The sequence below is a fragment of the Cyprinus carpio genome, unplaced genomic scaffold, assembly GCF_018340385.1.
Source record: "Cyprinus carpio isolate SPL01 unplaced genomic scaffold, ASM1834038v1 S000006809, whole genome shotgun sequence".
In the NCBI taxonomy this organism is placed as follows: Eukaryota; Metazoa; Chordata; class Actinopteri; order Cypriniformes; family Cyprinidae; genus Cyprinus; species Cyprinus carpio.
Genome location: NW_024879395.1, coordinates 774,638 through 918,816, shown reverse-complemented (window position 1 = coordinate 918,816; position 144,179 = coordinate 774,638). Strand labels below are relative to the sequence as shown.

At 36.4% G+C, this 144,179-nt stretch overlaps 7 protein-coding genes and 2 long non-coding RNA genes across 13 annotated transcripts; 2 read left to right on the top strand and 7 right to left on the bottom strand.

Moving 5' to 3' along the window:
* Nucleotides 1–6,936: 6,936 nt before the first annotated feature.
* LOC109067567 (striatin-interacting protein 1 homolog) lies at nt 6,937–19,085 on the top strand. Its single transcript, XM_042756171.1, has 21 exons — nt 6,937–7,118; nt 9,069–9,138; nt 9,252–9,326; nt 9,465–9,599; nt 9,673–9,793; nt 9,876–9,944; nt 10,992–11,098; nt 11,198–11,325; nt 11,414–11,596; nt 11,670–11,890; nt 11,972–12,037; nt 12,113–12,176; nt 14,110–14,181; nt 14,266–14,338; nt 14,424–14,523; nt 16,403–16,529; nt 16,696–16,796; nt 16,929–16,995; nt 17,075–17,179; nt 18,118–18,322; nt 18,456–19,085. The coding sequence occupies exons 1-21, from the start codon at nt 7,014–7,016 to the stop codon at nt 18,701–18,703; spliced, it is 2,442 nt and encodes an 813-aa protein (XP_042612105.1). The 5' UTR covers nt 6,937–7,013; the 3' UTR covers nt 18,704–19,085.
* Nucleotides 19,086–22,758: 3,673 nt separating this feature from the next.
* Nucleotides 22,759–30,459, bottom strand: LOC122144957 (GTPase IMAP family member 2-like). Its single transcript, XM_042756184.1, has 3 exons — nt 29,944–30,459; nt 23,674–23,708; nt 22,759–23,543 (listed from the first exon to the last, which is right to left on the bottom strand). The coding sequence occupies exons 2-3, from the start codon at nt 23,678–23,680 to the stop codon at nt 22,759–22,761; spliced, it is 792 nt and encodes a 263-aa protein (XP_042612118.1). The 5' UTR covers nt 23,681–23,708; nt 29,944–30,459.
* A 2,069-nt stretch (nt 30,460–32,528) lies between these two features.
* Nucleotides 32,529–33,663, bottom strand: LOC109081634. The gene is made up of 3 exons (XR_006159976.1): nt 33,601–33,663; nt 33,228–33,436; nt 32,529–33,052 (listed from the first exon to the last, which is right to left on the bottom strand). It is a non-coding gene; the product is annotated as an uncharacterized LOC109081634 (long non-coding RNA).
* A 4,782-nt stretch (nt 33,664–38,445) lies between these two features.
* Nucleotides 38,446–40,213, bottom strand: LOC122144956. The gene is made up of 5 exons (XM_042756183.1): nt 39,771–40,213; nt 39,489–39,522; nt 38,835–39,060; nt 38,669–38,744; nt 38,446–38,528 (listed from the first exon to the last, which is right to left on the bottom strand). Exons 1-5 carry the CDS (start codon nt 39,964–39,966, stop codon nt 38,446–38,448), a joined length of 615 nt encoding a protein of 204 aa, XP_042612117.1. The 5' UTR covers nt 39,967–40,213.
* A 12,119-nt stretch (nt 40,214–52,332) lies between these two features.
* On the bottom strand, nt 52,333–77,581 carry LOC109076523 (SLAM family member 5-like). Of its 2 annotated transcripts, none has more exons than XM_042756159.1 (5): nt 77,352–77,581; nt 55,238–55,561; nt 54,633–54,926; nt 52,968–53,075; nt 52,333–52,669 (listed from the first exon to the last, which is right to left on the bottom strand). In XM_042756159.1, exons 2-5 carry the CDS (start codon nt 55,536–55,538, stop codon nt 52,662–52,664), a joined length of 711 nt encoding a protein of 236 aa, XP_042612093.1. In that variant the 5' UTR covers nt 55,539–55,561; nt 77,352–77,581; the 3' UTR covers nt 52,333–52,661. The 2 variants fall into 2 exon arrangements, with proteins under 2 accessions (XP_042612093.1, XP_042612092.1); XM_042756158.1 differs by lacking the exon at nt 77,352–77,581 and adding an exon at nt 57,196–57,333.
* On the top strand, nt 62,227–68,883 carry LOC122144932. The gene is made up of 4 exons (XM_042756155.1): nt 62,227–62,324; nt 62,690–63,019; nt 67,569–67,865; nt 68,157–68,883. Exons 1-4 carry the CDS (start codon nt 62,282–62,284, stop codon nt 68,303–68,305), a joined length of 819 nt encoding a protein of 272 aa, XP_042612089.1. The 5' UTR covers nt 62,227–62,281; the 3' UTR covers nt 68,306–68,883.
* Nucleotides 77,582–85,064: 7,483 nt separating the features above from the next.
* On the bottom strand, nt 85,065–118,838 carry LOC109047778 (gastrula zinc finger protein XlCGF57.1-like). Of its 4 annotated transcripts, none has more exons than XM_042756152.1 (3): nt 118,621–118,838; nt 117,734–117,851; nt 85,065–87,285 (listed from the first exon to the last, which is right to left on the bottom strand). In XM_042756152.1, the coding sequence occupies exons 2-3, from the start codon at nt 117,786–117,788 to the stop codon at nt 86,057–86,059; spliced, it is 1,284 nt and encodes a 427-aa protein (XP_042612086.1). In that variant the 5' UTR covers nt 117,789–117,851; nt 118,621–118,838; the 3' UTR covers nt 85,065–86,056. The 4 variants fall into 4 exon arrangements, 3 of the variants coding, with proteins under 3 accessions (XP_042612086.1, XP_042612088.1, XP_042612087.1); XR_006159962.1 differs by lacking the exon at nt 85,065–87,285 and adding an exon at nt 103,861–104,603 and having other exon boundaries at nt 118,621–118,641; XM_042756154.1 differs by lacking the exons at nt 117,734–117,851; nt 118,621–118,838 and adding an exon at nt 96,676–96,938.
* A 1,368-nt stretch (nt 118,839–120,206) lies between these two features.
* LOC122144948 lies at nt 120,207–124,594 on the bottom strand. The gene is made up of 3 exons (XR_006159984.1): nt 122,800–124,594; nt 121,212–121,268; nt 120,207–120,688 (listed from the first exon to the last, which is right to left on the bottom strand). It is a non-coding gene; the product is annotated as an uncharacterized LOC122144948 (long non-coding RNA).
* Nucleotides 124,595–132,403: 7,809 nt separating this feature from the next.
* LOC109047795 (zinc finger protein 585A-like) lies at nt 132,404–143,467 on the bottom strand. Its single transcript, XM_042756147.1, has 3 exons — nt 143,188–143,467; nt 137,044–137,165; nt 132,404–136,178 (listed from the first exon to the last, which is right to left on the bottom strand). The coding sequence occupies exons 2-3, from the start codon at nt 137,096–137,098 to the stop codon at nt 132,667–132,669; spliced, it is 3,567 nt and encodes a 1,188-aa protein (XP_042612081.1). The 5' UTR covers nt 137,099–137,165; nt 143,188–143,467; the 3' UTR covers nt 132,404–132,666.
* Between the last annotated feature and the right edge of the window lie 712 nt (nt 143,468–144,179).

Sequence of the window (144,179 nt, the reverse complement as noted above, 5' to 3'; positions counted from 1 at the left end):
CTATATCAAACGACATAAACTGAAAGTAATAAATAAAATTTGAATTAATATGGGCACTGTACACAGACTCAAATCAGTGATTTTAAAGTAGTGAGTCATTTTAAAGATCAGTGGTCCTGTTGTATTTATATTTCTTTATACCATTGTTTTATTTTACATTTATGTATATTTTACCTTACATTTCTCTGGTGCATTTTATATACAGACTGTTTGTTTAAATTTCTGTGTATGTCTCCTGATAAACATGTCTCTGTTTTCTCACACCGGCACACACTAAATCTTTACTAGTTAGTAATTTATGAAGCCATATTATGTGCTTTCAGTCACTAGTGCTGATTGTACATCGAATGCTTTTTTCTTAGTGAGTTTTAATCTTCTATTTCTTTTTCTTCTTGTATTGTACTGTATTGTGTTTGTATATTTTAAATATTTGATTATTTTTATTTTTTATTTTTAGTTTGTTCAGTCGCCGCCAGCTATCAGTGACAAATACGTGAACGGATTCGGACGGTGACGTATACCACTTTGCGCGTGAGGATTCGGAAGCTGATCGCAAAAAACATTGTCATATGTAATTTTATATTACATGCTACAAGTAGATTATAGCAAATATATTTAAGCAATAATACTCCAAATGATTGGTTATATTGCCATTCTACATACCTCCGCGTCAGCTTTGTGGTTTCATCATATCATCGATAATTTTTTTCATGCTTTTATGTTCATTAATCATTTAAAAATGCTATTAATAATACTGAGAAGAAAAAATAAACACACGTTAACACGTTCCTAAATTGTACGTATTTATTATTATCTTTTAGTAATCTTGGACACTCGCTCAGCAGCGTTTTAAAGCTCAGGCGATCCGTTCATTTCCAATCATCGAATGACTACACTACTGTGATTCACGAAAAGGTTTTAAATTATCACCAAATCAAGGCTCCGTAGACCAGCTAGGAGGTCACCGAGGGCCTGACATCCGGTTATATTTTTCATGTATGAAAATAAAAATTGTTCTCTGATTGAATAATTTGCTGCTTAACTCCTCATATGAATGTCTGCATGTATAAGCCATAATGTTTGAGTCTGTGGTTATTAAAATGATCGCTGCTTCCCGAGTTGTTGAAGAGCTCGTCAGGAGATGTGAGCGAGGCGCCGCAGACGCAGCCTCCGTGTTGCCAGATCCATCTATATAAGCGTTTTATGACTTGTTTTTCGCACTAAATGAACACTTTAGAAAAGTTATACAAGTAGGAAGTTACGGTTTTTAGGGTCAGTGGTAACTTTTATCTTATCTAATTTCCACAAATATTTGGAAATAATTTCGGTTTATTTTGTTTATTTAGAGGTTTTTTTTTTGGTTTATTTTAATAGCAACATCTGGCGGCAACATTGCATCGCCGGCATTAGTCTGGCAGTAATAGGAAAAAGGGCAGCGCATATTTAATAGCAAAGCATTTTTAGTGATATGCTATTTACACTAAGTGCAAATAGAAAAAGATTCCATTTACCTATGTTAAAATAGCAGGTTTTCCGCTCTTTATACTACTTACTGCAAATAGTGTCAATTATCTGCACCTTCAGTGATTGTAGTTACAAAAACAGATGCAAATTAGTTAGTCTAATTTAATGGATGCCACCTTATTGGGACATATTTAAAGCCCTCCCTACACCTAGGCTACCTTAACTTTTTGATTAGTTTACTTATCATTTTCATTGAAAATAAATGCTTTTCTGATGCGATTTGAAATTTAAAAAAGGGAGAAAAGAGTTCGCCAAAACGGCGGATTCGACCCGGGTCAATCACGTCAAAATATGTATGAAACTACGTTTTACCTTCTGCGTCACTGGAACTGATTGTCGGGGTCTTGTCTTTTGTCGTCTTGACTATCCGAAAGATAAACGTTTGGTGGGCAATATGTAGGTTTGCCATGAATAATAAAACAACTGATTTAAAATTATCCACCCCATAAATATAGTATTAACAAACTTTGATGCAATAATAGGGTATGATTTAAAAATGAGCATCCTCTCAAAAACATCTACATTTTCTGTCTCTTTTCAAGTGTTGAGAAGTAATATAATTAGTTTTGTATTTATAGGGGTTATTATAGCACAGTTCTATAATAAGGGGGTTATTATAGAAAAACCCCTGGACCTCCACTAATTTTCAAAGCCTGGCTATGGCCATTGCAACCAAATTATCATCATTTTTGTATGTTAACAACGATGCCACCTCAGTAAATTAGTTAAATATTAAACTGAGTTATTTGCCTACATCACGTATTTTAATATTTACATTCACATTTAATCCATTTAAGCAGACGCTTTTATCCAAAGCGACCTTAAAATGAGAACAAACAGAAGCATATCAGGACCACCAACGGTATAACAAGTGCCAGACAAGTTCTCAGGTTAGTCTAGCACAGAACACGTAGCTCATGTGTGTGTTTTTTTCTCCCCCTCAAGAATAGAAGAGAAAAGAAAAGGTAAGTGCTAGTATTAGTTGGTCAAGTGCTGGCAAAAAAGGTCGTTCTTAAGATGTTTTATTGAAGATGAGTAAAGACTGGATGTTCGAATTGATTTAGAGGTCATCCACCAAGCTGGGAGCAGTCCAGGAAAAAGTCAGTGAGAGTGAGTTTGAACCTTCTTTGGGATGGCACCACAAGGCCTCGTTCACTTGCAGAGCGCAAACTTCTTGGACGGGCACATAAGTTTAAATAGTGGAGTTTAGGTATGTTGCGAGCTGTGCCAGTGGTCGTTTTGTAGGCAAGCATCAGTACCGGTTGAATTTGATGCGCGCAGCTTCCTGGATAGCCAGTGTAACCTGATGAGGAGAGGAGTAACATGAGCTGTTTTTGGCTCATTGAAGACAACCCTCGCTGCTGCATTCGGGATCAGTTGCAGACGGCTTGAGGCACATTTTTAGATCATTAGATTTCAAAAAGCACATTTTACCATCAAAACTCTCATTACCATAATGTGAAGAAAAAACAAAAACACCTTTTCTCATTGTAATGTGGGAATAAAAATGTATTTTTACAGTTTGGTAGCATTTGTTATACTGCCTTAATTTATAATTATTCAAATAGTAAAAAAAAAAAAAAACTTAAAATAATTTGTCACAATGCAAAAAAAAAAACATATTCCTACAAATTCCCTTTTCATGAGTTTTGGGGTATTTTTCTGTTGATATTGGGGTGTTTCTTGTGATGTGTTTTTTGACATTCAGTATTATACATATTCTACTAATTCTGTCTTTAGAACGTCACTCAAATGGTTTTAACATCTTTCTGATGTAAATATGGTAATTCCAAACTTATCTTTTTCCAAACTTTTGATTTAATTTAAAATACACGTGTGTATTGCTTGCGATGTGTATCAAGTTTGAATTTTGAGACGCTTTCATGCTTCTTTTTAAATGTTTTGGATTTTATCGCAGATGTTTTGTTCCTTTTCAGTGATTATGTATTACATTTTAAAGGTCCATTTACACAAAAAAAATATATTAATTACATGGTGGTATTTCATCTTTTAACGTGGCCACACTTCCAAAACAATTGAACTTCCAAATGAATGGGGTCAAGATTCAAATTCAGAACTGAACTGAAGGGTTTTTGCTTGATGTATTATATATCATAAATGGCTTTGACCAATACTTTGAATTATGTCAACTATGCTGAAATGCAAGTGAGCGCTACTGAATAAGTGTAAAGAGACCTTGAATTGAGTATTGGTATTGATTTGTTTTGTTGATTTTTGTTTTTCATTTTGTCTTTGTATTTGGTTTTCGTTTTTTTTTGGCTATGTGAACTAGGAGCGTTCTATTAGTTCAAATGCCTATAAGTAAAATTATGTTTGTAAAAATGTATCTGTGTTACAACGAATTTAATGATGTGAACAGGAATGTTTTAATTCTTTTTTTTTTCTGCAGATGTTTAACTATGTGAAAGGGTTTTTCCTCCCTTTCTGCAGTCTTCCAGTCACTTTTTTCCATTTTGGTACAGTGGCACAAAATCTTTCAGAAAGGCTACTTTTTGTTTCAGATTGTGTCATTCACTTCTGGGAATGTTTATAGGAGAATTGGTGAGATAAAGACATTAATAGTTTTCACAGCTAACTTGGTATGGATTTTTGATTTGTTTATTTCAAAAAATATGTATTTTGATAATGAAAGAGAACAGCAGGTTTTTATTACAGAAGTAAACGCTGCAAGTACTCTATTTATTTTTTTTGATAAATGAGTTTATTAATAATTTGCATACTTTTTATTGTTTTAAAAGGGTACTTATATATATATGGATATAATATAGAATATATATATATATATATAATAATATTTCCTTTGTTATGTTGTTTTTTTTTTAACAGGGCAGTGCATTGTAAAAAAGGGTTTATCATACCAGCAGTACATGGTGGTGAGTGTGATGGTCTGGCTGCTTTCTCTTCAGGACCTGCACGATTGCCATCATTTGGAACCATGAATTCTGCTCTCTATCATAAAATCCTGAAGGAGAAACTGGCATCTTTGTGACCCATCAAGCTATATGCAGCAGGACATGATCCCAAACACACCAGCAAGTCCCACCTCTGAATTCAAGAAATTTAAGGTTTTGGCCAATCAAGTCCGGACTTAAATTGATTTTTTGTATTACAGTGCAGGCAATGAAAAGGAACATGCAGTTTCAGGGTTATAATTACAGCAGTCAACAATGGTGCTGGCAGTATCATAGTCTGGGGCTGCTTTGCCTTTTTGATACCTGATGATTGCTTTATAATTTGCCATGAATTTTCTCTTTTTTTAGCTCTCTATCAGAAAAACTGACAGTGCGGATATAGTATACTGGCCATCTATATATATATGTATACCTCACATAGCTCAAGCGCACTTGGGTTAGCAGCAGGACCATGACCCAAAACACACCAGAAGTCCACCTCTGTAATGGCTCAAGAAAACTAAATCTAAGGTAAGAGTTTAAAAATTCCAAAATCAAGTCCGGACTTAAATCGGAGTTGATATGCGTGGTAGTGACCTTAATCAGTCAGTGCATCTTGAAAACCCGCCAAATGTGGTCCCCCTGAACGAAATTAAAACATTCTGCAAAGAAGAGTGGGCCAAAAACTTCCCACGCGATAATGAAAGATCATCTGCCGTTTTCGCAAAAATCCTGATTGCAGTTGGTGCTCAAAATAGTGACGGCGCTTTGCAACAAATCAGTTATTAGTTTGACCGCATTATTGACAATCACTAGTTTCACGTAGGGGTTATGCAGGTTTGGACAGCTGATCCCACCTTAATACACCAGCAAGTCTTGGTTCTGAATGCTCAAGGAAAAACTGCATTAAGTATTTAAGAGTGTTGCCTTTGTGTTAATCAAAAGTCGGATAACTTAAATGCGGAAAATGTCGTATTTCTCGACCTCACTGACTTAAAAAAAACGTGGAGAGGTTGACATTCTAGTCAGTCCATTCAATGGCTTGAAAACCCGCCATGTGGCTGAATTAAAACAATTCTGCAAAGAAGAGTGGGCCAAAAGCCTCCACAGCGATATGAAGACTCATTGCCAGTTTTCGCGCATTGGCAACTGAATGCAGTTGTTGCGCAAAATAGTGGCACAACCAGTTATTAGTTTTAATATTACTTGCAATTACTTTTTCACGTAGGGCCAAGGCAGGTTGGACAAGCTTGTTTTTTTTTTTTCCCTTAATAAATGAACTCTTTTTTTTTTTTCAAAAATGCATTTTGTATTTACTCGGTGTCTTGTGTACTAAAAATGTGGATAACAAATGCGAAACTGTATTTACCTCTGACCTCCCTGACTTAAAAAAACGGAATGAGTTGTCATTCCTCTAGTCATTCTTACCAATAAGCCTCCACAGAGCCTTGGCAACATGTTTGAGATCCTCTAAGCGACCCCTGGTGGGCCATACACGTAAGTCATTTCACCTAAAGTAGTCTTAGCACTGAAGGTTTCTCTTTGTCATCGACCGTGAGCCCTTGCCCCTTCTTTTACTAAACAGAGTAGCCCTACCCTTTCTGCTACATGTTTCTCAGGGCATGGAACATGACATGAAGAGGTTATGTTCTCAGGGCATGACACGAAGAAGGCTGTTTTGACATCAAACAGGGCCTAGATCCTCTGCTTTTCTGGTTTCAAGAGATAAATTTTAAAAAGGAATATAAAGATTTTTTTTTTTTTTAAGTTTTTTTAATATTTGTGAAGATCCATAAAATTTTAAAATGTGTATCTGGATTTTAATTTGTGGATATAAGTCAGTATAGACAATTAATCATCTTAATTTTTAATTAGGCTAATTTTTGTATTTTTAGTGTTTTTTTTTTTTTATTATATTTGACCCTGAACCACAAAAGTAGTCATAAGCAGCTTTTTGTACATTTAGGCCTATGTTATATTCATTATATGTGACCCTGAACCACAAAAGTAGTCATAAGCAGCATGGTTATGAGATATTTTGTATATTTCCTACCGTAGATATAACAAAACTGATTTTTTTTGTTTAGTGATATGCATTGCTAAGAAATCATTTGGGCAACTTTAAAGGCGATTTTCTCAATAATTAGATTTTTTTTTTTTTTTTTTTTTGCACCCGCAGATTCCAGATTTTCAAACAGTTGTAACTCATCCAAATATTATCCTATTGTCCTAACACACCATAAATCAATTGAAAGCTTATTTATTCAGCTTTCAGATGATGTATAAATCTGAATTTTTTTTTTATGTTTGAATTTAGGTATATGTTTATTTATTTGAGCTTTTTTTTGTTTATTTATTTATTTGTATTGTTATTTAGTTGCCCTTTTATTTATTTATTTATTTATTTGTTTATTTATATTTGTGTTAATAAAAAATAGCAATAATTATATTAAATCAAGGTCATGAAATAAACCATTGAACATCACGTCAGGAGCCGCTGAAGCCTCAGGCTGTAGCATCGCGAGATGTCTGTAAGTATCGCGAGAGTATGGAGCGGGAACCGGAAGTGGAGTGAAGATGGACGGTGTCGGTTTATCAGCTAACAACAAACAGAAACAGAACCAAATGTTGCCGAATAAAATGCGAGGCGAGTTCAGCAGAAACCAGAGGAAGGACTCTGAGGTACGGGTCAGAAGAAGCTGTTTACAAACCCTTGTGATTATTGCAGACGAAGCTGTTTAGACCCTTTTGATTGTGTAGTGTTAGCATAAACATCAGCAACATTCAAAGATTAAAATTAATAAATTATTTATACAGCGCTGATTAAATAAACTGTAGCTCACAATATGAAAAGAGCATCGTTATTGTAATGTTTTATTTTAATTGTTCATGACCAGTGTTTAGTAACTAAACTCAAAATTCATCAAACAACAGTTAAACAGTTAACTTGCTTTTATTTTTTAAATCTCTCTTATTATCTTATCATTAGTGAACAAATACATTAATGAATAACACAGAGAATGATTGATTCATGTAATTAACATCGTCCATCAATGGTTGTGATTCATCTCTTCTCTCGGCTTTTTCATTCTGATTGGTTATTTAACCCTAGATAACTCTGAATGACTGTACGATAAACATAATCCTATTTGTCATAATATTAACATATTTAAACACTAGCATCTCTCTGTAGTAAAAAGACTACTTATTGTGGATCTAACATACTTTAATAGAATATATTCAAGTGCAGATTAAATGCCGTGCTTTCAGTCTTTTAATTGCATGACATTTGCTATTAACATGAAAATGTATTATAGATTAAATTGAAAATAAATGCACATTAATGTTTTTTGTAGATTGCCTTTATGACCAACTTTAATATAGCTTCATAAGTATTTACATAATTCAATTTTCTTTGAAATATGGTTAAAGTGAGTGCTGCCAAATGTGCTGTCAAGCCTTTTTAGTAAACTAAAAATATACTTAAACGTCATTTCAATCTAAACCTGTATATCATGTATTTAAGTATTATAAATAACACATCTGTAAAGTATAACCAGTCATAGGTTATTAATGCAATAATTTAAAAAAAGTACTTAAAATTAAAAGTTTAATTTGACATTATTGCAAAGTTAAAAATTACTTAAGTGTGTTAAAAAAAATAACATATAAAAGTTAGGTTATTTTTTTTTTATTTAATTTGTTTGTTGATTGTTTGTGTGGGGATTTATTTAATAGTTAGTTAAGGTTAGTTTTGATTGGTGGTTGATTGAATGAAAGTGCGATGGAAAGGGAGAATTCTGTGGGTGATTTACTGACAAAGTGCACAATAAAGAACACAGACGCAGCCACATCATTTCCATAATGAGAAGAACAACCTACCAAGAGCAGCGCAAATTAGGCTACCGCCTGCTTTAAAGGTGCTGGATGTAAGACTTTGACTCTACTAAAGCATAAAAATATCATAATATGTTTGCAGATATTTAAGAAACATGTTAAGTTAACATATTTGTTTATCTGAAAAACAATGCTATAGTCAGTTATTCTCCTTTGAAAATGTGCGGTTGAAAAATCCAATATTTTGAATTTGGACTGCAATACCTAGTTCAACCACTCGGTGTCAATCCTACATACAGCACCTTTAGGTCACTCTTTTTTTCTAACCATTAAAAAATGATGCAAATACTAGTAATTTGACGAGCTCAAACGTTAGTAAATTGCTTTGCGTGATTTATTTTAATACTCTCCTCCCATAAATTTTGCGTTTGAAAGGGAAATGCCTACAAATACATATTCAATAAGATCAGGCGCAAAATTCAGCACTAATTCTTAATTTCTTTAGCAATTCCTGAAAGTACCATTTTAACGCCAAAAGAGGATTTGTGCTGCCACAAACTTTTAGTAAATATGGCCTACGGTTTTTAAAAATAGCCTGAATTTCCCTACAAGCGCACAATAAATACAAGCACCACAAGGATGAGTTTATTCCAAACAGCTATTTTGTCTCTCTTGAAAGGTTGAGCTGTAATCAGTTGTCAGCTGATGATGGCCAATTACAGTGACTCAGAAAGACTGTATCTAACATAAAAAAATGGATGATAAACAGACTATTATGTTGTGTTTGTGTCTCAGGGTTTTTCAGAAACTCCTGATCTGGAGTTTGAGTATTCAGATGCCGATAAATGGACAGTTGAACTGTCAGGTGAGAGCGATTTGGTTCTGTTACTGCTGTTTTCTTATGTAATAATATTGCAAATCATAAACAAATTGCAGACAACAATAACATGATGTTTTCATATGAAACGCTGTTTGTAGAGTTGTACAGTTACACAGAGGGACCAGAGTTCCTGCTCAACAGAAAGTGCTTCGAAGAAGATTTCCACACTCATAGTAAGTGTTAAGCTCTTTATTTTTTCACTTGACTGTTTCATAGTTACACACATTTGCAGGTTTCATCATTAACATTTTTTTTTGTGCATCTAAGAGGATCTATGTGTTACAAAAGATCATGTTTATGTGTTTCTGCAGTGCCTGATCAGAAATGGACCGAACTGGATTCGGTTCAGCACAGAGCTCATGCCATGCGTCTGCTGGACGGACTGGACGTGATCGGCCGAGAGCGCCGCTTAAAAGTCGCCAGAGCCATCCTGTACATGGCTCAAGGTAAATCGCAATCTGTAATCTTTATTTATGCATGCATTTCAGTGTTAATAAGCTCTGATTGGTGTGTTTTCAGGAACGTTCGGCGAGTGCTCTTCAGAGCTGGAGGTGCAGCACTGGATGAGGTATAACGTCTTCCTGCTGCTGGATGTGGGAGCGTTCACTGCACTGGTGGAGCTGCTCAACATGGAGATCGAGTGAGATGAACTGCACGCACAGACATTCATATTTCACATCTGTAAGCTTAAATAACTCAACTCGGTGTTAAATGTCTCTCAGTAACAGTGCTGCATGCAGCAGTGCGGTCAGGAAACCTGCCATTTCTCTGGCTGACAGCACTGACCTCAGGTACAACACCACACTTTACATGTATGCTAACTAGTTGTTGACTAATAGGGCAGGGAGCATTCATTGTCCCACATGTGAATTGTGATATGTCGTTTTTAATTTAGCTGATGCATACAAATAGAAAAGCAATTGCTAATGCAACTTTATAAAATTAGGTGTTATTGTATTTTGTTATGTTTAACTTGTTATTTTAAACTTCTATTTGTCAATTTGAAAAGTAAATTAATAATCCATTATTTTATTGTTAAATTTAACTCCCTTTTAAAAAATAGTCAAAATTTATTTAGCGATTTTAAAACAAATGTATTTTGTTACATTTGCCTAAATTTTTTGTCAATTTGAAAGTGATTTCTTTATGTATTTTGTTACATTTGCCTAAATTTTTAAACAAGAATTAAATAAAATGTTTCAAATGTCTATTTATTACTTTTTTAATAAGTTGTGTTATGATTTAATAATAAGTTATTTTTAGTAAGTGTTTTACTTATGTATTTAACTACATTATTTGTTTACTTAAACAGCGATTAACTTATTTTTTGTTACATTTATCCACATTTTTAAACATGAGTTAAAACCTCTGTTTATTTGTCAACTTTGTTAATTGATTTATTGTTACAATTGTATTGTAATATGTATTGTTACATTTAACTGCCTTTTTAAACAAAACTTAAAAGAAATGTTTTAAGTCTCTATTTATTTGTCAGTTATTTGTCATGTATTCATTTATTTTGTTAAATTTAATTACATTTTAAACATAAATAAAACTTGTAAATATTTATTTTTGCTTTTTTGATGTGATTTTTTGAATTTATTATTTATTTATGTGTTTTTTTTTAGTTTTTTTGTTCTCATAAATAGACATATAAATATGATGTATTTATTTATTTCCTACTGTTTCATTTAACTACATTTCTAAACAAATTAAAATGTGTACTTATTTGTCATTTGTAATTTATTCGTAGGTGGATTGCTGATCATTGGTTTATTAATTTTATTTTTAAGTGGCACTCCCAGTCCTCCATAACCTCTTTGCGTGCGTGTTTACAGGGTGCTGCTGAACATCATGTATCTGATGGTGGAGGCCATCCAGCGTGAAGAACCCACAGACAGTCCAGAGTGGAGAACCATCAGAGAAACCTTCAAGTCTGAACTCGGTCTGCATGTGTTCCAGCTGATCTAAAATGTTTTGGTTTATCTGAAGATACATGTATGGATTATGTAAGAGTAGAATTGTTTCAAATGTTTCCTGGCAGGTTCTCCTCTCTATAACCATGAGCCTGTCTCCGTCATGCTGTTTGGGATGGTTACCAAGTTCTGCAGCGGCCACGCGCCCCATTTCCCCATGAAGAAAGTCCTGCTACTGCTGTGGAAGACCATCCTGGTGGGTTAAAGTACAGCTTTGGACTAAATCACACCAAGTGACTGTTGTGTAAAATGTTAGTGTCTGTGTGTTTCCTGATGCATCCCAGTTCACTCTGGGAGGGTTCGATCAGCTGCAGTGCAGTAAAGTCAGTAAACGGGTGGCACTGGGTCTCCCGCCGCTGCCGGAGGACAGCATCCGTGTGGTGAGGAGCATGAGAGCTGCGTCCCCGCCAGCATCTGCCTCCGACCTCATCGAGCAACAACAGAGACGTGCCCGGAGAGAACACAAAGTAACAGAATTTGACGCACATTGTGGGATTTTAGGAAAAAATAAAATAATCCTTAAATTGTCTTTTTCTTCAGGCGCTTATAAAGCAGGACAATCTGGATGCGTTTAATGAGAAGGACCCGTATAAAGCTGATGACGCCCGCGAGGACGAAGAGGAAAACGACGATAATGACAACTCTCTGGAGGCGGAGCCTTTCCCGCTGGAGCGTGATGAGGTCATGCCGCCTTCCATCCCGCATCCCCCCTCTGAGAGGGTCTGTTTTCCCAAGGGTCTGCCGTGGGCTCCAAAAGTCAGGTAGGAGCTTGATTTCATCCATTTGATATGGGGGTTGATTTGATGGCTTTCTCAAATACAAATTCTGTTTTCGTCTTAAAAGGAAAAGGATATTGAAAACTTCCTGGAGTCCAGCAGGAGTAAATTCATCGGTTACACGCTGGGAAAGTGAGTGTGTTTTCTGAAGCTTGATTGTTTATTTCCTGTGAGCCGCAGTGATGCATGTTTGCATTTGTGTTGCAGTGACACGGATACGGTGGTTGGTTTGCCCAGACCCATACATGAAAGCATCAAAACTCTCAAACAGGTAATTAGCACTGCATAAGCCATGGCTCATTAACATAACCCCACCCTGCTCATGCATATTATGCATATTTACAATATGATCCATATATGGGACATTTTACAGAATTGGTTCGAAGTCAGGAGTTGGAAACATCTTGGTTTTATTTTTTTTATTTTTTTCACAAATTTTGCATGTATGCAAAAGTGTATATTGTATAATAATACACATTTATAGTAATTGTGCCGTTAATTCTCATATTGTATTTTCAGAAAGTTTTGGAAGATTTGTCCTCTCCCCAAATTTGTCACTACCAAAACACAGTAATATATAATTTAATAAGAAGGGTTATATTGACCTATAAAGATTTTGCTTACATCTTCCTTGTAAATCTATTTTTTTTCCATTGTATTAAAAAGTTTTCAGAGGTAAATCAATAACAATTACAATTTTAACAATATTTCAAGTGTGCTTTATGAGATTTGTTGTATTTTGAATCCAGTTTTTCTTTGTAAAAGGCAAAAAGTTGATCATACTGATTTCAAAACTTAAGGATTCATTATAGTTTAAATACACATTGAACCGGACACTATCATAACATCTATTAATTCAGTATACTTTATTTTTCACAAAACATCCCATGTCTCCGTCATGACAGCACATTTTCGGCAGTGACAGTAATGTTTTGGTAGCAACCACATCATATAACAGAATTTTTATTCACGTACTAAAGCACTACTAAAACACTACTAAAATACAGAAAATGTTAATTATCGTACTAAAATTTAGTTTATTTCCCCCCAATAAAGGATTATGTGTGTTCCCTTTTGTCACTACCAAAACGATGATATGTTTCAGTCATGACTGTTTTGGTAGTTGATGTTTTGTTTGATATTTTGTAAATAATTAAATTTTGTTATTTTTAAGTCGTTGATGTTTTGGTATATATATATATATATATATATATATATATATATATATATATATATATATATATATATATACACACAAAGATGTCACTACCAAACTTCAGCAAATGTTTCAGCTGTGACCGTTTCAGTAGTGACAATTTTAGAAACTTTTGAAGCTAGCTCAAAGATGCTAATCAGCCACACGGTTAGATAGTTCTAAACAGTTGTACTCATAAAAACTTAATTTTATAGAATAACTCCCAAAAAAAAGTGTTTGATTATAGAAAAATTGTGTTTTTCATACTTTTGAATACATTTACCTCAAAACTATTGAGTCTGTCTGCTCAACATGTAGATATGAGAGAGACACACATAAAACATACACTGTTTCGGTAGTGACTTGAAAACTTGAAAATGCGTTTTATACATTTTAATATTTTTGTTGAACTTCACTTTTTAAAAGAATCAAAAAGATACCTTTAAAACAACATTGGGAAAAAAAATATATTAATATAATTTTATAAAGTTGAAATTTAGGGATTAGGGTTCGAGACAGCCACCTCCCAATTAAAAGTAGCCACTAAATGATGATTTTATATATATTAAGCTTACTAACATTATAAATATATTTGTGGGTTTCAATAGATAATAGAAGGATCTCCGTAAACATCTAAGATTTGAGTACTTAACTGATTTTTTTAATGTGTTTTCTGGTTGTGGGACGGCAGTTTTGACCAGTTCTGCAGAATGCCCCATACATATGTCTTTTAAACTTGTCTCATATTGCTGTTGTCACGGTTTATTTTATTAAGTAAAGTTTGTTTGATTGCTTGTTGAAATGGTTTAATGATCTTAAGAAGAGTCGTCAAAAGTACCTACTTCAGTACTAGTCTGTACTGAAATTTAAAAACATCCATCGGTACTTTTGACAACACTAATCTTAACCATAGTAAAACCACTATCGCTTTGGTGTTTTGTGGTTTATTGTTCTAATAAAATGCATTAGCGTTTGCTGTGTTAACATTTAGTTTGTGTGTTCATTTCAGCACAAGTATGTGTCCATCGCTGAGGTCCAGAGCACTAAAGAAGAGGAGTACCTGAAGACCCCGCTGTCCGGCGTGAGTCACTGTACACTGATAGAGCTGCAATATAATGACTGATGGTGAGCTTAACACACACACACACTCTGTTTGTGTGTTTAGGGTGAGGAAGAGCTGGAGTTGTGTGCCACAGAGCTCTTATACCAGGGTATTTTACCCAGCTTACCACAGTATATGGTGAGAAACTGTCACTTGCACACTAGTCCTATAACATTTGAGCCGTTCTCATACTGACAGGCTTTGTGTGTGTGTGTGTGTTCTGATTTTGCTGTTGTGGATTTTCTTTTGTGTTGTTCCCACATCCAAAGCCAAGACCGACTCCATCAACATCCTGGCAGACGTGCTGCCCGAGGAAATGCCGTAAGACACTGTCAAACAGCACAGCTGCAGATGTTGTTGTGCTTTCTCTCAGCCGGACTTCAGGATTCTTGAATGAAACTTGCAAGCTAATGATCTGAATGAGTCAACTGACTCGCTGAATCAAAGTGATTCTCTTAACAACATGAGTCTGTGTTTGAAGCTGTATTGGTAAATCATGTCCAAACACAAACTCCCCTCACCATTCAACAGGGTTACCATGGCAACAGTGATCTCCTGTCATCAGATGCTGTAAAAAATATCTCTTGGGTTATAAATATTCATTACATTCTCTCTAGAATACATGATTGCGATTGGTCAAATTTGACAAAATTTTTAGTAATATTTTTATGGTTTTTGTCATTTTATTAGTTTTTTTTTTATGTCTATATAGTTTTTTGTTTCATTTATGTTAGTTTTTATTATGTTTAGGTAACTAGTTAACTATCTGTGTAATTTTTTTTATACCTTTGTTGTGCTTTCTCTCAGCCGGACTACCTTTTTTATATGTATCTTTACTAAAGGTGTAGTTACCTTTAGCATTGCTCAACAAAAATTTATGGGCAAAAATCAGTCATTTTAATAGAGTCGTGCAAGGTTTTATGTCAGAGTGGAAACTAAGAAGTCACTAAACTGTTTAAATTGAATATTATCACTTTTCATACAATAGCAGTCAAAAGTTTCTGAACTGTAAGATTTTTAGATCCAAAGTACAACAAAAACTAACATTTTGAAACATTTTTACTATTTAAAAAAGTTGTTTTCTATTTGAATACATTTTAAAATGTAATTTATTCCTGAGATTTGCTAAATTTCACAGTTGAAATCCAGTCATTACAATAGGAATCCATGCAATCAGAAAAGTTCCCCAAACATATTGTCCTCATTTTTAAGTTGGTCAGGTGAATTTGCCACTATAAACAAGAGAAAACTGTTTGGTTTGAAAGTGACTTCTGTATGAGCAATTCTATATACTACTTTAAAGGGGTCATCGGATGCTACATGCACTTTTACAAGTTGTTTGAACTGAAATGTGAGTGCAGTGTTTACACAACCACCCAAATGATAAAAATCCACCCAGTGTTTTTTTTTGAACTGAAATGTGATCATTACCCCTTACTCAAATCGAGCCGATCTCAGATGTCTGTCTTTGTGACGACACACAGACAGGCCCCTCCCACGATAGTTTGATTGACAGTAGTGTTTCAGCACAGACTTGACTGGTGTCTTACCTTAGACCCGTCCTGAGTGAACTGTCATTAGTCCTCCATTGTTTCACCGCCGGAGCAGATGTAGTCAAGAATGACTTCTAAGCGATTGAGGTGTTCTGTTGTTGGATGTAATAATGAACACAGCAGTTGTCATTTACTCCCGACATCTGAGCCGCTGAAGACACAGTGGATTGCGTTTGTTTTTTGAAGGGAATGCGCCCCGATCTACATAAATGTGTCTATGTTTGCGCGAATCATTCGTGATCCAGCTTCACCTACAGAAGAAGTGAGTATAAGGTTTTTTTAATGAATCTTTGCAAATCGACTAAAGATGCGGCTAAAGTAAACAGTCCCTCAGAGAGCAGCTCGGAAGAGAGGGGCGGGGTCAGCAGAGCTCATTAACATTTAAAGGAAAATGCTACAAAAAGAGCTGTTTTTGACAGGGTTAAAAGGGTGTTGTTTTACACTACCATTGAGAAATTTTAACCAAACTATGTTACAGACTCTTCGTTAAGACCCTAAAGAATCATATCAACTTGTGGAAAATGGGCATCCGATGACCCCTTTAAGCTATTGACAGTAGACAGTGGACTTTTTCTTTATTTAAATTTGCTTCAGTTTTGCACATTAAGCATGCATAGTTTGACAGTCTGTCTGTTATCTCTCTCTAGCACTACGGTTCTTCAGAGTATGAAGTTGGGTGTAGATGTGAATCGCCATAAAGAAATCATCGTCAAAGCCATTTCAGCTATACTGCTGCTGCTGCTGAAACACTTCAAACTCAATCACGTCTATCAGGTATATAAACGCACATCTTCTAAGCTGTTTGTGAGGAGATGTTTGTGGTACCGTAACCATACCTTACATCTAACTCTCACACAAACCAGTTATATTATCGTAATATTATACAAAATGTGATTTGAAGCATTTAAAAGTCCATTAAAATGCAAGTTTTCTGCTGCAGTTTGAGCACATGGCGCAGCATCTGGTGTTTGCCAACTGTATCCCGCTGATACTGAAGTTCTTCAACCAGAACATCATGTCCTACATCACTGCTAAAAACAGGTGAACCTTAAAGTCAAACTCTATTCATTTCAGAATCACAAAAGGTTTTAATGGGTCAAAATGACACGGAACATAAAGACTGCACTTGTTCTTGCGTTATGGGTAATGACATCTGTCATATCTCTTCGGCAGCATCTCAGCTCTGGATTTCCCGCACTGCATCGTCCATGAGCTTCCAGAGCTCACTGCTGAGAGTCTGGTGAGAAAAATATACACTCGAATGTGTCCAGTCCTCATCTGAGTCGAGTCTTTGAGCTGTTTGATGCTTTTGATTACAGGAAGCTGGTGATAATAATCAGTTCTGCTGGAGGAACTTGTACTCCTGTATTAATCTGTTGCGCATCCTTAATAAACTCACCAAATGGAAGCACTCCAGGACCATGGTGAGACACCACACAAACAAATCCATGCGTTTTCTATTTTAGAGCTTTCTGTGCTCATCTACAGTGCTGTGCGAAAGTATTCATACACCTTCATTTCTCACATTTTGTTATGTTGCTGCCTTATGTTAAACTGCTTTAAATTACTTTTTTTCCACATCAATCTACACTCCATTCAACATAATGACAAAGCAAAAACAGAAATGTCACATCTTCGTAAATGTATTAAAAAAAAAAAAACAAAAAACTAAACTGTATTAAAAAAAATGTATTGCATAAGTATTCATATCATTAACTCAGTACTTAGCTGAAGCACGTTTTTGCAATTTTTGGGTATGATGAGTCAAGCTTTGCTCATCAGCATTTGACAATTATCTGCCATTCTTCGCCCCACCTCTTCACCTCTCAGCTCTAGGAAGAGTCCTGGTTCTTTCAAACTTCTTCCATTAAGGGTAACTGAGATTACATGCTTCTGTGAACTTTCAATTCAGCAGAATTTGTTCTGAACCCTTCCCCAGATGTGTGGCTTGATGAAATCCTGGTTCAGGTTTTTTTTTTTTTTTTTAATAAACCTCAGGGCTTGGTTTTTGCTCTGATATGCATTTTTATCTATTAGACCTTTTATTGAGGTGTGTGCCTTTCCAAATCATACCCATTCAATTGAATTTGCCACAGGTTATTAAATTCACTCGAAGTGTATTATGACCTAAATTTCAGCTGTCTCAGATAAGGGTAATAAATTTGCAAAGATGTTAAAACCCTGTTTTTCGCTTTGCGATTATGGTGTATGGAGTGTAGATTGATGTGGAAAAAAGTAATTTAAAGCAGTTTGACATAAGGCAGCAACATAACAAAACATGAAAAAAGGGAAGGGGTATGAATACTTTCGCAAGGCACTGTATTGTACCTGGAGAGGGCATTCAAATTTTGCCATTTTCTAGATGTTGGTGGTGTTCAAATCTGCTCCAATCCTGAAGAGGGCGCTGAAGGTCAAGCAGGCCATGATGCAGCTCTATGTTCTCAAACTGCTCAAAGTCCAGACAAAGTATCTGGGACGACAGTGGAGGAAGAGCAACATGAAAACCATGTCAGCGATATACCAGAAAGTGCGCCATCGCCTCAACGACGACTGGGCTTACGGAAACGGTGAGTAGGTGAAGAATCAGGACTTGAATGTTCTGGGGTCTTCAGTAAATGATTCAATGCATCATTTATTACACCCAAAACTTTTTGTGGCACCTGAGTGTCAAAATTAAACAAGTGCCATCTTTGACAGCAGACCTGGACGCTCGCCCGTGGGATTTCCAGGCGGAAGAATGCGCCCTACGTGCCAGCATCGAACAGTTTAACAGCCGACGCTACGATAAGAACCAGAGCAACCCTGAATTCCTCCCGGTGGACAACTGCCTGCAAAGCGTGCTGGGACAGCGGATTGACCTTCCGGAAGACTTCCAAATGAACTATGACCTCTGGCTGGAGCGGGAGGTCTTTTCCAAATCAATTTCCTGGGAAGAACTCCTGCAGTGAACACGTGTCAAGTGTTTCGGGCACCTCTTCACTACAGCGGTTGTAAAAAGGAAACCTTTACCAGAGTAAAACTGTCAACATCACTACACTTACTAGAGTCCAGCAACAGGGACCATTTCCTGCCTGTCTGCTTGTGTAATATAATGGCGCATCTGTAGTAAACCTGCAATTATTATTATTTTTTTTTTTACTATGTAAGTCAGGTGCTAAGATGTCATTTTTATGCTTTTTTTTTATTATTTCTGCTGCTTTTGAATATTAATTATATGCAACTGAATATTAAACCATGTTATTGTGAAATACTGTAATTATACTTGAGTGTTTTCATTGTAAGGCTTTATATGTAAGTACTAAATGCAATACAATCATCTTCTTTATTGTCCCTGATTGTTCTGGTCATTTATTTTAAATGTCAAAACTATGTCAAATCCCTCAGTTTCAGGTCAGAAATAGGGTTGTTAAAACTTTCCAGTTTTATGATTATTTGGTCAGACCAAAACTAAAAGAAAACTCATTTTGCATAGGTAAATAGGTAGATAAATAGAGTTATTTTTTTATTTTTGTTTGTGATTAAAGAGAATTTTGTATGTTTTTGTTTTTTTTTGTTGTAAATAGTCACTTATTGTCATCTTTTGGGCTATACTAATCGGTCGGACATCAGGAAAAACATCTGGAGTACTATAGACTGCCAAAAGTTAAATAACAAAAAGCAAGCGAAAGAATGCAAAAAACTGTCTGAGGAGCAAAAGGAGCTGTGGTTGGCCAAACTAAACCAGGACTTCCAGGGCATAAATCTTAACGTTTGTTTCGTTTTTGTTATTATCATTTCCGGTCTGGTAGGTGAAATATTAGGCTGATATCATCATAGACATTATGGCTGTTTCTCAATTCCAAAAACGCAAACAACAGACTTGCGTTCTCGTGGACACCAGTGTCCTGACATTTTATGCTAGCCATCAGATTTTCCTACAATGGTTTTACTGTGCATGCGTGCATCAATATTGCATCCTTTATCTCATGCTGAACAACAATATTTTATGTATCTTTATTACTGTAAGGGGTAGGTTTAGAGTTGGGGTATGTGTAGACTTTAATAAAAATATATGGATGAAAAAAAAATTGCTATTTACTAAAATAAACACTTGTACAATTAGCCGGAACACAATTACGCCATTTTGCACAGCGCATGGTTCGCCGAATCCTCCAGTAAAGCGAGACCAGCCTTGACACTATAGCTACATTTCAAATGACTTCCCAGTTGCATGGCAAAAAAAAAAAAAAAAAACCTGCCAGTGAGGTAAGAAAAATAATCTTGATTTAAGAGGATTTTACTTGTTTTAAGCAAAATCCAATTCATTTAGATTTTTCCCCCAGAAAAAATGTCTTATGTCTCTTATGTCTTTCCCCCTTATGTATTTTTGCTTATCTAGTAAATGCATCTTGATTTAAGCCTTTTTATATATTTTGACTAGAAATAAGGCAAAATACTAAGTAAGATAAGCCTTTTTGTGGTGTGATTTGTATTGCTTTCCACACCAATTATGCAAATGTCTAGCTTGAACTATGAATTTATTAATTGAGTATTTGCAATTAACGGACACAGTAAACATGCAGCAGAATGGGAGGGAGAGAAGAAAAGAAAATAGAAGAAAAGAGAGAAAAGAGGGGGGACACAGTTAGGCAGAATGATAGGCAGAGAGCCTTTACGTTGAACATGACCTTAAACAGGTGTGTCAGATGATGCTGGCCGCACACTAGATGATTTTCACTCGCGAGATCAAACGTGACTTGAGAAGAAAAACAAATAGAGGACAATTAACGTTGTCAGCTGGCTATCCTGGCACACGTTCTTTTTCACAGTGAAAAACAAAGTAAAAAACTTGATATGGGTGATGTACTCTGCTTTCATGGCATGTTTGTGGCTGCCAAGTTTCAGCTATAGAAGCACGCAACAACTGGTAGGTGATGCTTGCTCGCTCTCATTGGCTATCCCGGGTATCACATCTGAGGCAGCCTGATGAAGAGTCGTACATATAAAACATGTTTGATATGTACTATCTGAGTTCGGGGATGCTCCGTCTCGATCTGGAGCAGATAAATAATTGTATTGTAATGACACAATAGAGTAGATTTTTTTTTTTTTTTTTTGACAAAAAATTGTTTGCGACATTCCTTGAATCGGGCCCCGATCTTTCTTTAGGGGTGCAAATCGGGCTCAAAATCGGGCTTAAAATTGTCTATTGTGCGGCCAGCCTTAGAGAGACATCTAATAATGTGCAGTGTTGGGTTGGACTCCAGGACCAGGGTTAGGAACCACTGCAGGAGAGACTGTCATGACCTAGCCTAGCAACATACAGAGTCACAGTCAGTGCAAGCCTTTATTGAAGACATATTATTTATCCACAGTGCTAAACAAAAAAAACTAATTACAAATGTGTTTTGAGACCTGAACAGTCACTTGTAATAAATGGCATATGCAAAATTAATTTAAGCCAACAGGCTCAAAAAGACTAAGATAAACCTTTACCATCACCCTAGCATGAGTTGCCCCTAATTAACTACAACATGACCATGTCTTCCTCACTATAAACTTATATAAACTTATGTTTCCATATACTTTATGAATTGTGTAAATAAAGGTAAAAATTCAAGATCTAAATAACCACATTCAATAACACAATGAATAAAATTAAGCATATTGCAAAACCCAAAAAGTTAAGGTAACTCAAATAATTTTGAGGAAACCAATTAAACAGCTAATGTATATGAGTAATGCAAACTTATTAAAGTCCACTCAAAAGCAAGCAACAGACCTTTGTCATAATTGTTGAAGCATCACCTGACACCAGTGGTGGCTGGTAGAAAATTTTCTAGATAGGTCTGTGCCATATCCAACAATTTTTGCAGTTAACGAAAAATGTTTAAGTTAACAGAAGAAGAAAAGCTAGAATTTGAGATCCTCCACTACCTCTACTTCATCTGTATGCATCTATGGCTACTATGACTATCTATGGCTATAGATCAAATATGTGCCAATGCGACTGTCATGTTACTAATGTAAAATTGTTTGCGACATTCCTTGAATCGGGCCCAGTATCAGAATGTTACTAATGATTAAGTAGCATTAAAATATTACAGGTATCTGTTAGAAGTGAGAAATATCCTAAATCCGAGTTTCATGGAATGCAGCATAAGTCTATGATCTAAGCGCAAAATTTTAAAGGGGAAGCAATACTTCTTCCTAAGGTGTCTTACTATTTAAGGCCCCACCTACAACAATTGGTAGGAACTCCCGACTGGAACCACTGAGCATCAGTCAAGAATAATAACCAAATGCAAACATTAAATACTACATTAAGTACGATCACATTAAGAAATATACAATCATCCCAATCAACCAGCTAAACCCATATGAACAAAACTGATTATCCAGTTCTGTGTACAAATAATTTGAAAAAGAGTTTAGTTTTTCATGTTGCTTAGAGAACAGATTGTCTTGATTTACTGATGTAGTATGTTCTATAAAATGTAAATGAAAATGTTAGAATTACAACAGCAAATAATTGTATTTCATTTATAATAAAAAAATTCTATTGAAGCTTCTTATAAATGTTAGAAGGAAGTTCTTCTGCCTTTTTAACAACCTCTTTTGCATTCTCATAATTAACTTTAACTGCAGTCTTAAAGGCGTCAAACACAGAATCAGCTTCTTTTGTTGCTTTGTATCCTGTGACTCCTCCTCCGATCGCTCCTGCAAGAGCTGCAGCTCCCAATACAACACCTGCAGCGATTCCTGAACCAGCGGCTGCTCCAATACCTGCACCTGCAGCAACTCCTGTTTCCACTGCTACTGTTCCTGCTGCTGCTGCTGCTGTTGCTCCGGCTGCTGCTCCTGTGGCTCCTGCAGCAACTCCTGCCTCCACCGCTACAACTCCTGCTGCTGCTGTGGCTCCTACTGCTCCTGCTGCAGCACCTGCTACTCCTGCCTCCACTGCTTGCAGCTGCTGTTGCTCCTGCTTCTTCTGCTGCTGTTTCTGCTTGTCCTGCTTCTGTTGCTACTGTTGCTGCAGCTCCTGATGCTGTTTGCACTGATATTTTATATTCAGTTTTCCTGTAGCCACTCCTACAGACCTAATAAGAATTTTTTTAAGGACAATCTTCTTTGCTACTTCTCGCTTTTCTTCTGTAGACAAATTAACTATGAGCATACTATTCATCTCCTCTTGAATTTCTTCCTCTACATTTAACATCAGATCATTGGTGTAGGGGCCATTCTTTTCCACCATCTTGTCGATGGTGTCCAGCAGATTTTTCACCTGAAACTTGTTGCTCCTGTACCCTAAATGACAGTCATTCCAGTGTTTATTGTCAATGACGTGACAGCGACCTCCACATTTATCAGCAAGCTCCTGTAGCTTTGGATTTTTCTGAACAAATTCTTTGATTGTTTGACCCTCTAGTTCTTCACCATGAGTAAATAAAATCACTGCATGTTTAAAAGTATCCTCTCCACAATACTCAACAATTTTATCCAGAATCGCTATTTCTTGACTTGTGTACCTTTCAACTTTTAGAACGATGACTAAGGCATCAACAGCTGGAGCACATTCAATAACGGATCGAATGATCTCAGTTTTGATGTACTCATCCTTCAGACGTGTGTCAATAACTGTGACTCTTCTTCCACAAACCACCCCAGCTCCTGTTGTACATTCAGCTGTTATAGATTGAGGTGAAGATTCAGTTTTGAATCTTTGTTCACCTAAAATTGTATTTCCAGCGCTGCTTTTGCCATCTCCTGTTTTTCCAAGAAGTGCAAATTTTCTTGCAGGTTTAGACTCTATTTGAAAAAGAATCTCTGGTTATTGAAGAGTATTGTACAGATTTATTTATTTTAAAACATGCATATTTGCAAATTATGAAACAGATTTAATTGTAGCCTTTATTTTATTAACACTTTTATTTCTTACCTCCCATTGTACTTGTCCTTTGCTGAGCTGTATTTCTGCAATGTCAGAAATAATATTCAGGACATTATTGACAGTGATTCTGAATTGCTTAGACATTAACATCCAGTATAATATTCTATAAAGCACAACGTAATTTGTCAGACAACAACAACAACAACAACAACAAATCTCAAAACTATAATATTTCTGTTTCACACAAGTTGATTTAAAAAAAAAATACAAATTAAGCATGCTATTCCCTGGAACTCAGAGTGATTTAAAAGAGATTTCTTTATTTATAATACATTCCCTGTTCATTAGGGCCCAATGGCAATGTATAACTGAAACAGGCATTTTCTGTAAAGTTGGTTTGAAATTATATGTATTGTGAAAAACTTTACACAAAAATGAACATGAATTGAATTGTGAGCCATTTGAAACTAAAGTCTGAATTATCTTAAAGTTCTAATTTAGTTTTGAAGAGAGAGTTTGATTTTTCTTTAACGTTTGAGTTTTTTTTTTTTTTTAATATATAGTTTTAAGAAATATAGGTTTCAGGAAATGTGAGAAAATTGATCCTCTCAACTACCAATGGAATTACTTAATGTATCACCTTAGATCGTTCATCAGCCAATCAGTTTCAAGCATACAACAGCCCCGGTTGAATGCTTGAATCTGATTGGCCGATGAACGTTCTAAGGCGATAATATTCAGGGAAACGCATGGCAAATGTAGTTCCAGGCAGCTCTTGACCGCATTACATGCCCATATCACTTCGCCGAATAATTTCAGTTATTTCCACTGATCTAAATATAAATATACATCTCTAGCATTATTATAGCTTTGTGGTTATTTCAAAGCAGCAAAATATCCAAAACCCACTACGACACTACTTTTTCTATCGTTATATGCTGATCTTAATTTAATATATTTATGTTCCAAAACCCACTACGACACTACTTAGACACATAAATATATTAAATTAAGATCAGCATGAAACGTGATTTTTTTTTTGGTGGTTCGGGCATTGCTAACAAAATGGAGGCAGATCTGAATGCCAGTTTGCAGCATCCGGCGACACCCTAGCATGAAGAAATGTTTTATCTATTGAGGAAGATGACGACGAGGACAAACAATGGCACAAAACATGCCTAAGTTTATTGATTAAAGATTACGATGGCACAAGAATTTTACAAAAATAGTGAAGTGCATGTATAAATGATTTATAATAAACACTGCGGTATTCCATTAAAAAAATTATAATTTAAAATTGATTACATGGTGCCTTTAAGCAACAAGTTAAAAACGACAGAACATTTCCATGTTTTACATTTACAATTAATCATTTAGCAGACACTTTTATCCAAAGAGACTTACAAATGAGAACAACAGAACCCAGGAGACCAGCGAGAGAACAACAGTATACAATTGCCAAGACAAGTATCTGTTAATCTAGCACAGAATTACGTAGCTGTTTTTGAAAAGAAAAGAAATGAAAAGGTAAGGTAAGTGCTAGTATTAGTTGGTAAGTGCTGGTGAAAAAGGTGAGCCTTTAGATGTTTTTTGAAAATGAGTAAAGACTCCGCTGTTCGAATTGAGATCGGGAGGTCATTCCACCAGCTGGGCACAGTCCAGGAAAAGGTCTGTGAGAGTGATTTTGAACTTATTTGGGATGGCACCACAAGGTATCGTACACTTGCAGAATGCAAGCTTCTGGAGGGCGCATAAGTTTGAACTAGTGAGTTTGTGAAGTCACTAGTGAAGTCACGAGCAGTACCAGAGGATTACCATCCTCAGGAAAGCTTGATAGTAACACATCCAACTCCTCCAAGAATTTTCCCAGTTGACCTGGGGGACGATAAACGATTACAAAGAGGATTTTAACAGGGTGGGTAAAGTAATTGCATGTGATTCATATGAACGGTTACCTGATCATCTTCAACCATGAAGTTTTGCCACACAATTACGATTTGTTATGTACGTAAATCATGTACGTAAATCATGTACTCTACTTCTGCCGCTCTTTCTCCCTCTGGCATAAAGTTAGGGTGATGATGGACATGCGATATTCGCTAATTTATGGACCGTCTCTAAAGTTACATGCGATATTGTTATACACTTTTCTAACATCAATAGTATTTGAGGAGAATGACTTACAGTCATAAAAACAATTGCAAACTGTTCATTTAGGTGTCAACTATAATGCACACCTTTTACATTTTTGATATTTATAAACTGAAAATCACATGTAAAATATGCAACTTTTTCACAACAGAATGGGCTCAAATGCAAATTTAAAGCTCAGTAGCACATTTTACATACGATTCTCAGTTTATTTTAATAAATATCAAACATGTAAAAGGAGTGCAGTATAACTGACACATAGATGAACACTTCATAGCTTGTTTTATGACTGTAAGCCGTACTGCTCAAGTGCTATTGAGCTTTAAATTATTATATACTTTGTGTTTGAGCCCATTCGGTAGTGAAACATAGCAATTTTTACATTTGAGTTACAGTTAACAGATACCAAAAATGTAAAAGGTGTTTATATTTGTCCTCAAATTATATTGAGCTTTAAATTTGCGTTTGAGCTCATTCGGTACTGAAAAAATTTCATTTTGTAACGAATGAATTACAGTTTATATTAATAAATATAAAAAATGTACATGGTGTACATTGTAGTTGACACCTAAATGAACAGGTTTTTATGACTGTAAATCATTCTGCTCAGATGGTATTGATGATATAAAAGTTTATACCAATATTGCATGTAACTTTAGAGACTGTCTCTAAATTTGAGAATATCGAACTTCCAATGTCAAGCCAACTTTATTCCAGTCTCTCTCCCTTACAGACTCGCACACGGAAACATAATACATGCTCTAATGACATTAGCGCTACTCTAACGATTTTATCAGTAAAATAGTTTAGCAAAAGCTACATGACATCTCTCACAAGCGACGTAAGGGCACTGTACATGAAGAAAATGAACTTAAAGTTTCAGTACTACATATCCATTACCCTTCAAATTGTGCAAATTAAAATTGTGAATTGAAAATACGCCTTTTGGAAACAAGTAAGTTTTGCAAAATCCCACCAAATGTCAGTCATCCGTTTCCATGACTTATCGTGAGAGGCATTAGGTTACGTTCGTATAACATTGGTTAATGAAAACGTCATCATTTGGCAATACTTTCTTCAAAATATCAACAAAGTTTTGCACAAATCTGTAGTGGAAACATGCTTACTATTAGTAGGGACACTGCCACCAGAGAGGTAATCCCCAAGCTCTCTCTCTCTCTCTCTCTTTAATAAAGTTAATAACTGCATTTTTCTGCTATCAACAGCTCAATTCGCCATAATTAGGTCTAAAATTATGTTTTGGAATTAACAAAGGAGGCGTTGGATGAGATGTGGAAGAAATTAACCCTACTCACAATAGCGTTTTAAGTACAAAACTGGACAAATGCCTTGAAATATCTCATCTGATCGATGTCTTGAGGTGTGGCAACCATAGTATAAGCAGAATAATTGACACTGGACCATTGAATTATTAGAGCAATAAAGCACAGCCAAGGTGTCACCACCTCTGGTGTGCAATATTTTTCTAATAATCCAATGGCCCATCATCAGTTATGCACACATATACACACACATACATATACAGTATATATATGTATATGTGAATAAATCCAACCACCCCTATAGATTTAAGTTTCACTTTCCATAATCCGTGACTGACAGAGGAGCATCTTGGTAGGAGCAATTTAAATCTTTAGCAAGTCTCAAATTGACACAGGCAGAGTGAAAGAAATATTTTTTTGATCAGGTAGGGTAATTTCAAAACATTTCAGCCAGTTTCTCATATAAGATGCAATTGGTTGAGTTGCGCTGCAGTAAAGCGTTTTATTGTAGTAGGCCTACTACAGTGATTATCCCTTAAGTGCGGAGCGAAAGCAGGACAAACAACAATGCTGAATATTAATAACTATGACTGGGAGTGTCAAATACATAACATTATAATGAGAACACTATTATATTATAACTGTCAAATGTCTGACTTGACTCTTGGTAATGTATTTTACCCCCTGCCCCTAAACATATGATTTGAGAGAGAGAGCGAGAGCGAGAGAGAGAGAGAGAGAGAGAGAGAGCGAGAGCGAGAGAGAGAGAGAAATGATCCACTGTTACATATCTGTGCGGTGCAAAAGTATGTGAATCTTAGTTTTCATTATCTGGTCTGACACCCTTTTGCAGCAATAACTTTAGGTAATGTTTCTTGTAACTGCTGATCAGTCCTGCACAAAATCTTGTATTAGTTTTTGCTTCAACTCTGGGATGTCAGTGGGTTTCCTCCTATGAACTGCTTGCTTCAGGTCCTTCCACAAAATTTCAGTTGAATCAAGGTCTAGTCACTGACTTGCCCATTCCAAAATTTTTTTACTTTGTTCTTCTTTAATCATTCTTTGGTGAAATGACTTGTGTGCTTGGGGTGGTTGTCTTGCTGCATGACCCATTTTTTCTTGAGATTCAGTTCTCAGACAGATGTCCTGACATTTTACTTTAGAATTTGCTGGTATAATTCAGAATCTATTGTTCCATCAATGATGGTAAGTCGTCCTGGCCCAGATGCAAAATAAGCCCAAACCAAGATACTACCCCTTACGAAAAAGTAGTATACTTCAAGTTTATTTTACTAAGTATACTTAAGTAAAGTTCAATTAGTATACTTGTAAGTGTACTGTTTCAATACTCCTATGGGACTAAATTGTCCCACTTTCTATTATATAAAAGTATACTTTTAAGTTTAAACTTTGAGTCCACTACTAGTTTACCTCTGGGTTTGTAGTTTGTACTGCAATTACATAACATAAACACATCATTCATTTTCTAGTCTCAGGGCTGTCCGCATTTATCATGGGGGTCGCGGGCTTAAAAGTTTGGGAACCCCTTAGGGAGAGCTTTGCTAAAAACATTGTTAGCTTAGGAAGATCACACTTGGTGTCCCATATTAAGTGTGCTGACAATGTTTTGGAATGCTGCAGAATGCATTTGAAATTAAGTTTTCCAAAATAAAAAATACTCTGATAAAGTACAGGGGTAAAAGTACAAGTTAACCTTGCTTTCTGGAACACCCCTAACACACTTGAAAAAGTAATCAACAAAGTAAAAAAAACAACTTAATTTCTAAAATGTTACTGTCATTAAGTTGGCTTGAGAAAGCCAACTTACTGATATCGTATTTAAACTTCTTATTATTATTCTTCTGACCTAAAATCTTGCAACTCTAACTCCTCCTAGAGCTTTAACTCTACAAACTCCAAACTCGGGTCAGACTTTCAGACTGTTCTGACTTGGTGTGCTATATCTTTTCAGACTGATTTGACTTTCAGTTTTCTTAAAATTAATATTAAAAATCATAAAAACCCCATAAACTTACATTGCAGAGTGCTCAAATTGAGCCAAGACTACGGTGGCCCATTAGTGCACAAGCCAAAAATTCAAATCTAAACTCCCTGAAGCCCCAAGATTTTCTTGCTTTCTTTCTTCCTTTCTTTCTATCGGTCTATCTATCTGACTGTTTCTATCTATCTATCTATCTTCTAATATTTTCTAAGAAACATGCTAGCAACATGCTAGTCGAATGCTAATCATGTTAGAAATATACTAGCAACATGCTAGTCATGCTAACGATATGCTTGTTAGATGATAATGATGGTAGAATGATGATAGTGATATGATAATGATGGTAGTGATATGCTTGTTATAGAAATGTTATAGTCATGTTATTCATGTTATTTGCTAATAATGCTAGTCACAAAGATAATCATGCTAGAAACATGCTAGCAACATGCTAATCATGCTAGAAACATGCTAGTCGAATGCTAATCATGCTAGAAATATACTAGCAACATGCTAGTAATGCTAACAACATGCTAGAAAAATGCTAGCAACATGCTAATCATGCTAGAAACATGCTAGCAACATGTTAATCACGCTAACAACATACTAACGACATGCTAATCATGCTAGAAAAATGCATTTTTTAACTAATCTATCTATCATTCTTTCTAACTAATATATCTTTCTTTCAACTAATCTATCAATCTAACTTTAAACTACGTTAAACTTCTAACTTCTTTAAACTTTCTGCTCAGGCTTTCTCAAGCCAACTTAAAGTTTGTCTCAAACTTTTTTTTTCTAGTTGCAATTACTATGCAGATATTTACAAAAATTAAATAACTTTTAACCTCCTAGTAAGAAAGAACAAAAGGAAGAGCTTCGAACCTCAGTCTTCTTATGCACACTTATGCAGTCTTCTTATGCTGTTGCAGTCCAAGAGACTCAGTCCTGGTGTAGTTAGATGTCAGTTCCACACACTCAAATTGACTTTTTATTAAAATAAGAATGAGAGTAAAAGAATAAAAGAAGCCACAAAAACAGAGGTCAAAAACGGATGGCAGAGGTTTCCTCTCATGCACATAAAACATATTTCTACAGCTGCTCGTCCAATCATTTTATGTGCGTGACATTTTTTTTTTTCTTATCACTGGCTTTTTACACAACTGTAATGTGTATCTAGGTAGATCCAAAACTCATAGGTTGTATTAAAGCACTATTCGGACGGGACTAGTTTTCTAAACTACGTTTGAGTTTCGATTCTTACCACCTGACGTCTGCGATTTTCATGTACCAATTCAGACGGGACTAACATCTTCGTGTTTATTACAGAGGTGGGAGGGTCGGTTTTGTGCATCTGGGCGTCACAGAGATCACGCGTTCTGTATGAGTGCATTCCGAATGACTAACGTTATATGCATCGATTACCATTAGTATTATTACACAATAAATACTAAAAACTCTAACGTTATATGCATCGATTACCATTAGTATTATTACACTTTTGGTTTTGCTATACTAGCCATTCAGTTTAATTAGTTTTTATGTAGTAGGCTAAACCCAGGTTTAATTTTCATAAAAGGTACATCTGTAATTAAAACATTATGTAACTGAGTTAATCTTACCTGACGCTGATATTACAATATCCAATATTAACAGTGTACGTGATCTGGCTCTTGATTTTATTACTTTTATTTTTTTATTATTATTTATTTGCCGGGAAGCAAATATATCAAACATGTGCGCGGTAAGAGCATCTACGGTAATTCACGTTGGCCAAAACACACAAGGAAAGGCGTTGCAAAATAAAATATCACCGGCGATCACAGACATTCGCATTCGGACGGGATTAGTTTTCTCAGTGGATCACGGAGTTTTCTGAAAAACAGTAGGGTAATTTGCTCTGGAATTATTACAGAGGTTGTGTGAGAAAAACACAGACGTGGCAGATTCGGATGGGATTAAAATCACCAAGTACATCTGTGAAACACAGATTTCTCTAACGACCCCCTGTAAAACTAGTCCCGTCCGGAATAGGGCTTTAGACATTATATGACAATCCAACACACCTGATTTCCCTCAGCCCTGAGAGCATGTTATTTATATGTGATTTATGCTGTCTTGTGTGATGAGCTTTCTGCATTCTTTAATCAATCATTTTTGTTTAAAGAACAATTATAATGTATGAGTCTGTATATATAGAAAGACCTATGAGAAAGACTCATAGCTCCCATCAAACAAGTCTATAACTGCGAGTGTGATATGCAAGCAATAAGGTACGAGAGGATGTGCTGTATCGTGAATAAGGGCGTTGTTAAGTGCCTGCAACCCCTTCAGCCGTGACTTAACAGCACAGCCTCTCGTACCTTATTGCTTTTAGAAAACAGTTTCCACACAATACAAATATTAAAGCAGAAAAATATTTATCTATGCAACTATCATGAAGTAAAATCACTTAAACCCTTCCTTCCGCTGGAAAAAATAGTTTCCTGATCATAAAACAGCAACAGAAGTTACAAGTTACATTATTTCTCCATTAGATGGAGACAAAGACTGTCTTAATGAGTGAGTCAGTCAGTGTTACATTATTTCTCCACTCGAAAGTGTGATCACAGAGAAGGAAGACACAACTGACATGACTATAGGCACAGAAAACTCCATGACTGTTAAATGGACAAGATATCACAGTGGACTGATATTTTTTTTTAATTATGAATATAGGACTGACCTGAAGGAAAATGCTATGTCTAATGTAAATGCAGGTACCCTCGCTTACTCGATCTCTCACAATACTCTAGCTTCAATGGAACAATATCAATGAGATCAAACATGTTTTTAAGTTGCTATGTGTGGTTGCTAGGGGTGTTGTGTAGAGAAAAATGGAATCGTTGGGCGAAGCGGTCATAGCAGTGTTTTATCGTGAATAAAACAGCTATTGACCAATCAGAATCTAAGACTAGAACTGACCGTTTTATAATGCTCAATTTCATCTGCTTTAAAATGTACCATATTACAACTCAGCAGGCATTGTAATTCTGTTAAGTGTTGATACTTATGTAAATGAACCATAACCCCTTTTTTCTCAGTGCTGAGTCTGACATACCTCAATATGCTTTCCTTGTGGTCAGTGTTGATTGGTCCAGTGTAGCAGTCCAGGATTTCTTTTGAGAAGTTGGACAGGTCAGATGCATCTTCAATCTAGAAGTAAAATTTTACCTTTAATAAATATTAAACTGCATGATTCACTGCTGATTTTTAAAGCAAAACCAATTTGTCAGTGGCTTTATAACATGATAACAGCAAACTAATTTCCTTATGGATAGAGAACTTGTATCTAATGAAATGAAGTCAACCAGACCTACCATTTTGATTAGTGGTGATATCTCTGTGTCATGTACACCATCCCTTTTGATGTTACCGGTAACAAGGTATTCGTAACACTACTCTTGCATAAACCGTGTGGTGGCGCGGTCCTCCTTGCGCAATGCTCACAGCAAATATTTCACCTGCAACTCTAGAAATATATACTGTTTTATATATATGTACAACAGTTCTTGGCACTAATATAGAGTGGTATACTTGTATAAATGTCTGTATATAGAAGAACTATTATGTTACTTCAAATAAAGAAAAGAAAAATATGTATTTACTTTCTTCTACAGGATTTTAAAAAAATGTTTCATCTGACTTGGGTATATTATAAAATACAGTTGAGTTTTAAACCTCATTGATTTTTGTTATGTGGACAAAAACAGCTGAAACTTTCTTCAAAATATCTTTTCTCCTGCAGAAGACATAAAAGTTTGGAATACCACCCTCATGGCATACCAAACTTTTCTTTCCTCAATGATTTAGAAGGAATTGTTTGAATATAAAAGTTAACCCAAAATCCAATGGCAAGACACATACTTGAACAGATCATTGAGGGAGTACTTTGGTGTTTTTCCTTTCTTCGCATCACCTTCAAAGAGACGTTTTTCAATGCCAGCAACCATTGCTAAATCCATAAAAAAAAAAGATTAAATATCATTAGGCTAGGCAGTTAGGGGCATTGAAAAAAAACAGTACAACTGTGATATTTCAGATACAGACTGTATTTTTAGAATAATGAAATCTAGGAATATTTTTTCTATACATTTCAACTAAATGTATGATTAAAGCAAACTACCCACTGGACAGAAATTCTTTCCTCAGTGCCCCTGTGTCAACTCCTGGCTCTCCCAGGAAGATGATTTTCAAGGGATTGACTGGGCTTCCCATTTTTTTTGACGTTTCCACAGCTTCAGACCCCTCTCAACCATGTTGTCTCGTGACACACAGATTTCAAAGGTCTTTGTGGTATTTATCTGTGCTGCTGCATGAACGAATCACATCCTCCTCACTGAATTAATATATATATATATATATATATATATATATATATATATATATATATATATATATATATATATATATATATATATAAATATATATATATATACTTTGCCATTTCCTTTAAGAGCAATGATAATTTACAGAAGCAATGAACATAGTCAGATAGGTTACCATGAGATATGATCCAAATCAGAGCAGGGTATTTTTCAGGGTACCTTTTACTGCGCCAAGTCGAAGTGCTCCCAACTTCAAGTGCTATTCCGCCATACATTATAGTTATCCTGTTTTTTTTACCCGCTTAGAAAAGCGCCATGTTATATTTTGTGTCACCATATTGTGTCGTGTAACTACTCGTGTAACTGTATTTAAATAGGGAAAACGTGGGGGTGTGTTGGTCGCGGTTCTAACTTCATCTCTGTTTTGGATCCTAATGAATGAGCTGGGCTAAGCTAAGTGCTATCAAAGTGTCACCGTGCGCCAGAGCGATTGAGTGCACGCACTGAGACGAGAGAGATATGCATCAACTCGTCTTAGTTAAGGGAATAACAGTTTAATATATAAAAAAAAAAAAAACGGTGCAGTATCAAGGATTAAGCTTTATTGCGAGTCACTATTACTATTACCTTTCTCCACAAAAGCTGGCATGCAATTCTAAGTCAGAAACTGGAAAGGTTCCTAAGCATATTGGGCACCGGGTCTCAAATGCCTAAAAGTTAAAGACAAAATGTTTGCAGGGCCAATTTTTTTTTGGAAGTAATTGATCATTTACAATGGCTACGTTTTACATACAACCAAATAATCCATTAGTAACAGGGCTCCAGACTGCGACCAAATGGTCGCATTTTATGACCAAAATTTGAGAGTGTGCGACTGAATTTTACATCCAGTCGCACATGTGTGACCAGTAAATTTTCCTCCCCCACCCTCCGTATTTTTTTTATACATTAAACGTGGAAGGGGCACGTCAATGATCAATGAAATGAGCAATGAAATAATCAATGAGACGCGAGCGCACACGCACGCAAACACACACTCGCACTCACATACTCATGAGACGCGAGCACACACTTGCGTCTCATCAGGGCCGGCGCTCCGCACACGCACATCACGCACTGCGCGTAGGGCAGCAAGTGCTTGGGGGGGACACCAAAAAATCTGGGTCGTGAAAAAAAATCATCACAATAGGCTACTAGTATAAATAACAAATAAAATATTTCTAAGAGCATGTTAATATACAAAAGCAATACAAAAGTAATATGGGCCTAGACCAAATTAGTCGAGAAAAAGGTGAATCTCTGTGCCAGTCTCCCTCTGGTGCCCCCCCCTTTCCCACCTCCCAGTGGTCTGTTCGATTATGCCTCAATCAGTGTCAAATTTGGCAGACACCGACCTCAGACCATGGCCTCGAAAAGGCACCAAGAGTCGGGGGCGGAAAAAAAAAAAAAAAAGAAGAGACAGCGGGGATGATGCTTGCGCGTCGCTTGCAGGTAAGACAATGTTTTAAATAAAAATGTTAGTTTTGTAGCCCTTGCGTGTAGTATGCATGTCCAGGGGCGTCGGCGCGTCCGCGTCGCTAGTTGTGCAAAAGATCCGGGGCTTTTAGCCCTGCATGTTGAGTCTTTTATTTTAAACGGGGTCCGGGGAAATTTTGAAACTTGGGCTGTTAAAGATGCAGTTTGTTTGAGAAGGGAAAGGAAGGCCAATCGTTGGGGTCCTCATCGTCATATTTGAATGACAAATAAAGCGTTTAAGTGGTCTGGCTGTCATCAGCATCAATGGGGACGTGGCTCAGAAACTGTCATATGATGACCTGATAGCTGATTTTGCAGCTAGGAAATGTAGGCGTGTGCCTCTGTAGGGCCTCTGACAACTGATGGTAGTGAAAATGTTTAATATAGTTCTATAGAATAGCAGAATGGTCTCTTTATAGAGATGTAGTCCCTGTGTTGAGTAATTTCTACTGTGCAGTTATGCATGGTTATTTGCAGTTTAAAATGTGCACTTTAAAATTCATACTTCATAAAATTCATACACTTATACTGTTATTTGCACTAAACTTTTTTTGCACTTTTAACTTTGTGTTTACATTGTTCAGTTCCAATTATTCATTTGCAGCAGTTATTTTGGAAGTAAAGAGAACCTAACTAAGAAATTCTGAATGGTAGTTATTTCTTTTGGGGTTGGTGGGTGGGTGGGTGGTTGGTTGGGGAGGGGAGGGGGGGCACCGCCAAGCATTTGTGCTTAGGGCACCCAAATGGCTAGCGCCGGCCCTGCGTCTCATTGAGTGATGCCTGTCTGTGAGGCGGCCAATGCGTGTGAGAAGAATAGGGAATGGCCACTGTAAGTGGCTAAAATGTGTGGAGGTGGAGGGGCCTAAAGATAATCGATCGCGCGCGTAAACATCTGTGGGAAGGAAACGGAGACAAATATCATCACAACCTGATATGTGCGTGCGTCTGAGCTGAGCAAGCGAACTATTGATTCGTTCTTACGACCTGCGGCTAGTGCACCAGTGCCAGAGTCTACAGTGTCACCGTCGGATGATGATGCAGAGTCAGAGGTTGGTGTGGCGAAAAAAGCCCGCACTCACCATTTTCGAGAAGACTGGCTGAAAAAATTCAGCTGGCTGAGGTACTATAAGCAATCGAACTATATGAATTGCGAGTACTACAGCAGCTACCCCAGACAGGGGCGCCCCCAAGAGATGACTAGGGGTGGTCACGGCCACCACTTTATAAACTGTGGCCACCCCAGGATGATTTGCAGTGGGTACTATAAATTTAAATAGAGAATGTGAATTCACAATAGTTTAAGTGGGGGAAAAAAATTAATAATTGGATAATTGCATATAGTTACTATAACACGAAGAGTGACGTTTTTCTCTAAAAGTCAGCATAATTACAAATGTGATATTGATTTTATACAACAGTTCAATAAACAAGAAGTTAATATCAAGAGACTTATGTTTTAGACAACATATTCCCTGATTTTGCTCTATTTCTCAAAACAAAAATCATTCCAAAAAACAGCCACTGTTTTGCGTCTCTGAGCAACATGATAGTGTTTCGTTCCTGAATGAATCAAAAACAGTTTAAATGATTCGGTTCAATCGCAATGACTCACTTATTTAACAATGACTCGCTGCCACCTATGCAGTTTTAATTTCACATTTAAGGTACCTTTTCATTTTTTTAATAATTTCAAACATCAGTTTCAATGTTTTATGTTAAAATAACAAAACATTATTTATTAATTTGTAACTGCAGGTTAAAGTATTCCATGTCCCACAGAGCTGCATTAAAACAGGGTGTAAAAACATCTAAATGCCACTTCAAATGCAGCTTCTATTTTCTCTGCATTGCAGAGATCAATTTTGTTGATACTGATTGCATTTGCTTGGTAACAGCCCAAATGCAAGTATTTGACCTAAAAGATGGTGCACACTTTTTAGAAAAAATGGCGTAAAGATAAAAAATAATAAATTCAGGAGTCAGCTGTCAGCACAATTAGAAATAAGATATCAGCACAATAACACACTCAGCAAAATATTGTCTATTTTTCGTTATCGATAAAATCCCAGGAATATCACTTTTTGTCAATATTGCAAACCCTTTTTTTCTTTTATTTTGGTGTGCCACCCCCAAGATTTACTGTGGCCTCATCTGGCCACCCCTATTAAAATTTTCTGGGGGCGCCACTGACCCCAGAACTGCGGGGAACACAAAGTTTGCCGATAGTACAGGCACTTCGCAGTTTAAACACAATACACTGATTAAACACAATCTCAGCCTAAAGCATCGAGTATGCCGTGACATGTTTATAAATCAAAAAGCAATGCCATTGCCGGTTGCTTTTTAGAAGACAAATGACTCTAAATCAGAGCGCAGATGAGGCAGAGATGATGTTGAAATTTAACACGGCCTACTTCGTTGCCAAAGAGGAACTACCCTTCACCAAATACAAAAGCCAGCTCGACCTTCAAAGGAAGAATGGCTTAAAACTTGCAGAAAGTGCAGAATAAAATGTGACACTGAATTTTGAAACAGCACATTGTAATTTTCTGCATCTATTATTAAAGTATTTATTAGTAATACAGTGGAAAGTAGTAGATTTGGTTAGCATGTTGATTTACGGTGTGCGCCCCTAAATTTTCTGGTTGTGCCCCTAAAATTTTCAGTTGGGGGCCACTGTGCTCCTAGTGAAAAAAGTTAGTCTGGAGCCCTGAGTAATCTGATTGAATTAGATTTTTCGTTGTTTCATCAGTCCATCTTTCATACTCATCCACAGACGCTTTATTTTGGGCGTTTTTAATGTTTGATAAATATAAGCAGGACGACATAACAGTTCATGTGCTCATCGTCTCCTAATCAGAACCCGAAATAGATCAATATTACGTCTGCTCTTTAAAACAAAGAAAAGAAGCAATATAGGAGAATTGTATGCGCAAACAGCAGGAAACACTAAATATTCATGCAGTGAGCGGATTTTAAATAATCAAAATTTGAAGCGTGTGGCATATTAACACACACATCAACCTGATCACTTTTATGTATCGCTCATGTAAACTACGTTCGGATTCAATCAATCAGAATGACTTTGTTCCAGTTGAAACAAAAGGCGTCATGTAAACATAGCCAATGTTAAATTAGCTTTTGCTTGTGTACCTCCTGAAGGTGATGTATAACATTAGATGATGTTGTCTCCTCTATAAAAACACCAAATCTTCTTCCTGCAAAGAGAAAAGAAAAAGACAATTTCTATTGTCAGTGGACAGTTCTTAAAGATAGTAACCTAAAGCCTACACAACATAGTTTTACCTCAATTTCAGAGTTTTCTGAGTTTTGCATGCTGTCACACTGGTCAACATGCAAAGCCAGTGTCTGAAGTGGCATCAGAGTCTTGCATTTTTTACAAGTTGCCTTTGGCATTCAGGCATATTCAGGTGCATCTGGTGGCAGTGGTGTCATATCAAGTTCATCCTGCAACGGCACGACGTACAGCAAGTTCTTCCCACCACTAGAAGCACTTTTTGATCACTGATCCTGTATACCCCTCTGCCTCCAATGGTATTACAGATATTCTTCTCCTTCCATTCCCACCTATAATAAGCAAGTAACACAACAACTGATAAAGAGAATAACTTTACAGTATAATGCATTGTTTTCTGTACTGAACGGACTTATTCATATTAATGAATTTTAACACCAAATGTTGATAAAAAGTTGTGAGAAAAACACACCTGCAGCTTTGAAAAGAAGCCACCTGTCTTCCAAATGACTCATTTTTGAGTATGCTTCCCGCAGCAAACTTGATAACTACATTTACGTTAAAGAAAAACCCTTAAAACACAGACACAACAAATAATGCTACTAGAATATGTGTTTGCTTAAGATCGGACTCCTCACCTCGGCATGTGTTGTATCTGATGTTAAGGACAGGGTCCTCTTTCCTAGCCCTGCTTGCATGAGCTCTAGCTCTTCGGATATAGATGGGGTTGTATCGGATTTAGATCCCAGCAAAGACACAGAACAATCAAAATATTTATGAGCCTTTGCTGGTACTGTTGGCCTGTGACATCTGGCAAGATGTTTTTTATTTTTGCCAGCATTTTTAAAAAATGCAGGAAAAGATCTGCAAATTGTAGAACAGGTAAAACTATTAATGTGCGTGTATTCAGTGTTTATTTTTGAGTAGCAAGAAACACTATGTTTTAGCTGCTGCATCCTATGCCAAACTTATATCGCTATAAAAAAGGAATGTTTGACTATTCTGTGTAACACCTGAACTGGCCCTTTTAAATATGCTTGCTATCTACCTAGCCATTTCATGTTCCACAGTAGGTCTTCCTGACTGCTGGATCTGGGCTCGGAGTCTGACCCTGCCTTGCATTTTCCTCGGGGATTACTCTGGCCACCAAGGAAATTAAATGTTGTGCTGCTTCAGTTACAGCATGTTGGTCATACTGGGGGAAAAAGGTTTAGGTGCAAAACACTAATATTATAATACTGAGCAAGGAAACTGTCATCTGATTAATTTGTAGAAATAAGCTAATATCTTACCTGTGGTTGTGATCTGCCTGTTTGGTTTTCAATTCTGCCATTAAGTAAAAAAAAAAAAAAACAACCACCACAGTAGTAAAAAACTGCCACTGTCAAAGCCCTATAACCCGAAAGTAAAAGAGATCATTTTATAATTAGCCTAAATATTGCAATACTTTACGCTACAGTATATAATTGCGTGCGCAAAATATCTCGATACTGAACAGAATCGATTTTTCCCCCCCACCACTATTAGCGCAGCGGCCGCTCAGCTAACGCTTCACGTCATGTCATCGCACTTACGGTATAAAGATATTCCTTTTGTATGATCACGTATCTGATCGCATCCAACTGCACAGCATCGCTCGGGCATGATAGGAATATTTCGCCGGCGGTTTAGCATTTTCTTAGAGCCCTGCACGGGCCTCAAATCTAGGCCCGAGCCCGGCCCTGGCCCGAGACGCTCAGGCCCTAGCCCGACCAGTGTCCGACAGCTCATCAGAATTATCAGCCCGAGTCCGACACGAGCCTGTGTTTTTATTTATTTATTTATTTTATTACACAGCGGAAGCCTGCCCTATTTGCAGCAATTAAAAAAGGGGTCAGTTTTATGTTATGTTTCTTTTCATTTCTTTATCAAGTTAGTTTAGAAAAATGTTTGGAGCATTTTTTTTTTTAATGACAATTAACGTTAATCAGCCGAGCCGACAGCGAGTAGCCTAAAACATATTTAATCAATTAAGCCTCTCAAATATACTTTACTTGGCTACAATAAAATCCATATATAAAACGCTTCAAGCATATCACACAGACAGTTAGTTTAATAAATGTTTATTTATTAAACCACAGTGAGTAAAAAAAAAAAAAAATTGAAATACTGAGGCAGGCTCGCAACCGAAATTAGAAATAGTCTACAATCTAAACAAATTAATTAAAAACAAACTTGCAGGTTATCTTACCTCAAAAATGCACCACAGAACATGTCCATTCTTTTTTCCATTAGTTTCCAACAGTTAAACGAAAATAAAGTCCAGTCAAATGAAAGGTTAGAACAGTCTCTTACAGAGCATCGTGGAGAAAAAGAATAGCCTCCAGAGTGGAAGGTTCTCTCTTCTATCACTCTTCCCGCTGCGCTGAAGACACGTTCGCTGCTGCTGCTGGCGGGACACTAAACACAGAGTGAGCCAGTCTTGACAGTTGCGGTAGCAGGGTCTCGTGCTGTTTCCACCATAGCAGCACATCTCGTCCATCACCTTCCGTGTTGTGATTGAGGCGCATGTAGCCTATTGCTGTACTTCGTCGTCATCCTCGTCCTGCTCCACAATGTTTTCAGACTCGGCCAGCGCTCTCTTCTTTGCTGCATGGCCAGCAGCAACAGGTGCAGACTAGGGCTGTGCAAAAAAATCGAATGCGTAAAGACGCTCCTGTAATTAGTAGTATATCTCCAGCACGTGCGTTAAGATCAGGGTTGCCAGGTTTTCACAACAAATCCTGCCCAGTTGCTTCTTAAAACTAGTCCAAAACTAGCCCAATCGCGTTTCCAGGAGGTTCCCCGATAAAAATTGCTTCCCGGGGTTAAAATATACATTTTTTGGAAGGGTTGCCTTGGTAAAATTCACATTTTAGGGGCTAAATATCATGTTATTTGTATTGGGGTTGCTTCAAACCGCGGACATGAAAAACAATCGCAGACTTGGCAACACTGCTTCAGGTGGAGCGGCAGTTACTACATCGAGCCGTAGTACACCGACCACTAACACAAAATTGTTTTCAAAATCGACAAAGAATCGTCTGTGATTTTAACATCGATTTTGTGTAGACTGTCAGTGAATCATGGCTCTGTGTAGTAAATGCCAACCAGTGTTGCCAAGTCTGTGGTTGTTTTTCATGTCCACGGGTTGAAGTGACCCCAATACAAATAACGTGATATTTAGCGCCTAAAATGCGAATATGTGAATTTTACCAAGGCAACCCTGCTAAAAAAATGTATATTTTAACCCCGGGAAGCAATTTTCATCGCGATTGGACTATTTTGGACTAGTTTTGAGAAGCAACTGGGCAGGATTTGTTGTGAAAACCTGGCAACCCTGATCCGAATGCACGTGCTGGAGATATACTTCTAATTACAGGAGCATCTTTACTGATGAGATGCGCATGAAAATCGCATTCGATTTTTTGCACAGCCCTAGTGCAGACACAGAAATGCTCGCCGCTGCATGAATCCTCATTTTATAATTATTAGTTGGCCAACTAGGCTATGATTAATACATTAATTTAGAGGCCTATAATAGCTACTACTACAATAAGTGGATATAAGTGAAGTATAATCGTGGGTCGCGCTGACGGAAAAGCGTGCGTGCGTGCGTGTGTGAGACTGTCATGTCAGTATGTCAGTGTAATTATAACGGGTTGAATTATCAGATTATGAAAGTTATGAGGTTATGAAATGTCTTTCTATGTTTGTTTTTCTATCGTCGACGTCAACTTCTAATTTTTTTTATTTTTATTAATGTCTAAAAATATAAATAGAAGGATAACCCAAAAAAAAGGCCCGAGGCCCGGCCCGCAAGTGAGCTATAACGTGAAAATTGGCCCGAAGCCCGGCCCTAGGGGCATAAATAAGTCGGGGCCCGTCGGGCTCGGGCTGAAATGCAGGGATTTAGTAGGGTGTGTGTGTATGAGTAGGTTGGGGCGTGTGTGGGTCGGGGTGGTATGAATGGGTTTACACCCCCTATACATTTTGGGAAACTCTACGAACATCGAACATAGTGCCTCTTAACCTATACGCTGAGAAAATCCAATGTGATTATGAATGTCAGCTCAGCTAGTAACACTGGACATCGACCACATGGCAAACGTTACTAATGGTGGCTCTGGCTGCTAGTGTTAGGTATGATGACATAGCAACCACTCGCGGCGAACATTCTGCCTCAAAAAATGTGTAAAATGTGTAAATGGTATAGTTTACATCACTTCGAGTTAGATTACTGAGGACTAGCCTGTAACTCTGTCTAAATTAATAGGCTAAGACACACTTGATATGACAGTAAGCCTGGCAAAATACAACGTGGATATGACAAAGTGAACAAGCATAGTATTATTTAGATCTTTTATGCACTTTTTCATGTAACCTCTAGATGAATACAGCAAATCTGTGCACATAATTTAAAAGTGGCATTGGATCTGTGAATGTGATCAAAAAGTTATGCTTGCTTGTTGTCTGTTATTTTTTTTTTTACTCTTTTATCCAAAGTATCCTGCGACACATAAGCCATGTTGATTAAAACATTTTATGTCCAATTTCCTTGAATCATGTAGATTATGTAGACTTACAAACATGTAAGAGGATTCTCCAAGTTTATTAGGCTTCTGGTGCTGTTTATGTTAGAGAAATCCAGTGTTAATCAATGTATGTACAGTTGAGGGGCTTGTTAGGCTAATATTTGATGTTATTTCTTTACAGCTAATTATGAAAAGGAGAAAGGGGCCCCACACACAGCCAGGTCTAGCCAGACAGCACCTCCTGGACAAGTACTGTGATGTACCATCTTCTCATTTTATACAAAATGGACATGTTCTCTATCTTTACATCACAGCTGGAGAATCCAGCAGAACTGCAACTGCAAGAGAACTTATTAGATACATACCAGAAATGACTGAAGATCAGGCGAAAACTAAAGTGAAGCTGCTTGTTGGAAAAAACTTTAACAAAATACAGAAAGCTAACTAATGAGTGAGAATTTAGTCAGTTTGAAGTAGTATGTAGCCAAAAATTTTGTGGAATCTCCACTACCACCACAGTTCCCTGGGCAAAGTCTCCTTCTGCTGAACAAGTTCTGAAACGTAGTCCTTTGTAGACAAGACAGGTTGCTAGGACCAATTGTCCTTCTTGTACCAGATATAAGGAGTCTCTAAAAAACATGAGACAGAAACATCTGCAGATGCAGAGAGAAACAAGTACCTGGCAATTAAGACACTCAGAGCACGGCAGAAAAATAAAGGAACAATAAGGATACTTAATCAAAAACTGAAAAGAAAAAGAAAAGCAAATATCCGACTTGAAATATCTGTTGAAATCACAATCACGGCTGAAACCATCGCTAAATTAAAAAAGCAATACAAAGTGAAAGCAAGAAGTCATATGCGACTGAAGAAATCCCTTACACACATGAGGCGAGAGGACAAATCAAATGCTGTTGATGATGTGGAACAAATATGCTGCAAATTAGAAGAAATAATTAATTCAATGGACCGTGAGATTCATGATCTTCAGGTCGAAAACCTTCTTTTGGGAGAAAAAAATCCAGGATTTGGAAAGTGAAAAAAAGCTTACAAAAACAGATGCGAAGTCATACTCAAATGAAATGTGATTGATGGTGTTTGATGCGATATCCAATCAGGTGCCCACTGCCAACATCCACAATTTGATTAAAAAGTTCAGGCTGCGCTTCAAAATTAGTTTAAGTGATGTGCCAAAAAGGGCTACTGTGGAAGCCATGACCAGAGAACTGGGGGGCAATAAGTGACCTGCAGACTGCCGAAGCACTTTTAGTGAACTCACACTGTACCCTGGGTTTTGATGCAACCACACAGGAGGGAATCCACTTAAACAGCATACATTTCACCACCAAAGAGAACTGTTATGTTGTTGCTGTAGATGAACTTCCAGGAGGCACTGCTGAGGATTACCAGATCCATATTTGTGACTCCATCAGTAACCTTGCAAATGTGTACTGTCATTTTTTTGAGCCAGACTATGAAATCATTCTTCAAAAAAAAGAGAATATATCAAACACGCTCACTGACCGCTGTGCTGCCAATCATGCGGCCATTTGTTTAGTCTATGCGTCTTGGAACAAGGCCTTGAATGAGCTGAATTGCAACCTTCATCCTCTGGAAACAATCGCTTCAAAGACAAAGAGTGCTCTGAAGGAGATCGAGAAATCCATGGGGATTACTGGGAAAATCAAGGGGAAAGAGTGCATTGGGGCCAACATTGTGGTTCAGATTAATAAGATGAGGTACATGGATGGCAAGGGTGACCCTCGTGGCTTTAAGACCTTTCTGAATGACAAAAATCTCCCTCTCGGCCTCATACCACGCTACAGAGGTAATCGACTGCACATTCTTTTCCATATTTGTGGGATATTCTCAAGTCATCATGCTGCACTAAAGTCATATCTCAGTGTAGGAACATCCTGTGGAAGCCTGCATGCTAGCATACTGGAAGACTTCAACTCTACAGCTGGACAGGTTTGAAATGCAAGTTCTGGGTTTGCTTGGGAAGTTACTGACTGGACCCTGGATGACCAAATTCTACACTGGTGCAGATGACCAAACTGATTACATTAAAGGTATTGAAATTATCAAAGAGACCGTGCAGAAAACTGAAAGATCAACTACACTCACTATGGGCGTTATTTCCCTGTCAAATGTCGAGAGCGCATTATTGTAGCGCAAAAGTACATTAATATAATGTGCGAGCGCGAATCTCTCTGCTCGCGCGCGGAATAAAATGTGCGGGAGTGCGAATCTCTCTGCTTGCGCGCGGGAACTGGGCGCGCGCTCTCAGATACACGTTGCTCTTGTAAGAATTTTCTCTGGGCTCGCTCAGAGAGTATGCCTGCACTTAAACCGTGTTCAGTGCAATCGCGAATCTCTCCTCTTCGCTTAAAGTAAGCGTGTATGTGCTTAGACTGTGTCCCGTGCGTTCGCACATGGCCAAGTACTCTTCGCTTCGAATTCTTTCCCTTTGCTCTTGGCATAAACTCTGTCAAAACGGCAACAACCAATCAGAAATAGGCTTCAACGACTGACCAATGAAAACGCGACATCGTACATGGAATCTTATTGGTTGATGGGCATTTCGGCTGTTTTTCATGAGCCGGCTCGTTTGACTCAACTCACTGAAAAGAGCCGGCTCTTTTGGCTCACAAACGGCTCTTTAAAAAAACAATAATGTTTTGACTATGATAGGTGTGAAAACAATTTGAATTAAATTATTAAATGAAATCATACTCACAATGTCTCACAATTTCTTTAAAAATGCATTGATTTGTTATGAAAAAAAGAATACTATTAAACATTTGCATTTAAATTACAACTTTTTAATGTATAGAAACAACAACATTACAAAACAAATACAATCTGAATCTGAACAACATAATAGAACGCATATTAAAGAAAAATAACTGAAAGGATTAAACTTCTCCCTCTTTTTTGGCATGTTATATAACCAGCATGATTGTTTTGTATAACTAGCATGAAACACACACACACAATGCTGATCATATTTTTTATTTTATGAGAGATTTGCATTCAGAAATGCAAGCTGCCTTACTTTCGAGGGGCTGATGCGGTCTTCTTCTCCGAGTTTAACACTGTGTGTGTGTGTGATGGCTCGGCCCGACGGCCCCTCCCTCATGCCATATAATTGGTTGACACCTCGTGTATGATTGACAGGAACAGAATGTGAGGCTGTTCAGACTGTCGAAACGAATATGTGCGCCTTTAGGCCTATATAATATTTTTTTTGTTCTTTGAATTAGTCAATTATTTTAAATAAAATAAAATGCATCCATTATTTCATTATTACATAATGATTTAATTTCTATAGGCTATATTTTTTTTTTAAAATAGACTATGCTCTTTAGATATGCGAGCCAGCTCTCGTCGTTCACCTACAAGAGCCGGCTCTTAGAGTTCGCGAACGACCCATCATGGAATACGTTCACTGAAGTTCAATCAAGACGAGCCTAGATTGATCCGCCGAATCGACGATCTCAGGTAACCAGTTTTATTTGTTTTTATTTTAAATATGTCAAATGTATCTTAAATGACTGGGAAGAGGGCGATTGGATTATTTTACATATAAATTACCTAGACTGTCAACCACATTGTTCACACTACGTGGCATGCCCATTGAAAGTTAGATTTTTTAGAAAAAAATCAAAAAAAATAAAAAAATTGTTATATTTGATATATAAATAATAGAAGAAGAAGAAGAAGAAGAAAAGTGCGTGATTGATTATAACACTCACCGCTGCAATCCGCGATAAAGAAAATCCATTGCAGATGACACTTTTCATTAATTTCACATCACTTCATTCGTGGACAGCCATAGATAACATAATTTTACTGGGGCATTTTGCCCCCTTATCTTATTCCCCTGAAATATTTGTTCAGATTTGAATTTAGCAGTTGATCTCGCTACGTACTTAATGTAATCACCGGTGTGATTGCACGAGACAATGTGTTAATTATCAGACGTAAAATATTATTTTTGCCTTTTGGAATCCGCTTTCAAATATATTTGGCTAATGGGGATCTCACTTTCAATGGGCATGGCACGTAGTGTGAACAATGTGGTTGACAGTCTAGGTAATTTATATGTAAAATAATCCAATCGCCCTCTTCCCAGACATTTCTAAGATACATTTGGCATATTTAAAATCAAAACAAATAAAACTGGTTACCTGAGATCGTCGATTCGGCGGATCCATCTCGGCTCGTCTTGATTGAACTTCAGGGAACTTATTCCATGTGTTCCATGTGCGGGTTCAATATCAACCCATAAGATTCCATGTACGATGTCGCGTTTTCATTGGTCAGTCCTTGAAGCCTATTTCTGATTGGTTGTTGCAGTTTTGAAAGCGTTTATGCCAAGAGCAAAGAGAAAGAATTCGAAGAGAAGAGTACTTGGCCATGCGCGAACGCACGGGGACACAGTCTAAGCACATACACGCTTACTTTAAGCGAAGAGGAGAGATTCTCGATTTGCACTGAGCACGGTTTAAGTGCAGGCATACTCTCTGAGCGAGCCCAGAGAAAATTCTTACAAGAGCAACGTGTATCTGAGAGCGCGCGCCCAGTTCCCGCACGCGAGCAGAGAGATTCGTGCTCCGCACATTGCACTGTCCGCGCGCAAGCAGAGAGATTCGCGCTCGCACATTATATTAATGTACTTTCGCGCTACAATAATGCGCTCTCGACATTTGACAGGGAAATAACACCATAACTCACCTGCTGAATTCCTCACTCGCACAACAGACCTCTTTGGAAATCAGCTGAATGCTTCAGACAAAATCCTTGAGAAATTGCAACAACCACCAAAAGACACAGTCATGTTCACTCAAATGATGGAAAGCTGTCTGAGAGCGGTCATTTTAGTCCTTGAAAGGCAGTATCAACAACACTTTGCTGATACGTGGACAGTGACGGAGAAACTAAAACAAGAGACAACCTCAGCGAGATTACACAACATGGATGCTGAAGAGCTGATGGGGATGTTTAGTGCATTGAAGAAGAAAGCTCCAAATGCCACCATCTGCTACTTGTCCTGTAAAATGCGAGCACGGAAAAAACAACACTGGGGACTACTTGGACAGTTTAGACAAGGAAAAACAAGAGCTGGTCATCAGGAAGGCAGTGAGGCTGGGTGTAATACAAAGAAGAAAGAGGAGGAAGAAGCAAGGAGAGCTACAGGAGGAATTGCACAAACGTCAAGCCACAAAAGAAAAAAAAGAGAAGCGAACATGAACGGAAAGTGTTAGAGAAAAAGATCGAAGAATTAGGTGCAGACAAGATCAAGGAAGCATTTCCAGAACTCTCAGAAGAAAAAATTGGCTTGATCAAGGAGTTGTTGGGTGGCAGAGGGGGTGGGGGCATTTGTATGTCATGCGTGGGATTTGGGTGGCAACAGTGTCTTTTTCAATGGGAAAATTGAAACTTTCCATGCTAAAAAAAAGAAATACACTGTTGGCTATTGGGCCATGAGTGGGGAGCAGTATGAATTTGATGCCCATGACACTGATGTGTCCATCTATGCGATGGCAGCAGACCATCATCTAGGATGACTTGGTTGTACAATAACCTATCAATTACCAGTTATCAACTCAGCACCAGTCAAGTACACAGATTGCATGTATATTTGTCGTACCGATCATTCATGATCATATCGTTCGATATATTGTCCAGCCCTATGCTAGCATATAAAAAAAAACATTTAAATGGATGACTAAATGGTTTAAGGTTGGGTGGTCACTCATTGTCCAAATTGCACACATAACTTAAATGGCAAAAAAAAAAACCATTAAAAAATAATACTGATTGTCTGTTTGTGAATGACAATAAATATATGTTGTGTACTTGTATGAATATGAATTAACAATTAATAGTGATGTGTATTGTTGTTTTCTCTTGTATTCTGAAAATAAATGTTTATGAATATGAATGAACTCTTATTAATTATACTTGTTTTCAGTGAGGTACCATGGGTCTGATGCCCATTCCAGCTAAAACAGTAAATTTTCATGATTTCATTTGAAAGAACTAACAAAATTTTCAGCTCTGTCTAGTCATGTGATCCATTTTGATCTTAGGGGTGTTTGAAAATGTTGTCATCATACCTACTAGTGTTGGTTAACGTTAATAAAATCTAGTCAACGGTAACACTAACTACAGACTGGTCTAGCCAACGTTAAGTATTTAAATGGGACAGCATAAGAAGAGAGAATCATTCCGTTCACTTGTCACTGCGTTTATGATATTAAATTAGTTATCTTACCCAGTAAACGACCTGTTGCTCGCCATTCTCGCTTTGCTTCGCTTCTCTTATCTTCTCGGTGGCAGCAGCAGCGGCGGGAAACCGTAGTGGGCGTGGCCAACTTGTCACTTCAATCGAGGGTGACCAATAGAAAAATGCCTTTCAAACACCGACCACACGTAAAGCAAAACCGCGTTAAGCTGCTCATGTGTTTGCCACAAAACGGGCAAAACATCCCTCGGCCGCAGTCCATGTTCGGTCACCATAAACTTTATTTACGCCATTTACTCCACAACACGAATTTACCGCGCTCACCAACAACAACAACACCTTTTACCGCGTCACTTCCGGTGTGTGGTACATTCCCTTTCCGTGAAGATCTGTCATTGTAAATTTGTTTTGGGACTGGTAAAAGTGTTTTGCGTCTTGTTAATTTGTTTTCTAAAATGTAAATTTGTTTCGTCCTTGGTAAAAGTGTTTTTCCCATGTAATTGTGTTTTATGATAGGTAAAAATGTTTTCCAAAATGTAAATTTGTCTCGAGCTTCGTAAAAGTGTTTCACACTTCGTAATGTTGTTTTGCACTTCCCGGCCACGGTACATAAGCTTTTGTTATACCGCAGAAATGGTTATACTTTAGTTAGTGGAACTATTTAAAAGAATAAGAACTAAAACAAAAGAGCACGTGTTCTTTCAAACCAACATGTTTCCCGCTAATCACGTCATCATATGATTGGCTGGGCTACCTGACTGTTTTTTTTTGTTTTTGTTTTTGTTTTTTTCCTCTCTCTTTTTCGATTTTCATATACTTGTTGATTAAAAAAGAATGTTTATGATGTTGTGATATTAGAGCATCAGAACTTTTTTTAAGAAAATGTGTAAGAAAATGGTCATCTATGGTTATCACTTCCTTTTTTGGGGAAGCTGGGTAGTGTAGATTTTGTTTATTTTACAATGCAGAGGTGAGCTATTTTCTGTGCTATTTTCTGATTCATTAGCCGCTACAGGTAAAACTTGAAGAATAAAGTTCAGCATATTGTAAAATTGTTTACACTATAAATAAGTGTTTATAATTCTTACATCAAAATTATATGATTATAAATACCAGTTTGGGAGGTCAGGCAGCATAACAATACATTTTGTAAAGCTTAAAATAACTGGAAGCGAGTGACACTGAAAGCCTCATACAATCAAGCTACAAATGACGGCACCCAATCTTGAAAGCACTAAGAAGACAATATGGTCCTTTGCTTAAAAGTAGCAGTTGTTCTGGTTATGGACTCAATTTCCCATCATGCTGTTTTTAAATTTAGTGTTTGTTCTTGTTTTTGTGTGTATTTAGCATTGTGGTGTGTTTCATGGATTAGCTGACTAGCCAGGCAAGTTTCAGCTTAGTTAGCGCCAATCCTGGGTTTTAGGTGCCATGTAAGTGGCTTGGCTTTTAGCGGCATTCATTGCCATAGTAACTTACACTCCACGGCTAACCTCCTCCGGGGCAGGTTATGTCAAAATGAACAAATTTTCAAAAATGTTATTTTTACATTCTCCATTAAAAGACCTTCAAAATGATATATGAGAATTGGACAAAGCCAATCTTTCCCTGGAGTTTCATTATTCAATATGAATTAATAATATTAATACAAATATAAACACCTTGTTATATCTAGACCAACAGGAAACTATTCACGTGATATTCAATTTCTCTTATTCTTCTATTAAGTAACTGTTTTGTTGTTGTTGTTTTGTTTTTGTCTCTCCCCAACCATGCAGACCATTGATAATTGTGAAAGAACTGATGCACACACAGAAGTTTACCGGACAGATACATAGTTTATATACTTTTCCTATCATCCATATTCATTTATCACTGAACAAATATGTTCAAAACGAATGGACAAAAGACATGAACAGAACTTCATCTACTTCCATTTATCAAAAATGTACACTTCTGTACACTAAAACATCTAAATAGCTATAAACCATGAGCTTATATAAGACCTAATAAATAACCTGTAACCCAGAAATCCAGTCTTGAATTGTTTGACAACTTTAGCTCTAATGTTGTCAGGCTCCACTCTCTGAATCCATCTAGTGTCACTGATCTGTGTCTCTTCAAATCAAATAAATCAATAGTTTGCACAAACATGATTAAATAAGCAGTCTCTTTTATCAGATCTGTGTTGTATTTGCATCTGGGTCTGGAAGACAAATACATCACAGAATACAGGAATGTAAATAACATGACATATATTGTTCATATTTACATGAGACACACCTCACTTTTATTCCTTCTGTTCCAGGATCAAATCTCAACACAGTTCATTCATTTTATTCCAGGTGAAATTGCAGGCTCTTTATTTGGAATTGCATCATTAACACAAGCATAACAAACGTTAACAAAAGTTTGATATTTAGGATTTTAAATCGGGATGAGGACGGCTATTACATCAGTACTTTCACAACAACCAATGCACGACCGCAAATTACAGTGCCAAAGGAAAGAAAATGAGCAGGTTATTTGATAATCACATCAAACTGGCTTTTATCTTCTTTTTTATCCCTCTACTTGTACTGTTGTGAGACATGAGAATTTTTTTAATCCCTTTACTTGTTTTACATAAGTTAAGTTAATGTCACAATATCCAAAGTAAATCAAGTAAGATACATAGGAATAGCTTTCAGCTGTGCTTGCCCGGAGGGCAGAAACATCCCAGTGTTCATGGCTTGAACAGAAGTCAGACCTGTGTGTTGTTCAGGAAAGTGATCGCTGCAAGCAGCCGGTTTTAAGGTGTTAAAGAATTCAAGTCACTTACACTTTGAAGTTTGTGAGGGAAAAATGTTTATTTGATTGTTGTTTGCTTTGATGCGGTGAAGTATTCATGAAATATTTAATGCTGAAATGTTGTAAAGTACAGTTGACACTTGTTTATGACAACTGCAGCATAAACTTATATTATCATATCAAACAGTAAGAAGCTTATTCTGCTATTTTAAACCAATAATCCAAACAAAAAGCTTTTAACTCCAGTAAACAAGTTATTATATTATCATTCTTTAAAGGTAAAAGTCTTTCTGAGAAATAGGGAAGTGTTGTATTTCATCTGAGCACCCAGTTAACATTAAAATGTATAATTAATAAACCTCTGTGGTGTTTTAAGATCTAACAGAAAACATGTTTAATTTTAATACACTACCACAGTGATCAGTAAAAGTACTGAACACTTTGATACTAAATTCACTATAACACTTGCCTACACTGTGTCTACATACACAGCACTAAAATAAGGTTGTCAGTCTAATGTTTGTCAGTATGTGTTGTTATAATAGAAGGTTTGGTTAATAATGAGGCTGATAAATGCATTTTAAATCTAAAAACAGATTTTCAGGACCAATGCATTTTCAGGACAAACCTGCTTTGTTTACCTGTAATACTGTCATCAGGAGGAGGTGTGTGTCTGTGTTTCTTCACGTGCCAACCAAAGGTTTTACATCCAGCTTTCCATTGGAGCCTCTCCATATTCCTTCATATGTACTCCTATAACTCCTTCAGTACTCAACTGTGTGCTACTCTTAGCAGTTTGAGACACAATTTTTAGTAATAAACAATGTATGTGTGTGTGTGTGGGAACACAGCATGAATAATCAGATCCTTCAGGCTTCTGAAAGAATCAGAAACAGGTACAAGTTAGAAAAGGGAAAATAGGAAGATGCTGTACGCTAAAACAGGGAAGGTCAGACAGAAACAAACTACAGACAAAATTCACCAAGAAGATCTAAATTAAGATGTTTATTGCCAAAACTTTCACCACCATTTGGCATGCCTTCTTGAAAACTTTCAACTGTTTTACTTTTAACAGTATCAGTCAAACTATAAAACATTATTAATCTGAACTGGTGGAAATTATATTAAAGCCCTTTACCTACACATTTAAAAAACTCACTTGTGGTGATACTTACCCAGTTCTCTGGCATGATTACAGTTCCTCCAGCAGCAGAACAACAGGCCAAAAACCACAATTACAACTAGCCCTGCAACGATCAGTGGTATGAGATAGTGGCTTGGTTCTGTAATAAACAAATAGAAAACAGCACTTTATCTACTGTAAAAAGTATTACTTCAACCTTCATCAGCCAAGACACAACACATTAGAGAGTGAAGAGAGACAATATAAATAAAATGTAATCAAACATCTGTCCACTCAACTGATTTTTCTCTTTGCTCAGAAAGTTTAGTAGCAGGTGTTAAACTACAAACCCGATTCCAAAAAAGTTGGGACACTGTACAAATTGTGAATAAAAACAGAATGCAATGATGTGGAAGTTTCAAATTTCAATATTTTATTCAGAATACAACATAGATGACATATCAAATGTTTAAACTGAGAAAATGTATCATTTTAAGGGAAAAATAAGTTGATTTTAAATTTCATGGCATCAACACATCTCAAAAAAGTTGGGACAAGGCCATGTGTTACCACTGTGTGGCATCCCCTCTTCTTTTATATAACAGTCTCTGCAAACGTCTGGGGACTGAGGAGACAAGTTGCTCAAGTTTAGGAATAGGAATGTTGTCCCATTCTTGTCTAATACAGGCTTCTAGTTGCTCAACTGTATTAGGTCTTCTTTGTTGCATCTTCCTCTTTATGATGCGCCAAATGTTTTTCTATGGGTGAAAGATCTGGACTGCAGGCTGGCCATTTCAGTACCCGGATCCTTCTTCTACGCAGCCATGATGTTGTAATTGATGCAGTATGTGGTCTGGCATTGTCATGTTGGAAAATGCAAGGTCTTCTCTGAAAGAGAGGACGTCTGGATGGGAGCATATGTTGTTCTAGAACTTGGATATACCTTTCAGCATTGATGGTGCCTTTCCAGATGTGTAAGCTGCCCATGCCACACGCACTCATGCAACCCCATACCATCAGAGATGCAGACTTCTGAACTGAGTGCTGATAACAACTTGGGTTGTCCTTTGTCCTCTTTAGTCCAGATGACATGGCGTCCCAGTTTTCCAAAAAGAACTTCAAATTTTGATTTGTCTGACCACAGAACAGTTTTCCACTTTGCCACAGTCCATTTTAAATGAGCCTTGGCTCAGAGAAAAAACCTGCACTTCTGGATCATGATATGATAGATATGGCTTCTTTTTTGACCTATAGAGTTTCAGCCGGCAACGGCGAATGGCACGGTGGATTGTGTTCACCGACAATGTTTTCTGGAAGTATTCCTGAGCCCATGTTGTGATTTCCATGTTGTTACCTGTCCCAACTTTTTTGGAATGTGTAGCTCTCATGAAATCCAAAATGAGCCAATATTTGGCATGACATTTCAAAATGTCTCACTTTCAACATTTGATATGTTATCTATATTCGATTGTGAATAAAATATAAGTTGATGAGATTTGTAAATTATTTCATTCGTTTTTACTCACAATTTGTACAGTGTCCCAACTTTTTTGGAATCGGGTTTGTACACAGAAAGGGAAAACTCTCAAAAAATGCTCAAATTAATCATGAGATCAAAGTTCATTAAAACAAAAGCATAGGTAGTAGTTCATAAAAATAATCATGAACAATAGTTCAGTGTATAGGTCAGGAGACTGAAATTTCACCGCTGATGTACCTGCACATGTGTGACAGAGTTGAGTGATGTCCAGATGTGTGGTCTGGTTTCTGATGGGATTGTTGATCACACAGCTGTAGGTGTTTTTCTCCTGATATTCCACCTCCAGAGGTAGAGAGAGACTGATGCTGAGATCAGACACACTGATGCTGGACAATAAACTGTTTCCTTTGTACCAGGAGAGAGTCACAGCACTCACATTCACAGCTGAACACAGCAGTGAACAATTGGATGTGGATGATCCTGATGAACATTGTGAAGAGTCTCTGGTGATGACAGGAGCAGGCAGACGTGCTGGACAGAGATATGAACATTAAATGATGCACTGTTGGCTATTGCAAACTCCCCCAGATTGTAGCCATAATACAATTGGTGTAATAGTTTTATTTACACTAGAGTGTATCACTACTGTATCACTATTTATGCTTAATGCAAAGTGCTGTTTGTTTTATATGGATACAATATGCAAAAAGCATAAAACTGTGTAAATAACATCCAACTTCATTTCCACTTATAGCATCTCGACATAAACTAAAAGTAATGAATAATTAGGACAACAAGATGCCAAGACGTGAATATGATGCGGGTATGCATCTTCAACTTACCATAAATAGAAATATTAAACTTCTTTTCTTCTGTCCCTGTGCTGCTGATGATCTGTAGTTTATAAAGTCCAGAGTGTTCAGTTCTGATGTCTCTGATGGTCAGAGATCCAGTTTGATTGTCCATCTGGAGTCTTTTCTCAAATATTGTAATAGGGGCATCTATACAGATGTTCTGTCTGTGGATTTCAGCTATTCGAGTGTTTTGAGGTCCAAACGTCCACAGTATCTGATCGTCTCTCTGTATTTTAACATCAGTGTGTAGAGAGACAGAATCTCCCTCCAGCGCTGATACTGACTTCATTACATCTGCATCACCGAGCACATCTGAAACATATTTAGAAAATATTTGTCAGTTTTATATAATAGGAATAAAAATGGCAAGATATCTAATATTGATTTCTTTATCAACATTATCAACTGAATCAAGAACAGGCACCTCATTCTGCAACACAGAGGAAGCATTTGCTATTTTCTGTTAATGTGTGTGAACTGTGATTCATTAGCCCCTAAGTGTAAATAACTGTAAGAAAAACTAAAATATAGTAAATGGTAAAATAGATTTTTGCTACAAAAGAGTGTTTGTGATTATGATAATAAATTAAAATAATATGATAACAAATAGCAGTATCAAACTGCATAATGGACAATTTTTGTACAGCTGAAATAACTGGAAGCAAAAGACACTGGAAGCCATAACACATTCAATTTCCAAATGGCCACACTGCTCTTATGTTAAAAATTAGGTGCAAACAAGTGCAAAACTATCTGGTCTCTGATGTCTTGCCATGAAAAGGCCACTTGATAGATACAGAAACCAAGTGACATAACTGTCCAACAAAATACTGTCAGTTTGTTATATGTACAGTGAGATGAAGACATAGACAGTTTATAAAATCAAATCTGTCCATCTCTATTGCCTAGCAATGCATCAACCAATCAGAACAGTTGTAATTGTCTAGCAACTACCAGCAACTATCCAAAATGCACAAGTTACGGATTTGTTTGCTTGTACTAACAATTACTAAGTTTAGTAACCTTGACAAGAAAATTAGTGAATAGTGAAGGGAACAATCTGGTACCCCAGGGGGGCTTTTTACCCCACTCTACCCTATATATATGATAATATAATACCATCACACACAAACAGTTGACGAACACACACACACATAGCCATACATACATACATAACATCCACACATAGGCCTTCAAACACACGCACACACATAGGGGTGTAGGGTGTTGGGTGTGGTCAAATCCGCTCCCAGCTCATCTATTATTTCATCCCGCTCCGGTGAAATTGCTCCACGTTCGATCAAATTCTAGAAAAATCCTCTGAATGCCTACCGAAGTACGCACGGGGACACACTGCCAGCGTGGCAGACGTGGAGCGGGTTTGTTTACGTGACTGCTGCTGAATGTTGGAGTGTGGTCCTGACTGAATCCGCTTCACTTCCATTCTGTCGCGGGGCCGCGCGGGTGCGGTGTGGTTGGACCCGCACGCACCTGATACCTGTTCGGCGAGTTTATTCCGCATTTGGCAGTGTGTTGTTATCACACAGGTGCGGAGGGGAAAATCAACACAAAGACTGAAGCAAACTGTACTCCGCGACGCAGTGCCTGTGCAATCCTATAAAGAACTCATAGCATTATATTTATTTCATAAACAAACACAACAGCGAACATCTAAGTTGTGAACACAAATCAAAAGTTGTAGCGATGTCAGTCCCTTGAGGCTTCAAATCCAAACTAAAAAACTGAACATCCATGTGCTGAACATAAATTACCGATGCACACCTCCGCGAACTAGCCAACCATAAGAATTTGGGTGCTATAAGAAATTATATGGCTCCAGCCCTATACACTGTAGTTTATAGCGCATCTGCTAAAAGAACACAATTAAGTCTTAGCGAGCTAAGAGCGAGCTAAAAAAAAAAAAAAAAAAGGCTAGTACCATTTACCTTTCTTGAGCAACAGGCAAAAGCAGAAGAAAACAGCTTTGTCCGTCATAGTCCTTACATGAACACCGTTTTTGTCCTAATTGTGCGTTTCATATTTCTATGTCTAATAAAGACACGATGAGGCTGTGAGTTAGCTCAAGGGCGGATGACGACACATTAGCAATCTCTATACAGCGGATCTAGTGCATGACCCCGGGCACAGGCCCGCCCACACTTATGAAAGGCACCCCACCCCAAGTTTATTATACACATATAATATTTGTAGAAAAATCTATTTTAACGCAACTAGAGAACTATTATAACATCTCAAAAAACTAAAATAAATAAAATGTAACTTTATGAGTTTGATTGACAGCCGTATTAGGCAATTTATTTTAACGCAACTAGAGATTTATTTATGTATTTATATATTTTTTATTTTGGCAGACTTGGCATTCCATAGTTCTGCAAGTTTCACGAGCCGGTTCATTCTGTGATCAGTGTTTTCAGTCTTTAGACTAAAGTCTGGTGCATGGTGTTTAAAGATTTAAGACCAGCTGTTGCAAGTCGTCCACACTATTTATTTATTTATTTATTTAATACAATTTTTGTGATTGACGCTGTCGATTAACGTTACCGGTTTCTAGTTTGTAGGCCTATTATTTTAAATATTGAATTAACAAATTAAAAAAAAAAGAAAATCACAAACATGACATTTTTATCTAGGCTATATTTTTAAATAACATAGTCCTGTTACATTCTTCTTATTAGAACTTGCACTTACTGATCTTAAAATATATCTGTGCATTCATTTTGTCTCAAGATGGTCATCAGTGTTTTTTTTCTAAAGCACTTTTATAAAAAAAAAAATAAAAAAAAAATAAAATCACTTAAATGTTCTTATTGAACTGACAGCTAGGTTATAATCCTAAAACATGTCTGTGAAACCAGGCCATGTCATAATCATGACATCACACCACACTAAAACCAAACTTTACAACTGAACAAATGTCTTGAGGTAGGGGAGAGTGGAGTAAGATGAGCCATTTTTTATTTATGTGGATCTCAGGATAAGGGAAAAGAGCCAAAAGTAAAGTAATTTTAGATGTTTTTTTTTTTTTTTTTGGATCATTTTAAACTTTCAGACAATGAAATCTAAAAAAAAAAAATATGGTTACTTATCAAAAATAAAAAATAGTAAATTTGCCCCATGGTAAGTTAGAGGTGACCTGAGTCGGTTGGTAAGATCTGGACACCATCTGGGTGTAAACCAGGGCTGTCCAAACTCAGTCCTGGAGGGCCGTGTCCTTCTGAGTTTAGCTCCAGCTTACCTCAACACCTGTCTGGACATTTCTAGCATGCCTAGCAAGACCTTGATGGGCATCAAGGTCTTAGGTGTTAACTGGTACTTTTGATTTTTGGTAAGGCTTTGATGGGCATCTGTGTGTTAGTTTTTAGCTGGTACTTGTTTACTTGTGCATAAACTGGTTGTTGTACCATCTAACTGATATCTGATTCAAATCCATGTCTGTAATTTACCTCAACCGGTATTTTTTTTTTTTATTAGTTCACAAAAAAAAGGTTGTGATAACGTTTTTTATATATACATATTTATATTGGCCAAATGTCTGTTTTTTATTTTTTTGACGTAATACGAAATATCGTTTTTTTCACAACGTTGTGAGAACAGAAAATTTTTTTATACATGAATTTATAGTATACCATTGAATAATGACATTCAAAATTGGTTCAACCAAGTCTAGCAGACCAGTACAATTTTGCCATTAAGTGCCACAGCAAAGCATGTTTAGAAACTTTAGAAATGTTAAATCTGCTTATATACCTTCATCTTTTTTACCAGCACAACACTTTTTTACATTTCATCTTACTTGTAGCATAGCTGACCTCTGGTTGTTGTACATTTTATAAACCTACATTAACATATGCAGGCCTACTAATTTATACTAACTAACACAAACGCTAGTTGGTGTCACTCATCGAAACTCATTTATTCGGTGCAAAAAATTTATTAAAAAAAAAGTTATATGATATAATTAATCTTAGTTCATTTTTGTGTAAAAAAAAAAAAAAAATATATATATAATATATATATATATATATATATATATATATATATATATATATATATATATATATATATATATATAAACAAGACAAATGCATAAATATATACCAATAAAACAAAATGGTTTCAAATAAAGTACAACACATAAAAATGATGCTGTGACTGGCAATTTGAATATGAGCACATTAACAAAGTCCAAGAAATTTCAGTGCATACAGATGCATCTCAAATAATTAGAATGTTATGGAAAATGTCTTTATTTTTTGTTATTTGATTACTTAATATTAATTAAATATTAATGAAAAAAGCAAACTTTCACCCTCCACGAGGAGGGCAAGCCACAGAAGGTCATTGCTGAAAGGGCTGGCTGTTCACAGAGTGCTGTGTCAAAATATATTCATAGAAAGTTGACTGGAAGGAAAAAATGTGGTAGGAAAAGATGCACAAGCAACAGGGATGACCGCAGCCTTGGGAAGATTGTGAGAAAAAGCTGATTTAAGAACTTGGGGGATCTTCACAAGGAGTGGACTGAAGCCAGAGTCAGCTCTTCAAGAATCACTGCACTCAGATGTTTTCAGGAAAAGGGCTACTGCTGTCACATTCCTAGAACCAAGCCACTCCTAAACCAGAAAAAACAACAGAAAAAAAGCATTTCTCCTGGGGTAGGGAGAAAAAGAACTAGACTGTTGTTCAGTCACTAAGTGGATAAAAATTATGACTATAGACGGTTTCATCGGGCAACGCACCTGGCCCTAAGTTAACCGCTGGTCTGTTGTGTATATATCGGTCTGGCTGCGGTGCCGTCTACAAACGCTGTTAAAGTTAAGGTGATGTTGTGCTGTGGGATGTGTTTCCCATACATTTATTTATTTGTGGAGACTTGCCACGATTTTAAAACTAAACGATTTTCCAAAAGGCTTCGTTGAATAAACATGAGCACGTACTGCACGGTTAAAAATAATAATAATAATTCCTAACATTTATATGTTTAAATATCAAAACGAGGCACAGGTGTTTTTATATAACTGTATTTCTGAAGGAAGACTTGCATGTTATATGCCTGATAAAGCAGCGTAGCTCTGCTTTGTTTACAGCTTTTACTGGGGAAACCTCTATTTCTCGTGCTTTAAAGCATCTCCTGCTGGCAAAGAATGAATTTGCACTTTCATTAAGTCCACCTGATTTACGCAGCAAACATATTTTGTTTGTTATCAAAAAATATCTACTCTAGAGGGACTTGGCTGTTGTTATTGATTCTATTTGGAAGTCTACCGGAAGTTAAGTTAGGGCCACAAAAGCGTGCATGCGCATTAACGTTTGTTTATGTTGTTGCCATTGAAACCGTCTATAATGTATGGCGGAAGAGCAATTCGCAGCACTTTGACCTCGGTGCAGAAATATCATCACTCCGCTTAGGAAATCGCCACTGTTTATTTTGTGTCACCACATTTACTTGTGTAACTACTCATGTAACCGTCTCTAAATAAGGAAAACATGGAAGTGCATAGTATTGCAGAAATCTGATGAAAAAACTATACTAGTAACAGAGTTAATTCATCGTGATTTAGTTTAGTTGCAAAGAGTTTGATGATATAGGAATAGAAAACATAACACATTTATGATCAGAAAACCCATTGTCCACTAGATCATAAAGAGAAATTCCATATGATAACACAAGATCAAGAGTATGACCACCCTCAAGGGTAAGGACATTTACATGATGATCTAGATCAAAGGTATTTATAGGGCTAGGCAATAAATCTAATGCGATTTTCATTCGCATCTCGTCAGTAAAGCTTCTGTGATAAGAAGGTAACCTCCTGCACTGATTTCTAGTTGTGTCCTCCCTCTGGTCTCGTCAGTAAAGCTTCTGTGATAAGAAGGTAACCTCCTGCACTGATTTCTAGTTGTGAAAACAAACAGTGTCTCCACAACATGGCAACAACAATACTACACTGAGAATAAAAGTTATGCCTTCTTTCCTTGTTTGAACATTTGGGCAGTGTTATGCAAATCTGCTCGCATAGTGACGTAGTCCTCAAAATATTTTTTTGAAAAGCTGTTGCAATTATTTGTAATTAGTAATGACTTGTGAATCTCTCTATACATCTCTACTTTACTAGAGCACCCTCACTCACTTTTAAAAACACATTCAGTGATTTGTTTCTGGAATTGTGTCTGAGCAAGATCTATAACTTATAAACCAAAACAATTACACTGAAGCTCACATTTATCATCTAGCACGTCACACCCATGCAACATGCCACACGGAAGTAGTGACAGCTGAAAAAATCACAAAGGCAACATTACCTTCTGTACAAGTCTGAACATTGTCATAAATATTTGAACAGAGATACAATCAAAGTGTTTCTTCCAGTCTTATGCAAAAACAAACAAAATATTAATGGTGGTTTAGTTGTTAACAATCTGTTTGGTATTCCAGGCCTTTGTTGTTTGTCACAGTTATAAATGTGCATATTCACATTGATAATAAAGGTTTCTTAAAACCTAAACAAAGTCAGCCATGAATACTGTATAAAGTGTTCAATCCAAAGAGCTAAGAAAACTCTACAAAGTGTCTGATGGAAACTGTGTCTGTTGTTTCACTTGTGGTCAGAAGGACGACGAGAACCTCTAACCACAATGGTGGCACATATATCCTTCAGCAACTATTCAGACCCAAATAAACAGGTGCAAAACATTATGCTAAAACAACATGCTAAAATTAAAACATAATATTTAAATATCAACAGAATTATGTATTGTTGATTTTTAATATATCTCTGTTATAAAAAAAATTACTTTTTGAATGCTATTTGAAAACGGATAGAAGGAAAATCAATGTTGCTCAAAGGAGTTTATGGCCTTCAGTTTAAGTATGTCAGAGGTTGTTGAAGTAACACCCACTGTGGTCTGAGTCTGATCTCATCATGATTTCATGTAACAAGTTTTTCCATTCACTGGCTGAATGTGCTCTGCTGAAGCCACGCAGCTCAACAGTATCTCACCAGTCTTACAAAAATGTCCATGTGGAGTTTCAGCTTGCTTTTGATCTCTTTACAGTGTGAGACTTTATTATCATATTTACTATCATTATATTATTACTTATACATATATTTTCTTTTTGGTCGATGAAGGTGATTAACAGATAATCGAAATACTTTGCATTTTTTTCTATTTTCTTTTGTAAGAAATCTGCTATTATGAGTGTGAGTTCCACTTTTTGTTGAACTTAGATAAACCTGTGTTGTAAACATTGTAAGGCTTTTCATACGAAGAGTGAAACCATTTCCTGTTGGATTCTTTGTGGGTCTTTTTAAACACAATAGAAAAATAACTAGTTTTACGCTTGCAGTCAGTGCTCCAAAGCTACCTTTGTGTAAGTTTTCAATTTGTGCATGAATGTTATTTGTCTGCATAATCTTTTAGGTGTGTTTGGTACTAGTTCCGATGCCGATGATACGATATCAGTGATGGAGGACGATTCTGTCACCCTACATGCTGATGTTTATGCAATAAAGAGAGAGGATCAGATACTGTGGAGATTCGGACCTGAAAACTCTCGTATTGCTGAAATCTACAAGCAGAACATGCCAACATATGACATTAATGAGAGATTCATTGACAGACTGGAGATGAATATTCAAACTGGGTCTCTTACCATCAAAAACATCGGAATACAACACTCTGGACTTTACAAAATAACCATCATCAGTAATGGAGGGACTTCAGACAAGAGGTTCAGAGTTATTGTCTGTGGTGAGTACATTAATTTAACCATCTTTGGTGGTGAGGTCTCATACAATTTCAGTGTTTTATTCTCTAAAACATAAACACTTTATATGTATAAGTATAAATCAGTCTTGAGACCCACATTATGCAACATAATTATATTGGATATATAATTATAATATATATATATATATATATATATATATATATATATATATATATATATATATATATATATATATATATATATCCGCATTGTCTGGGGTTGAATGTATTGCAGACTGACTTGTGAAAACGAACATGGCTTACAGCTCTAAATGCTGACAAGTGAGATACTGCCAAAAATGGTGGTTACGGCACTGTGTGCGCACTATGGAGCAGAATGTTCTTGTTGTTTTTTTAGCCAATTTCATAGGTTTAACATTACATCATCATCAGATCCAAATAATCTAATCTAATCTAATCTTTCACACTTCCGGGGTTCAAAAGTGAAATTTGTCATAGTTTGAGAAATACTGTATGAGATGACAGCAAATACAGTTTTTGTATTCCAGTTTGGTCCAACAGCATATGTGATAAAAATAAAAATAAATAAATATACAGTGCATCCCGAAAGTATTCACAGTGCTTCGCTTTTTCCACATTTTGTTATGCTGCAGCTTTATTCCAAAAAAAGGATTAAATTCATTATTTGCCTCAAAATTCTACAAACAATACCTCATAATGACAACGTGAAAGAGGTTTGTTTGAAATCTCTGCAAATTAAAAAAAAGCAAACAAACAAACAAAAAAAAAAACACCTTTGGCCTCAAGTCTTTTTGAGTATGATGAAACAAACTTTGCACATAAGTATTTGGCAATTATCCGCCATTCTTCTCTTCATCTCCTCACATTTCATGCTATGTTAGGTTGGATGGGGGCAGAAGCACATTTTCAGGTTTCTCCAGAAATATTTGATTGTGTTCACTCCCAGGCTCTAGCTGGGCCACTCAATGACATTCACAGAGTTGTCTATAAGCCACTCTTTCTATGTGGTTAGGGTCATTGTCCTGTTGGAAGATAAGCCATCTGCCCAGTCTGATGTTCTGAATGCTCTGGACTGGGTTTTCATTAAGGCTATCTTAATATTTTGGTGCAATGAGCTTTTCTTCTACTCTGATGAGTCTAAAAAACAGCCCCACAGCATGAGGCTGCTATGAGCACACTTTACTTTTGGGATGGTACTCTGCAGGTGATGAGCAGAGCTGGTCTCATTCAAACTTTATGCTTGGAATTAAAGTTCATCACGCCAGAGAATCTTGTTTCTTACAGTCTGAGAGTATTTTTTTTTTTTTTTTTTGCAAATTCCAAGTGTATTTTCATGTGTCTTCACTGAGGAGAGGCTTGAGTTTGACCACACCTCCACAAATACCAGATCGGTGGAGTGCTGCAGTGATGTTTGTCCTTCTGTAGATTTCTCCTATCTCCACATTTGATCATGGAGCTCAACTAGAGAGACCATCAGGTTCCTGATCACCACTCTAGACAAGGCCCTTCAAAATCAATTGCTCAGTTTGGCAAGGCGGCCCGCTCTAGGAAGAGTCCTTGTGGTTCCAATCTTATTCCATTTGTGGATGATGGTCATTGTGCTCATTGGGACCGTCAATGCTGCATAAAGTTTTCTGTGTCCTTCCTCAGATATGTGCCTTGATACAATCCAAAGCAAAGGCTGTGAATACTTAAGTACATGCGATTTCTTCGTTTTCTATTTTTAATAAATTTTCAAAGATTTACAACAGACTTCTTCACGGTCCATGCATATTTTGGTCATTTGATTTTCTGCTTAAAAATAAATAAAGAGAAATGAGAAACAGTTTGATTTTCGTTTTGTTAAAGAAACAAAATTATGCAGATTTTTTTTTTTTTTTTTTTTTATGGAAAAAAAAAATGAAATTATGCTTTAATATTTGTTTTGAATGTTTGGGAGGCGCTGAATTCCCCTTTCATCCCTTCTGTACTTCACCGATACGCAGCAACACAAGCTCAGTTCATTTTCAGGAGAGCAGCAGCAGACGAGCCGAGTTTATTAATCCTGTGGATTCTTTGCCAGCGGCTTTTACAATATATATAAATATAGTTGTGCTTAAAACTTTGCAGGCTTGTTAAGAATTACCTGTGGCATGTGCTCAATAGGTTTTTTGAAGTTTGAAGGCTTTATAGGATTTTGGGTAATTTTTTTTATTTTCTAAACAACCGTTATAGATTCACAAAGGGTAAATTTCAACACTTTTATTTTATATATAATTATTGACTTAGAGTCCAGAGAATTGTGCTGTAGTGTTTTTTTTTTCTTCTTCTTCTTTTTCAGAGTGAGTGAAAACCCTAGGACTAGTTAGTTATAGTATCTTCTTGATCATTTAACCAATGATTTGATTGACAGCAGTGATTCTAGAGCCAAAGTTATCTGGAATAATACGTTCTATTATATGATGTGAATATCCATTTAGGGTAAACTTACCTATTAAGCTCACCAAAATCTATATTGAGAAATTTTTAGTACACAAGATATTGGTTTCAGTACAAAAAAGTTATGTTAAAATAAAATATTAATCTCTCACACAAAACTATGAAGGTACAAAGTCAATCACAAAACAACAACACAAAAATCAAGCAACAAGGCATTAAAGTTGATCAGTTATATATTCATAATAAAGTGCAATCTAAGCACATTGCAACATCTAGACTAGTCCATGTTCAGCTAAGTAACATTCAAAATCAAATAAAACATTTTTTGAATGTTTTATTTGAACACATTTATAAACTAGCTTCATTATGAAACCTATTTTTAAAAGGATGTCAACTTGAACATTTTTTCTAAAGCCTGGAATACTACACTACATGATTTTTGCCCCCATTTTCCACAGATTTAAAAAGGATGTCAACTTGAAGTTGATGCTAGCTGCCAAAGATTAGAGCCAGTCTGCAGATTTGAGTTGACAGAATCCATAAAAAATCGATTAACTTAACTTAAAGTCTCTACGACTTACGGTTTGGTCTCCAAGATCAGTTTTACTGAGATTGCTGATCTTTGTCCATTCTAACAAGTACAATAGGGTTTCAGCCCTACGCTGAAACTAACCAACTAACCAGAGTCACGCCTGCACTCAAAACCACATTTTTGGCAGAGCTCATTTGGCAGAGCCGCTCTTTGTTGGCCACAGGTTCAGTAACTTACTAAGACATTGATATAATCAATAATATAATCTTTTATCTGAAGCTTTTCAATACAGCCTTTCACCAAAGCTGTTTGTGTAAGCTTTGTGGTTTCATATTGTCATATTTCACTCAGGTATTAAAACTGTTGTCAATTTGTCAGATGCACTTGTACCTCAACTTTTTATTAAAACTGTTGTCAATTTGTCAGATGCACTTGTACCTCAACTTTTGCTTCTTTATTAAGCCCCTACTTCTGAAACAGGATATTTTATTTTGCTCAAATAGAATGTCTATGTATTGACTTATGGCCTAGCTACATTTTTACTTTATTTGTCAGATGCACTTGTACCTCAACTTTTGCTTCTTTATTAATATATTAGTTATGATTTCGCTGCAATGTTGATTCTTTTTCTTTCTTTTATATTAGAAACACCCTCACTGCGTTGTTGTTTCCTATTTTTATTTATTTTTTTCTGTTTGTATATGTATATATATATATATATAAAAAAATTAATAATAATAATAATAATATTGCTAGATATTGATAACTGTGGAGCTGGGTCATTTCTGAGAAAAGAGTCCCTTTGACTAGAAACGTTGGATAATGTATGAGTCAGGTGAAACTGCAGGTTAAGGGTGGAGATTCAGAGTGAATGACTCACTCATAAACTCACTTATCACCATCTATACTGGCAGAACAGGGTAGCCTAGAGAGAGAAACCTCATGGAAAATTGTGTATCATTAACCACAGTGCACCTGTGATGTACTCTCTGAAACAATTAGATACAATCTGAAAACAAACTGAAACGTCCCTGTCTGCATACTCAGAATTCGTGCTCTGCATTTAACCCATCCAAAGTGCACACACACAGCAGTGAGCACACACACCCGGAGCAGTGGGCAGCCATATATGCTGTGGCGCCCGGGGAGCAGTTGGGGGTTCAGTGCCTTGCGCAAGGGCACCTAAGTTGTGTATTGCCAGCCCAAGACTCAAACCTACAACCTTAGGGTTAGGAGTCAAACTTTCTAACCACTAGGCCACAACTTCCCCGTGTTCAAGTGTCTTGGAGACGTTGCCACAGTTCTGGATTTAGTCTTCATTTTTTGCTTTTCTTTTTTTCATGTTTCAGAGTCTGAATTCTTCTATTCAGATTCAATTCCTTTAAATTGCCATCCTTCAACCTAGAAATCCATCACAGTTCAACACCTTGAAGAATGAATTAGTTCTGTAATTGTGCTGCAAACAGAAAATGAAAGGAAATCTTATCCGAATAGCAACTTTAAGAACACTAATTCAGCATGTTTACATCTTTATTTTTGGATAAATATATAATAATATATTTTTTGCCAACTTCCTGGTTATTCTGTCATGTTTTCCAGCTCGTTTGCCTGTTCCCAACATCACAAGAGACTCTTCACAATGTTCATCATCAGGATCATCAGTGTCCAGATGTTCACTGCTGTGTTCAGCTGTGAATGTGAGTGCTGTGACTCTCTCCTGGTACAAAGGAAACAGTTTATTGTCCAGCATCAGTGTGTCTGATCTCAGCATCAGTCTCTCTCTACCTCTGGAGGTGGAATATCAGGAGAAAAACACCTACAGCTGTGTGCTCAACAATCCCATCAGAAACCAGACCACACATCTGGACATCACTCAACTGTGTCAGCCATGCGCAGGTATTAAATGTTCTGTTATTCTTTAACTGGCACTTGTTCTGTTTTGTGGCATTTAATCCATGTCTATTAACTTAGACGCTAATCTTCAGTATAGGCTATTTTATTCCTAAATTTTGAAAAACTGACTTTTAACAATGATGCACTTTCAAAGTTTACAGCCAAATATGTGCAGGTACTTCAGCAGTGATGTTATTGTTAATCAACTGAGCTCATCTGCAGTTACCAAAGCCTGAGGAAAAAAAATCTTGCTAAAATGGAAAGCTTTGTCTTACTTTTTTTTTCTTCCCTCAGACCCTACTCATTGTTGTGGTTCTGCTGAAGCTGTGATCCGATTAGTCGTCTCTGTTGTGGTGGGCGTGGCTACTGTTGCTGTATTAGTTGATCACTTCAGATCTGTTAGTGTTGGACCTAGAGAACATACATCACCATCGGTCCCTTAAATGACTGTTTTTTGTTGTTGTTTTTATATTCCTCTTCTTCAGAATGAGTATAAACATCGGTGGACATGTACTACTCAGCCTAAGCTTTATTTGTTACTCATTCACTGACTGTCTGATGCATATGCACACAAAAATGACAAATACTGAATAATGAGTTCCATTCAGATTAGATTTCTGCCCTTTTTTTTTAAAAAGGAAAAAGCTGTTTACAGGGTACAATTAAAATTTAAAAAGGGGGCAAATGGAAATCCACAAGCAGAACCGTATTACTATTTATTGTTATGTGTTCTGAGATATGTCTGTGAAACAGAAACCATTTACAAAGGCTATTCACTTTTTACACTATCTTCTGTACTGCACGGAGACTGCCTCACTAGTATATTAACCATACCATGTCTGTGAATTTATTTATGTATATTTATGTATTAATATATATTTAACCCATGTGCATCAAGTAAAAAAGTTACACATAGGTCAGTGGACAAAAATCTCCATGTAAAAAATTGTCATAAAAATGTGAAGCTTGGGAGCACAGAGTTAAGTTTGGTCTCATTTTAAAGAAGACCCATGGCAGATTATTGTTGAAGTAAAAAAAAAAAAAAAAAAAAAAAAAAAAAAAAAAAAAACAGTTTAAAAAGTGAAAAAAAGTTATATCGGTTTAAGTTTATAAAAATGATTTATGAATGATATTTTATATAAAATATATATTATATGAAACATGTTGAACTCTAAACCTGCTAGAGGATCAAAGCCATAAATCTAAACAAGTTGTGTTCCAAATTTGAGGTTGGATATTTAAAAACAATTGCTTTCAGTGAGATTTTTTTGGGCGCTATACCAAATTTTCCCCATTAGATGCCAGATGCACACAATGTTTGGATTTGAGATTTGCAGTAGAGTTTTTCTCTCTCAAATATTACAAGCACACACACACACACAATTATTATTATGACACACATACAAACAACATCATGACATCCATACCAACACACCCACACAATTATAGCAGCATTATTTATCGAATTGGCTCTATAATATGCAGAAGCAGGAACAGAAATAAAGTGAGTATTTGCTTTATAGGCCAGACCTGAAAAAATTGCTCCATCATGGAATTTTTTTTTTTTTTTTTAAATATAATAATAATTTTGAAGCCCTGCCAAAAGAATGAAAGCCTATTAACAAAAATTGCATAATTTTACACTGAAATGGCACTGTGATTAAAAATAGCCATTTTAATGGGATTCAGTTGGGATATTTTTGTCCTTATGGTCATGAAAGGAACAATTTTGTGTACCTAGTGCAAAACAAATTTATTAAAGGAATAAATGGTATAGTAAATAATATAAGAATAGTAAAATTCCAATAGAAAAAAAACACACTTGTGCCAAAATGTATGCAGTTGGCAATAACACAGGCAAAATGACTAACACTGAAAAGGGCAAAAATGTCCAAAAGGTCGCACAAGGGTTAAGTAATCACCAAAAACTAGGTATCATTTGAAAGCCTAAAATGTTAATATTAATTTTTTGAATTTGCAAACAGACTTTGTGTTACCATAAAAACTGAACTTTAAATCCTATTAAGTGGTTGCAATTTGCACTTTTTAAACCAAATCTCATAAATCAAATTCTTGACAAAACACATATAATAAAAAAAAAAAAAAAAAATTCTAACATTTAAGGTTTCATGTTTGACCACTGATATAAGTGATACTGTGAATACACAAATGTATTAATTTGTGAGTAGAGAATGCACCAAAAATGTTATAATGGATTGCATGTGGTATCTGTTTGTCACCTGGTAGTATAGCACAACTTTCGATCTACTTTAGAGTATGATCTACTTTGTGAAATATAATTTCTTATTATAAATAAAAATGAAATAAAATTAATTAATTAAATAATTAAATAAACTTCACCTCAGCAATAAACTCCCAAATTAGCATTGATGAATTACACTCATTATGCCCCAAAAAATGGCAGCTAACAAGTTCTAACCAGAAATAAATATATAGCCTATATTTTGTATTTATCCTCACTCTGAACATCTTTACTTTGGACCAAGTAAGCCTTGTTTCACATCTAGGCTAAGCATGACAACCAAGACAACCAAACAGTATATCTGCATTATGTGTGTGACAATTAATTATTGTTCTCATTTGTGTCATCGTTTATACGGGATCGGTATTTATAGGTAAAAACTACACATTTTATAGTAAAATATAAGAAATAGCCTAGATAGGATATTCCTTGTCATATACATCTGACAATAATATATTTTATTAACTTCTGTATAACAAAGCAATGTACTGTAATTTGCTGCTTCTTCTGCAGAAAGCTCTCTATTGATGTGTATCTATCATTTGTTTGTAAAGGGTGAGAGTCCAGGTGTTGTGCCGAATTCTGACCACTGTCAGATTATTACTGATTATTACAGACCCCTCCCCCCCTCCCCACAGTATTGGTAGGTTTAGGCATGGGGTGCCAAAACTTGGTCCTGGAGGGCCAATCCCAGTTAGACACACCTGAACCAGATATTCAATCTCTTACTAGGCATACCAGAAACTTCCCGGTACGTGTGTTGAGGCAAGTTGGAGCTGAACCAGATATTCAATATCTTGGTTTGGGTTAAGGTATGGGAGAGGGGTTATGGATTAGGCAATCAGGTAGCAATTTCAATGAGAGAGAGTAATAATTTGGCAGGGGTCAAAAATGGTCAAAAAAATGCCTCTTCAAATATGCATCCACACAATACCGGAAGACACAATTATTATTGTTATGTTGTTGTTAGTGTTGCAGGATGATTGATTAATTTGTTGTAAAGTTGTTGCTCTTTGAATAAAGTTTGGATCTTCAAACACCTGTTTTTTTTTTTTTTGGTAGTAAACTACAAAAAAAAAAAAAAAAAAAATGTTTTTTTTTTTTTTTTTTTATTACTATAGCTGGTAATTTAACACATTAATTAAATTAATTAATTATGGCGAAATATAACGTGTTAAAATTATTAACGCATTTAACACACTCGCCCCGTCCCAGACCTATGTGGATCATCTGCCATTTCATACAGTCGACTGATGACTAATATGAGGAAGAGCAACAACTTACTGCATGATGGAGCCTAGAATATCCCTAAAATACAAGATATGGTGCAAAATGCCCCCTTTTCAAATTTTGTCTCATATTGACATCACATAGTTAAGAAATATCACACGAGAAGTAGGCTAAGTGCAATATCACACGAGTGCAAATGTGATACTCATCTTACAACAGTTCATTAAGAAGTTAATATTGTGTTATTTTAGATACAATGTTGTCTGTTTTGCTCAATTTTGCCAACCAAAATATAAAGACAAATCAGAACTGTTCATCCCTGAGCAATCTACAGCGGCATTTCATTTCTTAATCCACATTTTGAACAAATTGGGTGAACCATTTGGTGCGTTGAACCATCGGCCATAGTCACGTTGGCTTTGAAGTGGTGCTGCACAGACCGATCGGTGTATGACATCAAAGTACCGCGAGAGCGATTCTAAAGCACAAGGAGTCGTTTGCTCTCTAAAGCTCTTGTGGTTCTTTGATGTCACACACCGATCGGTCTGATGTTGATGATCCACTTCAAGTCGAACAAGCCTAATGATTCAATGAACCATTCATAAAGAACTCTTTTCTTTACTTCTGAATGAATCAGCCATCTGAACAAATCAAACGAATGAATAAATGACTTAATGACTTAATCATTAAAACATTTACCAAAACCTACTGGCAGTTTTAGTTTATTATTTAGAGTATCATTTCATTAAATAAAAATAATAAAATTAATAAAATAAATTAAAGTTATAGTTCACCCAACTAAAAATGACAATTCTGTCATCATTTACTCACATGGGCCAAAAGAGTATATATGCAATAAATTTTATCAAACTAAATATTTCTTGCTGAACCTATTTTTTGTAATCTCTGTTTGATGTTTGCACAACAATAACTTTAAAAAAATCATTTCAGAGTAATTTCTCCAAATTTGATGTGCGATTAATTAGATGCAATTAATTAGATGTCAAATCCGTTTCGTAAATATGGAATGATTACAGTTTCATGAATGATGGTAAAACAAACAAACAAAATCCTAAGAGATTTATCACTATCCAGCAAGCACTGCAATTTTAGACCAATCAGTGCACAATATTTTTCAAGTCTTAAACTTTTCATCAACATCTTAGTTAAATCAAAACATGCATGCAGCTAGACCCAAACAATATATATACTGTATATCAGTCACCAGCAATAAGTGTCAAACTGCACTGTTTACTTAAAAAGAGTTAATGATGTAGTAAAAAAAACAAAAATTAAAAAAAAATATTATCTTACCTTTTACAAACAATAAGCATTGACACAAAACAATTTTCCTGGCAAGCATACTGGTGACAGCCTGATATTTTCACAGCCTTCAACCTGAACCAAACTTTTTCTGACTCAAACTTGCTCGTAGACGCTCGTGCTATCAATGATCTATGAACAGACTGCTAAAGTCTGTTTTTAGGATGACATTCGGGTGTGGCTACTAGACTTCTGAATTTAATGGGTTAGTAACTTCCTTCCCAGTGCTTGCTTCAGATTGTGTGGTTACAACAATCTTCTAAAATAATACAAATCACACTGCGACATGGATCTATTAATCTTAAGTACGACTGTGCAATTTAAACAAACAGAGCTGCACGGGTGATCACTTCTCCACTTTTCCTGAACATAAGGTGTCATAATATTAAATAATCTAAACTTTGTGGCCTAACAAGTAGGACTGCAGTTGTACAACTTGTCTGCTTCTCACTTTGGAGCCGCAATTCCTCCTTTAACTGCTTTCATAGATTATTCTTGATGATGTAACAGTCATAGGAAACAACATACAAACAATGCCTCTGCTGTTACAACACCACAATATTTTTTTCCTTAAATATCCAACACTCTAATAAAATTATTGCAGGCTATCACTGGTTGCAAGTTGTGACAGCAAGGAGCCATGACCAAAGAAATCGGCACGATTGTTCGTTGTTTTCATCTGGGAAAGCCAAAATAGTCAAGTGTATACTGGGCATAAAAAACTATGCACTGCCACACCAGAATTATCCTTGTATAAAATATAATACTAACATGAGATTGCGATCAGTTAACCAATATTGTTCTTCTACAGTACCATACTGTACATTTGTTAATAACCAAAGGTAAAGAAGTGGTGCTCACTGCAGAGTTAAGTCATGTCCAGCTCAGTTCTCTGGAGATCATGGGTGGAGCTTGACCTAGTACACCTCCACCTCTATGGACATAAAAGGTGATAAGGTTAAGGCAGGTAGGCAACTGGTGACCTGCAGGCCGCATAAGGCCATGTCTTTGAGATACCACTGTAACATATTTTATTTTTATGGGACGCACCCTTGCCATGATTTTTTCTATATTGCCTAAGATATCCAGGTTTTGGCTGTTTGCACTGTGAAGATCGATTATTGTACAGGTGCATCTCAATTAATTAGAATGTTGTGGAAAAGTCCATTTATTTCAGTATTTCAACTCAAATTGTGAAACTTGTGTATTAATTTGTCTAAATAAATTCAGTGCACACAGACTGAAGTAGTTTAAGTCTTTGGTTCTTTTAATTGTGATGATTTTGGCTCACATTTAGCAAAAACCCACCAATTCACTATCTCAACAAATTAGAATACTTCATAAGAAAAAAAAAAGTTTTTAGTTAATTATTGGTGTGACGACGGTAGTTGTGCGTGCCTCTGTGTGTTTTTTTTCTGGAAGCTGTCAATCTTTATTAGCGGGAGTGACATCATGGTTAGTTTTGTTTAGTGACATTCTTTGTATAGTTTTGAGTTGACATTTAATTTCTTATTGCCATTTATGTTTGACTGTATTATTGTTATTTCCGGCATTGTGTTGAATTTTTTGCCGTAGGGGAAAACGGGACAGGTAGGATGTCACGTGACGTACATTTTGCAACACCTAGTGACATTAGGCAAGTTATGGCGTGCAAACGCTGAAGACTTGTTTTCCTTATTTTTTCCCTTTTATTAGTAGAGATAAATGTATGTTAGACTTAGACTGGTTTTGTTTTGTTCTTTTCTTTTCTTTGGTGCCACTCGTGTCCTTCTCCCCGATTTATATCGGTTTTCTTTCTTATTATTTAGTTCATGTAAAATTGTATAATTTCCATTTTTGTTGTTTGTTATTTGATACACTTGCTTTACTATTGTTGTCACACAATAAACTACGTTTATTGGCAGGTTTGTGTTGCATTTGTCTTTTGCTACCCTGACCGGTATGTACAATGATCACAATCTCAATGTTGCCTCTCCTAATCCTGGATACAAATTAGAAAGTTGTAACAGTTGGCTTTTGGAAAGTATGTTCATTTACTGTACATGTACTCTATACTTGGTAGGGGCTCCTTTTGCTTTAATTACTGCCTCTATTCGGTGTGGCAAGGAGGTGATCAGTTTGTGGCACTGCTGAGGTGGTATGGAAGCCAAGGTTTCTTTGACAGTGTCCTTCAGCTTATCTGCATTGCTTGGTCTATTGTCTCTCATCTTCCTCTTCCATCTTCAGTTCTGGTGAGTTTGCTGGCCAGTCAAGCACACCAACACCATGGTCATTTAACCAACTTTTGGTGCTTTTGGCAGTGTGGGCAAATACCAAATCCTGCTGGAAAATGAAATCAGCATCTTCAAAAAGCTGTTCAGCAGAAGGAAGCATGAAGTGCTCCAAAATTTCTTGTTAAACTGGTGCAGTGACTTTTGTTTTTCAAAATACTCAATGGACCAACACCAGCAGATGACATTGCACCCCAAATCATCACAGACTTTGGAAACTTAACACTGGACTTCAAGCAACTTGGGCTATGAGCTTCTCCACGCTTCCTCCAGACTCTAGGACCTTGGTTTCCAAATTAAATACAAAAATAACAGTTATTTGAAGAGAGGACTTTGGACAGTTGGGCAACAGTCCAGTTCTTCTTCTCCTTAGCCCAAGTAAGACGCCTCTGACATTGTCTGTGGTTCAGGAGTGGCTTAACAAGAGGAATACGACAACTGTAGCCAGTTTTGTGGTGGCTCTTGATGCCTTGACCACAGCCTCAGTCCATTCCTTGTGAAGTTCACTCAAATTCATGAATTGATTTTGCTTGACAATCCTCATAATGCTGCGGTTCTCTCGGTTGGTTGTGCATCTTTTTCTTCCACACTTTTTCCTTCCACTCAAGTTTCTATTAACATGCTTGGATACAGCACTCTGTGAACAGTCAGCTTCTTTAACAATGAATGTTTGTGGCTTACCCTCCTTGTGAAGGGGTGTCAATGATTGTCTTCTGCACAACTGTCAGATCAGCAGTCTTCCCCATGATTGTGTAGCCTAGTGAACCAAACTGAGAGACCATTTTGAAGGCTCAGGAAACCTTTGCAGGTGTTTTGAATTGATTAGCTGATTGGAATGTCACCATATTCTAATTTGTTGAGATGTGAGCCAAAATGATCACAATTAAAAGAACCAAAGACTTGAACTACTTCAGTCTGTGTGCACTGAATTTATTTAATACACGAGTTTCACTATTTGAGTTGAATTAATGAAAAAAAAAATTACTTTTCCATTACAGTCTAATTTATTGAGATGCACCTGTATTACATTATTTCACGAAAGCTATAGACAGCAGAGCATACGACTCCTTGTGCTTTCAAATCACTTTCGCGGTACTTTGGTGTAATACAACGATCGGTGCACAGCTTCAAGTTGAATGAATGAAAGAACAAACACGTGCAAGTATTTGATCATTCTCACCTTCACGCATATCGCACAACACACCACGATTGGTCGGTTTTGTACAATACCTGCATTATTGGTCAAACTACTTTGGATGTTTTAGGCAATATAAAAATCCTGGCAAGGACGTGTCACGTAAATGGCACATATGGCCATCCTAATCAAATACTTGGATGACCAATTTTAAAACATTTGAAAAGTCACAGAAAGATTGCTTTCAGTTTATGATGTTAATACTAACAAATGAAAAATCATGTTTTTCAGTCAAGATGGTAAACAGATGATCATTTTACTAGGTTTAAGTGTATGTATACCCATATGTTTGGTTTGTTTGGAAATGCAATCTGTAACAAAATAATTTAATTTAAATCACCACTGCTCACAAAGTATGAATGATGCACCGGTGCGTCGGAGTTGCACTTGGCTCAGATTTGAAAGGAAAAAGGTAGCCACAAAACCATTTTGCCAAATGTATGACAGCAATGTATATGCTGAATTTTCTTTTAATACTATTACTATATTTATGGAACCACTTGGAATAAAATTCTTTTGAATAAACCCTTTTAACTGTAGGTTGTGTTGAGAATGTTTTGTAGGCTGTTATGTAGGATTTCAAAAAATGAAATTTTTACATTTGCATGTTGTGGTAATATTGATTGTCATCTCAACTAAGAAGAATTACTAACTGCTAAGTTTTATATTTAATATAATTTAAGTATAATTAAAAAACAAATTACATTAATTGTGCTAATTTGATTTCCTTAAAAAAAAAAAAAAAAGAAATTAAGAAAGATGGTGAAGGTCTCTGCAGGGAACAGCGTCTTCAAGGTAAGCCGATCATGCACGGCTTCTCGTTACTGTAATGTGTATGGTGCAAACTGTAAAAGGGGTCTGTTAAAAGGGTTTGGAGAATAACCAGAAATGGTGGGTTTGAAAGCATATAGAACGCATGGACTGAGAATTCAGAATTCATTAATGCACTAAAGAGTAAAATGTGCTGTTTAGTAGACAAATTTCAACTTGGCTTTTAATGAGAACATTACACAGTGACGAAATGGCAGCGATTATCAGGCGAGTTGTTTTGCACCAGTGCAAACATGTACAAAATTTAGTAGCACAAGCTATAAAGTAAGCAAAATACGACTATTTTGTTGCAGTCTGGAACCCACATAAGCAACATGAAATATTTTCATCAAATGTACATTCTATCTATCCATTATTATCAGCAGCCTGTGACATACCTGGTTTGTTGAAGCATTTTCTAACACTCTGTTGATATCCTTTCTACAACTGACTGTTGTAATCTCTGAGTATATTCCCAATGTGGGATACTGAGTTGAGAAGTGGGGGAACCAGATTCTGTTTTGAATTTCAGTTGGTAGCCACACCGGTCTGTCTACATAGGCTTGTTTTCTCTAGCTTATGTTCACAAATGTAGTTTTGTTGTGCTGTTGATATCATATCTTAGGCTTTATTATGAAGTTTAACCTTGATAAATTAACTGCTGGCTTATAGGCTCCTTTTATCCTTGATGACACACACATATATAGACTATCTGAAAATATTAAGATAAGACTTGAACTAATTTAATTTCACATCTTTTTTGGACATAAATTACTTATCTCTCTCTTATAAGCTCTGTCATTGTTGCTTTTCAAAAGTTTGAGTTGGAGTGTGTGATTAAACCTTCAGCCTGGTAATAATCTGTGGAAATAAACTAGAGTTTGTTGAAGACTGAAGGTTATCAGCTTTATCTGTTCTGTGCTATGTGCTATGCTGAAGCCATAACCCTATCAGTCAGTCTTTCAAAAATGTTCCGGTGTAGCTTGTTGTCTTATTTTATGTTCATAGTTATATATATATATATATATATATATATATATATATATATATATATATATATATATATATATATATATATATTTTTTTTTTTTTTTTTTTTTTTTTTTTACTCCACTTCTAATAAATGTGTTCTTTTCCTTATTGAAGAAGTACATTGATGATTCCTTTTTACAACAGTATTTGTGTTGCAGTTAAATATCGATAACTGTAACATAAGCATGCAGCGAAAATTTATGGAATAACTAAGGTCATACTTTTTTTAGAATTTAGAATTAAACATTTCCTGTTGATGAACACTTCATTTTTAAAACTTTTTTATTTTTTTAACCCATCAGCTCTCTCCCAATATTTTATAGTGTATATTGGAAGCTCCAGATGGATCCTTGTGGGAGTTATTTTCTATAGTCAGTTAAATATCAGTCACATTGTCTTTTTAACTGTCCTTACTTTTTCTGTTACATGAATTTTGTAGTTGCTTTAATTGATATTTTTTTAAAAGCACCTTTTTCAACAACGTTCTGTTCACAAAGTCACTCCCAGACCCATATGAAAATATTACATTGATCTCACTGTTTTACTTGTAACTTCATCAAACATGATCAGAACATGGGAATTAGGGACCAGTATAAAGAGCATATTCTCCTGATTAGAAAGAGCCCAAAACCACAATAATCTGTCATTTATATCTAAAGATTTTCCTCATGAATTTATAACACACACAAAACTGCGCAGCCCAAAAATGTAAGGTAGGTGTCATGTGGCAATTTCGCTCCTAACTTCATAAAACATGCACACACACAAACACACACACACACACACACACACACACACACACACACACACACACACACACACACACACTTGAATACCATGTAAGAATAACTGTAGGAGACATTTATATTCACTTTTAGATAGGTTAATTTAGCTAATACTTATTTTAGCCACTTGGGGGTGGCACATCACTGGGAGTTAAGTATATTTACAAGTGTGGTAATTAGTTAGGGAAAGGTGTGGATGGTGAGGAACACACGGTTCTTACCATAGCCATGAGCACCTACTCTACCAACAGCACAACAGCACTTTATTAATTAGCATTGGGTGAAGTACCATTTTATGTAAAATACATTTTCTACCTTTACAATAAACGGGAACACCACCCAAAGAGAGCTAATGCCTGGACTTAGGATCTTTCTGCTATGTGTTGAGAACACCATGCCATCACAATAACTTTTAAACATTGAAACAAACCTACACACTCAAAGCAAAAAATTATTGCCCAGTTTCCAAAACTGAGTCGACAGATGCCAAAAATAAGACACAGATAGCATAGAATCCTATGAAAACAAGATTGAAATGACTGCTATAAATGTTGCATATAAAAACATTTTTTTCATTGTGTAAATATATGAATCTATGTGAACAGCTCACCTCAGTAGACTTGCTACCCTAGTCAAGCCAGCCTCCATCTGGAATTTGCAATTATGGTACGGATACTCGAAGCGGCCAAAAAGCTGACAAAGGTATTAATTAATTTATTAACAAGATACTGTAGCGGTTATTAATTAATGTGCACAAAAAACAAGATAAATCTATTTTAAAAAGCATATTAATATTGGACCTTATAAAAGATACAGTTAAATTACATTTGAATAGATTGTAGTGTGGCATTTTGGAAAAAAATTAAGTTGGTTAAAATACATTATAACACGGATTATTTCTTGCTTTTACTACATGCATTATTATTATTTAACTTAAAATTCTTTTTCATAGACATCTAATAAATAGCCTCCAGTATTTATTTTTTATTTTTTTATGTACCTGTGGCTGAGTTCACGGGCTAATTAATATAAACATGATTATAAGTTGAGTCATTTGAGTGATTGGTCGGATTGGTCTCATTTTAATTGCATCTTGCCTGTAATGCCTGATAAAGCAGTGTTTGTGGGTGCAGTGCTGCTTTGTTTACAGCAGTTACAGGGAAACCAATAATTACAGCTCCAAAAGCGGCACCTAGTGGCAAAGAATGAATTTGCATTTTCGTTCATTGACGTCAACATGAAACGGCTTGGGATTCGTTTTAAAAACGTCTCGTTTCAATGATTCAAAGTCGACTCTTTCTTTTGAGAGACGATAAACTTATACGGTGCACTTTCATATTTAAAACATTTGCAGGATGTTTTCGTTCACTTAGAGCTACTACCAGCTGCATGAAAGGTAATTTTCAAAACTTCATAATAGGGGCACTTTAATATTAGTTCACTACTTTGGTTAACATGAATTAAGAAATACTTCTACAATATTTCTTAATCTTAGATAATGTTAATTTCAACATTTACTACTGCATTATTAAAGTTATCATTATTAACATTAGTTAATGCACTGTGAATTAACATGAACTAACAATGAATGACTGTATTTTCATTAACATTAATAAAGATTAATATATACTGTAATAAATATACTGTTCGTTCATGTTAGTTAGAACATTAACTAATGGAATATTATTGTAAGGTGTTACAAATAGCCCCCACTGTTTTACCCCAAAATAACCACTAGATAAAGTCAAGATTTTTGTTGCAACAAGCTAGATTTACAAGAGTGATGTAGAAGTATTCACCTTAAAGCTTGCGCTGTTGATGTAGGCTCCCTTAAATAAAACTTTACAGTAAGTTATTTTAACAGTAAGTGATCTAATTTTCAGCAGTGAGAAAAAAAGGTGTTTTAAATCTTGTTTTGTAGAATATCACAGCAAAACATCTATAAAATATCATATTAAACAAAATTAATAGAAATGATTGCACAAAAAGTTGCACTGCTCTCTCTTTATTCCAAATATTTTTTCTTTCTTTCTGCTGAATCGTGCTGATATGAACACAGAAAATATTTGACAATCGGAAAGAAAACGAAGATTTGAAAAACAAAAATGAACAGATTGTGAAATGGGTCTCTGATTTGGAGGACAAATTGAATGATCAGGATTGATACTGTCGGAGATAATCTGCATTTAGAGGGGCTGACTGAACATACTGAGGATAATGTCAAGTCTAGGGTGATTGAGATCTGCAATGCATTTAGAGGGGCTGACTGAACAGACTGAGGATAATGTCAAGTCTAGGGTGATTGCTCATCGTCTTGGAAGACCTAGTGCAGACAGCGGCAAGGGAAAGAAACCAAGGCCAGTAATAATAATAAGATTTGCTTCCAGAACAGCTCGAAACCTCACATGGAAAGGAGCAAAGGGAAATTATTTTCTTAAAAAGAACAAGATGTTCTTCAAAGAAGACTTCACGATCAAAGACAGGAATCTACATGGAATCTCTTTTGTCCTGCGATTGACAAAGGACATAAAGAAAGCAAGAGGGCCTTCTATGTGGGAGTCAAGGCAATAGTGAATGGTAAAGAAATCAAACATTAAACCATGTTTTATAGGGTGATTGAGATCTGCAATAGTATGATCTGATATGAAAAGTCTGTTTGCTTCACTAACCCATAATTAGGTTAATTAAATTATAGAGACTTACAAGTTAGACTTACAAGTCTTACAACTTATGACTGTCTTATGAAAAGTTGGAAGAGTACCCTTATACTCTCTAAGCACTTACATTCCAATTTATTAATTGTTCATTTAACTGTAAGGTTTTTTACATTTATTTCTCTTTCAAGTTCATGTCAATAAGATTTTTTTCAGTTAATGCCAGGGGTTTACGAAACATGCTAAAAGGAAAAGCTCTGTTTTTGTTTTGTAAAGGAAAAGAAGCGATTTTTGTTTCATTCAAAAACTCATGCCTGCAAAGATAGCACTTTTTTGGAAGAATCAGTGGGGTAGTGACATTTGGTTGTCTTTTGGTGCCTCAAATAGAACAGCAGGTGTTGCAACAACGAGAAGAGTTAACGGTGGTGAGAAGTCTTTGATGCTTGCTTCGTGAAGGAGAAAGATTCTGCCGCAATAATGCTGGACGTCGACCTATATAGTGGGTGGCTCTGTATTTGATGGTTTTTTCGTGAAGGAGAAAGATTCTGCCGCAATAATGCTGAGCTAGGGGCGGAGCCACCCACTATATAGGTCGACGTCCAGCATTATTGCGGCAGAATCTTTCTCCTTCACGAAGCAAGCATCAAAGACTTCTCACCACCGTTAACTCTTCTCGTTGTTGCAACACCTGCTGTTCTATTTGAGGCACCAAAAGACAACCAAATGTCACTACGGTAACAAAATATATACACATTAAAACCTAAATAGGGACATAGTAGTATACTTAAAGTATGATGTAAAGTTCACTTAAAGCAAACTTATAAGTATACTTGTAGTATAAAACTACTAAACTAGTAGTTTACTGAGACTATACTTCAAAGTGTACAAAGTATTTAATTAGTAAACTGTCAGAATATCTATAAGTTCACTTTCAGTATAATTGCAGTACAAACTACAAACATAGAGGTAGTTGTGTACTCAAAGTTTGCTACTGTTATACTTAAAGTATATTTAAAAGTATACTTTTATATACTAGAAAGTGTGCCAATTTAGTCCCAAGAAGTATTGAAACAGTACACTTACAAGTATACTACTAGAACACTGATATTTGTATACTTGCTACATAAAGTATACTTAAAACTATACTTGAACTTTACTTAAGTATACTTAGTAAAATAAACTTGAAGTATACTACTTTTTCGTAAGGGTACACTATTTCGCCTCGCTAGGTTGGCAACAGCAAAAATCACTACAACATGTATGCTGTTTCTCTCCAGTGTGGATTTTCTTGAGTTTCTTAAGGTATTCTTTATGTTGGAAATTCTTCCTACACTGATCACGTGTGTGGTTTTTCTCCAGTGTGACCTTTCATGTGTACCTTAAGGAATTCTTCTAGTGTAAAACATTTCCCGCACTGATCACACGTGTGTGGCTTTTCACTAGTGTGCATGTCTCCTGAGGGCTCCTTTTAGTTTGAAACTCTTCCCGCACTGATCACACGTGTATGGTTTCTCTCCATCGTGGATTCATTAAGGTGTCCTTTTTGTGTGAAACTATTCCCACACTGATCATATGTGAAGGGCCTCTCTCCACTATGGACTGTGATGTTTAAGGCCTGTTTTGTTTGCAAATCTCTTTACACACTTAGGGTAAGAATGAATGGCTCTCCACAAATATTTTTCTCCAGTGACATGATGCCATTTCTCCTCTCCTTCACTCAGTTCTTCACTCTCCCCGTTCTGTTCCATGAATTCTAAAATTTAAAAAAATATTCATTTTCATCCGCCTATATCACTTGTCCTATATAGGGTCATGGGGGGAGTTAATTTTGCCATAAAAATATATAGGGAAAGGACAAAGTGAGCACTAATGCACCACCAGACAACTGAAATACAATATTACAATGAATTTTGATTAATTTGTATAAATCAAATATATGTAAAATGAATTTTGATTAATTTGTATAAGAAAATACTTAGATCAGATAATATTTAGTTGATTACTCCTGATTTTTCTCAAGTCTTATTTCATTACAATTTGTTGAAGAAAAAAAAAAAACTTTCATATTTAACAATCATTAGGAATCAGGAATAAACACAAACTTCTCTGTTCTTCACTATCTATACACTACTGTATACTGTAGATTTATAATGTAAACGTAAATTAACTTCTGCTTGATTAAATGTTTTATTTTTATTTGTTAGAACTGGTTGAACAATCTTTTCACGTATGGATGGTACATATGGATTTCATAAAAAAATGTAAAACATTATTTACTGAATTGTGATGTCCATTTTTTAAGAAGTGCAGGTGAAATGCCTTGGTGGAAAATGTTGAAGTGTTTAAGAGGTCATTACCCTAAATCATGGGGTCTGACACGAAAGCCTGTGAATTATTCTCCTAGGTAAATGCACAAGAGATGTGTGTTACAAGTGCGGTTTTGTTGCATCCACAACGGAATGTTATAATGAGAGCAGCTGTGTGAACAATCAGTATGAAGTTCAGATGATCTAATGTGATTTTCTGAAGTATCTCTCATCACTGTCTGTTCCTGCTTGTCCTAAGTGGCATGATGTATTTAATTATTAATTGCATTAAGTTATGTTTAGTTATTTAAAGAGAAGAACATCATGATTTTGTGTGAAGTAGTATTTGAAATACCTTAAAGGGACAGTCCACCCATAAATGAAAATTCAATGTTTATCTTCTTACCCCCACGGCATCCAAGATGTAGGTGACTTTGTTTATTCAGCAGAACACAAACAAAGACTTTTAACTCAAACCATTGTAGTCTGTCAGTCATATAATGGCAGTCAATGGGCTACATGGCTTTGAGAGTCAAAAAATAAAATAAACAGACAAAACCAAATTAAACCCTGCGGCTTGTGATGATACACTGAGGTCTAAATACACAAAATGATCGGTCTGTGCAAGAAACTGAACAGTATTTATATAGTTTTTTACCTCTGATACACCGTAATGTCCAACTGTCCAGAGCACGTTATATATGAATCCATTTAAAAAGGTTCATCAAGTGTAAATATGTTATTTAAGTAGTTTTGTGTAAATCAGCGATCGATTAGTTTAGTCCAACAAGTTCTGTTATCGATTGCTGCTGCCTTGTCAACCACTAGGGGGAGAACTCGCAGTGTTTCTCCAATATGCATAAAGTTCACTGTGGAGAAGCATTGTGGAGTGTGACTGATTAATTCTCTCCCCCTTTTCAGTTATTCATTTTAATTCTTTGTTAAAATAGTAAGAGTTTATGGTAAATTATGTTTTAGGCAGTGCAGATGTCATTATGATATTGACTGCGTTCTAATTAACATGTTGAAAAGTGTAATTAGTTCAGAGATGTGTAAGCTCTGACTGAGCTCCATTTTGAGTATTATGGCAAGAAGCCCACAGAATGGTGAGAGCCCAGATGTTCAGCGATTAGCATTTCATATTTAGTATGCATGCTCGTAATTAATGTTTAATTTTGTTTCTATTTGTTTGATTTACTGGAAAAAATGTGAATATATTGAGAAATGTAACTGCGAAAATCTAATTAACAAAGAGAGTCTGAGACATCTATGCACTTTCCAATAAAATAATTCCTAAAAGAGAGCATTTACATGTTGTTTAGAATTGTTTGTGCTAGTTTATATCTACTGTATGTATCTGGTTAAAAAGAGAAGTGATTTCCAGATGTTTATAAAATGCCTAAATGTCTAGTTACTAATTGGTATGATTGATTATAGAAAATAAAATAAAAATGTTAAAGAGGGTACATTGACAATAGCTTATGTTTTGGAAAATTGTTTATCGTTAGCAAGCATCATGGAGTGTGACTAATGAATTCTCTCCCCTTTTTCATGGGTATAACAAATGCGCCGGCATTTGTATACATTAATGTATCAGAATGGTAATGCATTTATGTATCGCTCTCTACAATGTGACTACTTTAGCAAACAGCTAACAGTGTGTTGCTAATGTTACACAAACCATGTTTGCCATCTCAGAGGCATCTAGAAATCAGCATCCTTGGAAATGCTTTTGAACATCCTTGAATGCTTTGTGACAGCTTCATTACTGGGAGGCAAAATCAACAGTAAATTTTAATACAAATATGAAATATTGTTCACAACAACAAAACATTTATAAAAATATCATATTTAATTAAATTAACAGAGGAAAGGATTTGAACTGCTATGTCTTTATTCCAACTGTTCTTTTTCTAATCGTGCTGATATGAACAAAGAAACATTTACATGTACAAAAAATTACTTTCCTTCATGAAAGAGAGTAAATGAACTAAGAGTGATACATACTGTACATAATTTCTCATTGGAACAAGAGAATCAAAAAACAACAAACTATGCTAACACTATTCTTCATTTATGTTAATCACTGCATAAAAGATAATACTTAACAAATGGTGATTAAACATTAATTAAAATGACATAAGTTGGGTAGGGGAAGGTGATGGAGCATTACAATCCACTCCGCTTCAGTACGATAACTAACAGCTTCAGTTGATGTTTGTTTATATAGAAGAGATTTTATTGCTTGTTTTATTGGGTCATGTTTGGTGAGGACACAGTGTTGCGATTAAATGTGCTGGATCCAAAGAAGAATTCAGATATGATTTCATGATTTCAGACATTTTTCTTTTCTTTTTTTTGTATGACTGAGTAAAGATGATGAATGAGTGAAACTCTTCCCACATGGAATGCAGTGATACGGTTTCTCTCCAGTGTGGATCCTCTCATGTTTTTCTACATAATCTGACCATCTGAATCTCTTGTCACAGTGTGAACACTTGTAAGGTTTTTCTCCAGAGTGGATCCTCTCATGTGATTTCAGATAATCTGAACGACTGAATCTCTTGTCACAGTGAGAACACTTAAAAGGTTTTTCCTCACTGTGCATTCTCTGGTGCAGTTTCAGTTCAGCATCTCTAATAAAAGTCTTCCCACAATCAAAACACATATGCTCCTTCACACTGTTGTGTCTTTTCTGATGTAATTTTAAAGTACCCGACTGACTAAAACTCCTTCCACACAAAGTACACATGTAAGGCTTTTCCTTTGTATGAACTTTCAGGTGGTCCTTCAGCGCATCTGACCTAAAAAAAGTTTTACCGCACTGATCACAGGTAAATGGTCTTTCTCCAGAATGACGACGCAGATGTACTTTAAAAGTGCATGACTTTCTGAAACTCTTTCCACACTGATCACATGCAAACGGCTTCACTCCAGTGTGGATGGTCATGTGTTCCCTAAGAGATCCTTTTTTTGTGAAACTCATCCCACACTGATCACATGTGTGTGGCTTCTCTCCAGTGTGGATTTTCATGTGTTCATTAAGAGAGCTTTTCATTGTAAAACTCTTCCCACATTGATCACACGTGTACGGCTTCTCTCCACTATGAGCTCTCGTGTGACTTTTAAGACCGTGTCTGTATGCAAAACTCTTCCCGCACTGATCACATGAGTACGGTTTCTCTCCAGTATGGATTCTCATGTGAGTCTTAAGGTTTGCTTTTATTGGAAAACTCTTCCCGCACTGATCACATGAGTACGGTTTCTCTCCAGTATGGATTCTCATGTGAGTCTTAAGGTATGCTTTTATCGGAAAACTCTTCCCGCATTGATCACACGTGTGCAGATTTTCTCCAGTGTGGATTTTCATGTGTATTGCCAGGGTTCCTTTTAATGTGTAACTCTTCCCACACTGAGAGCAGGTGAAAGGCTTTTTGGCTCTTCTTTTCAATGAATTACTTTTAGTCTGTGAGTGACTCAAAAATGTCTTACTAGTTTTGACATGATGCTGTTTCTCCTCTGCCTCACTCAGTTCTTCACTCTCTTCCATCAGGTCTAAAATGAAACATAAGCAAGGATTATGTAGTGAATATTTATTTAAAGAAAGAGATAAGATAGGTTGAAAATGAAAATTTTTTGCTCCATTACAGGCCGAACTCTCTGTAGCCATTTAAATTTAGAGGCAACCACTGCATTTTAATCATGATCCAAAGAAAGATTCTACATACATGGCAATTTCTTATTTAAATTTGATGTAATTTCAAAATCTGAAGCAAAAACAGAATGGTCTTTATCTTTGTGAAATTATGCTACTTAAAAGATGGAAAAACAGCAGACAGGCTGAAAGAGAACGCAAATTCACTCTCTGACAGCAGGTGGCATTTATGGAACAGCAGCAAAACTGTGTTTCCTTGGTTAGCACTGTAAACAAAGCAGTAGTTGAAATACAACTTACAGAATACTGTAAGGTCAGCTACCCCAAATAAACTTTCATGCAATGGAGAGACAGGTTTGTCTATAAATGAAAAGGAAGAGAAGCCCTTTATGTCATGATCTTTTTTTGGCCTGATTAAAAGTGAGTTTAGAGCAAAGCTCTGCATTACTTTGGTGGTGGTAAATCTTCCCTGCCTGGGAGTTACGTACAATTTTACAAACAGTTTGTTGGGAAAGGCATTTCAAAGATTATTTGTTAAATATAACAAATAATTGTGTGTCTGACTGGTTTGTTTGTTAGAGTTAATTATTATTAAAGCATAAAAATAAGAGAAACGTGAAGAGGAAGACATAAAAGTAAACCGTGACATAATATCAGAAATATTTAGCATTAAAAGAAGGACAGTCCAATAAAACACATTTCTCATACTGCCCAAGAAAATATTAATTGCACACCGGATTAGGGCTGTGCAATTAATCGAAAAACGGTTTTCGATTTTGGCCTCCAACAATTATGAAAATACAATAATCGAGATAAAACAATTATTGCGCCCCATTCCGCCCCATTTTGCAGCGCTGCCCTTTCGTTCCTCCATAAAAGCCCAATTTCCTGTGCAAATCAGTAAAATCGTGTAACGTGACTTTTACAAAATGGGACGTGCTTGATTAATCTCGCTACAGTCCTTAACAAAGGTTAAGAAAATATGATCATATTACCCCAGTTTTACAGTCTCTGCACTGGCTACCTATTAAAGAGCAGGTCATATGGTATTTTAAAGTGTCCCAATATTGTATTGGAGTCCCCTACATCAGGTTTACATGCATCTAAGGTCAGAAAACATTGTAATTTTCTCAGAATATACATTTAATATTAGAGTCATTTGCCAATGATTAGGAAACGATTCGTTTCCAAGCAAGTTCGGAGCAAGCCCCTCCCTTCCTCATGCCTACTCTGCTCTGATTGGTCAGCTGGCCAAACCTCTTGTGATTGGCACAGAGATGAGTCCTTGAGCCAGTTAGCCAGCGCTACCATTGACAAAGTACCTTTACATAAAACAATAATATAATCAATCCGTTCTTATAATGACATAAAATACAAAAACACTTATGCAAGCGAATCGTGCCCACAGCTAAAGTTTAGCTGCTAAACTGTGAACACTAGGTGGATACGTTAGCCGAGTGTTAACGTGACTAACTGATTAAACAATACAGTTTGTAAACCAAAATATGTCTACTGTAATGTTTGAAGAACGACAGACAAAAGACGCTCACAGGAGCACCAGCCGAAATCACTCAACTCTCTCCCGCATTAACCCTGTAACTGCCAGTGCAGCACAATAAACAGCAGTTTCACAATAATTATAAAGTCTGTGTGCTACACTACAATTCTTTATTATTAAACAAAGTAATTAGAACGACGTCAGTCTACAATAATCGACATATTCTTAGGTTCACTGCGAATTTTTAGAACTACTTCAGTAAGACAGTAATGTGCTTTACCTGGAAACACATTACATGTACTTTGAAAAGATAGAAAGCATATATAAAAATGAACATAGTAATAGTTATTTAACTGGGGCTACAACTACACAGAAACAATTTGCAACTTTTAAAATACTGATCAGACAACACAACGACAAACAATTCACATATCTCAATACAGTTGTCATTGAAGACCTAGAAGCTAAACGGTGCTTACACAACAAGCCAAACAATTATTAAGCATGCTACATAAAACGTAAAAGCAACAATTATTAATAACACTTACAGGTTGTGATACGGAGAGAGGAAGCTGATGCAAATACACTTGGAACTGAACCTTCCTTCAATATCAGCCGGCTGGCGAATCCAAGTTTGATTTGCATTTAAGTTGGTAAAGCAATCGTCTTCAAAATGGCGTGAACAAAGCACAAGGCTCGGACTATACTTCTGTGGTACAGTTGTATATATGAATTGTAGCCACTTAGTCTTCAAATGCTCATCCTTGGGCAGATGAAAAAAAGTTTGCTTTTGACTCGCACTTCGGAACACAGCGTCTCGTCGCCATGATGTTTTCTAGTTTTCACTGGCGTCTTGGAGCGCAGTAAGTGGGGCGTATCGTATTTAAATAACTTGACAAGTTGACGTCATCTAGTCAGAGAAAATTATTAATAACTTCTAACGATTCATAAAAATGACTCAGAGTCGACTCTTACTTTTTGAAAGACAATAACTTTATATACGGTGCACTGTCATATTTCAAACTTTGCAGGATGTTTTTGTTCACTTAGATCTATGTTACACACTACATGAAAGGTAAATTTAAAAATTCCATGATAGGTGCTCTAGTTTTACAGTCTCTGCACTGGCTACCTAGTTTTACAGTCTCTGCACTGGCTACCTATTAAGTTTACGATCACACCGGTGTGATCAGTTTTGGCTGGTCCCTGGAGCGTACGATCACACCGGTGTGATCAGTTTTGGCTGGTCCCTGAACCGTACGATCACACCGGTGTGATCAGTTTTGGCTGGTCCCTGAAGCGTACGATCACACCGGTGTGATCAGTCTTGGCTGGTCCCTGAAGCGTACGATCACACCGGTGTGATTAGAACTTTCAGTGCCTCACGTCATCAACTGCTGAATTTAAATCCGCTTTCGCGCTTTGGCTGGCGCAGAGCCAGATCAGACGCGCTGAGCGCTGGACATATTATCACAAATATTCAGTGTTTTCAACCATATTTTAGGTTTCAGATATTTAAAAACACATAAGTACTAGCAAAAAAAATACATTTGCAGTTTGTAAAATACACAATGATGTCTATGGGAAAGGCAATAATGACCCTTACAAAATATAATCTGACTACGTTTTTATTGATATCATATAGAGATATAAAATATAGCGAAATAAAAGCGATCCATGTGTCATACAGATCTATTTTGGCTTTGGTGTGTCACATGACAAGCATGACGCGTCGCCATGGAAACAATAAGGAGGTACACTCTAAATAACGGTCGCCTGAAAAAGAACTCACGCCGGAGTCTCAGCTTGAATATTTTAAACTCACTTGCGAAAGGGTTAATGGTTTAGCTCCTGCGTACCTAACTAATCTTCTACCACGCTACAACCCATCACGCTCCCTAAGGTCACAAAACGCTGGACTTTTGATAGTACCTAGGATAGCAAAGTCCACTAAAGGAGATGGAGCTTTTTCGCATTCGTCTCCCAAACTCTGGAATAGCCTTCCTGATAATGTTTGGGGTTCAGACACACTTTCTCTGTTTAAATCTAGATTAAAAACACACCTCTTTTGCCAAGCATTCAAATAATGCATCTCATAATTTGTGACTGCAGTTGTATCTGATCAAATGTGCATTATTATTCTTTAGCTTGGGGTTAAACTAATTAATTTTACTTGGCTGGAACAGCAGCTACGCTGATTATGTCTCTATTTGTTTCTCTGTTTTGCCACAGGTTTTATAACCTAGGTAACTAGGATTTTCACAAGCTCCAGTCTGGATCCAGAACACCTGAGAAGAGATAATGCCAGCCCCCTCAGAGGACCTCAGATGATGCTAACCCAGAGACAACATACAGAACTACTACATTTTGCTATAAGTTTGATTGCATAACTGCTGTTAAGAGTGTTAATCGTCTGTTTGTTTACGTCTTTTATTGATTTTTCCGAACATTTCTGCCGTATGCACATAAACTGACAGTCATCACTGATAAGCTACTACTAAATATTGTAGAAAATAAATTTTCTGTAAAGTTGCTTTGCAATGATTTGTATCGTAAAAAGCGCTATACAAATAAACTAGAATTGAATTGAATTAAATTAATCGAAGTATATTTATTCATGTTTTTAAAAGCATGAAAGAGGACTTGCGCTGCTCCTCAGCAACATATATGCGCTCAGAGACGGAACAGAACACGCACATGTAAAGTCATCTTTTAGCTCAAGGTACGCGCCTAAATGGTCAAAGACATGCAAAAATGTGTCAAAATGCTGCACTTAGTGATTATTCATGTATACCTTCGTTGGTCATCTAATAAATTAACGTAAAGAGTTGACAATGAAAACACGTGTGTAATGGTAAATTGAATATATGTGGCTCTTAAAGTGACAGCGGGCTATTTTCCTGCTGCGAATGAGTGCTTATTAATCAAACAACATAAGACAAATTTAAAATCACACACTGCTCTTGAGTGAAAGATTTTTGTAGCTTTAATAAGAAACAACATTTTTTAATTCTTATAGTGAAGACTATGATGTTTTATTTTACATTTGATTATTCATTTCTGTTGTAGGCTGTAAACTGCTTGAAACTTTACATTAAAGCACAGTTTGTTTCATTTGTATCTTTTTATTCTATTGTATTTGTCCTTTGCTTTTTTTTAATTACTGGCAGTGTATTATTTTCAATAATTTTGAGGACTTTTTTTGTTTGTTTGAATTTCCGCTGGTATCTACAATGTACAGGTGCAGCTCAATAAATTAAAATGTTGTGGAAAAGTTCATTTATTTCAGTAATTCAAACTCAAACTCAAATTGTGTATTAAATAAATTCAATGCACACAGATTGAAGTAGTTTAAGTCTTTGGTTCTTTTAATTGTGATTATTTTGGCTCACATCTCAACAAATTAGAATATGGTGACATGTCAATCAGCTAATCAACTCAAAACACCTGCAAAGGTTTCCTAAGCCTTCAAAATGGTCTCTCAGTTTGGTTCACTAGGCTACACAATCATGGGGAAGACTGCTGATCTGACAGTTGTCCAGAAGACAATCATTGACACCCTTCACAAGGAAAGTAAGCCACAAACATTCATTGCCAAAGAAGCTGGCTGTTCACAGATTGCTGTATCCAAGCATGTTAACAGAAAGTTGAGTGGAAGGAAAAAGTGTGGAAGAAAAAGATGACCAACCAAGAGAACCGCAGCCGCAGCAAAATCGATTCAAGAATTTGAGTGAACATCACAAGGAATGGACTGAGGCTGGGGTCAAGGCATCAAGAGCCACCACACACAGACGTGTCAAGGAATTTGGCTACAGTTGTCGTTTTCCTCTTGTTAAGCCACTCCTGAACCACAGACAATGTCAGAGGCATCTTACCTGGGCTGAGGAGAAGAATAACTGGACTGTTGCCCAGTGGTCCAAAGTCCTCTTTTCAGATGAGAGCAAGTTTTGTATTTCATTTGGAAACCAAGGTCCTAGAGTCTGGAGGAATGGTGGAGAAGCTGTCCTATGGTGAAGTCACTGCACCCGTTTACCAAGAAATTTTGGAGCACATCATGGTTCCTTCTGCTGACCAGATTTTTGAAGATGCTGATTTCATTTTCCAGCAGGATTTGGCACCTGCCCACACTGCCAAAAGCACCAAAAGTTGGTTAAATGACCATGGTGTTGGTGTGCTTGACTGGCCAGCAAACTCACCAGAGCTGAACCCCATAGAGAATCTATGGCATATTGTGAAGAGGAAAAGGAGAAACGAGACAAAAAAAATGCAAATGAGCTGAAGGCCACTGTCAAAGAAACCTGGGCTTCCATATCACCTCAGCAGTGCCACAAACTGATCACCTCCATGCCCACGCCGAATTGAGGCATTAATTAAAGCAAAAGGAGCCACTACCAAGTATTGAGTACATGTACAGTAAATTAACATACTTTCCAGAAGAAAAATGTTTTTTTTTTTTTTTGGTATTATGAAGTATTCTAATTTGTTGAGATATTGAATTGGTGGGTTTTTGTTAAATGTGAGCCAAAATCATCACAATTAAAAGAACCAAAGACTTAAACTACTTCAGTCTGTGTGCATTGAATTTATTTAATACATGAGTTTCATAATTTGAATTGAATTTCTGAAATAAATGAACTTTTCCATGACACTCTAATTTATTGAGATGCACCTGTAGATGTCATAGCAACATTATTTACAGGAAATATAAACTTGATATGTATCACTATCTTTACATAAATCACTCATATAAATCATATGGCCACGTCATAATCATGTTAAATAACCGTGATTACAATATTGACCAAAATAATCATTGATGCAGAATCGAATCCAAGCCAGACGGTTAAGGTGGAGTAATATGCAAATTTATTCAGAAGAATATAGAAAACTGAAACTACAAATCATAACTTGGAAACAAAATTCTTAAGTATAATAACCAGCTTCAAATATAGGAAATACAAATCCACTTTTAGTATATTTTTAATAACAATCCATTTACGACGGATTGTACCCATCTATTATTAGTAACGATTATAACGAAAAATGAACAATTATACTGTCTGAATCAAAAATATCTAAATTGAATAAAAACCTGTAGAAAGTTAAGTCAGAGTCTCTGAGTTTTCAAGTGAAGCCAAAGAAAAAGAACGTGAAAGCTTGAAGGCAGGTAGTCGAGACCAGCTCATTCAAGTCCGAGTCAAGATCGAGTTCAGAGAGGGTTGAGTCCGAGTCAAGACCGAGTTCAGAAAGGGCTGAGTCCGAGTCAAGACCGAGACCAGAGAGTGTTGAGTCTGAGTCAAGACCGAGACCAGAGAGATTGGGTCTGAGACAAGACCTAAAGAAATCTTCAAGAGTATGTAAAATGTTTGGTGGAAACAATACAATTGGCACTATACTCAAACAGTATATCAAATATAACATGGCATGCACACTGTATTTTATTTACTTGATATAGGTTTAAAAATATTATCAGTTAAGGGTAAAAAGGCCACATATCACAGAATGTTTTTTTTTTTAGAGTCTTACTGCACACGAACTCTTTGTGGGCTCTTATATGCAAACTGAATAATAGATGATGTAACAGATGTTTTAAAAAGTTAATGTGTTAAGTTTATGAGACATCCTGACCTGAGTCCTGCTGCCTCTGCACTAATGTTATGCTAACGTCTCATGTCACAAGAAAATCACCAATCACTGAATGTGTCAATCATACATCAATTTAAAGAAATATTAAGATACAGTAATAATCATGAAATATTTTGATTGGGACTCGAGTGGACTTGGGAATAAGTCCGATTCCTAATATGTTCGAGTCCGAGTCAATACCGAGTCAAAATGCACACAAGTCCATGACAAGATCAAGACCATTAAAATACGGTCTCGAGACCGAGTTCAAGACCGAGTCTGAGTCTTGAGTACTCAACACTGCTTAAAGGATAGAGAGAGAGAAAGAGCCAGAGCAAGTAGAAGAAGAAGTGAAGTTAGAAATACTTATTAAATTGTAGTTAGTACAAATTTACGAGACATTTTAGAATATATATATATAAGTGAAAATTATCATTATAATTAAGAGTATATAAATGAAACTTATTATTATGGGTAAGATATATTCGAATACGTGGATTCTCAGAACTCGATTCACCAATCATGATTATGATTTTTCCCATAATCAAGCAGCCCTACACCGGATAAAAAAAAAGCCAATGTGTTTGACATCAACAATCATGAGAGCGATTCAGCAACATTAATAAATAATCAAGAATAAACACCAACCTCCTTGCTTTTCAGTATCTTTGTGATTTGTTCTGCATGGTTCTGGATTATTCATGTTCTCACTGTTCTCTAATCTACATTTTTAAAATAATGAAAATAATCCAGTACTGGTGAATTCCTGTGTTGAATCTGTGTTTGAAGATATGCAAAAAAAAAAATGTTGATTAACACTATCGTAATGTAAAACTTCCATTTCATTAAGTAGACTTCATTTAGTTTTTACTTAGCTGTATTTTTGTTTATTGGTTATTATTTATTCATTTGCCATTTTATATGGAACATTTTTCTTTTTCACAAAAAGTTAAAGGTGTCCTATTATGCTCATTTAAAAAGTCTTGAATTTGTTTTAGAGGTGTACTAAAACGGGCTCTCATACTAGGTTGTTGGAAAAACACATTATTTTTCACATATTTTACTTTATTACAACACCTCTCTCCCCAGTCTGGCAGGAACGGCTCCAAAAGTTCCTGTATCAAATGAAGGCCTGCCCGCCTTCTGAAATATAAAAGGTGCTGTGATTGGTTAGCTGGGCCGGTGTGTGTTGTGATTGGCAGCACTCCGCGCCTCTACAATAATGCACTCTCAACATTTGTCAGTAAAATAATGCCATATAATGCCCCTTACCCATAGCCACCTCAAAATAATGCCATATAATGCCCCTCAAAATCAAATCAATTTGAGCGCTATTTAAACCCTGATGATTGTAACTGCTCTAAGTTTCTCTGCCTTGAGAAAGCGTGTAACCCGTTGTCTTCTCTAGTGCAGCTCAACCAGGTCTCACCTCATTTGTCGATATTTGTGATATCACAAATCCCGGGAAAATATGCGTTGTAGTCTAAACGAGTCGTTTGTTGTAGTTTTTGAATTTCTTTTAAATAAAATATCTCCTTTTGAAGAGGACTTTGTAACTTTGCAGATCTTTTTCATGCTTAAACAGCAACATTACAGACTAACTAAAGCTGAAAAAGTGAAAAAGCATAATAGGACCCCGTGTATCTTTAAGACCTCAAAAGTGTTGATCATTTGCCTGCACCAATTAAATGAGCATTATTACAAGATATCTTTTTTTGGGGTGAAAAGTGGAGCTGTTGACGTGAAATAGGAATTATCGTTTAATCAATAATCAAATAATATGAGTCAGACATGATATAGTCTGAAAATGATGATAAAACTGCATAATAGTACTATTTCTCACAATCTGAAAAGAAAAACATTAACAATGCATCCAAACCTTTAAGCTTTGTAACTCATTTCACATTAATACAGTGACTTGACTTGAATACAATGTAAGAATAACTTTTAAACATTGAAACAAGCCAACAAACACACACCCACAAAAACATCGCTCAGATTTTCGTTAAGTTCCTTAAAGTTAAAAGGAGGCAAAAAAAAAGAAAAGAAGGATAAAAAGTATCACAGATTACTATGAATACTATGCATAAATTACCGCTATAAATGTCGCTTATAAAACCTTTTTGTCATGATTTTGTTAATATATTAAGCTATGCGAATAGCTCACCTCAGAATAGTACGTTCTGTGCCGAGGCTTCGGTGCGTGTATGGCGTTATTTTAATGACAAATTTCGAGAGCACAATGGTATGCATGCGAATTCCCTTTGCTCTTGCACAAAACCAGACGCGTATGGCAAGCCATTTTGGCATTAAATACTCATTGCTGTACTAGTATGGCAAGCCGTTTAAGCATTTAAAACTTTGGTTTGACTATCCATAAAATATATTTCAAATAGTTAAAATTGTAATTCGGCTAGTCAATTATAATTTGACTTATCAGAATGATAATTAGAGATATCTGCAATTATAATTGCACTAGTAAGACATCTGATTAGAGATATCTCTAAATACTTTATGACTAGTCAAAACTCCATTTAAGATCTCTGTAATTACGTCATAGATATCTTCAATAGATGCATCACATATACGCAAAGGTAATTAGAGATATCTCTAATTTAGTTTCGACTAGTCACAATTATATTTTAAGATATCTGAATTGTACCTGCTCCTAGTCGAATCTGCTGTTCTGTGACATGAGACTAAATTTACTCAGCTCCTCCCCCACATCAGAGCCCCTCTCCTGCCTAATGCTTTGCTCTCACACAAAACCGGACGCACGCACTCAGATACACGCTACTCTCACCCAGAGAGAGTGCGTGTACTTAAGTAAAAGTATTGCTACTTAAAGGAATAATTTACTTGAGTACAAGTAAAAGTACTGAAAAATAATATGTCTCAAATAAGAGTAAAAAAGTAGTTTGCTGGAAAACTACTCAAGTTACTGCATTACAAAATACTTTAGTATTATTTTTCAATTTTTACCCAAAATGAGACGATGTGAGCATTATGGAGTGGGGTTACCCCCTAATGCCTGTTTCACACATACTCCGTCTGCAGTGCGTATGCGTTGTGTATTTTTTTACGCACCCATGTTAATGGATTAGAGCTTTCACACTGAATGCGGTTGCGGTCCGTCAGTGCGTTCCAGGAGCGGTGCATCTGCAGCAGTGCAGCGATCGTTTACGTACCTGTTAGATTATATTATGCTCTCTGCCAGATGTTTTTGTGCCTCTCTATAATCCCTCCTCCCTTCCAGATGTTTTCTATTATATGAGATCTCATCTGCTGCCTTGCTCCTACCCTCCCTTTCTTTCCCCTTGGTTTTTTCCCTCCTCCCATCTGTGTGCTCTCTCTCTCTTTTCTATTCCTTTATCTCTTTACCTCAATGTATACCTGCATGCGCAGTTGATGCATAGGGTTCAATTGGTGAAGAATGGTGGGGGACCTTTGTGGGCCCAGGTTACTGGGTTTAGGTTGTCCTTTACTGAAAGTTGAAGAGTCCCACTGCCAGTATTATTCCTTATATGGCCAGTAGTTCCTGAACATATGTATGACTTATATAACTTGTTGTTTTGGCTCATACTCAACACATATGTAATCTGTATCCTATTGGTTGAAAGGGCTGTACCACCCTCATTTTATCCTTATATATACCCTGTGTACGACAATAATGATTTGAAGTGAAGGTATACTCAGATTTTATGTCTGTTGTGCCTTTTCTTCCCACTTCTGGAGGACTGAGAAAACTTTGGTGCCAACGAGATAGGACGGGATCAGTTTATTTGTATATTAATTAACAGTACCGAGTCTATTTTTGCTGTGCTGCACGCGCTGAATTAAAGTGACAGCGCATTGTTTGCGCTAAAAATTAACATGGATTGACACGGAAATGCAGTAATTTCACAATAAATTGATACAATTAAAGGCTACTGTGTTTCACAGTCAACACGTGGCTTTTTGGCTATTTTTAAAACAAGACAAAAGGGCACTTTTAGATAAACAAGGCAACAATATATGCACTTTTATGGAGGCAGAAAAACAAAGTTCTTTAAGACCCGTGGGATTGCTTGTAATTAAGATTTAAGTGCAAAAGGCTCAAGAGTTGGCTGTTTCTTTCAGTGGTGAGTTTTAAATTTAAATGTTTGTGATAGCTTAACAAGAAAAGTAGGCTAAATGTTGCGTTTAAATGTGTTGCCGCCTGCTTGAGCAACTTATTATACAAACCTAGAAGTCAAATGTATAAATAATACCTTGTTTATATTTGAGTTTAAACTAATGTCTATGAAAGATTGTTACTGTACTGTGATAGAGTATCACAATGCTGAAAAAGCTTTTTAATTTTTTTTTTTTTTTTACATGATTTTAAATCAAAATAATGGACAAATGTTGTGTTTGTGTTAAAAAGCCACGGATCAGTAGCGAACTGCAAACGCGTCCTGTGTGAAAGCACAATGAGTCCGTGCTGTTTCTGCATCGCATACGTAACGCAAACGGACTGCAGATGGAGTATGTGTGAAACAGGCGTAACACTCATGTACTTTATTGTCTGTTTCACAAGTGACACCCAGGAAATCCCTTATATGGACAAATGCATCAGATATCACCACAGTTGAATAACATGCAGATAGAGATGCTTTGACTGATGAAACATGGAAGACAATAAACACACAACTGCAATACAACGCTAATTGACAGCTTGTATCACAGTAAAAATTATTACCGTATTGACCCGATCAAGACGACCCTGATTATAAGACAACCCCCCTTTTTCCAGATGTGCATTTTGGAAAAAGGCTTTTTGAAAACCAAATTGTGTTGTTGTTGTTTTTTTCTCTCTCTGTAAAACATTTTTTTTTCTTAAATTATTTTCATATTGCATATTTTTCCTATTTTCATTTTTGTTTTGAAAGTATAGTAAATACTCAAATGTACCAACAATAATCACATTTAAAAATATACACTTTTTGATATACCATAAAAATAACAGGTAGCCCATTTGAATTATATAACATTTAGTCCATTCATCTCATAGTAGCCTACCAAAATTTTATTAACAGTAGAAGTGAAATCTTATTATAGTCTTCAAATCTGGGTACTGTCTAATGTTTTAAAATTACTTACAGATAAAGTTTGGTCCCATCAGGCTAATGACAGTCACGACTCATGCCGCTGTAAGCATTTTCTTTTTCTTTTGTTTTCACTCGCGATCTTTACAACACACATTACATTACTTATTTCATGGCATACTCGTTTTATGCGTTTTTGGCGCCACCTATTGTCGTGGGTGTATTATTGACATTTCTAGATCCTAAATATAAGACGACCGCGTTTTTTCAGATGCATTTCCAAGAAAAACATTGTCTGATATTCGGATCAATACGGTATAAAGAATATTTTCTGTCTCACTGTGATGGAACATGGAAGCACAGAAGCTAACTGTTTCAAACACACTGAAGTTATATAGTGATTTTGAAGCAAAACATATTAGTCTCACAAATTGTCAAGTTTGACACACTACCTGTTGCCAGGAGCAACTGTTTTATAACAAATTTTAAAAAGTACATTCATGTATAAGATTATGTGGTTGTTTTTAAAAAGGGCAAAAGCAAAGAAGGGTAAGTGAGGGTTTAAAAGAAAAGAAAGTGTTTAAAATAGTGAGAATAGGAGTAAAAAATAACATGGTGTTATGGGTAAGGTTGGACATTGTTTAAATTTATATGATTCCAATTCTTGTCAATTCCTAATTTTGATTCCAATAAGGTAAATAATAATAATAAGTAAATAAATGATAAATAAAAACTTTTATAAAGAATATCTCTTTGGATTTGAGACTTTAGTCTTTGCAACTTTACAGATCTTCTTCATGCACCAAGAGCAGCTTGTAACAGTCCAAAGAGAAAGGAAAAATTGAAATTGCATGATATGACCCCTTTAACTAATGGAATATTATTGTAAAGTGTTACAAATTCACTTGTTGAACACTAACAGAAAGGCAGTCATAACTTACAGTTTTACAAACACTCGGATTATATTTTTCACATCACATTCTACACAATAAATTAAAGAAAAAGAGGAAAAGTAGGGGAGATGGTTTTACTTTATTATAATTTTATCTGACCTGCTCTTTAAAAAAATCCGGTTAAGCTTCAAATAAGAGTGGGGTAAAATAGCCCCCACTGTTTTCCCCAAAATAACCACTAGATAAAGTCAAGATTTTTGTTTGTAGAAGTTTTATTTTTAAAGCTTGCGCTGGTGATGTAGGCTACCTTAAATAAAACTTTACAGTTAATTTCACAAGTAAGTGATCTAATTTTCAGCAGTGAGAAAAAAGATGTTTTAAAGCTTTTTTCAGAATATCACAACAAAACAAAATCTATCATATTAAACAAAATTAACAGGAAAGATTGCACAATAAGTCAAACTGCTATGTCTTTATTCCAAATGTTTTTCATTTTCTGCTGAATCGTGCTGATATGAACACAGAAAATAAACATTTACATGTAGAAAAATATGCTTTACTTTGCTTTATGAAGGAGAGTGAATGAACTAAGAGTGATACATACTTTACATAATTTCTCTAGGAACAAAACAATCAAAACAACAAACCATGCTACATTTATTTTAATTACTTAAAAGATAATACTAATTAACAAATGGTGATTAAATATGGTCTAAAAGGATATAAGGTGGCGGCGAAGGGAAGTTGATGGAACACTGGAATCCACTCTGCTTCAATCTTTTAAGAAAATTATATATAACTTGAACAAAATGCAAAAATCATAATAAAGCATCATGATTTGAGTTATATCATGAAGTAAACTCATACAGGAATAAAACTTCTTGGATATTGTTGATTTTGGAGAAACTCCAACCTAGAGTTCATCTGAATCTCACTGCAACAGCTTCAGGGGGCTGTTTCATAAAACAAGTTTACCAAATAAGCCAGGCTTATTTCACTTAGTCTGACTTATTGTAACTTAATTTGGTTTGAGAAAGCAAATTTAACATAGCTTGGCAACTTACGCTGGGAAACTAACCTGGTCTGGAGCAGGCTAACTGTCAGGCTAAGCTGAGCTCCTCTAACACTGACCGAAAAAACTCATGATATTACCACTGACTGTCTCGCATACAATAAACTGACTGTTAGAAAAAGTACACTCCCTTCGAGATGTTTCCTCTTATTGTTTGAGTGTGTGTGTTATCTTATCTTATTTTTTTCTTTTCCTCCCTTTCTTTCCCCTTGCTTTTCTCCCTCCTCCCATCTGTGTTCTCTCTCTCTCTCTATTCCTATATCTCTTTACCTCAATGTATACACGCATGCGCAGATGATACATAGAGTTCAATCGGTGAAGAATGGTGGGGGCCCTCTGTAGGCCCAGGTTACTGGGTTTACTTTGTCCTTTACTGAAAGTTGAAGAGTCCCACTGCCAGTATTATTCCTTATATGTCCAGTATTTCCTGATCATATGTTTGCCTCATCTAACTTTTTTGGCTCATACTCAACACATATGTAATCTGTATCTTATTGGTTGAAAGGCCTGTACCACCCTTATTGTATCCTTATATATACCCAGTGTACGACAATAAAGATTTGAAGTGAAGTTATACTCTAGATTTTGTGTCTGTTGTGCCTTTTCTTCCCACGGCCGTGAACACTTCTTGAGGACCAAGAAAACTTTGGTGGCGACGATACAGAACGGGATCATTTTAATACTTAATATTTAACACTGACTCCAAAAATAAAAGTATACAGAAAATACAACTGAAATAGATCAAATAAATAAAAATATAGGCTACAACTGACTTTATTTAACATATTGTGCCCAAAATTTAATTACCTTTTTTTTTATATAAGATATATTAAAACATTTTAACATAGTTGCTACTTGCACATTCAGTTGATCAGCAGTTTCTAGCCATGCAGCCTTTCTCTCGGGTTTTATGACAGCTGTACCTTTTATGGTTATTAGTAGAACAGTAAAACATTACAATCTAAATTTGCTCTTTAAAGCATTAAAAACACTAAATTAAAAGTTAAAATCAATGAATTAAAAATGAAAATGAATAATAGAAATCAGACTACATTTTAACTGATAAGAGGAATATACATTAACACATTTGAGTATAATTAGGGCTGTATTAGCCAGCTTATATTTAATTTACAGTTACTGCTATGATAAAAATACACTTATGTAGGACTAACATTCTACATTTGTCACATTAAACGTCCAACAACAAATATTTTAACAAAATGTATATTTTACTCAAAATGATTGCACTATTATTCTATTGCATTCTGTTTACCGCACATGCGCGCAGCAGCGCTAGGTCACTCGCGTATGCCTCGCCCACTCCTAATAGCAAAATGTATATATTTGCATGACTTTCTAATATTTATAAATGAAAAATATAACTGTGACATGTCCATTATGCACTGTGGAAAACACAACGTGTCAAATGCATTAAACAGCACAAATATATTCGCTGTTTGCAATGGTGGATCGATTGATCCATGATTGACATTGAGGGCTGCTTAAGAATAAGCGTGTACATCTAGTTATCTTGACTCACTGAACGTGGATCAAATTAGTGAGATTGCGTGAACCTAAATGGTCATTTATGAAACCGCTTTAGTCCCGATTGATTTGATAGGTTGTTTCAAGTCAGGATTTGGACTTTAATCCCCGCTTTTTTTCTAGCGTCTTATGAAACAGCCCCCAGATGATGTTTTGTTGTTCTGTCGCTGCTTGTTGCTGGTTAGAGCAGATTTTTATAGAAGAGATCGATTTTATTGCTTGTTTTATTGGGTCATGTTTGGTGAGGACACAGCGTCGCAATTAAATGTGCTGGATCCAAAGAAGAATTCAGATATGAGTTCATGATTTCACACATTTGTTTTTTGTATGACTGAGTAAAGATGATGACAGAGTGAAACTCTTCCCACACTGACTACAGTGATACGGTTTCTCTCCAGTGTGGATCCTCTCGTGTTTTTTCAGATATTCGACCATTTGAATCTCTTGTCACAGTGTGAACACTTGAAAGGTTTTTCTCCAGTGTGGATCCTCTCATGTTTTTTCAGATAATCTGACCATCTGAATCTCTTGTCACAGTGAGAACACTTGAAAGGTTTTTCTCCAGTGTGAGTGCTCTGGTGCAGTTTCAGTTCAGCATCTCTAACAAAAGTCTTCCCACAATCAAAACACATATGCTCCTTCACACTGTTGTGTCTTTTCTGATGTAATTTTAAAGTACCCGACTGACTAAAACTCCTTCCACACAAAGTACATGTAAGGCTTCTCCTTTGTATGAACTTTCAGGTGCTCAGCATCTGACCTAAAAAAGTTTTTACCGCACTGATCACAGGTAAATGGTCTTTCTCCAGAATGACGACGCAGATGTACTTTAAAAGTGCATGACTTTCTGAAACTCTTTCCACACTGATCACATGCGAACGGCTTCACTCCAGTGTGGATGGTCATGTGTTCCCTAAGGGCTGCTTTTTGTCTGAAACTTGTCCCACATTGATCACATGTGTGTGGTCTCACTCCAGTGTGGATTGACATGTGTTCCTTAAGAGATCTTTTACTTGTGAAACTATTCCCACATTGATCACACGTGTACGGCTTCTCTCCACTATGAGCTCTCGTGTGACTTTTAAGACTGTGTCTGTATGCAAAACTCTTCCCGCACTGATCACACGAGTACAGCTTCTCTCCAGTGTGAACTCTCATGTGATCCTTAAGGGTTCCTTTCATTGTAAAACTCTTCCCGCACTGGTCACATGAGTACGGTTTCTCTCCAGTGTGGATTCTCATGTGATCCTTAAGGTAAGCTTTTATCGGAAAACTCTTTCCGCATTGATCACAAGTGTGCAGATTTTCTCCAGTGTGGGTTCTCATGTGTATTGCCAGGGTTCCTTTTACTGTGTAACTCTTCCCACATGAGAGCAGGTGAAAGGCTTTTTAGCTCTTCTTTTCAATAAACTACTTTTAGTCTGTGAGCAACTCAAAGATTTCACACAATTTTTGACATGATGTTGTTTCTCCCCTGCCTCACTCAGTTCTTCACTCTCCTCACTCTCTTCCATTAGGTCTAAAATGAAAGTAAGAAAGGGTTAGTGGTGAATTAGCTCAAAGGGCAAATATTAATAATTAATCATAACTTGTGGGAATTTACATCTATTGTACACACAGTTTTATGTATTAAATCACAAACACAGAACTAGTCTACACAAACACATACTGTGTAAACGATGCATCAGTTTCTTATTCACCTTGTTAATCAAGGGGTCCACAGCTTGAACTAACCTAGTTTGCAAACTGTACGATACTTGCACTGCCTTTGTAGTTGAAGCAGTCTCATGGAGTCTCTGAAAACGGTCTTGATAGTACCATACAATGGACTGAAACTGCAATTACTTGAAGTTGCTGTGTTATTGGCCCTGAACCAAATAGCACCCTATTCACATGTGGTCTTCCTACAAGTCCACACTTTTTCACTTTCATGAAATAACACTGTGTTGACTGTCGAAAAGAAGTCTGCTGTGAAGCTCACACCAGTGCGAACTCAGGAAAAGTGTGCATTGAGGGCACATATCAACTGCAAAGGGGGCGCTCGTGAGCACCTTTCTGAAATCTAAAATGACAAATGGGACACCCTACAGTCTTGTGGACTTGATGAACACACATGCGGCAATCATTGTAAGTCCACAAGACCATAAGTGCATATCAAGTGTGCCATTTTGGACAGGGCCATTCTTTATTTATTTATTGACTTATTTCATTGACTGGTTTGTTTGTTACCGTTAATTATTAGTAAAGCATAAAAATAAAAGAAATGTGAAGGGGAAGACATAAAAGTAAACTGTGATGTAATATTAGAAAGACTACAACTGCTATAAAGTGATTAGTTTGATGCATGTTTATAAGAGATTGGCCAATACTTGCCTTTACCATTTTTTTCCCTCAAATATTTAAGCATTTTTCTTAATTTGACATCCATCCATTTCCAAATTGCTTGTCCTATGTAGGGTCATAATGAGAGTTCACAGATTACAGTGTTCACAGGTAGGGTTTACAACTACTAAAAAAAAAACATACACTTAAAATTATAAACGCAACACTTTTGTTTTTGCCCCCATTTTTCATGGGCTGAACTCAAAGATCTAAGACTTTTTCAATGTGCACAAAAGGCCTATTTCTCTCAAATATTGTTCACAAATCTGTCTAAATCTGTGTTAGTGAGCACTTCTCCTTTGCCATCCACCTCACAGGTGTGGCATATCAAGATGCCGATTAGACAGCATGATTATTGCACAGGTGTGCATTGGGTTTTCCACAATAAAAGGCCACTCTAAAATGTGAAGTTTTATCACAAAGCACAATGCCACAGATGTCGCAAGTTTTGTGGGAGTGTGAAATTTGTATGCTGACTGCAGGAATGTTCACCAGAGCTGTTACCCGTGAATTGAATGTTCATTTCTCTACCATAAGCCGTCTCCGAAGGTGTACATCCAACCGGCCTCACAACCGCAGACCACGTGTAACCACACCAGACCAGGACCTCCACATCCAGTATATTCACCTCCAAGATCGTCTGAGACCAGCGACATGGACATCTGATGTGTGGCATATCAAGATGCCGATTAGACTTTATGATTATTGTGCAGGTGTGCGTCTTAGGGATGCTTATCTGCATGGTAATCGTCCTCATCGGGGTCTCGACCTGACTGCAGTTAATCGTCGTAACCGACTTGAGTGGGCAATTGCTCACATTCGATGGTGTCTGGCACTTTGTAGAGGTGTTCTCTTCACGGATGAATCCCGGTTTTCACTGTACAGGGTAGATGGCAGACAGCGTGTATGGCGTTGTGTGGGTGAGCGGTTTGCTGATGTCAACATTGTGGATCGAGTGGCCCATGGTGGCGGTGGGGTTATGGTATGGGCAGGCGTATGTTATGGACAACGAACACAGGTGCATTTTATAGATGGCATTTTGAATGCACAGAGATCCCGTGACGAGATCCTGAGGCCAATTGTTGTGCCATTCATCCATGACCATCACCTCATGTTGCAGCATGATAATGCACGGCCCCATGTTGCAAGGATCTGTACACAATTACTGGAAGCTGAAAACATGCCAGTTCTTGCATGGCCAGCATACTCACCAGATATGTCACCCATTGAGGGACATATCTGGTGGGATGCTCTGGATCGGCGTATACGACAGCGTGTTCCAGTTCCTGCTAATATCCAGCAACTTCGCACAGCCATTAAAGAGGAGTGGACCAACATTCCACAGGCCACAATCAACAACCTGATCAACTTTATGTGAAGGAGATGTGTTGCATTGCGTGAGGCAAATGGTGATCACACCAGATACTGATTGGTTTTCAGACCCCCCTGGACCCCCCAGTATAGTAAAACTGCAAATTTTAGAGTGGCCTTTTATTGTGGCCAGCCTAAGGCACACCTGTGCAATAATCATGCTGTCTAATCAGCATCTTGATATGCCACACCTGTGAGGGGGATGGATTATCTCGGCAAAGGAGATGTGACACCTGTGCAATTCTCGGCACATCTGATTATTAACAGAAACTGCTCTTTGTTAACCTTCTGAAGTCGATAAACGCGTATACGCGTTTTGGGGTATTTTCTCCTGATAACCCCGAAAAGAACTTAAATTACACTTTCAGTTTTGATCGTACAGATAAGTGCAATACATCAATCGAATCTGTAAAGGGTCTACTTTTTTTTGTATACAGACATAATAACAACAAAACTTTGTGCACTTATAAAATAAAGATAACAAACAAGGAGTGCTGTCTGCAGCCTTTGTCTGCGCTGATCTTCAGATACAAATGCGTCATTAAAATGAACTGTAACTCTGTGAATACTCAACGAAGAGACATCATGAAGATATCTATATAAAGCCTTGACATGTCTTCTTTTAAACTAAACAAGTGCTGCTGAAAACAAATATTCTGTGATATAGTAATCCATATGAAAACAACGCGATGTCCGTTTTTCACGTCTCCCTTCATTATCTTCTAATGCGACCACGCCCCCCCGCGCCGAGCGCGCTTTTGAGATTCAAATGTTTCACTGAAGCGCGCGGCTTTTGAATACGCCCACACAACAGAAGACAACGCAGCGAGACTGTTCTTCAAGTATTTTATTATTTTACTGTTTGCTTCGCGATGAGAGGAATAAGACATAATTCACCCCAAAAAGATGTGATGTGGTTGAGGATTTGAGATTTGGATTTCCTCAGAAAAAAGAATGAAGCACTTTATTCAGCAGAGTTCATAAACATGAGTAAGTCTCTTTTATTTATTTATATACTTGTACTAGTTTTCACATAACGTGTAAACATTTTACTAGTTAGACTTTTTCCAAAGACTTTTTCCAAACTATAATTCCTGACTAAATGTATAATCAAGTGAAATATTATGAAGTTTCAATAACAATATACACTACTATACCATTCAAAAGCTTGTTGTAAATAATATAAATGTAACAATAAATGTAACTGTAACAAATGTAACAATCATTGCTGTTCTTTCAATTTATCCCCCCTAAAAAAACTAAAAAAAAATATTCTCAGCTCTTTTCAACATTAATAATAATAATAATAATAATGATAATAATAATAATAATGATGATAATAATAACAATAAATGTTTTTTTGTAGAAAATAAGATTGTTAAAAGGATTTCTGAAGGATTGTGTGACTGGAGTAATGATGCAAAAAATTCAGTTTGAAAGTCAGCTTTGATTTTTTCCTAATAAACTGTTTAACTGCACTCACAAGTGAGTATTAAATTATGTTGTGGGATAATTAAATATATTCTAAATAAACTACAAACATAAAATTATATAGATTTATTTTGTCCTCACATTCTTTCTTGTAACTAATCCCTCTCAATAACATAGCTGACTGAATGGCTCATTATGCAGCTCATTATGCAGGCCTTTGTCTTCTCAGGTGTGAATTCATGATAGTGGCGCCTACTCGCATATGACTTTTACCAACAAAAAGTGTCTTAGAAAATTTAAATCAATATATTGTTTTCTGTAAGTGAGTAAACAAGATGATTTTCACATCATTTAGAAAAAAAAAAATTCTAGGCTACAAGCTCCAGTTCTCAAAATTCCTGGGAACCAATTTTCTGTATGTGTTTTATTGCCTTATTCAAGTGATTTAACATTTTTAGTTTTTTCACTAACCACGCATAACATTTTTTTTCTCAAAAACAAAATCATGTACATACATGGTGCTCACATATTATTATAGCCTAGTTTGTGCTGATTACAGTGAGATTAGACTTTAGCCATTTAGATATTTATAAGAAACTGAAAAAAGCACAAATGTCAGGGCATGACAAAACTTCTCCAGGCCCCAAAAATACCCTTAGACTCCAGAGGGTTAATAATTGGAATCTTTTCTGGGAGCGTCCTAGGCTTTTTCGCACTGATGGCCTGCACCCCAGCAGAGTTGGAGCGGAGCTGCTCTCGGACAACATCTCCAGGACTCTACACTCCATTTGACTAGTAAGCCAATTCTCAAATAACTGCTATGATGGCTTTTGTTCTACCCGCTTAAATGTTAGAAGTACTTGCGCTGTCCAGTCTATTAAGACTGTGTCTGTTCCCCGAATAATAAGGTCAAAATATAAATTTAATGTAGGGTCTAGAAAAAATCTTATCGTGATTAAACCAGAGAAACGTAAAATAAATGAACAAAAACAATTTTTAAAGTTTGGGCTCATAAACATAAGATCACTCACACCCAAAGCAGTTATTGTAAATGAAATGATCACAGATAATAGTTTTGATGTACTCTGCTTTACTGAAACCTGGCTAAAACCAAATGATTATATTGGTCTAAATGAGTCTACTCCATCAAACTACTGTTATAAACATGAGCCCCGTCAGACAGACTGGTCGAGGTGGAGGTGTTGCAACAATATATAGTGATATTCTCAGTGTTACCCAGAAAACAGGATACAGGTTTAATTCATTTGAAATACTTTTGCTTAATGTTACACTGTGAGATATGAAAAAGAAATCTATTGTATCTCTTTCTCTGGCTACTGTGTATAGACCACCAGGGCCATATACAGAATTCCTAAAAGAATTCGGAGATTTCCTCTCAGACCTGTTGGTTACTGCTGATAAAGCGCTAATTTTCGGAGATTGTAAACATTCATATTGATAATACAAATGATGCATTAGGACTTGCGTTTACTAACTTATTAAACTGTTTTGGAGTAAAGCGAAATGTCACCGGGCCCACTCATTGTTTTAATCATACGCTAGACTTAATTATATCGCATGGAATCGATCTTACTGACATAGATATCGTACCTCAAAGTGATTATGTTACTGACCATCTCCTTGTATCATGCATTTTGCGTATTGATGATAATAACTATATGGCTTCGCGTTATCATCCGGGCAGAACTATTGTTCCAGCCACCAAAGACAGATTCGCAAATAACCTGCCTGATTTATCTCAACTGCTCTGTGTACCCATAAATACACATGAACTAGACAAAATGACTGGCAACATGGGCACTATCTTCTCTAATACATTAGAAGCTGTTGCCCCCATCAAATTGAAAAAGGTTAGAGAAAAACGTACTGTGCCATGGTACAACCGTAATACCCACACTCTCAAGAAAGAAACTGTATGTTGTTGTGGGTGTAAAAGATGACAGTATTTGGTTGATGATGTAAGTTTATTTCCAGTGGAATGGATGTGATTTGAGAGGTTTTAGTTTTATCTTTTAAAAGACCGCATGGATTCCGATTTTCTCAGATCGGATTCAGGCCTCATTCATATGTGGTAATAAATCGGATATGAATCGGATACGTGCATTTGCGTGTGCCATGTAAGCAGACAAATCGGATATTCCCCAGTAAATGCGAGTCGTACGTCATTAAAAAAGTGACGTCAACTCAGGTGGACACCACCAACTGAGATCACATGACTTATTATAGGCGCGATGGAGGACGAAGGATACACAGAGTGGAGCAATGCCAAGGTTTCATGTCTTTTAAGTCTTTGGGGCGAAGAGACAGTGCAGGCAAAAATGCAGGGTTGTTACAGAAATAAATCCGTGTTTGAAGACATTTCACGAGATATGGGGAGGCACGGGTTTAAGCGCTTTTTTTCTCCGCCGCGCCGTACGAGACCAATGTTTTGCTGATTTTTTTGTTGACTTTTCAAAATATTGTGGAAAGCAAAACACTGTATAATATTATTTGCATCTGCATCCATTGTATTTCGTGCTGTTTTACTTCATTTTCCTGGTCAGAACGTCTAAGTTTGGTAGTTTCAGCAGTGGTATAGTGTAAATGCAAAAATCGGATACGGGTCACTTTTAAAAGATGATGTAAGCGGGTCGTCAAAAAAATCGGATATAGTCAGAAAATCGGATTTGGGCATCAAGACCTGCAGTGTAAATGCAGCCATAGTCTTGAGCGCAAATGGAAAAAAACGAACTTGGAAGTTTTTAGAATTGCGTGGAAAAACAGTATGTCCAGCTATAGACAGGCTCTAAAAACTGCCAGGGCCGAGCATATCCACAAACTCATAGAAAACAACCAAAACAATCCACGGGTTTTCATTTAGCACAGTGGCTAGATTAACAAATAACCAGACGCCACCCGATCTAAATATTCCCTCACAGTTAAATAGTAATGACTTTTTGAATTTCTTCACTGATAAAATAGATAACATCAGAAATACAATAACAAATGTAGATTCTACAGCGTCTAATACTTTAGTTTTATCCATCGCACCCAGAGATAAATTGCAGTGCTTTACAACTATAGGACAGGAAGAGCTAAATAAACTTATCACTGCATCTAAACCAACAACATGTTTATTAGATCCTGTACCCACTAAATTACTGAAAGAGTTGTTACCTGTAGCAGAAAAACCGCTTCTCAATATTATTAACTCGTCGTTATCTTTAGGTCACGTCCCAAAACCATTCAAGCTGGCGGTTATTAAGCCTCTTATTAAGAAACCACAACTAGATCCTAGTGAACTGGCAAATTACAGACCCATTTCAAATCTTCCATTTATGTCTAAAATTTTAGAAAAAGTTGTGTCTGCTCAATTGTGCTCCTACCTGCAAAAAAAATGATCTCTATGAAGAATTTCAGTCGGGTTTCAGGCCCCATCATAGCACAGAAACTGCACTTGTTAAAATTACAAATGACTTGCTTCTTGCTTCAGATAAAGGCTGCATCTCATTGCTAGTTTTTACTTGACCTTAGTGCTGCGTTCGACACCATAGATCACGACATACTCATAGATAGATTACAAAACTATACAGGTATCCAAGGGCAGGCTTTAAGATGGTTTAGATCCTACCTGTCCGATCGCTGCCACTTTGTTTATTTAAATGGGGAGTCATCTCATTTATCACCAGTAAAATATGGAGTGCCACAAGGATCTGTCCTAGGTCCTCTGCTATTTTCAATATACATGTTGCCCCTTGGTAATATCATTAGAAAATACGGGATTAGTTTCCACTGTTATGCTGATGATACTCAACTATATATCTCAACAAGACCAGGTGAAACTTCAAAATTATCTAAGCTAACAGGGTGTGTTAAAAATGTAAAAGATTGGTTGAGAAATCCCTTTTTATTTTTTAATTCAGATAAGACAGAGATATTACTTATTGGACCAGAAAACATTACACAGAATCTCGTAGATTACAATTTGCAATTAGACGGATGTACTGTTACTTCCTCTACTGTCAAAATCCTGGGTGTTATATTAGACAGTAACTTGTCTTTTGAAAATCATATTTCCCATGTTACAAAAACAGCATTTCTTCCATCTTAGAAACATTGCCAAGCTACGAAACATGTTAACTGTTCCTGATGCAGAAAAGCTAGTTCATGCATTCATGACCTCTAGACTGGATTATTGTAATGCACTGCTAGGTGGTTGTCCTGCATCCTCAATAAACAAGCTACAGGTAGTCCAAAATGCAGCGGCTAGAGTCCTTACCAGGTTAAGAAAATATGATCATATTACCCCAATACTACAGTCTCTGCACTGGCTACCTATTAAGTCCCGTATCAGTTACAAAATATTATTACTTACTTATAAGGCCCTTAAATTGTTTATCTCCTGCGTACCTAACTAGCCTTATACCACGCTACAACCCATCACGCTCCCTAAGGTCACAAAACGCTGGACTTTTGATAGTACCTAGGATAGCAAAGTCCACTAAAGGAGGTAGAGCTTTTTCGCATTTGGCTCCCAAACTCTGGAATAGCCTTCCTGATAATGTTCGGGGTTCAGACCCACTCTCTCTGTTTAAATCTAAATTAAAAAAACTCCTCTTTGGCCAAGCATTTAAATAATGCATCTCATAATTTTGGACTGCAGTTATATCTGATCAAATGTGCATTATTATTCTTTAGCTTGGGTTAAATGAATTAATTTTACTTGGCTGGAACAGCAGCTACGCTAATTATGTCTGTATTTGTTTCTCTGCTTTGCCACGGGATTTACATCCCGTGGTAATTAGGATTTACACAAGCTCCAGTCTGGATCCAGAACACCTGAGAAGAGATGATGCCAGCCCCTCAGAGGACCTCAGATGATGCTAACCCAGAGACAACATACAGAACTACCAGACTTTGCTTTAAGTTTGATTGCATAATTGCTGTTAATAGTGTTAATCGTCTGTTTGTTTACGTGAACATTTCTGAACATCTGAACATTTCTGCCATATGCACATGAACTGACAGTCACCACTGATAAGCTACTACTAAATATTATAGAAACTTAATTTTCTGTAAAGTTGCTTTGCAATGATTTGTATCGTAAAAAGCGCTATACAAATAAACTTGAATTGAATTGAATTGAATGTTGTTATTATTTGTGTTTTAGAAAGATTTGTGAAAATTATTTTGGATTAATAGGCCTTTTTTTGTACACAGAAAATCTTTGAGTTCAACTCATAAAAAATGGGGGCAAAAACAAAAGTGTTGCGTTTATAATTTTGTTCAGTGTAGATACCATTACTGTGCGTTCACAACGGCGGTGGGGAGAGCGTCATAATTCACTCTGGCTGCCCTGCCAACAACGCTGTATTGCCGTGGCCAAAAGTTTTTTTTCAGTGACAAATTTTGTGTTTTGCAAAGTCTGCTGCTTAAGCTGTTGTGGTGTTCATTCACATTGTTTCTAGATTATTGTGTAGACTGATCAGATGCATTTTAAATAATTGCTAAAGGCTTCAATGATAAAAAAAATAACTTTTCACAAACATAAAAAAATAAAAATCACTTTTTTGATCCTGACATAAAATAACCAGCTAAAATTAATTTACTAATAATATCAACAGCACATGTGAAAGTGTGAATGAGTACAAGTCAGGAAAAATCACTGTCATACTAAATAGATTGTAAGAGCAGACTGATGGAGGGAAGAAGTGCTTCCAATCATTGTGTTTTTGTTAGTAATGGTTACCTCCAAAAAAAGACGTGCAGCCATCATCGCTTTGCATCCAAATGGCCTCATGCAAGGAAATTGCTACAAAGAATATTGTACCAGAAAGAACCATTTACCAGATCATCAAGAACTTCAAGGAGAGAGGTTCGACTGCAGTGAAGAAGTCTTCAGGTTGTCCCAGAGTGTCCAGCAAGTGCCAGGACCATCTCCTCCTGAGAAGTCAGCTACAGAATCGTGTAACCACCAGTGCAGAGCTTGCTCAGGAATGGCAGCAGGTTGGTGTGAGAGCATCTGCACGCACAGTGAGGCAAAGACTTTTGGACAACGGCCTGGTGTCAAGAAGGGCAGCAAAGAAGACACTACTCTCCAAGAAAAATGCCAAGGACATACTGAATATCTGCAGGAAGTACAAGGATTGGACAGCAGAAGACTGATGCAAAGTTCTTTTTTTTTTGATGAAGCTCCCTTGCAACTATTTGGGACATTATCCAGCATAATGGAGCACCATGTCACAAAGCAAGAGTGATAAAGAAGTGGCTCGAAGATCATTACATTGAAATTTTGGATCCGTGGCCAGACAATCCCCGGATCTCAATCCCATAGAGAACCTGTGGTCAGTCCTCAGAAGGTGAGTGGACAAACAGAAGCCCACAAATTGTGATCAACTCCGAGAACTAATAAGGCAAGAATGGCTCGCCATCAGTCAGGATTTGGCCCAGAAGCTAATATCCAGTATGCCAGAGCGAATTGCAGAGGTTGTGAAGAACAAGGGAAAACACTGTAAATATCGACTCAGGATTTTGCCCAGAAGCTAATATCCAGTATGCCAGAGCGAATTGCAGAGGTTGTGAAGGCAAAACAAAATTTAGCTTTTGGCCATATCATGTGCTTATGGTAAAACACAGAAACTTGAAAATATAATCTACAAATACAGAAGCAGCAAACTTTGCAAAACAAAATTTGTCACTGCCAAAACTTTTGGCCATGACTATAAAAAGATTTGTGGATGTGCTTATGGTCAAATGCTTATTCTTGTATTTAAAGGGGCCACAAAGCAAATAAGCATGTTGATCTTGTGCAGACGGACCACCAGTAGGGTATAAACCTCATGAAATATTTTAAATGTGAAAGTAAGAAATTGATCAATGGAAAAAATTCAACAATTATAGTTACATGTCTGCTAACGAAATAAACCAATTAAAACCGATTTGTGTGGTGTAGCTTTGTGTTCATGGTTAAGCTCTAGTCTACCGCAACTTTCAGAATTTCATTACTGCAATATTAACTTCTCGCTAGAAATTACAAAAAAAAGGGAGCGAAGGATACATCTATGCTGCCTTCAAAAATCGGCCAGATGAAGGCATGTCAGGAGAAAGGAACTGAAGCTAACATTGAATTCGGACGTGCCTTGATGCCTTCGTACCTTGGAATGCGTGACTCCGAAGGCAGCATTTTTCAGTTTTCGGATGCAGCCAGAGAGACACGTTTCAGACAGCGCGCGAACACCGAATTAATTTGTCTTTTGTATCTCCTCCTTATGTTTAAACAGACACATACACACAGAATTATGTAGATACCGTCTCGATGATCATTCTCGTTAACGCAGTCAGTTATGTTTTAAATTAATGTAAACAGCTGAGAAAGAAATCGGATGTGTATCATTTTTTTGGATCCGTGCAGTCGGTTTTAAAGGGACAGCAGCCTATAAATACGTGCTGCTGAATATGTCACTAATGTTAATCAAACAACAAAACAGCTATAACAAAGATTAATTTAAATTTAATTCATACAGTGAACACAATGCAGTGTTATTTCACACTTAATTATTACATTTCTGTACCCAAATACCACTGTTTATTTTATCTATGCTTGTAATTGTGTATTTATTTTTTTTATTCTTTCATTTTTTTACTGACTGTTCACTTGCCTTCAATCATGTCTGAAGTTTCTCAGACTATAGTTTTTGCTGAGGTCTATGAATAAGTACTTAAAGTGTATGGAAAGCAAAGTAGCAATGATATAAAATTTGTATAATTTTTTTTTTTTTTGTATGTTCACATTGATGTTAAAAAGACATTTTCTGATTTGTGACATTACTTTTTATGTAATGCTAAAACACTGCTGGCCACTTTCAGAAGTTATAGTGATTCTTTCTTTTCCAAGAAAGAATGTGAAACAAATTGGTTATATAATTTTCATTTTAAATATTTAAAAATATAATTGAAATAGATTTTACGCACTTTAAGCAATATTGTATTGCATATCGAATATCGCATTTTTAAACAAGGTATCACATATCGCATTTTTCTTCAATATCGCACAGCCCTACATTACATTATTAAATGTAGAATTTTTGTTCTATTTTGAAAGTGCTTGGGTTATATTTTTTTCCAACATTAGCTATTATTTTGTCTTGTGGACTAAATGTAAACATCTTTTAAGTAAAATATCTTACTCAGGTGTTTTAGCCCCTTAGATGTAATAATTGTGATGCATTTTGTATGATCTCGGAATGATTTTGTTAAAATTACTCACATTTTCAAAGATTCTGCAAGGGGTTCACAAACTTTCAAGGGGCAGTGTATATATTTATACAGCTTATTCTTAAGCAGACCTTAATGCCTGTTTTTATATTTATTCTTAATGTTTTTGAGGGGTCTTTACAATCTATCATTGATCAAATCAATCCAAAATTGCGAGATGTGTGCTGTTTAATGTATTTTTATGTTAGAAAGTCATGCTGCATGCGCATGGCATGCGCACTAAACAGAAGAGGAGCACAATAATTTTAAAATATATGTAAGTTTACATTTACAAAATATACAGAGTAAAATATACATTTTGCTAAAATATTTGTTGCTGGACATTAAATGTGTTTTTTTTTTGTATTTTTATGATAAGCAGAAACTGTAAAGGGACTATTTTAATAGGTAAATCAAATGTAAGCTAGTAGCCTACAGTCCTAATTACTGAGCTCAAATGAGTTAATGTGCGTTTCTTATAGCTGTTAAAATAGTCATTTTCTTTATTATTTATTTTCATTTTTAATTCAGTGATTTTAACTTTTAATTTAGTTATTTTAATGCTTTAAAGAGCAATAATGTTCTAATGTTCTTCTATCTGTTCTGCAAACTATGAACTAAGAACAGAAAGGCTGCATGGCTAGAAACGTAAAAATTTTTCGCACTGCATCGTAAAGGGGTGAATCGTATCGCATCGGTAGCTGCTTCATCTGTATCTTTAATGTATCGTATCATTGGCTATGCATCGAGATGCATATTGCATCTGCCTGAGTCATGAGATGCACATCCCTACTGCACACGTCACACTTTCAGGTGTATGCGCTCCAGAGTTAATCACAAACTCTGGTTCAAACTCTGAGTTGTCAGAGAATGTTTATATCGAGCTTTGTGAGCCCGCTGATCCTGATCTAAACCAGGTTGGCTTTATCGGGTTTTGTCAACTCAAAACTTACTCTGCAACTCTGAGTTTGTTCATCTTGCTTCGTGCTAGAGAGTTTACTAAATTAATATTTATCTATGAGTTTGTTTATGTTGGTTTGTTTCATAAAAATATTTTCTATCTGCATTAAAAGCAGGACAGTCCAATAAAATGTGTTTCTCACACTGCTCAAGTAAATCTCACACCAGATTAAAAAAGGCAGTGCATCTTGACATCAACAATCATGAGAGCAATTCAGCAACATTAATAAAAAATCAAGAATAAACACCAACCTCCTTGTTTTACAGTATCTTTGTGATTTATTCTTAAGGGTTCTGGATTATTCATGTTCTCATTGTTCTCTAATCTTCACTTGTAAAATGATGAAAATAATCCAGCATTGGAGAATTCCTGTGTTGAATAGAAGCAGATCTATTATCAATAAATCAATTATTGAGAAACACATTATATGTTATGTTTAATTACCAATCAATCAAAATGTAAACTAACTGAAATTGTTTCATCTTAATTTAGCTTTTCACTTAGCTACCTATATTCTTGTTAATTGGTTGTTGCTTATTAATTTGCTGTTTTATATGAAACGTTTTTGTTTTGTTTTTTTCCAAATAAAAATTTTTGTTAATTTTAGTGTTTTTTAGTTTGTATTAGTGTTTATTTAAGTGTTTGTATGTGTGGATCATGTAGTCTGCTCCTCCAATGAAATGAACATTATGAAAAGATATCTAATGAGGTGAATGAGGGGAGCTGTTGGCATTGGAATAAAGCAATTATCGTTTAATCAATAACCTGGTCATTTAAAATAATACGAGTCACACGTGACATATTCTGATAAATATAAAACTGCACTAGTACTACTATTTCTAACAATAGAAGACAAACATTTTTTTTAAAAAAAAATCATCCAGACCGTTAAGCTTCGTTTTAGTAAGTTATTTTACATTTACATAGAGACTTGACATGAATACCATTTAAGAATACCGTTCAAACATCAAAACAAACCAAAATACACAAAAAAATCATCGTCCAGTTCCTTAATCTGAGTCAACGCACAAATAGCACAGAATCCTATGAAAACAAGACAGAAATGACCGCTATAAATGTCGCTTATAAAAACTTTGTCATGATTGTGTAAATATGTAAAGAAATGCGAACAGCTCACCTCAGAAGACTTGCTGGAATGAGTGCAAGAACGCGCGTGTTGTGACGTCATCACCGCGAGACACAATGGCCCGAAGTCATAGTGGATGTTATCGAGTGCACTCATTCAAAATGCCCTTAAAGCATAGTCTTTTACTCATTCAATCTCATAATGCTCCGCAATAACGAATGTAAAGCAGACGAACAGCCGATGGTTAGAGAATACACAATGTACAGTGAGGGTCGCGCCGCATTGATTCCCGAGTCTGACCATACGATGGCATCCGAGTCCATACAAGCTTTTTTTTTTTTTTTTGTAACTTTACAGTAAGGTTTATTAGTAAATATTAGTTAACTACTTTATTTAACATGAACTAAGAAATACTTCTACAGCATTTATTAATCTTAGTTTATGTTAATGTTAACATTTACTAATGCATTAAAATGAAAGTTATCATTAACATGAATTAAACTGTGAATTAAAATGAACTAACAATTAATGACTGTATTTTCATTAACTAACATTACCAAGATTAAAAAATACTGTAATAAATGTAGGCCTACTTTTATTGTTGTTGTTTTTTTCATGTTAGTTAATATATTAACTAACATTAACTAATGGATTATTATTGTAAAGTGTTACCAATTCATTTGTTGAAAACCAACAGAAAGCCAGCCATAGACTCATAACTGAGAGTTTTACAAACAAACATTCAGATTATAGTTTTCACAGCACATTCTACACAATTAATTAAAGAAAAAGAGGAAAAGTGGGGGAGTATGAGGTTATTACTTTAATCTTACCGGTAGAGAAAACATGTTGATTTAAAGCATGATGTTTTGTAGAACATCACAGTTATATGATATGAGAATAGTAAGACCTGTAGATAAGGAGTATGTGTTATTTAAGAAAAGTATAAGTATATTTTCAGACTGATAATTTTATTTTTTATTTTTTATTTATTTATTTATTTTTACCTGTGGAGTACAATTACCTGCATGGCTTCCCACTATCATAATTATTGTAGTTGACGCACAGAACAAAACTCATTGGTTCTTGCAAAAGCTGAAACATGCTGCATAACACAAGAATAAACCTCACTGGTCCACACACATCATTCTGTTTAACATAACTAATATGTGACAAATATGTGATGAATGTTTAGTTGTGAATAAAAGAGGAAATTAAATCTGTGAATCATATAAAATGATTGAGTCCCTTCAGAAAATTGTGCCTAAATCGCTCAATTCATGTGGATTAATTTTGCAATCACTTCATGAACTTTGGACTGTCTAAGTGGTGGTTGTGTGGACTGTCAATGGAGGGACAGAAATTGTACAGATTTCATTAAAATAACTTAATCTGTGTCGCTATTCAGAAGATGAACGAAAGTATTATGAGTTTGGAATGAGATGAAGGTGAATAAATGATGACAAATAAAATTTATGCAAATTTACCTTTTAGTTTTTAAAACTTCTTGGTTAAATGTTGTACCTTCATAAAAGGTTGAAATCTTGTCCTTTAACGCACCACCCTAGTGACAAGCCCAGTTGTACCTTAACTGTGGCAAATATGTTCCTTCAAGAACTATTAAAGGCCATTTTCCTATTGAACAACATGCACTTTCAACAACTGAAACCAAAAGATATTTTAATATAAGTAACTGCAAATACATATCAAATACACACAAGTGGTTGAACAGTAAAATATTTCTTTGTGTAAATGCATTTTTCCAGATTACAATAAAGACTTTAAAAAATGGAGTATCACTTAAAAAATAAAAATAAAAACGCTGCAAAACATTTCATAATACAATTAAATTAAATGTTACATTACTTAAAATACAATTACACTAAAATGTTACATTATGTAACAAAACTAGAAAACCTTTCCCCCCACCTTTTACACAACATTCCTGCATTTATTTAACATTTAAAAAAACACCATCCTCAACCTCAACTGCTCAGCAAATTTCAGATCCCTCCATTTTTACAATTCTGAAGATTCTCTTCTCACTGAAGACTTGTGTCCAGTCAGACCTTCCTAAAATCTGCACAGTGGGATATAGTGTGCGCTGGTTCTTCCTGAACTAAATGAAGAATCAGTATTAGAAAAGACAGAAGTAAATTGATTGCATTTATATTCCAACTGACTAGTTACAACTGTACCCTGAATATTTTTTTTATCTTACTACAGATTCTTAGCATGAAAGACAGAAGTAAATTGATTGCATTTATAACAATGCATTCATGTTGTGTTCACACAACCAGATGACGCTGTCAAAGATATTTTGTATGAAAAATGAGGCTTTCTGTCCCTCCATCAAGCAAGGCAAGGCAACTACTATTCAAGGCCCAGCAGAAATAGACCTCATTAAACTAAAAAAATCCAACGCTGTCACATGAATGTTTGTAAATAGATGGTAAATAGTGTTGCACATTTCTTACAGTTCTGGACCTTGAATGTGTAAGTTGCGTTGCTACCAGTGAAGGGACTGAAAGCTTTTGGATTTCATCAAAAATATCTTCATGAAGACAAACTAAGGTCTTATGAGTGTGAAATAACATGGGGGTGAGTAATTAATCACAATTTTCATTTTTGGGTGAGCTTACCCTCCTGAAACACCTTAAAACAGTTACAGCATGCATTGAGCCAATTTCTTGAAATAACTGAAATGCAGATAAGAAGAGTTCATTACAATTGTATAAAATAACAATTCCCACATTAGAGTATTTAAGTATTTTACATGATCATAAGTATTTAAGCATGCCCATGGTGAACAGGCTTCTCTCATGCACTCTTGAATGTGCAATATAGAGCTAGGGCTACTGTAAGGCGAAAGGTAAAATGTTCACTTAAAATAAAATGAAAAAGTCACATGGATTTCATTGAATGTCATTGTTTACTCACCCTCATGTCATTTCAAACCCATAAAACTTTAGTTCAAATGAAAAAGTCAGTTGGATTTTTTTGGGTGTGATTGTTTACTTACGTTAATGTTACTTTGATCGTCTAAGCTACTGTTACCTCTTTCAGTTAACGTTTATAAAGCGATTGTAAAAATAATCCATATGATTACAGCAGTTTAGCCCAAATTTTCTGATGAGACTCAGTTGCTTTATATGATGAACAAACTGAACTTAGTCCTTTATTCACTTGATGAACAAACTTCACTGGTTCTTGTGGAAGCTCATACTTGATGTTTAACACAAAAAATGAACCTAATTTTTCAAAATACAAAAAGTATTTTGTTTACCATATCTGATGTGTGTACTGATGAATGTTTATATGTGAATAAAAGGATAGATTCAATTTGTTCATCATATAAAATGATGAAGTCTCTTCAGAAAATCTGGACTAAACTGTTCAATTCATATGGATTTGTTTTACAATCTTTTTATGAAATATTTTGAAGCATCAAAGTAGTAGTTGTGTGGACTGTCAATGGAGGAACAGAAATCTCCAATTTTTCATTAAAACAAATTCATTTGTGTTTTGAAGATGAATGAAAGTCTTAGGGTTTTGGAATGGAATAAGGGTGATAATGACGAATCAACCCTTGTCATATAATGTTGCTAAAAAGAACATTATTTTGTGTATGTGGTGTAATGCAATGTGTTTATGCGGTTTAAGGTTAAAAAAAAAACATTATTTTCCAAATAATGTACATTATTGTTCCTCCTCTATGCCCTGCTTTTCTGAAACGTGTCGATTTTTAAAAATCACATCGTTCTGAAAAAGCAAGGTGTGCTCTGATTGGCCAGCTATCCACTGCTTTGTGATTGGCTGAATATCTCAAGTGTGTGATGGAGTATCCCTTTAACCACTGATTTCTAGTCTGGCCCTCAACAAAACACACAGAGACTCCACATGATGGCAGCGGCGGCAACAGAGAGAATAAAAGCTATACCCTCTTTCTTTGCGTGAACATTTGGGCAGTATTACGCAAATCTTCCCACATCGTGACTTAGAGATGTGGGGGCGTGTTAAAATGAGCCGTTTTAGGGGGTGTAGTTGACTCTTAACTTTTATAAAGAATATCTCTTTGGATTTGAGACTTAGTCTTTGCAACTTTATAGATCTTCTTTATTCACCAAGAGCTTGTAACACTCCAAAGAGAAAGGAAAAATTTAAATTGCATCATATGCCCCCGTTTAACAATTAGCTGCCATTGTATAGACATCAGCAAAAGAGACTTACTGGTTGTCTTCTTCTGGTCCTGCAATGTCTTTACATATGCATGAACTAGCACGCCCCCCACCCTCAACAGTAGACAGTCTTCACCTGCATATAAATGCAAAACACACATATGTAATGACAATATGACACTGCAAGATTCTATCATTTAATGTAAATGCCTTGTTTCTTTAGTGTAAAATAGGGGTGCACAATAAATATCGGCCGATAATTAATGTGCATCTCGTCAGTAAAGGCGGTTCTCTAATCAGCAGTAAATTCCATCACGTGCGTGATTTCACATAGAGCAGTTATTACTACACAGAGCCGTTGTTAAATGACAAGCTGCGCAAATCCACACTAATAATGAACGTGGATTTGCGCAGGTCATGACAGCCTTAATTATCGATTGTGTGCCAGGCAGACTCAATAGGTTTTTAAGCTCAATCCATTATTTCATGCCATTTCTAGATCAATTCTTTTTTCAGAGTATTTTCTACACACCAAGAGTATGTTTTGCATTTTCCACTTCTCCACAATGCATAATCCTGTCTGGTGTTTTCCTATTAATCTTGAGCAACTATTAAAACTTGTGTGTCCTATTCTCAGCCTTGTTAAAATAGTTTCCTCCTGCCACCTCAGATTACTATACTTTTTAACTATCACTTCTTTCTGAATGCTATACAAATGTTTTCTGTTCTCCTCCTGATCCCATGTATCCTGCCAAATTTTATTAATATTGTCTTTATTGTCTTAATTTCTGATTTACTAAGTGCTATTTGTATATCTATATGTTCTGCCTTCAGGGCTTCTTTTGCCAACTTATCCACCTTTTCATTTCACTCAATACCCACATGCGCTGGAACCCGCGTAAACTGTGTATAAATATTTTGTTGAGTTAGTCTAAAAATGAATTGATTTATTTAATCCAAAAGCCTTATTGCCTTCCTACAGACTTTCCACTCCAGATACTTGACATGGTATTTGAGCAGATGATCTTATGTTGCTTAACTTCCTCTACCCACTGTAGTGCTAAAATAATGGCCATTATTTCAGCTAAGACGACTGATAGGTGAGCTGAAATTCTTTTTTGGATGTTAATTTTGTATTTTTGGATGAATACATTCTTCAAGTACCTTTTTTGCAGGGTGTGTTGCATCATGCCCATGCAGATTTGTCCAGTATGACATTGTTAGTTTGAGCCGTCTAACCTTTAATGGCATCTCTCCTACTTCTACTTGTATTGAGGCTATAGGGTGACATTCTGAAAGCTCCACAAAAGAACCACAGGACCTTAGCCTGCACCCTGTCTAAACCTGTCAGTAAAGATTTAGCTGCAGAATTATCAGAAACAGAATCAGAAGAGGTTTATTACCAAGTATGTTTACACACACAAGGAATTTGACTTGACAGGAGCTTCCAGTGTAGAAGAAAGTACAAACAAGAGTACAAATCCAGGAAATGCCTTTCGGTGCAGCTGAATAAACAGAAGACAGGGCTTGAAGTTCTCTGGCACTGCACCGGATCTCCGGCGTGCAGCGTTTAGCTGAGGGGGAAAAAAAATCTTCCTACATTTAAAAACACTTGTTGATATCACATTCGAGTTCATGAGTTTACCTACCAATGTATGAGAGGAACACAGTTTCACTCTGAACTAGGGTTGCCAGCCTCAGCGAGGCAAAATAAGGGATACCCATTTACCCCCCCCAAAAAACATGCTCAAATATGTAAACTTCCAACATAACATATTAATGTTATTTTAAATTTCATTATTTAGAATTATTGCTCAAATTAGAGCTACAATTAATGTAGCATTAAAAAAAAAGCCAAACTGTATATGACATTTTTGATCGTTTATTATGTATAAATTTATGATTAATATAAATAAATAACAAATATAGCTTAGAATGCACAAAATAAAATAAAAAAACAAGAACTAGACAGAACTACAGAAGACCAAAAAGGAAACAAGGAAACAAAATAACTAGATAAGAGATCAAAAATAACTTGAGCAAGATCAAAAGGATAAATTCTGGGCCAAGAAACAAGTAAACACCAAAACAAACCAGCAGAGACACAAGGAAAGGGAACCCAATATATGGAGCAGCACACACGAGGATCAGGTGAAAACAATCAAGAAGACAAGGGCTAAACAAGGGAGCGTGACCAGGGGAAACAAGGAGGTGGGACAAGAGGAGCATGTGGCAGACACAAACGGAGACAGAACCATGTGCTTAGACACTAAAAAAACAAAACAAAGAAACATTAAACAAAGACAAGACAGTCAGGGCAGGATCCTGACAATACCTGGAAGCACAGATGTGTCTGTCACTTTATGGTTCCCCCAAAAATGAAAATTCTGTCATAATTTACTCAGGTAGACTAGAAGAAAGTACAAACATAGTGCAGACATACATTATAGTGCAGGCATACATAGGAATAACACAATAGGGATGTAATATAACACTAGCATAAAATAAGAAAAACAAAACATTAAATAATGTATTATATATACAGAAACAGAGGTATATGAAAAACTGTAATTGTTTAGATAAATGTACAGGTATATTATTAGTGTGAAGGTATGTTATTTACAAAGTTTACAGTTTAAAATAAATATGTCAGATAACTATGTTAGTTGTGATGGATAATGTATAATTATAAAGATTAATTGTTCAGGTTGAATAAAGCCTGCAGAAAACAGTTTTTTTTTTTGCCTGTCTGTTCTGGTGGTCAGTGCTCTGTGGCGCCGACCAGAAGGCAACAGTTCGAAACAGTTTTTTTTTTTGCCTGTCTGTTCTGGTGTGATTTTTTTAACCCTTTTCCTCATTTTGGAGATGTACAGATGTTGGAGGCTGGGCAGAGATACATCGATAATCCTCTCAGCAGTCCTGACTGTCCATTGTAGTCTTCTGATGTCTGTTTTGGTAGGTGAAACCAGACAGTTATGGATGAACACAGGACAGACTCAGTGACGGCTGAGTAGAACTGTTTCAGCAGCTCCTGTGGCAGGTTGAATTTCTTCAGCTGGCGAAGGAAGTACAACCTCTGCTATGCCTTTTTAGTCTATGTGAGTGTCCCACTTCAGGTCCTGAGAGATGGTGGTGCTCAGGAACCTGAATAACTTCACTGCAGTCACAGTGCTGTTCATGATGGTGAGTGGGGGTAGAGCAGAGGGGTTTCTCCTGAAGTTCACTATCATCTCCACAGTTTTGAGAGTGTTTATCTCCAGGTTGTTAAGACTGCACCAGACAGCCAGCTGCTCAACCTTCTGTCTGTAAGCAGACTCGTCTCTGTCCTTAATGAGGCAGATGACTGTAGTGTCATCTGCAAATTTCAGGAGCTTGACAGAGGGATTGTTTGAAGTGCAGTCATTCGGCTAGAGAGAGAAGAGCAGTGGGGAGAGAACACATACTTGGGGGGCGCCAGTGCTGATGGTAATAGTCCTGGAATGGAGTTTGCCCGGCCTCACTAGCTGCTGCCTGTCTGTCAGGAAGCTGGTGATCCACTGACAGATGGAGGTGAGTGCGGAGAGCTGTATGAGTTTGTCTGAGAGAAGGTCTGGCATGATGGTATTAAAGGCCGAACTGAAGTCCAAAAATAGGATCCTTGCATAACTCCCAGGTCTATTGAGGTGTTGCAGGATGTAATGCAATCCCATGTTGACTGCATCATCCATAGACCTGTTTGCTCTGTAGGCAAACTGGAGAGGATCCAGCAAGGGTACAGTGATGTCCTTCAAGTAGGCCAGGACCAGTCTCTCAAGTGACTTCATGACAACAGACGTGAGAGCGACAGGTCTATAGTTGTTAAGTCCAGTGATTTTGGGCATTTTGGGGACCGAAATGATGGTGGAGCATTTGAAGCAGCAGTGAACTTTACACAGCTCCAATGATCTGTTGAAGATCTGTGTGAAGATGGGGGCCAGTTGGTCAGCACAGACTTATAAACAGGCGGGTGAAACATCATCTGGGCCTGAAGCTTTTCTAGATTTCTGCTTCCTGAAGACCCGGTTCACATCCTCTACACAGACCTTAAGAGCAGGTCGAATGGTGGGGGAGGGAGGGGAGTTGCAGGGGTGGTAAGTGAATGTGTGAAATGCAGATCAGAGCGGATGGGGGGTGGTAAACTATCCTTTTTAAAATCACAGTAAAACAAATTCAGATCGTCAGCCAGTTGATTCTCCACAAACTGTCTAAAACATGGTGATGTTCCTCAGACCAGTCCATACTGATGCTGGATCGTTTGCTGAAAGCTCTTTTTTCAGCTATGCCGAGTAGGTTTTTTTTTTTTTTTTTTTTAGCCACTGTGATCTCTTTTGTTAGTCTGTTCTTGATCTAGTTATACAAGATTTTATCCCCACTTCTGTAAGTATCCTCTTTGGCATGACAAAGCTGTTTGAGTTTCCCAGTAAACCACGGTTTATCATTATTAAATGATAAGAATGTCCTGGTAGGAATGCACATATCTTCACAGAAATTGATATATGAAGATACAGTCTCTGTGAGCTCATCCAGATCGGTGGCTGCAGCTTCGAAAACACTCCAATCAGTGAGGTCAAAACAAGCTTGTAAATCACTCTCTGCTTCATTAGTCCATCTTTTAACAGTCCTTAAAACAGGTTTAGCTGACTTCAGTTTCTGCCCGTAGGTCGGTATAATATTAACCAAACAGTGATCAGTTAGATGATCGTATGCTGATTTGTTTACTGCTTTGACATGACTACTGAAACCAAGGTCTGTCTCCAGAATCACACCAAGATTCTTGACTTGATTTTTAGTTGTTAGACTCCTAGAGTCTAGGTATGCATTCAACCAAGGTCTGTCTCCAGAATCACACCAAGATTCTTGACTTGATTTCTCCTTGCTTAACTGAATATAGTTCTGGCTCATTTAACTGTTAATTTCATCAATGCACTGGCAGAGGTAGTCAATGGGGCTGTAGTCATTTGGTGATAAGGCTAGGTAAATCTGGGTATCATCAGCAAAGCAGTGATAGGCAATTTGGTTCTTTCTAATCTAGGTATGCATTCGGAGCATATACAGGTTCTAAACAAGAGTGGCGCAAGAATTGAGCTTCTTGTCTTCCCTGGCACTCCAACTCTACAGCATGATTTCACCATCCAGCTAGGTTCTTCTACAATTACCCCATCAACTTCGGTCAGAAATCTTGGTGTTACCTTTGATGACCAACTGACCTTCAAAGACCACACTGCAAAGACTGCTCAATCTTGCAGGTTTGCATTGCACACCTTCAGAAAGATCAGCCCCTTTCTAACGGAGCATGCTGCGCAAATTCTTGTCTAGGCCCTTGTCATTTCTGGGCCGGACTACTGCAGTGCTCTTCTGGCTGGACTTCCATCAAGCACAATCAAACCTCTACAAATGATTCAGAATGCAGCGGCACGACTGGTCTTCAATGAGCCCAGTTAGACCTATCTTTATCTCTTTGCACTGGCTACCAGTTGCGGCTCGCATCAAGTTCAAGACATTGATGCTCGCATATAGAATAGCCACAGGCTCAGCACCCGCCTATGAACCCTCTAGAAGTCTGAGATCCACTAGTGAGCAATGCCTCGTGGTACCATCACAGAGAGGCTCAAAATCACTTTCCAGAACATTCTTGTGCACCATTTCTGGCTGGTGGAATGAAATTCCCACCCCTATCCGGAATGCTGAATCCTTGACAATTTTCAAGCAACAGCTGAAAACTCATCTCTTTCAAAGCTACTTGACTAAATGGTAAAAAGAATAATAATTTTTTATTCCTTCTCTTTCTAGCTTGTACTTATTTGAACAATGCCTAAAACTTGGTATTACAAGCACTTCCTGTGACTGTTTGCTTCTTTAAGAAGAATCGCTTTATGTATCCCCCAATTGTAAGTCGCTTTGGATAAAAGCATTTGCAAAATGACTAAATGTAAATGTAAATCAGTTCATATTCTGCTGGATCTATCTGCCACTTTTGGGACTGTGAATCATCAGATTATCCTGTTTACCATCACCGTATCTGAACTCCACTGTTTTGAATCCTATCTCACAGGTAGGTCTTTCAGGGTTTCCTGGGGAGGAGAGGTATCCAAAGAACATCAACCGGTCACAGGGTTCACTTGGGGATCAGTTCTTGGACCCCTTCTCTTCACCAAATACACTACATTACTGGGACACATTATACAAGCACATGATTTTTCCAACCATTGCTATGCCGATGACACACAGCACTATCATTCATTTCAACCAGACAATCCAATAGTAGCTGCATGGATCTCAGGCTGCCTGGCAAACATCTCAACATTGTAGCATTTGGACCAATCAAACACACCATTTTTCATTTTATTTAACAAATCAATTATTCATTAGATTAACAAATGATCACAGACCCCTCACCCAATAAACATACTAGGTGCCAAGATATCTGTGAATGACCCCAGACCCCTGGTTACCATGGCAACCACGAAACCTCAGCCAGACCAGATAACTTTTACGACCTAAGAGTATGTGGAGAGATCTTCCTCCTACTAAGTTCTCTCTGAAACATACTGCTATAAAAATGGACTCTTCTCTAATTAATTCATAGAAAAACCTGTCTTTGAATGAACACACATATACTTCAGGTCATTGTGTATGTTGTTACTGTTCTTGTATATTGTCTTTTGTGTATGGTATATTGTAATCATATCATGTTTATATGAATTTGTCTTTTGATGATCTAAATGAGAGTGTATATTATATGTTTATACCTATGCAACATATAAGTGTTCTATGTCTTTTGATGATCTAAATGAGAGTGATCTTCCCACTATCATAGTAATTATTAGAACACCTGACACGTTATCTGACAACAACACTAATTTAATCCCATGTAATTAACATTTGACATAAAAACTGGTACCTGAACTGCACCTGCATTAAATCTCCTACATGAGGTAGACAAAACTCATTTATTAAAACTTTTATTCAAATTGAGAATAGATTAAATACAGAAAGCAAGCAAAGAGCACTCCCTCTAATATAATCACTACAGTTATCAATCAGTGGCAGCGTGACTGGCTACACTGCTCAGCGTGTACTGGACCAAGTCAAAATCATGGTTATTGGACCAGTAACCAGCCCGTGCTTGTCAACGTCCGGCTTGCACCTGCACCACACCCTACACATAAATATTATTCCGCCCATTACATCAGATATTAGTGATTCACCTGCGTGTACCTGCAGTTATTCTGGATGTAGGCTAGTTCATTTTGGTGTACATGATAGAATGCTCTGGCCCCAGAGTGATTGTAAATTAAGTTTACATTAAATGTTTAAAATTCCATTCTGCATCATCTGAGATTTCATTTTAATCCTTCTCATAAAGGCATTGAATTAACCATTAACCATAAATTGATTGCGTTGCCGTCTGTGTGTGATGTTAGAGCTTTGTTGAGAGAGAACAAGAATGTATTGGAAACACAATACCGCCTACCCGCCTAGGAAATACACTTACCTGAGATGATTTTTTTATATATAACTCTGGAATATATGATAGTATTCTTAAAAACAATCTTTTATTGTATTATTGAAGAAAGTATTAGTTAGAGGGATACTCCAGCAGCAGACAGGTGATTGAAGCTACTGGACTCTCAAGATCCTCTCCATGCAGACTGGCAGTTGTGCGTAAAGCTGCGTTTCAGTCACTGCTAACCAAACCTCACAAAGAGAAACCTGCACAGTGGCTGTAGAAACACATGAAGATTTGTTTTTAAATGGTTTTATTCACTTATGAATGCTGCAGTACAATGGATGGTTCAGATAAATGGATTTCTGATAGTTGATGAATGGCCATCCTATTCCAATGAGACTGCAATATCAGCAAGGAGGAGGTGGGTGATGATTTGGGTTGGAATATTGGGAAGTTAGATGTAAGGTCATTTTAGGGTGTCAAAATGACTTCTGCAAGATATGTGGAGTTCATAACTGACCATTTTCTGCTGTGGTATAAAATGAAGAATAGTGCTCTTGGAAATAAAAGGATTTTTTTTAGGGTGTGTGTGTGGGATATCACACTATCCCATGCTGCATAAATACCATTGTGCTAAACAGTTTGAAAATGTGTTTCTACACAAACCACTGTGCAGGTTTCTTTTTGTGAGGTTTGGTTAGCAGTGACTGAAACACAGCTTTACGCACAACTGTCAGTCTGCATGGAGAGGATCTCCTTCAAACACCTGTCTGCTGCTCAGCAGTGGCTTTTTTACAGCTGGCATTACAATACAGTTCATTTGTTTGACAGAAACTTTCCTTAATAAATCTTTATCTGACCAAGATCTCCTGTACTCTAAGTCACTGACAAATCTTTTGCCAGTTCAATAATTTCTATTTGCTTGCATGCATTTTCCAAGACACTGCATTTTTTAATACTTTTCATCTTCAGAAAGATCTTTCTTCCTCACCATATTTCATGAGAACTGTGACTTGCTTAATAATTTGGAACAACCTCTTTAAGTAGGGTTTCCATTTACCTAAGAAGACCTGGCAATCTATTGTACAAATCTGTCTGAGATTGATACCAGTTATCCAAAAAGATGTGAAAAACCACACAAACAAAATTCTGACTCTGTATATTTCCTACAGTACATTATAACATGTTCAACTTTTTCATTAACGTCACATACCTCACATAGACCTGTTGGATGTTTGCTTATAAAATGCATTGTAGCTACTGTTCAACCTTGTATGCCACAATCGTACCCTTGTAATTATGTTCTCCTCAGTTCTGCTCCAACCTGATACTCTTCCCTTACCCACTGCTGACTGCATTTGATACAAATGTTTATATTTGGTATATGTGTCCCAATGCTGCTGCCATAATTTCTAAATATTATTTTTGATTATTGGTTTTTATTTCTAACCTGCTTTTTTGTAATTTTATAGAAAGCTACTGCATGTCAGAGAAATTGGTGTGCCGAAAGGTTTATCATTGGTGAAAGTCCAATCAGCCTTAACGATACATATACATCATTACTTTAGGCTGAAAGATGGTGTGATGCTGTATATTTATATAGGTGAGGTTATGAAAAAATATTTAAAAATTCACTGCATGCAGTTGCTTAGTGAGAAACATCAACTAAACAACATATTTGGTGCTCAAAATGAGTATAAAATTTTAAATATTTTGCCTGATTAAATTAAATTAAATGTTATTAATGCTATTAATAGTACTATTAAAAATCTTTACATTAACTGGCTTTCTATTAGGCATAATGCATTGCAATGCATCTCAACTGTCTGTGGTCTCCCACTGGCCACATTATTGGCATTAAGTGTTAAGAGATTCATTTATACACACACAAATATAACACGTATACCTTAATCTCTGATAACATTTTTGTGTTAAATTGTATAATTAACAATCTTGCAAGCAGCAGTGTTCTCAAGATTGTCGGCCACAGCGGTCACAAGGGGATCTAAGTAATAATAGTTTGTAAATGAATATTTTAGCTTCCTATGTGTTGTGAAATGCCCTTTTATTTTTGTGCTTCAATTCTGAGCAAAGTTGGTTTATTGATGACTTCTGAGGAGGACAGAAAACCTGAAGAGGATAATAATTCATTTTACTCAAAGTATATTAAAAAGACATTTTCAAAAACTTAAGTGATTTCCTTGTTTTATTTCTTAGTTAGAATGGGTGTAACTCAATATTTTAAACTCCACAAGCCAAATAATCAATAAAGATACTGATTAATCTGTAAAATAATAAACAAATAGTTGATTAATCGTTCTAATAATCTCTGATTAATCGATTATCAAAATAATTACTTGATGCACCCCTACCTAGCACCTGGAAGTACAGGATCAGAACTTCATCTACTTACTGTAATTTCAGACATGCAGACATGTAATTTATGACAGATTAAAGAATATAATTGAGTAAAAGTCTTCCCACATGAATTGCAATGATACGGCTTCTCTCCAGTGTGGATCCTTCATGTATTTGAAGATGTGTTGACCATTTGAATCTCTTGTCACAGTGTGAACACTTGTAAGGTGTTTCTGTAGTGTGAACTGTCTGGTGCTGTTTCACTCCAGTGTGGGTTTTCTTGTGTTTGTAAAGGGTTACTCTTCGTATGAAACTCCTCCCACACTGATCACATGTGTAAGGCTTTTCTCCAGTGTGGAGCCTCATGTGATCATGAAGGCTTTCTTTTCGCTTGAAATTCTTCCCACACTGATCACATGTATATGGCTTCTCTCCACTGTGGGTTTTCTTGTGTGCAATAAGGTTCCCTCTTTGTCTGAAACTCCTCCCACACTGATCACATGTGTACGGCTTCTCTCCAGTGTGGGTTTTTCTTTGTGTTTGTAAAGGGTTACTCTTCGTATGAAACTCCTCACACTGATCACATGTGTAAGGCTTCTCTCCAGTGTGGATCCTCATGTGATCATGAAGGCTTTCTTTTTGTTCCCTCTTTTTCCCACACTGATCACATGTATATGACTTCTCTCCGCTGTGGGTTTTCTTGTGTGCAATAAGGGTTCCTCTTTGTGTGAAACTCCTCCCACACTGATCACATGTGTACGGCTTCTCTCCAGTGTGGGTTTTCTTGTGTTTGATAAGGTTTCCTTTATGTGCGAAACTCCTCCCACACTGATCACAGGTATATGGCTTCTCTCCAGTGTGTCTTTTCATGTGTTTGATAAGGTTCCCTTTATGTGCGAAACTCCAGCCACAATGATCACATGTGTACGGCTTTTCTCCAGTGTGGATCCTCATGTGATCATGAAGGCTTTCTTTTCGTTTGAAATTCTTCCCACACTGATCACATGTATATGACTTCTCTCCACTGTGGGTTTTCTTGTGTGCAGTAAGGGTTCCTCTTTGTGTGAAATTCCTCCCACACTGATCACATGTGTACGGCTTCTCTCCAATGTGGGTTTTCTTGTGTTTGATAAGGTTTCCTTTATGTGCGAAACTCCTGCCACACTGATCGCATGTGTGTGGCCTCTCTCCTGTGTGGATATTCATGTGGTCTTTAAGGTTTCCTTTGTCTGAGAAACCCTTCCCACATTGATCACATGTGTGTAGCTTCTCTCCAGTGTGGAATCTCATGTGTTTGTTAAGGTTTCCTTTTTGTGTGAAACTCTTCCCACACTGATCACATGTGTGCGGCTTCTCTCCATTGTGGATATTAATGTGTTGATTAAGCATTTCTTTTAGTCTGAAGCTCTTCCCACATTGATCACATGCATAAGGCTTTTCTCCAGTGTGGATCCCAACATGTATTTGTAGATATGTTGACCGTTTGAATCTTTTGTCACAGTGTGAACATTTGTAAGGTGTTTCTGTAGTGTGAACTGTCTGGTGCACTTTCATTGCACCATATGTAAAAAAACTCTTCCCACACTTAGAGCAAACATGATCCTTCACACCGCTGTGCCTTTTCTGGTGTATCTTTAATGCAACCATCTGAGTAAAACTCTTTCCACATAAATAACATATGTAAGGCTTCTCCTTCGTATGAGCTTTCAGGTGGTCCTTTAGACATATTCTACTGCTTTGGTCACAGTTTTCTAGTCTCTCTCTAGAATGATTAAGCAGATGTTTTTTAAAACCATCACATTTTCTGAAACTCTTTCCACACTGATCACATGTGTACGGCTTCTCTCCAGTGTGGATCCTCATGTGTATATTAAGGGCTCCTTTTTGTGTGTAACTCTTTCCACACTGATCACATGCATACGGCTTCTCTCCAGTGTGGATCCTCATGTGGACATCAAGGGCTCGTTTTTGTCTGAAACTCTTCCCACACTGATCACATGTGTGTGGCTTCTCTCCATTGTGCGTTTTTAGGTGTGCATCAAGGTATCCTTTTTGTGTGAAACTCTTCCCACATTGATCACATGTGTACGGCTTCTCTCCAGTGTGGATATTCATGTGGTCTTTAAGGTTTCCTTTATGCACAAACGTTTTCCCACACTGATCACATGTGTGTAGCTTCTCTCCAGTGTGGAATCTCATGTGTCTGTTAAGGTTACTTTTTTGTCTGAAATTCTTCCCACATTGATCACATGTGTGCAGCTTCTCTCCAGTGTGAATCTTCTCATGTATTCTCAGATAGTCTGACCGTTTGAATCTCTTGTCACAGTGTGAGCACTTGTAAGGTGTTTCTGTAGTGTGAACTGTCTGGTGCACTTTCATTGCAGCATATGTAAAAAACGTCTTCCCACACTTAGAGCAAGCATGATCCTTCACACCACTGTGTCTTTTTTGGTGTATCTTTAATGCAACCATCTGACTAAAACTCTTTCCACATAAATAACATATGTAAGGCTTCTCCTTCGTATGAGCTTTCAGGCGGTCCTTTAGAAATGTTCTACTGCTTTGGTCACAGTTTTCTAGTCTCTCTCTTGAATGAGTAAGCAGATGTTTTTTAAAACCATCACATTTTCTGAAACTCTTTCCACACTGATCACATGTGTACGGCTTCTCTCCAGTGTGGATCCTCATGTGTACATCAAGGGCTCGTTTTTTGTCTGAAACTCTTCCATGATCACATGTGTACGGCTTCTCTTCAGTGTGGGTTTTTAGGTGTGCATCAAGGTAGCCTTTTTGTGTGAAACTCTTCCCACACTGATCACATGTGTATGGCTTCTCTCCAGTGTGGATCCTCATGTGTACATCAAGGGCTCGTTTTTGTCTGAAACTCTTCCCACACTGATCACATGTGTACGGCTTCTCTTCAGTGTGGGTTTTTAGGTGTGCATCAAGGTATCCTTTTTGTGTGAAACTTTTCCCACATTGATCACATGTGTATGGCTTCTCTCCAGTGTGGATCCTAATGTGTACATCAAGGGCTCGTTTTTGTCTGAAACTCTTACCACACTGAGCACATGTGTATGCCTTCTCTCCAGTGTGGGTTTTTAGGTGTGCATCAAGGTATCCTTTTTGTGTGAAACTTTTCCCACACTGATCACATGTGTATGGCTTCTCTCCAGTGTGAATCCTCATATGTACATTAAGGGCTCCTTTTTGTGTGAAACTCTTGCCACACTGATCACAAGTGTACGGCTTCTCTCCAGTGTGGGTTTTTAGGTGTGCATCAAGGTATCCTTTTTGTGTGAAACTCTTCCCACACTGATCACATGTGTACGGCTTTTCTCCAGTGTGGATTTTCATGTGCTTTGTAAGGTATTTTTTTAATGTGAAAGTCTTTTCACACTGATCACATGTGTACAGCTTCCCTTCAAGTTGACATTTTATATGAATATCAAGATTTTGCTTGCATGAGAGACTCTTTTTACACTCAGGCCATGTTTTGTCTCTTCTTGTCAGTGAGAATCTCCAGGATGTTTCTTCAGTTTTTACATGATGGTTCTCCCCCTCTTTAAACAGTTCTTCAATCTCCTTGTTCTCTTCTTTCAAGTCTAAAATTGAAGTAAAAATGTTAAGTAAAAAAAAAAATGTTTTCAGTAAAAAAAAAAACCTTGATAGGAAAAAGCATGCAACATGAGACAACAGTAGAAAGTATAAAATTTTAGTGCTGATCTTAGTGCTGTGTTCAACACCATAGATCACAAAATACTCATAGATTGATTACAAAAACTATACAGGTATTCAAGGGCAGGCTTTAAGATGGTTTAGATCCTACCTGTCTGATCGCTTATTTAAACGGGGAGTCAGTCATCTTATTTATCACCAGTAAAATATGGAGTGCAACAAGGATCTGTCCTAGGTCCTCTGCTATTTTCAATATACATGTTGCCCCTTGGTAATATTATTAGAAAATATGGGATTAGTTTCCACTTTTATGCTGATGATACTCAACTATATATCTCAACGAGACCATATGAAACTTCTAAATTAACTAGGTTAACAGAGTGTGTTAAAAATGTAAAAGATTGGATGACCAATAATTTTCTCCTATTAAATTCGGATAAAACAGAGATATTTAATTTCTGCCATATGTACATAAACTGACAGTCACCACTGATCAGCTACTACTAAATATTGTAGAAACTGAATTTTCTGTGAAGTTGCTTTGCAACGATTTGTATCGTAAAAAGCGCTATACAAATAAACTTGAATTAAACTTAATTGAAGACAATACTGGCTCATATTATTCTTTTAATTTTTTACAGCATGTCTTTTCTTTTTGAAGGGGCATTTTTTGATAGCTTGATAGCATTAGTGACTTATGCACTGTTAATGCCTTTAACCACAAGTGCCAGTACGCCAAGTAACTGTTTGAAGTTTTATAAAATTAGTGAAGAATGAAGAATATACACCAACCTATTTGTTCTTCAGTATCTTCCTGTTTTATTCTGCAGGGTTCTGGATCAGTCATGTTTTCATTAACTGTTGTGGGAGGAGCTGAACTGTTGGTGAACTCCTGTGTGGTTGGAGGAGCAGATCTGCCAAAATCAAAAATAGTTATCAAATTGATGCTTTCATTAATTCACACTTAAATCTTGTTGTTTATGTTTATCCATCTATCAAAATGTAAAGTTATTTCATTTGTTTTAAAATTAATTTACATATTATAAGTATTATATCTTTCTAGACTTTCTAACATTTGACAGATTAAGTATATAACCACAAAAAGCAAGCTACATACTGAGGAAAACATTTGAGAGTCATTAACCAGCACACGCATCTGTCAAAGTACAACAGAGCAAGATGTAATAAACGCTTATGTTTTTTTTATTTAAAGTGCTTTTTAATATACATACATATTTCGGACAACTTCAGCAAGATCAGCTAACCATCATTATCGACCGATAATTACCTCTAATGATCTCTCAATTTGCAGAAACCAATCTGTAAAATATATGCACCTGCTGTGAAGGGTATGGCATGACATGCAACAGTGCAGTCTCAATCAGTTTTTTTTTTTTTTTTTTTTTTTTATAAATTTGATTACTTAGTTTCTTATTCTTATTTTATCTGTCTGTTGAGCTTGAGTTAAGTATATCTAAATGAAGTTTTTGATTTTGTTTGTATTTTTTTGTTGTTATTTTGTTTGTTTTTTGTGATTGAAGTTTTTGATTTTGTTTACACCCTTTTTTTTTGTGTTTGGGTTGAGTTTATTTTATTTAAGTTTTTTTTTTTGTTTTGTTTTTTTATTTTTCTTTTTATGTTTGTTTAGGTTTATTTGTAGGCAATCTAAGCAAACTTCGGGCACCAATGGTCAGAATATTATAGATAAAAGAATTATGATTAGCAGCAGTTCAGAGTCAAGTATCATGTTTGCTATACAAAAGAACCATTCTATTTCCATAATCAGTCCTTCATGGGAAGTGTGAATGTCTCGTAGTCTGAAAACTTTAGCATGATGTGGCTCCCGACGCTCAGTCATCTCAATAACACAAACATGTTTGTTACTTTATTTTATCAGTGTTCATTTTATTAAATTGGATAAATTATTACACCTTTTTATATGTTATGTGGTGTCATGATTTGATAAAAAAAAAAAAAAAGGTTTATTATTGAATGTTCTTTTGGCATAAAATTTATTGTATACCTTTTAAATTGCTTGCTTACCTTGCTTAAGCCCCTTTCACACTGCACGTTGGACCCGGAAAATTGCCGGGTCAGCTTCTGTGTGAATGCAAAAACCCGTCCCAGGATTGAAAGTTAACGTGCCTAGCGTTTTCGACTCGTACATTCCACATCACACCCTGATATCACGTGTCTTCACGGACCTTTATGGGTTGTGTGTGAACGCACACACAAATTCTGGGTAATCACTGGCAGTGTGAAAAGGGCAAAATCTAGCGACCCTGGAACAATTGTTTTTTCTGGAATCGCAGTGTGAAAGGGGCTTTATTGAAACAACAACAGCAGCAGAGTTTTGTTTTAAATTTTTTTTGAAAATGTTTTTGGAACTTGCTACCTTAAATCTTTACTCTTTCTTTCCATTCTTTTCATGGCTTTGGAAAACTTTCATCTGATGTTTCTCTATGTCGCTTTTTGCATAACTCCGGGTCGGTGACACCAAGCTTCGTTGCAATGTCTTTCTAGGAATTAATGCTTTCTCTGAATCTTTAAAGTCTCTCCGCGAGCAATCATACAGGTGCGGATATATCTGTGTCAGCTCAGCGATTCGACACAGTGTATTTATGTTGCTAGTGATAGGAGATGTTGTTCTCTTGCCTGACCTTCGTTGAATGAGATACGAACAGGAAAAAAAAAATTGCACGACAAAAGAAGGTGTAGTTTCAGATCACACCCACTGATTGCGTAACCGCCACGGACCAATGAAAACTCAAGGGTGTTTAGGAGCCAAAACGAACTCCCCCAGAAAGTCCGCTTTGGTCAGCTGTTTCGAACTGCCGAAACGAACTCAAAACGAACTTCATTTCGGCCTGATTTTGTTAGAAATTACGTCATATCAGTTCATTCTTCGATTTCGTTTGAAGTATATTGCAGCCTTTAACCTTCATGCGTTACCATGAAATCAAAATTGAAAATTCGTATTTTTTAATGGAATACCGCAGCGTTTAGCATAAATAATTTATCCATGCATGTTATTATTATTATTATTTTTTTTTTAATTCATGTGCCCTCGTAATCTTTAATCAAAAATGTTAACCCCCCCTCCCCCTCAAAACGACTCATCTTCTCTTCCGGTCACAGGCTATGGCGCAAGGGCGGAGCTAGTGACGTGCGGCTAAACGCTGGGGAAAAAACTCAACCTGATGCTTCACTTTATCGAAATCAATGCATTGACCAGTGCTGACGCAAGCCATGGGTGAGTATACTACCCTTAAAAGTTGAAAGGATATTACCACAACATTACTCTTAGGGCATTTTTTTTATTTATGAATATGACTTAAGCTGATGGAGGACGCACTCAGTCATTCAGGCAGTCTATCTCTCTCTGTCTTAGGCATGTTTTGTGCCATTGATTGTCCTCGTCATCTTCCTCAATAAATAAAACATTTCTTCATGCTAGGGTGTCGCCGATGAATCCAGTGGATAGAAATCCTCTCACAACTAAATGCAAACTGGCATCCAGATCCGCCTCAATTTTGTTAGAAACGCCCCAACTTCCAACAATCCAATCAATTCCCGAAGGACGAAATCAAGTCCTGCCCTCTCATTTCAAATGCCGTTTCACTCGGATAGATGTCACCGTAGAGAAAGAAAGACAAATCGTTACTTCCATTTCATGCCGACTTTAATAACTTAAAATATACAAAAGCTTAAAGAGCAGTTCATAAGGTATTTTAAAGAATCCTAATATTGTGTTGGAGTCCCCTACAACAGGTTTAAATGCATCTAAGTTTTTCTCAAAATATACATTTAATATTAGGGTCATTTGCCAACGATTTAGAAATGATTAGTTCCAAGCAAGTTCCATAAGCCTACTCTGCTCTGATTGGTCAGCTGGCCAAGCCTGTTGTGATTGGCACATAGAGGAGTCCATGAGCCAGTTAGCGAGTGCTACCATTGAAAAAGCACCTTTATATAAAACAGTAATATAGTGCTCCAATCTGTTCTTATAATAATAACAACAACATAAATAACAAAAACACTTATGCAAGCAAATCGTGCCCACAGCTAAAGTTTAGCTGCTAAACTGTAAACACTTGGTGGATACGTTAGCCGAGTGCTGGCGTGACTAACTGAGGAAACAATAGTTTACAGTAATGTTTAAAGAACGACGGACAAAAGACGCTCTGTCTAAACTTTTAATCAGAACGCAGAACAGTATAACAGGAGCACCAGCCTAACACTCGCTCATCTCTCCCGCATTAACCCTATGACTGCAGCACAATAAACAGCAATTTCATTATGATTATAAAGTCTGTGTGCTACACTACATTCTTTAATTATTAAACAAAGTAATTAGAACAACATCAGTATACAATAATCGACACATTCTTAGGAAATAGAAAATAGGTTGTGCAGCGAATTATCAGAACTACTTCAGTAAGACAGTAATATTGTGCTTTACCTGGAAACCTAAAGCTGCATTAGGTATGCATCACATATTAGCACAAAAACCTTCTTTGAGCACTCAATTGAAAATGTACACAACTTATCAATCGTACTTACAGGTTGTGCAAAACGGCAAGTAAGCAAACTCATACGAAGAAAATCTGTCAACTGAAAATTCACCAACTTGCTCACTTCAGCGGTTGAAATTCCTGTTGTCCTGAAGTGAATGGCCTTTGCAAGTAAATCACTCACATAGTCTTCACTCTGGGCGACTAAATGATGGCTAATAAATTCTCAGATTTTAGTCGCCAGTGTGTGAGTTGGAGGCTAAATATAAGTTTAGCACAGATATATTTTCACTTGCCGAACATGCTGACTGAGCGCTTCAGAATTTCACTCTCCGTCAAGCGATGACACATCTGCGCTATTTTTCAGTTCACCTCAATGGACCTGTATTTGACATAGCGTAAACTCTAGTGTGAAGGCACACGACTCGCCATCGCTTTGTCTAACACACATGCAGAGAGAGTTCTCCCGGAGAATTGTAAACGATATACTTCATTGTATTTTCCTGTCAAAATAACGGCGTTCCTTTGGAATTCTTCAGCTTTTAAAAACTGCCAGGTTTTCCGGTAGTGGCAGAACTAATGCGCAAACGGCAATCTCATTGGCTGGTGCTCATTTATTATTGTCCCAGTTTTGATTTCAGCAAATCAGTTTGAGCGAACGCACAAACCTGATTCATATTCATGAATCCAGCAGCTCATTAATCCTTAGTGCGTTTTATAATTCTTAGTAGTAGAATTCATATTATTATTATCTTATCAGTATTTTTGTTAGTTTTTTTTCGCCAATATTTTTTTTACAGAAACACTGAATAACCAAAAAAGCACCACCAACAGTCCAGTTAAAATGTTCAATTGAAATGACTATATATGCATTCAAACATGGTTATCAAGTTAATTCTTATTACTAGTTCTATCATTAAATAATACTTGATTATCATATTATAATGCTTGACTGACTGATGTTAACAGTGTACTTTCAGATATTAAAAAAACCTGTGCCATTTTACAAACATTATTTTATATATATGTATATATATATATATATATATATATATACACACACACACACACACACACACATATACACACACATATATACACACACGACACGTACTGTCGGTTTACTACTGTTTGCCAACGTGTCCGTAGAGGGTTGTAAAGGGGTGGATTCACCATTTCAACCGGGTGGACAACCATTCAAGGGACACGGACGAACTCTTCTTTTTTTATTAAATGAAAATATACTTTTATTAACAAATGATCAATATACTAAAATTGAGTAATCTCTTATTTAACAAAATATTAATAGGAGACTTTTTTTTTAATTTTATGATCTGAAAATATTCTATTATCATTCAAATTTAATGAGCAGTGCATGGGACAGAGCAAAATAACACGCATCCTCTTACACAAAACTTAAAAAAAAAAAAAATCTTGAGAATGTAGGCCTATCTAAAGTGCCAAGTAATGCATTTGTTATGAATATAAAAACTTAGCCTAATATAGCACACCCTTTCATAGTCATTTTATAGTTATTATGGCAAATGAGTTATGTAAATGACAGCAAAAGGCACCCTACAGTGATACAGTTTTCCACTGTGAAGAAAAAAAAGGAGAGAGAAAAAAAACAATATATTTGACACTGTTCTCGAAATAAAAATATATCTATTATAATATTATTAAAATACTAAAATGCGTGCTTGTAAAATGTATTCTTCAGCCAGCTGAAATGCGGTACCATTGTGTGTGTGCACATGAGCAGGATTTTATCACCTCCACCTATTTTTGAGCCAGGAAAACCCCTGTTAACAATCAAACAAACAAACAACAACAAGACAGAAAGTCACTCAAGTCTCAATAAATTCAACAGTAGTTTCTCACATTGCTGAAAATAGGGGACACTCAAAATATTTGTACTGTACTGCTTAGCCAATCTATGTACAATTTAATTCCAAAAAGTATTCGTTCTTCACCAGCCGTGTAGTAATAACTTGGGAGATGGTTTTGTGATTTCAGTACAATAATAAATCTCATCTTCAGCTGTGACGCGAGAGCGACCTGCCGGCTGAGGATTCTGCTGGGTCTTAACGCCTTCATCAAACGTTAGAAAACCAAACAATGATGTGACCAAAAATCAATTATTTTCAATTTAAAGTGTGTTATTCGTATTGTTTGGGTGGTCTTATGGCATATGCATGCGTATACAGGACAAAATTATGTCTTAAATACGAGACAATTCCGTGATAATTCAGAATGGTTGGCAACCCATCTGCTAGGCTAAATGTTTATGTCTGTTAGAAGATGCCAGAAAAGACGCACAAATAATGCTATACCAGATGAAAACAATACAGAAATGACACTGTAAAATGTTGCTTTAACAAGCTGTATCTTTATAACTGTATAAATAAACAAATTATCTCACCTCAGAAGACTCAAAGCTGTGTTATGGCAATAGTGGTAACTTCTTCTTTTATGTTTATTGGCATTCCAGCTTTAGGTGCGATTCCGCCACCTACAGGGATGCAATGTGAAGCCTCGATGAACGGAAGGAGGGATGTGTACTGGTAGTTCGACACGTAAACTGTGTCCCAAAGTTAAGTGCACACACTTCGAAGGCCACGGACTTGAAGGACGCTCCGGCTTTGCAGGATTTCCTAATTGCGACACCAGAGGTTCCCGCGTAGCACTCTGTCGCATAGCAACGGTGCGAGAGGAGACCTGACGAGAGGACAATCCTGCCAGGATAGGTGGAGCCAGATTTATTTATTTATTTATTTATCTATTTATTTTTAATGCCAAGGTACCAAATATGAAGGTACAGAAAATATCACCATTGCGTACAAAGAGGTGACATACATGCAAAGCACCATTTATTGACGTATTTAACACTAAACAAATAATACAAAACGAATGCTTTAACAAAACAAATTAAACCGATTAAATCAATTACCTGTATTAAAAGCCTTAAGATTTTTGGAAGATGAAATAGTTTGGATATACTGTTGAACCTCTTTTTCAAAAACAATATATAAAGGATTTTGATGAGTGAATGTACTGCGGTGAATATGAAATTTTGCAAAGAAGTAATAATAAGTTAATAATAAAATATTCATTAATTTTGTCTTTTTGTATATTAAAGAAGCCAAACAGTACATCCTTAAAAAGTAGAGAGAAACCCTGGAGCACACTGCGATTAATAACATTAGAGAATTCAGTCCAACATAGCTGTGTATGAGGACAATCCCAAAAGATATTCATATCAGTTTCATTAGGGTCACCAAAAAAACATCAGTTTGTATCTATGTCTGATTTAAACCTTTTCAAAAACACTTTAGCTGGGTAAAATCTGTGTAACAATTTGAATGAGATTTCTCTTACCTTGTTAGTTATGTTTTTCAAAGACAGAGTCCATAC

Coding starts and splice junctions, on each gene's coding strand:
- LOC109067567 (XM_042756171.1), top strand. CDS start 7,014: ATGGACGGTGTCGGTTTATCAGCTAACAACAAACAGAAACAGAACCAA. Junction 7,119..9,068: donor ACCAGAGGAAGGACTCTGAG/GTACGGGTCAGA, acceptor TTTGTGTCTCAG/GGTTTTTCAGAAACTCCTGA. Junction 9,600..9,672: donor CATCCTGTACATGGCTCAAG/GTAAATCGCAAT, acceptor GTGTGTTTTCAG/GAACGTTCGGCGAGTGCTCT.
- LOC122144956 (XM_042756183.1), bottom strand. CDS start 39,966: ATGAGCTGTCGGACACTGGTCGGGCTAGGGCCTGAGCGTCTCGGGCCA. Junction 39,523..39,770: donor AAAAGGAATATCTTTATACC/GTAAGTGCGATG, acceptor ACTTAATGGCAG/AATTGAAAACCAAACAGGCA. Junction 38,745..38,834: donor CAGATACAACACATGCCGAG/GTGAGGAGTCCG, acceptor ACGTAAATGTAG/TTATCAAGTTTGCTGCGGGA.
- LOC109076523 (XM_042756158.1), bottom strand. CDS start 57,244: ATGACGGACAAAGCTGTTTTCTTCTGCTTTTGCCTGTTGCTCAAGAAA. Junction 55,562..57,195: donor TTGCCTGTTGCTCAAGAAAG/GTAAATGGTACT, acceptor AATATGTTTCAG/ATGTGCTCGGTGATGCAGAT. Junction 53,076..54,632: donor ACTCTGTCACACATGTGCAG/GTACATCAGCGG, acceptor TGTTTATTACAG/AACCAAGCCACTATCTCATA.
- LOC122144932 (XM_042756155.1), top strand. CDS start 62,282: ATGTCCATGTGGAGTTTCAGCTTGCTTTTGATCTCTTTACAGT. Junction 62,325..62,689: donor GCTTTTGATCTCTTTACAGT/GTGAGACTTTAT, acceptor ATAATCTTTTAG/GTGTGTTTGGTACTAGTTCC. Junction 67,866..68,156: donor ACTGTGTCAGCCATGCGCAG/GTATTAAATGTT, acceptor TTCTTCCCTCAG/ACCCTACTCATTGTTGTGGT.
- LOC109047778 (XM_042756152.1), bottom strand. CDS start 117,788: ATGAATAATCCAGAACCCTTAAGAATAAATCACAAAGATACTGTAAAA. Junction 87,286..117,733: donor AGATACTGTAAAACAAGGAG/GTTGGTGTTTAT, acceptor GTTTCATTTTAG/ACCTGATGGAAGAGAGTGAA.
- LOC109047795 (XM_042756147.1), bottom strand. CDS start 137,098: ATGACTGATCCAGAACCCTGCAGAATAAAACAGGAAGATACTGAAGAA. Junction 136,179..137,043: donor AGATACTGAAGAACAAATAG/GTTGGTGTATAT, acceptor CTTCAATTTTAG/ACTTGAAAGAAGAGAACAAG.